Source organism: Eleginops maclovinus, chromosome 14, assembly GCF_036324505.1.
Source record: "Eleginops maclovinus isolate JMC-PN-2008 ecotype Puerto Natales chromosome 14, JC_Emac_rtc_rv5, whole genome shotgun sequence".
NCBI classification, from domain to species: Eukaryota; Metazoa; Chordata; class Actinopteri; order Perciformes; family Eleginopidae; genus Eleginops; species Eleginops maclovinus.
Genome location: NC_086362.1, coordinates 4143847 through 4269447, shown reverse-complemented (window position 1 = coordinate 4269447; position 125601 = coordinate 4143847). Strand labels below are relative to the sequence as shown.

The window sequence follows — 125601 nt, the reverse complement described above, 5'->3', positions numbered from 1 at the left end:
TCAGTTTGTTGCCATGCATGTGTCACTGCATCGTTTTCACAGCCACCCACATCATTTCTGCTTTCACACACCATGTGTGTTAGTAGACTACTTCCATCAACAGATTTTTTTTTCCCCCCTCCGGTATCTGAATGAAAAAGATATTGCATTTCAGTTGAAATATGCACAGGAAATGGGACAATTTTGGAAAAAGTGGAGATTTAAATGTTGTTTTCCTCTCAATCTGGCTTTACATTAGATTTCAGTTTTTTTTATGAGAGACAATTAAGACAGAAAAACTTTAAAAAATAAAGAGACTTTCCATTTATATCAGTTGCATTTGGACAAACTGGAAGATTTAAAACACTTTAAAAGGACTGTTACAAAAAAATCAACCATAATACACAAGTATTACATGTAAGCTTGTTCAATTCAATACATTTGGGGTTTTGCTGCACAATAGGCAGTCTTACATGGTCTGAAATAGTAGCCTAGGTCCTAGGATAGTCATGTTAGCAATTACAGTTAGGCTATTGCAGTAAACAACATTATCAACATCATAGTTAACAAGCAACTGAGTTCAAAAATGGTACTGCTTGGAAGCCTGTGCATACAACTAGTTACTGATCAATAAACAATCCTGTTTCAGGAAAGACTAATCAGTTAATAGTACAAAACTCACTACTGTGTAGCTTAACCTATAATAGTTTTTAATAATGTATGATATAAATGTCATTTATTATCTAAATGTTCGTAGCTAGTAACTAAATCTGTAACATAAATGTAGTGGAGTAAAAAGTACAACATTTGCATACAAAATGTCGGAGAGTAAAGGTATAATATGAGAATACCAGTACCTCAGTGTACTTCCACCACTGCCAAGACATCACAAGGGCAGACAGCACAGATGTAAAAACAATATGAACTCAACATCAGCTACAGCCCACAAACACACGTAATAAAGCAGAGAATAGTTCCTAAACATGGCCTTTATGGGCATAACACAACACATACAATAATCACAAAGCAATGCGGTGGTTGTTGACAGCGCCATGTTTGTACAGTGGTGTGTTGTTGTACTCACCGCGAGGTCCTACACGAAATATAACCCGTCCACTCAGCCTCTTTGGTCCCAGGTTTTCAGACTCAAACTGCACACAGGTCCTCACCAAAACCTAACTGAAGGTATAAAATAAAGAATAAACACTGGCGTATCCCCAAGAAGTTTGTTAGCATTAAGCTAATATTTTAGCTACAACCAGAACGCACCTGCTGGCACCCGTGATTTGATTTGGTTACCTTGCTGTCCTGGCCGGGCGGTGCATTAAAATGAAGGATTTGGCTTTGAGCTAAATGCTAATTAGCTCAGCATGCTACCTCCCTGAAAATGATATTGCTTACATGCAGTGGGCGAAGAAGTATTTAGATCCTTTACTTAAGTAAAAGCACCAATACATTAATGTCAAAATACTCCATTAAAAGTAGAAGTACTGCATTTAAAATATCAATGTAGTTTGTTAGCATTAAGCTAATATGCTTGAGTAAATAGCTGCTTTCCACTTCTGCTAACTTGCTAACGTTTAGCAAGTAATTCCTACCATTTTCACACTTACTTTAGGGCAGGGGTCTTCAACGTTTTTCAGGCCAGGGACCCCCAAACTGATGGAGAGTTGGAGCAGGGACCCCCTACTATTAATATGGCATACAATTGTGTTTTATATTAAACGGGGCCTAGTGCAGTGTGTAAACATAGATACTGTTATTGTACATTCAATGCTAAGCTATTCAAATAATACACAGGTTAATATATTCATGTTTTTATTTTAAACAAGTGCAAGGTACAGTGTGGCCGTACCACTGCCATTTATGAACATATATCTTGCACACAACACAGGGCTATTAAAATAAATCACAATAAAAGTTTGAACTTTAAACAAGTGCAAGGTGCAGAGTGGCTGTGCCACTGTCATTTATAAACAAACACTGAGCTATGAGATTTTAACACTAAACATGCATGTAGATGGGACAATGAATCCTCAAACCATCTGTGGATGGCACACGTACTCTCACATCAGTGAGATGTCTGACCCTGATGAGCAGCACACAGCTGATCCAGCCTTGGACGGATGGAGGTTGTCAGGCAGAGGGTCATATCAGCCTCAGGCTGCAGCCTTGACCTGTATTTGTTTTTCAAGTAAGTCAGTGAGGAAAATCCACTTTCGCAAAGATAGGTTGTGGCAAAGGGCAAAAGGCTCATCATGGCTTTTCCTGCCAATTGCGGAAAGTCTTTCTGGCAAGAGATCCAGAACTGGGTGAGTGGTTTTGTGTCATATATGTGTCTGAACGTACTGTCAGTGGATAGTTCGATTAGCTGATCCTCCTCCGTCACTGTCAGGTGTGTGCCGTCTGCTGCGTTGTCTGTGAATGGAAACAGTATCCATGTCTTGTCCCTGCGCCAGGAGTCAGCCTCAGAAAAGTAGTGCCCAAATTGTCCCTCGAGCGCCTCCAAATGCGCAAGAATTGCGCGTGTAATGGGGGGCGAGAGCACAGCAGAATCTCCCAGCTCATCCACTGATGGAAACATGGAAAATATTTCCTCCCCGATGCGCTCCCTCCACCTTTTGATTTTTTTTAGAAAGCCTTCCATTTTGTCATACAGTTGAATGGCATGGGTATTGCGGCCTTGCATTGAACTGTTCAGTTTGTTCAGCTCAGCGAAAACATCAGCAAGATAGGCAAGTTTGGTGACCCAAACATTGTCACTGAAAAGTGCCGCCAGCTCTGTGCGCTTTTGGAGAAGTAAAAACTCCCGAATAGACTTGCGCAATTCCAGCACACGTGACAACACTGTTCCACGTGAAAGCCACCGAACCTCGGAATGGTAGAGTAGCGCAGTGTGTTCTTCTCCCTCAGCAGCACAGAGATTCGAGAAGAGACGTGTTTGCAATGCGCTCTTCTTGACTAGGTTGACTACTTTCACTACCGAGTCCATGACATCTGCCAATTCAGCGCTCATATCTTTGGCAACAAGTGACTCCCTGTGTAGCATGCAGTGCGTCCAAATCACTTGCGGAGACACATCCCTTACAAGCGCGATTAGTCCACTTTTTAAACCAGCCATGGCTCTTGCACCGTCAGTGCACAGCGCAATACATTTTGTCCACGGAATGTCATTCTCTCTGAAAAAAACATCGATCACTTTGAAGATTTCAGAACTAGTTGTGCGTTGAGGGAGGCACTTACAAAACAAAAATTCCTCCTGCATTTCCTTATCATCGACAAAGCGCACAAACGCCAGAAGCTGGGCGTCCTTCGACACATCTGTTGACTCGTCTAATTGTAACGCAAATGCATCTGCCAACCTCAGCTTCTCTATCAGTTGCATCCTCACATCAGATGCCATCTCGTCTATACGGCGAGCTATGGTTGTGTCCGACACTGGAATGGTTTTCAGTTTATTAATGTCAATATCATTTCCATACATGGTTTTACACATATCGGTTGCTGAAGGCAATATTAAATCCTCTGCAAGTGTGTATGGCTGTTTCTTCTGGGCAATCCGAAGAGCAATTTGATAAGAGCATTTCAAAGCTAGCTCCCCAACTTTGGCTGATTTTCTGATCAATGTCTGTTGACCTTGGAGGGATTTGAGGCTAGCTTGGAAGTATTCAACAGGTTTGTCTTTTAAGTGGCTGTGTGTTGTCTCCAAGTGACGCTGCAGCTTTGATGGCTTCATAGATTCATTTGAAAGAACAGTAGAGCAAATGACACACATTGGAAACTCAATGCCATCTGTCTCCTTAAAGGTAAACCCGAACTTCAGATAATGATCTGAATATTTTCGTGTCTTCTCCCTTTTGCGCTTACCCTTATTAGCTGCAACATCTGCAGGCGCAGCAGGTTCTGCCTCGTCACTTGCATGTTCACTGGTGGATGGTATCTCGCTTGTGCTTGTTGATTTTTTCGCTCGAGTTACAAAACGATCCATTTTATATGTATGGTCTTCTCAATAATGTCGCTGCGTGCATCTCTGTGTCTGGGTCTTCAGTAAACTGGGGCCTGAATAGGCTCTCGTCCAATCACGGGGAACCTGACAGAGCCAGCTCATAGACATAATATTATGTCTATGAGCCAGCGTGTGTCACACGGCCTCGTGATTGGCACATCTGCCTCCATTTTTCCGTTCGCTATAATATTTTGGATTTGTGTTGTGCATTTAAAGACATTGCAATTTGTGGGAAAAAACGGTTTGTAAAAAAAAAATATATATATAAAAAATTGTCTAATCAACCAAAGATTTCGCGACCCCCCTGCAGTACCTCCGCGGACCCCCTGGGGGTCGCGACCCCCCTGTTGAAGACCTCTGCTTTAGGGCTCAATTGGGTAATTAGCACGAAACATAGCAAAGGCCAGTGGGGGAATTTGACAAATACAGAAAGCATTGTAATACTCCACTACATTAAAGTTGTTTTTAACCCATTATGTAAATAACGGTCTGTGTGTTTTATCAGCAAAATGCACTTCAAGTATCAAAAGGAGAAGTAGCCTACATACAGTAAAATCCCTGTCAGTCTTAAACTATTAACTGTTTAAAAGAAAAATCCACACGGTGCTTTTTATCGTTTCATTCAGTTTTATTACAAACAAAAAATAAAAGAAAGAAATAAAAGGTGATGCGTCATCATTGACATGTTTCACCGCCATTTGAGCGGCACCACTACATACACAGTGACAGAAGATACCCAGAAATGAACACAAAATCTGGAGAGAAGACAAAGTTAAAGTTTAAAAAAAAAATGTAAGTGCTTTAAAACATTTTAGTTCAGGGGTTGCAAAAACATTTGTAACATAATTCATAAAATGGACTGAGACTACTTGCTTGGACGATATGAGTAAAATATCTGGGATTTGTGAGAAATTAACTCCTACAGTAGCTGTATTTTGTTTTCAACTTAAAGCAGACTTGGATTTACAGGTTGACATCAGGTTCTTAATTCAGTTGAATGATTTTACATTTGTTCCGCTATGTTTATTAAGGCGATTTTTAATGATGCTTTATATAAAATGAGTTTCCAGCCGTTGATTTTCCAGATAACAACCGTGTATTTTTACTTGGGTTACATAGTATACATTATCTCTCTGCTCAAAGACGCATTAAGGGTAACATATGGCCTATTTTCTATATATGTATATGTCATTTGCAAGCCCCAAATCTAAAAAACAATTAAGAAAAACAAGTTTTCTTGCATTATGTCTAACTCTGAAGTGAGCTCAACTTCTTCGTTTGCGTTCTCTTGTAATTATAGGACAAAAAACATCGCAAAAAGGTGCGTTTGTGTGTTGCGCATACTGAATCGTGTTTTTCCCGTTACAAAAAAATGTATCTTTTGGTAGAAGCTCTTTGTCGAAAAGCAACAACGAGAACACAAAACGACAATAGTCATAATCATGAGAGTAAAAACACAAGAGAACACGAATGAGCTGCTTAAATATGCAAAGTATATCACAGGATTTTGTAGAAAGAAATAGAAACTTGGGGGGGGAGAAAGATTGAGTGAGGGGGCGTTAAAGAGGAGTGTTCAGGGTGATGGATAGGTTTTAATAACACTGACTTGCTTTATGAAAAGGTTATAAACATTCATTGGAGGTTTCCCCCCAAAAAAGCATTGTAGCGAACCCCCAAAATACCTCAAAGCGTTTTACATAACTAGAACCAGGGAAGCGGTGGCGAAGACTAAACGTGGTCAAAGGAGTCCTGAATATAATTATCATACCTGCCTGTGTTTGTATCTGAAGCTGTACTACTTATTAAAAGGAAAGAAAAGCTGTGCTTGGAGCTGCTCAGACTGAGAAATTGGGAGAATTATAAACAGTATTAAAACAACTGTAGGCACAGCTTGACACCATTTTTTTTCCCTTTCCACAAGACAGCATTATTGTGATTAAACATGCTTCGGGGGATGGAGTTTGAAATGACTTAGTTTCACATGCAGCTTCCTGTCGGGGAGGGGAGGAGGAGGAGGAGGAAGGTTACATGGTCTATTGAGAGATCTAAAAGGTTTATAGGGTTGAGGTGGGTTGAGCGTTGTGCGTGTGTGTGTGTGTGTGTGTGTGTGTGTGTGTGTGTGTGTGTGTGTGTGTGTGTGTGGGAGTGAGTGTGTGTAGATGAGGTTAGAAGCATCCCAAGAGGAGGAGGAGGCCCGTGTGAAGAGGCCCCGCTTATGAGGAGTATAATGGTTTGAGGCAGACAAGAAAAGGTCACAAGAAGTTATGAGACAATATCGGAGTGTATGTACTGTAGGGGTGTGTGTGTGTGTGTGTGTGTGGACATTAAGTGCATATGTGCATGAGTGTGCATGAATGTGTGTGTGTGTGTGTGTGTGTACTGTATTCATGTGTAGTGTTTCAGGGAAAGTTTAAGAAGATCTGACAGTAAGTTCTAATACTGGATGTGTTAGCGTAAAAACTTCCTTGAAGAGAAATTGGAGATAATGTTTGCAGCAGATGGGTTTCCGAGTGTGTGTGTAGTCTAGTCGTCGATACAGATGACCTCTCCGCTGCGTTGCTCCCGCCGGTTTACTAGCAGCTCCACTTCACGCTCCTTCTTTACAGACATGGGTGGCCCGTTCAACGCTGCAGGGAGGGAGAGATAGTTGGATTCAGTTCAACATGTATTGGTCTTTGCTCTCCGTTGTTATCCGGCAAATTCTCTATGAATCATTGTTCTTACTCACGCAAGTAATACACACATTTAGAAAGCATTTCAGAACTGTGAATAAACATCTTTTGGGAATTCATGAACCAAATGCCAAAGACCTCTTTGGTGTTATGGTGAATGTCCAATAGGTTTCACAATTGGACATTTTGGTATGTACTATTAAAACTACTACTTGTGGATGTGTCTTATTGTACATTCCCAAGTAATCCAAGCAGATAGTTTCATGTTTCAAATGGCGTGTCAGGGTTTTAAAGAGGCCCTATTATGCTTTATTTCCTGTATTGTGTTATATAGGTTTGTGTGCATGTAAATGGTCTGCAAAGGCTAAAATCCCAAAGTCCCCTGCAGGGGGCGAAAAGAGGTGCTGCAGCACAGGCGGTATGAGAAAAATAAAGATATTTTTGAACATGAGAGCGTGAAAACATGTCACAGTACAAATATGCGCCTGAAAATGAGCAAAATAGGGCCCCTTTAAAGGTGCTGCAGTAAGTTTAGCACTTTTAACATCAACAAATGATTAGCAGGCAGTAGGGTAGTTGCAGGAAATCAGTACAACTCAGAGGTTAAAAGTTATTCTTACTCTTTCTTAAGAAACCTAAAAAAAAAAATGTTATTGGTTCATTTTCTTCTCTATAACCAGACAAGCACTAGCCAAAAAAAACATCTAAATTCAAACTCTGGTTGTTTTTAGATATTTTAAACTTCTATTGACCTACTTTTTGAACTTTATTCTTCAGGATGTCACAAGGGATTGAGGAAGATGATACTTCCTCTTCGCCACATATGCCAAGATGTATGGGAAATATGGCTTTAGTTTCTAGAAACATCTAAGCGGTGATCTGTCAATCATTATGATAATGCAGCCAAGGTATCACACTGAATGACTGAAAGAGAAACTGCGTTAAGGCTTGTTGATAATACTCTGATATCCTTTTTAATGAGCAAACTTGCATAATACAGTACATCAATATATCATATAACAATAATGATAAAACCCCAGAAATGCATAACCTGGAGAGAGTGAGGCCGGCAATGAGTTAACACACACATTCACACACAGGCACATGAGGTCACGGACACACAAACGCACACATGCATGACAGATATCTTCTTTCTACACGTCTGCACAGCTGGCTGGCTGAGGGGTGTGTGTGTATCCTGAATTTGCTCGGGGAGTGGAACGGCGAGTTTAGCGCTCCTTTCAAAACAAAGCCAGGAATAGACCAACAGCGCACTTCTCTCAATCGCGCCACGGGGAAAGATAAACTGTCATAATACCCCCGTGCAGATCAAAGATGCGATAAAGAGTGTACGGGTTGAAGGCTATGACTATGTGTGTGTCTCTTCAACCAGAGAGAGAGGTTGGGGGGCACTCATGGGAAAACTTGTGGCATTTTGCCAGTTGAGGCCAACAGAAGGGATAGAGAGAAAGTAAGTGAGTGTGTGTGAGAGGAGATTACATTTGATAAGAAGCAAAACAAATGGAGGTAAAGACCGGGTGAAAGAGCAAGAGGAATTACAGTGCAGAGCGGAAAAAAAAGAATCCAAAAACAGAAGACGGAAAGATGATGAAGGGATAAAAATCAGCTCAGGATGGGGAAAGAAGACTAAATACCCATATGTCGCTGTGGCCAATATAAAAAAAGGACTGTAGAGATATGGAAAAGATGCAGTTACATACGTTGTCCCCCAGAGAGCGCTGACATGTATATTTTTTAGCTAAAATGTTCCGGTTTGTACATTTTTAGGTCGTAATTGTTCCAAAAAGTACCGAAAAGATGGTTATTGGCAATGTTTTTGTCCTAAATTCATAAAAGCAGTTCGATGTCGTGAATAGTTCCTCTCTAATTGAAATACTGGTTTACTGTAATTTGTGTAGTGATTGAAATCTTCACTTTTTTCTTAAGTATTTTTCAGCGTTTTTATTATTGTCGGATTCTTTATTGAAGCATGAGTTTGTTTGGCATCACTGAAAACGAATACACCAGTTTCTTTTCCGGGCCATTTCTGACCCGAGTAGCTAAAGTATCACTCATTGGCTTTACAACATTCTTTAAGTAAATGTCTTCTACGGGGAAAAAAAAGGCATATTCCACCAGATAACAGATTCCCTCTGCGATGCCAAACTCACTAAGCAAGACTTCACCTCTGTCCGTCCAAACGCAGAGACATTAACAAGACAGTGTTAGACAGTTATGCTGGCAGTGATATTTTGTAGTTACAGTAAAAATATGATAAATTAAACAGACCACATCTGGACTCTAAGAATTCCTAAAACCTAAACCATTATTCCGCTAAAACTCTGGCATTTGGGTCTGGATGGAGCATCTCAAGTCCAGAAAGGCAATAAAAAACATTCCTGGCCGTAATGTCTCTCCCTGCAGGTCCCTACTACTATCTGAGAGAAGCGACTGCTGCCATGTTGGCAGGAAATGCTTACTGAAAAGCATTTGCGTGTGTGTATCCATGCCAAAACCTTTCATCAGGAACAACCGTCTGCATCTCAACTGTCAAGTGTTTGGGAACAAAAGAGCAACTGCTTGATTTGAGTCTGTCTGACTTGAAAGAGTTCAAATGTTGCGAAAGAGTTTGAAAGCAAATCAAGAATATAACTGTTAAACTGATTTGCTTCATGTTTTCTTTCAAGGCTGGGCTCACGATGTGAACGTCTCTAAAACTGGTAAGAAATCAAAGTGGGTCAGATGTTTAGTCTTGGCTACTTATCTTTGATCAGATATTTCCCTGAAAATGTGTCTTTTGAGCAATTAAAAGCAGCAAAACATTGGTATAATCCCCTTACAAAAAAGAGATACAGACATGGAGTAATATCATGTTTCATTTGGAGTAGTGTTCCTGTCAACCAACTGAGTTTAAGTGCATTAATCTCTCCTTTTAGCTCCATTTTGGGCTCCACCAACTCCTGAATGAATTCGTTTGCTCTTCAGCTGCTAAATGCGCCACAAGCTAGTCGCTAACATTGTTTTGTTTTGGGCTAGTAGTGCACAGTGGGTTTATCAGATTTTCTAGTTAACAATGTTGATGAGAGCCCGGAGACTGAAGGAAAAAGTGGGTGCGGTTAAACCAAAACGATGAGCTGAAAGACGCTAAACTGTCCTGAAACTGCGGAGTGATATTCCTTAGCTATATCATTAAGAGTCTATTCACTTCACACATGCTAATTCGAGTTATTGTAAGTCTATCGTGAGCTTTAATTTGCACATTATGGACAGTATCATTATACAGTAATTAAGTAATGGTTGTGTTAACACAGAATAGAAGATGTGTGAAGTTTAGCTTATTTTGTAACAAAGACATAATAGTAGTTTTAATAGCTTATATTCTTATAGATTTATTAGCACCAATATTGAACATTTTAAATAAGACCTATTTTAGATTTCAAATGCCAGTGCTACCATGCACCTACTCGCATGTAAAAAAAAAACAAACCCATTCACACAGCACCCTTCACACATACAGTAAGTCTTCATTGCAGGCCGCACAACTGCCACACTTCTCTGGTCTTTATGTCCTTTCAGATTAAAGGGAAATACCACTCAATTTTAGCTTAGAAATACTCATAGGTCGTAGAAAAGTGTCGACTGTGAATTTTCACATCTCCCCCTTGCAGAAAAGAGGCAGAGGAGTCTGGGATGTAAAGCTCGACTGCACGCACCGAGGTGGAAAAACGATGATGCAGTCCAGAGTGTTTTATTTTCTCGGGGATCAGGGGACATTTTCCAGCGTGGAATCCATCACGCTGTCACAATAAAGAAGCTCGAGGAACAAAAAAAAAAGTCCCCCAGAGGCTTCAAAGTGAGTCTCCCTTTTCCTTTGCGATGACAGATTACACTCTTTAACTTTGAGGAAGAGCGGCTAGTAAATACCGATATCTGCTCGGCTTAAAAACAGGAAATATGAGCTTAGTGGAGTGATATTCCCCTTTAAGTAACGCCCCCCCCCCCCCCACGGAAAAAGGTGCAATAGTAAATATGCTTTGTAATACAGTACATGTTGTCAGAGCAACGCTGCGACTGACTGTTGGACAAAGGCAATGTTTTTTATGTCTACGGTTCTACGCTCGGTTAGACTCAGGAATGCTGGGGCAAAGAGTCCAAGGAAAGAAGTGTTTTATACTTTAAAAAAATCTCCCTTTTTCCATCTTTCCTTTTCAGATCATCTGAGTTCATCCCTTTCTATTTGGGGTTTCGATGTCAACTAAGCAGAAACTCAGTTTTTGTTGCAGGTTTCGTAGGTTGTGTGTGAGGTCCACGGTGTATAGCTATATATACTGTATGTGTGAGACTGACAAAGAGAGGCGGGCGGGGGGGGGGGGGGGGGGGGGGGGTTGGAGGGCTGCAGAGGAATGAGGGAGTACAGGGTCAGAGCGAGGGGACGGGCTTGTTCAGGTCAGCCGGCGGATGAAGAATTGATCCGGGGGGAAATCTTTTTTTCGGCTCAGTGGGGGAAACAGAAAGTCTAGAGAGGAATCTGTCTGAGCGGCTGCATTCCTATCCGTTCCTGAAAAACCTGTGATTGCATTAACATACCGTCTGTTTTTCACTCTTTCCCTCCTGAGTTTTTTTCAGTAGCGCCTGTTTTCTCCAAGATTTGTTTGTTCCACACAGGTCATCTCTCTTGTTTCTGTCTCGGCCTCCCTCCCCCCCCCCCCCCCCGCCGCCCTATGCATCATTAGAGCTTGATCTCGGAGCCAGCTCCTCACCTCTCCCTCCTTATGTTGGTCGTCTCTCTCTGCAAATGATTGCTTGTTTTCTTTCAAGCGCCGCCACGTCTTTTTTTTGTATTATCCAGTGAGCTTTACCGCTCCCCTTTTTATTCCTCACATTCCGGCAGTGTCAAAGTGCTCTGTCTTTGGGTCCTCATTGGACTTCCTCTTCATGCATTCGACCTTTTATTCTGTTACATTCCTGGATTTTCCATCCAAATTTCCTATGTCCCCTTCCCCCCACTCAGGGTTTCTTTGGTCGGCCGTTGCGCGGCAGGTTCTCCACGGTGTTGCTGAGCCGGTACTTGACGATGATGCTGTGCACCGTGGACTTGGGCATCCTCAGCTCCTGCCCGATGGCCCCCTCGGATTTGCCGTCCTTCCAGAGGTCCACCACCCGCTGCCGCTGCCCCACGTCGTGCTCCTTGGTCTTCTGGCAAGCAGCGTTTGGCCCTCCGGCGGCTCCCCACGCAGCTCCCCCGGTGGCCCCAGCAGCGGCTTCTGTGGGGGCAGACAAGCGGCAGACTGTAGTGGAGACTCGGAGAGGGGGGGAGCAGGGAAATGTCACACTTTACTCGTCCCCGTAGGGAATTGTCTTTTAGTCACTTCAGCAGGACGGGTGCTTCGCAGAGGACAAGTGTGCTCCACTTGAAGGGCCCTAATCTCTACGCCTAGTGTGTGGGACTCCTTTGATGAGCAGCTTCCTCCTGAAACGAGTTTTCCAAACAATGCAGTTCAAGAGATATCGTGAGAGACAGCACAGAACAATCCTTCGCTGGAGCATTGGGTGTATCATTACATTGTTGTAGTTCACAGAGTGCAGCTAAAGTTCTTTTTTTAAAAGTGCCACAGCAGACATGCATATTTCTGGATATGTTTTGTGTACTCAAGTGAGGGAGCTTCTCTCAGGAGAGGGCTATTAACGGAGGGAAGCTAGGAGGTCGCAGAATCAGAGAATTGTGTTGTTTTAACTCTCCTTTCCCTCCCCGGCTGAGGTCAGGAACCAGCGCGACCCCAATCAGAACCATAAATGTGGCCTCGTTTGCGTGCATGTGCCCTGCCAGAGTTCAGGGTGTTCCAACTGCACTGCGAGGCCCCCGCAAGCAAAGAAAAAAAACCTCTTGCGTTCGACTATTTCTGAACAGCCAGCGCCGGGCCCAGCCCTCCCGCCGCTCCACGAGTCACAACACGACGTTTACACAACCAAACGCCTTCTGCGGTTTCCGTCCCTCTCAAAATACCTCGGTACAAAGTCCGAAATGTTTTCTTGGCATGGCCAGACACAAAGCATAATGACATTTTCAGAGATAGGCCCTGGCTCTCTAAAATGCAATGCCTTTGACAGATGTCTCGGTCTACAATTACATAAATCAAGATCCTCTGAGTGAGAGAGCGCTGGGTGTTGTGGTTTCTCTAGGGCAAACCTATCGGGGACTATCGGGTTTTACCAGTTATCTTTGCCACATCGCCGCAATCTAAACATCTCCCAACACGAACACACATGCAGTGCGTCTGGCGAGCACATGCCGTTACCAAACTCATTACGAGGAAATAAATTCACAGGCTGCCTTTGACACACTGCAGGCGAGGAGAGTTGGACAAGACAGAACAAATTCTTTCTTCTTTTTTTTTTTACACAATAACTAATCAGAGCCACAATTGGGGGAAAAAAGTAAACATGCTCGGAGAAGCAAACACAGACAGGTTTGATAGCGCGCCAGACTTTGGCTGTTGCACAATGTGTCGTTACTGCTGAGTCCGGAGGTTTCTGAGGTGGGACATGTTAAGAGATGAAAATGCCTTAATATAGCAGTCAGCACGTTCCTGTTTGATTTGGGTAATGTCTATTTCAGGTGTCTATCTGGCAGCCACATCAGACGCTGCAGATGTGTTTTTCCAATATGGACCCCTTTGTGGCAGGTTTCGCAACTTAAGCTGCGCGGGGAGATAAAGTGTCGACTCAAAGTGCTTAAAGCAGTCTCGCTTTAGAATCCATCAGGTAGTGCTTATTCCTCACATATTAGAGGATTATAGTGAAATCTAAGCATTCAATAGCTCTCCATCACAACACGTTGGTGCGCAGGAATTCTCCTGAAACTCCCAGGAGCAGTCATTCTGATTCTGAATGTTTTTCCACAACAACATAACCATATAAAGATGCAATTCCTCAGATGAGATCTTTAAATAGAAGAAACATTTCCAACTGCCCATCATCAAGAGACCAAAACGACTGTGATTGCTGAGCTTCAGCTGCTTGTGTTTTCTCACACAGATTCCTGATTCTGCTATAGATTGGTGATTGTAAAAAGAAATGTGTGTGCAGAGCTCCTTGCTGAATTCCTTTCCCTCTATCACAAAGTAAATGTAAAGCAGTTATTTATTATTTAGCTTCCACAAAGTTGTGAGACTTGCAAACAATGCATTGCAATCATAGCAGCACAGGCCCAAAATATTCCTGTCTTCAGGCGCTTTAGTGTGGCTCCAAAAACACTAGATCCTACATTTCCCATAATGCAACCCAGTCCTTTGTCAGCGCCTACTCACTTGCATTTGACAAACCCCATACTGTGTGTTTGTAGTGCAGGCTTTATTAATCAGTAGTCTCCAAACCCAAGCACCCTGATGACATCACTATGACATCACCGGGGTTATTTTCTCCTCCAGAGGTCATGACACAACAGCTTTCAGAGGCTAAAATAAAAGCCCTTTTAACAATGAATTAACAATACTTTGTGTCAAATGAGCGGAATGCCCCTTTAAACATGTCTACTTGCTTGAGCGATTGAAGCCGTTTCCTGTCCAAATCTTCCCATAATTATCTTTTATCACCAAGAACGACAAGGCAATCATTTACCTCCAAGGAGGCATAAATCAGGGTTAAACTGCCGACAGATCAAACACACAGGTATTCTTGTGAGAATTATATCGAATACTATAATTATTGTTTTGATTGACTGGGACACGTCCACCCCACTCGCTCTCACACCCACACACACACACCTGCCCCCGCATGTGCAGACTTAAAGGTCTCCCTTAAGCAATTTCTAAAAACACTTTTCCACACACCGGCAGAGATATCAAACCCAAAACGCTGCACATTTATATAAAAATGTAGATTTTTTATGCCATTATTTACCTGTAATTCAGTCTCACATATTTGATAATTTAATAAACTTTGAGATCCCTTCTATTCTGGCTTCTTTTCAAACTGGACTCTATTTTCCCATGTTTTTGAGAGACTAACAGGGACAAACATTTATGAAATTGGACCACTATTGAGCAAGAGGTCTGCAAATTCATCCTATTGGCAGATGCTACACTGTCAATGTATGTCCACATTAACAATAAGAGCCTGTCAACAGCAAAAACACTCACTTTTAGAATAAAAATAACAATTTTATGGTGCACAATTGCCCTAATAGACATAAATCACAGCTGTCTAGACAGTGCTCTTGCTCAATAATGGACCAATTTCTTAAATGATATACTCATTAATCACTTGGACTTAGAAAAACACAGGAAATGAAGGTCCAAGTTGGAACTCTCTACGTTTGTGACATAGTAGTAAATAAAGATGTGTAAAAAGCTTTGAAAACTGACCTGATAAGAAGGATCCTGGCGGCATCTGACTGTAGTTGGCCCCTCCCATGAGTAGGGCGCTCGGGGGGGCGGGGGTGAAGGGGGCTCCGTAGTTGTGAGGGGTTGCGTAGGGTCCCGGGGGAATGGGCTGCACGGAGGAACAGAGGTTGTGATTTAAATAAACAGAGGATATAATAATACGATAAATAAGACAAATCACTTTTAGATGATGTAAGCCGGCAAATAAATCTGCTGACTCAGCACATGAACTCCACAGGTGGGTGACAGGATAATGGGCTCGCTGTGTTTTCATTGGCCGCCCTCCATTTGTAATTTTCCCACTGAAGGCAGGCGGGTTTTAACTTGTGAGTGTGGCTGAGGTTTTTATGGTACACCAGATTAAGTAAAAGTATTTGGTTAATGTACTCCAATTCCAAATACAGTACTTAAATAAACGTGTTTCTACACAGTCTGTTAAAGTGTGTGTGTGTGTGTGTGTTTGATAGTTGCTGACCGGGGGGATGTGCGTCTCGGTGCCCTTGCTGGCCAGTCGGCTGAGGATGCTCCTCTCGGACATCTGCAGGCGTGCGGCGATCGGCGGGACTCTGGACAGCGTGGCGGGGAGGCGGGTCACGTCGGCCTTCATGTCGCTCAGCAGCTCCTCCAGCTGGTTCAGCACTGCAAGCACCAAAACAGACATCAATGACTTCCAATCCACAATTTCACATTTGAGCTCCTACTTCCTGGTTATTTCGCCCCCGATTATTTTCATTAGAAATGTTACGATCTTATTGACAGGGTCAGGGTGCTATAAATAGACTGTAAACGTCTCATCTCAAAGGTCTTTCGGAAAGGTTATAATGAGCGTTTTCTCTTCACAAAAGGATCTGTTCCTGTCCTTTATTATCCTGTCACTCTGTCATCAGATCCCTACAGGGAATTAACTACAGATCCATTTGATAAATAGGTTTATAAGCGGCGTAACGTGCAGAAACACAAGAGCAGAAGTGCACTGAGGGTGTTATCCTTTCAACGGGCACAATATAAACAAGGTCAGGCTTGCCAGGGAGGCAGTGAGGAAATGTTTGGAGCGATCACATAACAGCGTGTAACTTTATCTGCTTGGCTTTACTGAAGCAGGAAGGAAGACTGATTGCACCACAGTTTGTCTGAAGTGTTGATCTATTTTATGTTATGCTTGTGATTATCTGTTAGCCAATCTCTCTCACTTATCTGTGTGGCTGTTTTGGCCCAAATGTGTGGTTTTTTTTCCATTACAGACGGATGTAAAAGAGGAACTTTCCGACCTTTGTGGAGGACGGCGTTGGCGGGCTTGTTTCCCGCCAGCGACTCCTTGCTGAGGTGCTGGTGTGACTCGGCCAGACACTCCACCTCTGTGAAGCGGGCGTTCAGCGCCATGGCCGGGTGGCTGGGGTCCTGGGTCATGTTCAGGTATGCCGCCCGCCGGAGCTGCTCCTCGATCACCAGCGCCTGCTCCAACAGCTGCACGACAACGGGGTCAGATAATGAGGGTTTTTCTTGCGTGTAAAATTAGACCAAAACCACACTTGTAATTTAATTCCACAAGTTTGTTAAGACTTGATGCATTTGCTGGCCAGACTATACAAACTATAAAAAGTGCGTGTAATGATCTATATATATTGATACGTTATTTATGTATACATCTATACTTTTATTTGTCCCCATTCTTTTCCCTTTGGCTATTCCTTGAAAGGCCAAGGTGTCCACCAACTGTCCTTATTTGTTCTTTCTCATAATACCATGAGAATAAATCGTTAGAAAAATAGGATGTCCGCGTGTTCCCTTGTTGGCATGGAAACATTAACAGTAAAGTATTTTGAAATTTAAACAGTGATTCAGATTTTTCCGCACAAAAAGACGCAATTTGCTGTAAATGTGTTGCACAAGAGAGAGAAAACCTTAAATCATACTGATGGGAAATATGTGTTTTATTTTGTGCTGAACTGTGCTTTCTCGATTGCATATTTCCCCAAAATCCCGCAAATATTTAGAAAGAGCAATAACTGTAAACATGTTGAAATAAATAATATATAAAAAAAGAGTAAAGAAAGAAATACGGTATACAGTGAGAAATGTATAAAATAATAAATACATTTCAAATATAAAGACAAATAAAAACTATGGTATCTTATTATTAATAATTAATATGTATTTATTCAATTATTTCTATATTTTTTAATATATGTGTATTTCATATATTAATCATTTTTTTCTGTATGTTTGTTTATTTTTGTATATTAAATGGGCTAAATAAACCATTATCAAAATTTTCCTTTTAGACTTTTTTTATTATTCAGCGCTGGTTTGCGCAATCATGATGACAGACTTACAAAAAAAAACTACTATTATTTAGCAAGAGAGATAACGAGAAATGTGGAAGAGACGGAGATACAGTAAATGAGGATGTTGCGGGAAGGATCTGAAACATGTGAGCGGCTCAAAAACAGGATGAGGGCTCTTCCAGAAATGCAGCGGTCAGCCAGTATGTGGGTCTAGGGGCATCGGTCAGGTGATGGAAGACGCTGAGAAATGTGACTGAAATAGTTTGTCTCTGGTTCACGGATTGAGCATTCAAAACTGTCCTGTCATGTAGGTTTGATCTGGGCCCCTGTTATGCTCATGTTCAGGCTCATATTTGTATTTTGTTCCTACTGGGACATGTTTCCATACTTTAATGTTCAAAAAGCTCTTTATTTTTCTCACACTGCAGGCCCTCTTTTCCCCCTCTGTCTGAAACCAGAGCCCAGTCTGCTTTGATTTGTTAGTTGGCCGGCTCTGTTGTGATTGGTCAACTGCTTAGAGGTGTCCCGCCCCTTAGCCTACCACGTACAATGTGTTGGAGAGCTAGCCAACTCAAGCGCAAGTGTTACATAGTGATGTCGCTACATTAAGGAAGTAAACAAAGGAGTCCAATGGTGGCGTTTCAGACAGGGCCCCTTTAAACCCAAAGTGAAGCTGTAGCTACGTCTCACCTTGAATCGTCGAGCCAGAAACTTGTTCTTCATCTCCAAGAAGTTGCCCTTATTTGCCTGCGACTTGAAAGGTTCGTTGACGATGGCGAACTGCGGGTCGTTTTGGATGTCCTGCCACCGGGCGTAGCCGTGACTGGCTCCGAGGTCAAGGGTTACATAACACACAGGAGACAGTGTATCCAACATGATAAAAGAAACATCACAGGGAGGCTACGTAGAACACCAGTGAAGCAGAAACATAAAGACAAAGAAACCAGCAGTAAAACTGGATGAATAACATGCTGTTATTTGTCAGCTCAGTATTAGCAGTCTATACATCTGAACACAAAGCTGCCTCTCATTCTGAGAAGTTCTGAAAAAAGTCAGAATTCTGAGAATTTCTGACAAACGGCGCGTTACACACGGTTCCGTTCCGTTAACGGACGTCCACATTCACTGTGAATGCTGAACTGCATTGTGGTTCCGTCGCGTCGGCTCCGTTGCTCGCGTCGAAAGTTGAGAGAAGTTCAACTTTTCGAGCGTTGACCGAAGCGCCAGCCAATCAAATCACGTGTATGTAAAAATGCCGTGAGAGCCATAGCTCGACTCATTTCCTCATTTACAAAGAAATGGATGAAAAAATTATAATAACTGTAGGAATCACCCGGTTTTGTACGACCACAAACAGGAGGAACCAGGCACGGAGGGAGGTGGCAGAGACAGTGGGTGAAACTGGTATGTATTCGCCTGTTTGGGGAGTATACATCCAGTGTACTTCGTTTTAACATTGAATGGACAGCTAGCAGGCATATACAGTATATCAAGCTAGCATGGCATGCTGCATAAAATAGCGCCATACACATTAATGCCATAAATGTTTCTCGTATAAATCCATTTTTCGCAATAATCGAGCTCTAGAAAGTGGGCTTTTTTGCTTTGAGTGTCCGGAGCCAGGCGGGAGATTAATGTGATTGGTCGCGTTAACCCCAAGCGCCAGACATGTCCTCCGCAAGCGTTAACGGAACGGAATCGTGTGAATGCTGCTCAAAATTCTGAGAGCTTTGTGTTTTACTGCACTAACTCCGTGAGGGAACACAATAATAATTGGATAATCTGTGACCAATGTTAGTATTAAAACTTTTGGAAAATATCTTTGTTTGCTTTATTAGATGAAAAGAAAGCATTAAGTATAGAGCTAGAACTAAGAGAAGCTTAGCACGGCCATTAGCAAAAAAACTAGCATATAGCAAGGGGAAACACTTAGCTTGGCACTGTCCAAATAGGGGTGCAACCTCTATTCCGAAATCACCCTATTCCGACATACCCCTATTACGACATACCCCTATTCCGACTTACCCCTATTACGACATGCGACACAATTTTAGTACCGCCATTCCGACAGTCTCAGGCGCGTCGGGGCTTCGTCTTTCTTTCATTTTTGTTTGTGTGTCTTTTTTAAATGTACATTTTTAACATATTCAGTTTATTTTGTATGATATAATATAGCCTATTGTTGTAATGGATGCACTGACTGGTTGGCACTCAATTTCGCCCTGCATCCGATCTGCAAGGGAGTCGCTCAAAGAAAGTTGAAGCTATGCAAGCCGTCGAGGCTGCTCCCAATTCTGCGGAGCTGTAGACCGGAGCCGATGGGATGACGATGGAGAGACATGGAGGAGCAGTGGCGGTGGATTCGGGAGGGCTATCAGAAGCTTCTATGAGGGAGGCGGGGGGCCCTGCGTGTCTGACAGTGTCAACTACCGCTCCGAATGCTTCCACTTAAGAGAGAAGTGCCGCCACTAGTAGTGCCACGTTTAAAAATTAGAGGTCAATGTCGGAGTAGGTGTATGTCGCAATAGCAGCATGTAACCGTCCAAATAAACAAAAATATACCCACGGATGAACATTTACATAATTTTTTGTTTTAACTCGTACATATCATAAATGTAAAGACAAGAATGGGTTTTTTTACACATTTTTTCAAGTGTTTTACCAGCTGTGTGTCCATGCCTTCAAGCTACATACATAATAGTGGTATCTATCTCTATTTGACCCTATAGAAATAACATGTTGAGCCCAAAATCTGTTGAATGTGCAGTTATTTTAGCACAAAAAGGTTCCAGGCAGCTTCTGATACACATATATCCTGCCCCCCCCCCCCCCAACCCCTTTCACTTCAGAGTAAATGGACCTTGTGATTATCTTACAGAATGGTGCAAACACAGTTTATATGAATCCTGCATGGCCTTAATTACCGTAATAGAGGGAGCAACATGAACTAAATGACCCACTGCATTGGCTTCCAGCGCACAGTTTGCTGTTTACCCAGCTCTGGCTGCCTTGTTGACTTATTACGCTGGGCTTCGGCGGGCTTATAGGAAAATAAACACAGCGGGGTCATCGCTCGGGCAACCGCCTTCAAGGATACATCACGATTCCCGCCAGCAGCCAGAAGTCGTGTCGGCGGTGCCAGATCTCGTTCATCTTCCCCGAGGAGATGGCAGCACGCTCTTCGTTCTGCCAGAGAGTGTGCAGCTCTGCGGAGAGAAGCCAACAGGAGCTAAAAATGACTCAAAGTGCTGAGCCGGCTGAAACCTGGCTGCAGGTGTTTCCACGAAACACAGAGCTTTTCTGGGTTTGTGATCAAGGCCGAGAGATGTTTTTGGCTTTCGTACACGCGCTCGGAAAAGCAACGGGAATGTTTTGTTTGCTTGAGTCGTGGCTTTACGTTGTTTGGACTGCTTAGACGCTTGTTTGGACATGTTATTAAGTTATTGTTGCCTTTTCACCTTTCTGTCCTCGGCTTCAGGGCTTCTGTATTGTTTTTATTCGAGAGAAAAAATGATATTTATTTATAATTTCTGTGTATAAACTACATTTAATGGGTGAATATTAAAGCGTTAGAGGTCTGCAAACATATTTCCTGGGATCTGAGGCAAGTATTCTACAAAAAAAATAGCTTTTTATAGTTTTTTACGCACGATTAAGAGTAGCATTGCATTTCTCCTTTCACTGATTGTGCTGTAATGTCCTAGACTTCAATTTTTGTATGTTTAGAAAAACTAAATAGAAAAAAAGGAAGCCTGACCTGGAAAACATAACTGCCTCCTTGCTTCTACATTAGCTAGAGGCTATTATTGAACTGTTGTCCTGTCTGGGTGGCCATAATTATAATTGAATAACTTGTAAATAGAATTTTTGTCAACATTGAAGTCAAAACTGTGACAGGAAATGACATCCAACCTGGCAGTCAATTAAATAGAAGCGCCTGGGAAAATATTTAGGGGATCTTTAAATTGTTTGTACCTCATTTCCATTAGATTAACTATTTCTTAAAAAGAGAATTGCCCTTTTATGAACTCAAGATGAATATTAGATAGCTAAAATACCCGTACTAAATGTTGAAGAGGTAAACGTAGCTGTTAAAGTTGTTGAAAGAGATGAAAGTCGTATATTTGTTCGTAAACGCTGCAGGTTAATCAGTTCTGACCTGTGAAGCCGCCGTCTGCGATGTTGAACATAAAGCGAGGTCGCTCGATGGGAGGCCTCCCGTTTCCCCTGGGCGCATCCTCCCTCACTGCTCTCACTTCTTTCCCAGCATCCCTTTCACCTTTGACTTCCTCTGTCATCGAAAAAGACGGCAAATGAGTCATTATGCAAAATAACTCTTTCTCTGTTAGTTTTCTTCTCATCGAAGCGTACCTTTCTTGACGTCAGACACCTCAGGCTTTTCCTTGGCGTCCGTCGTGTCGCTCGCTGTTGGTGCTTCTTCCCGCTTCTCTTTGTCCTTCTCCTCCGTCTTTTCTCCTTTAGCAGGAATAAAACCGTACATTAGCGTGGAACCATAACAACCCGACTTCCTGTTCTGTGTTTTCATACTGACCTGATTTCTCCTCTTTAACCTCCTCTTGTTGTGTCTCCTCTCTCCTCTCCTCTTGGTCTTTTTTCTCCTCTGGTGTGGCGTCACTCGTCTCTTTCTTCTCCTCCTCCTTCAGCTCGCTGTCCTCTTTGCCTTCGCTTTTTTGACTCGGTGACGCCGTTTGTGATGAGTCTTTCGTCGGAGAGGAAATCTGAGAAAGCAACACGCTGTCACTCACCCAGTTTGTTTTTCATTCGTTGTTTGATAAAATCTTCAAATGTCAGCTTTAAATATAGATTTCAAACAGACCACATCAGTGTTTTGCTATTGATTCCATTAACATCCTGAAAGATCATTTTTCCAGAGCATGCTGTAGTGGTTTTGATTGTTTTTCTGTACCTTACAGGCAGTTTCCATTGATTTTAATATGATATGAGTATACTGCTGAAATTCCATTGAAAGCAGAAGTTATTTAAAGTCTTTGCCAAGCGTTAACAATGTATGTTTCTCTTCAAGCTGTATGAAAGGGAACAGAAAGCACTGACTGGCAGACGAAAAAGGGATGGCATGCTTTGGAAACTAATTCAAAATAACGTACGGTTAATGGGAACTGTGGTAAAATGCATGCGAATACAGGCTTCACTTTTACAGTCTTAAAAAAGATGCAAAAACTAAAATTAAAAAAAATGTAACAACAAAAAATTGCTGAAGAACATATTGCAACACTGCTGTGAAAACCACAGAATAAAAACATGTTCTCTGACTGTGTCCCACCTCTTCAGGGTCTGCAGTGCTGTTACTCTCCCCCTCTTTCCCATCATCCCTCTCTTTCTCCTTTGCTTTCTCTCTGTCGGATGAGGCCTCCGCTTCCTCTTTGTCCTCCTCTTTCCCGTTCTTCTCCATCTTATCTGATGGAGCAGGGGTGGCTGCCCAAGCACACAATGCACGTTAGATGCAGTTATAACTATGTCGGCTGTCCTTTACTTGGAGCGCCCCCTGCTGGATGTAGTGAAAGTGTTACCTGGCTTGGAGGTGCAAGGTGTGTTGTTGTAGCTGGCCTCTGGGGTGGGGGTGGTGGTCTTCATGGCCGGAGAGGACGCCCTGGAGGAGGATTTGTCCACCATGACCTCCGGCTTGAGCTCTGGGAGGCTCCAGCGGCCGTTGATGTGCTCGAACTCCTGGATCTGGACGCAAAATAAAAAAAGCTTGGCATGCGTTCGCTTGCCAAGCCTTATTCAAACTCACCCCCCACATGCCCCGCTCGCCTGGCGGTAAATCACCCGCTGGCAGAGATAGCAGATCGGCATGTCGGCCCGTTTCAACAGGTTGGACGTAAAACTGGATCGCAGATGTTTGGCGAGCTGACAGTAATAGAATAATCAGAACATCTCTCAGGATGTCATGGTTGATTTCATCACTAGAGAAAGACCTCTGACATTTTATTTACGACCTGAAGATTATATTTCTTTGAATAAAATATTTCTTTGACTTGACAAGAGCCTGTAGACAAACTACTGATTTATTCCTTGATATTTTTACCAAGCAGACTGTTTTTGGTAACGTTAACGTTTTAATTGTTAGTAATGGAGTACGCCATTTCCGCAGTGGGTTTTAAATACCTACCTATACATTTGGAGAGGATTCAAAGAATAAAATGCTCGTGTTATTGATTAAATAGATGTCCATTTCTTACTTAGTATTAGAAGTAATTGCTAATTCAAACTGGGTCAGCTTTTATTGGGAAGGAATTAAAGGAAACTGAAGGCATGTGTAACTGACTTTTGCACTTACAGCCATCATTAATCAAAAATGTGTTTGTATTTTAGCATTTTTCGCTCCCTGCACAAGGAGTTTCTTGTGGAATTAAAGCTGTAAAGTGTCGTAAAATCAACCCGGACTGAAATATTAAGGATGAGACGTTTAAGTGTCCTAGCTTTCATTATTCCCCACACTTGTCCTCACTTAGGAAGCCAGCAGCATCGGTCTAACCTTCTTCTTGACGAGAGACATGACGCCGATGCGGGTGAGGACCGGCTGGCGACACAAGCCCTCCCTCGGCACGCCGTCTGCGAACGTCTCGGCCCCGTCAGCCACCGGCTCGCACAGGTGACGCATGAAGAGAGACACGTAAGCTCTGGCGGGGGAGGAGAAGAAGAGGAGATGTATATGAGAGTGAATAGAAACGGAGATAATATCGAGGTACAGAGTGTTTCCTTACTTGAACTCTTTCTCCGTCTTGCCCCTGAGGTCTCTGACCAGCCACTGGGAGGAGAAAGCGTCCTGAGAGGGCATCCCCCAGCGCATCACGGCGTTCAGGAATGCCTTTCGCTGGCGTGTGTTAAAGCCCAGCACCTGTGGAAAATCACAGCATATTCTAACAGTTTATTTATCCTCAGGGAAGCTGGCACTAACGGCACTTAAGCTGGGAATAATGGAGGTATTAATCTGGAAGACTTTGAATAAAACTGTCAGGATGAGAAAGTGTGTCTTTCTCAAACTTCCCAAGGCCTTAATAGAATTTCTCTGACTGCATAATGACGGTAAAATAAACTTTGAGTCTACTTTTGAACAAAGCAAAGCGTTATATAAGCCACCAATTGAAGGATGATGAATAAGCAGAGGTTTTGGAGATGTTATAGCCTCGCTGCCATCTCCGACTTAAGGCTGTTAGAGAAATATCTGAGTTTGATTCAAAACAAGCTTGTCAGGATCCAGTCTTATCACAATAACACAAAGTGAAGGCAGGAGCAGAGACCTCAAGGTTTCCTCCCACTCTGGCCAGGAGAGGAGGCAGAGGTTTATCCTTCTCATTCCTCAGCTGGCGGCGCGACTGCCTTCGACCTGCGGGTACAAAAGAGCGTTCGGTGAAAGAGAGGAAAACAAGATGCAAGGGGGAGGGAGACTTTTCCCCGAAATTTACAGTGAGTATTTCGTCGATACATCAAAACAACTTCTGAAATGCTGCGAGCGCTTTTCTCTGAAGTTCAGGAGAAGGAAGGAGGTTTGCAATTTTTGGCTCAAAGCGCGTTCGCCTCTGCCAGCTCACGGTTAACTCGATTTGTAATAACTCAACCCAGACCTGCTCGGTGTGCGTGTGTGTGTGTTCCTACAGGCATCTGTCACTGGTTTTTGATGTCTCGTTTCATGCTTTTGATCTCTCCTTACCTTCTGGCCGATCGTCAAAGTCTTCGTCCTCCTCCTCGGAGCCCACTGAGTACTCGGACTGGTTATCTGAAATGTCAGCATGCCACTCTGAAACAGCACATGGTGGTCTGTCAATAGGCCAGGCCCATTCACTTCCACTGTGCAAGCAATAGGTCAACACACATCATCCTAAATCCAACAGGTTCGAGTAAGAAATAGAAGAAATCTCAACAGTAAATAAATGTGGAATCAATCGTTAGGATCCTGGGGTTTATTTTACCATCAAAAACCTATTTTGTTCTAAGCCGAATTTGGTGTTTTCTAGAACTTACAAGAACCGGGTTCGGGCCCCGGTCCCTACCTTGGTCTTCCTGCGCGGCGTCGTTGTAGTTGACGGGCTTGCGGTTCCTCTTGCCTTTGCCCAGTTTGCTCGCCAGATCCTCCTGCTGCTGCTCGTAGTGATGCCGCAGTAGTTTCTCCCAGTAATCCGGATCCACGTTCTCCTCCTGTTTGATGATCTCTCGCTCGACCTCCTCGATCTGGAGCAGAAAAAAAAACACGCAAATAAGAAGAAGAAGAAGAAGACATACTTTATTAATCCCTTACAGGGAAATTGCTTTTCTCTACTCTGTTGTGTTGACACACATTACACACACAGAGGATATACATGCACAAACACAGAGGAAATACATGCACACACAACCACATGCAGAGGAGAGGTGGCAGAGCAGAGAGGCAGCCAGGTACCCGGCGCCAAGGGAGCAGATAGAGGTTAGGTGCCTTGCTCAAGGGCACCTCGGCAGTGGCCTAGGAGGAGAACTGGCACCTCTCCAGCTACCAGCTCACTCCATATTTTTTTTGGTCCGATCGGGACGTGAACCGGCGACCCTTCGGTCCCAAGACCAAGTCCCTACTGACTGAGCCACTGCCGCCCAAAATAAGAACATTTCCCCAAAAATACAGAATTATTTGCTGAGTTCTGTACAAAAATGTAATGTCTCTAGTACAAAAAAATATATATGATGTGGTTACAAGACATTTTCACTGCAACTTCTTTTTTACAGAGCTGATAAAAGGCTTACGGTCTCGATATCATGAAAGGAGATATATTTTTTGACATAAATGTACTATTCCAATGTATATTTTCTCCTATTTCCCCCATGGCCCTATAACAAAATCGCTATTTTTATATTTTTTTTATCATTTATGTCTCATGTGCATTAAAAAAGTCAGAAAATGCTCTTAAAAATGAATATTATAATTTGCCAGAACTTCAGATGACATCTTCAAAAGCCCCAAAAATAATATTCAGTGCAGGATCACAGAATACAAATAAAAAGGCAACACATTTAGATATTTTAAAAGCTTAAAATGACCTTTAACAGCAAAAAAAGGCATTCAATATATTAAAAAGAAAACTCTAATTATTTATGTTTTTGTCATTTGATCAGAAAAGTAATCCACTAATGATTTGAGGCCGATTCATTCATGTATCATATCTGTGTGATGATGCTACCTCCGTGTAAATGACAAGTCTATGTTTGTGAGTAACTGTAATAAAATAATGGAAAATGATCTTAATAATGATCTATAAAGGCTCATTTGGTCCTCCCTCTCACCTTGTCCTCCTCCCGCACCATGTACTGGGCCACTTTGAAGGAGCTGAGGTACTCGTTCATGTTCTGGACGTCCGAGTCGTCCGTGTCGTCCTGGCTGCGGTCCAGCAGCCGCTCGATGGCGCTGCTGTCGTAGTGGATCACGCTGCCCTCGTCCTCCCCTTTATCCCCCGGGGTATTATTCCTCATTCCTGCCGCACAGGGAGTTCAAAAAGGAGGAAAGGATTTGTCCCGTTCTTACAGACAGATTCCCCTTTTTCCTGTCAACCAATTATATTTGTAATAAAACCAGAATAAGCCAAATGTGTTCAGGAAAAGGGACCAGCCAACTCTATTGGGAGCAATCCTTCCAACATTAAAGCTCCATCACTATTATATTCGACTGTGAAGCCTGTTTTCCTTGGATAGTCAGAAACATCCTCACGTTCGAGTTCGTCCTTGAAGAGCTCTTCTGTCCCGAACTTGAGGATGTCGTCCAGTTCCTGTTTGGTCATGGATCCGGCTTTGGATCCCAGGCCAGGCCGGACCACCAGGTGGGTCAGCATCATCTTCCTCTTGGCCACCTGCGTGATGCGCTCCTCCACGCTGGCCCGCGTCACGAAGCGGTAAATCATCACCTTGTTGGCCTGCCCGATGCGGTGGGCTCGACTGAACGCCTGCGCACAGACGGACAAATCCTCGGTCAACGGCTTGGACACAGTTCTTAGGATTATACCAAAGATAAGTCCAACTGGGGAGTACTTGCCATTTTGGAAACTGATTTTAAAATGTTTCTCCTGTAATATTATACTATAGAAAACAGGAAAGGATTACACTCTGCATATCCTTTTATAAGTGCCAAAAGAAACTTTATATTGGCTCAAACCCTAGATCAAAGTCAACAGAGCTTTATGAGTTTGTATTCAAGGAAAATAAATCAGCAAACTACATGTTAAGACTCATTGGGGACTTTCCTGACATGTGTTGTTCCCATGTTTATGAGTATGAAAACCTATTTTGGTAAACAAAAGCCGAAGAGGTAATGTACACAGAAGGTAATGCAGTATGTAATGGCTGTCTTCCTCAGCACCTGTATGTCATTGTGAGGGTTCCAGTCCGAGTCGAAGATGACCACGGTGTCGGCGGTGGCCAGGTTGATGCCCAACCCTCCGGCTCTGGTGGAGAGCAGGAAGCAGAACTGACAAGCACCGGGAGCTGAGAGACAGAGAGAGAGAACACAGACAGGGATATTAATGGAATCTGTCTAATGACTTTAACTTCTTTGCAACTATTGAGATTATTTCAGAAGGAGGGTCATATTGAAAGAGTTCCTGTACATTTTTGGATTTATCGTTCTTTACTGGATATACCTTTCTTTGTTGTCATATTGGTCATTTGCCTGATATTGGAACATTTCCAGTCCAGTAAAGTCTTTCAAGATTGTCTTCAATTTCCCCCCGTTAAAGGTCTCTCCTATCCGAAGGCTCAGAGTCTGTCGTTCAGACTGTAAAGCCCCCTGAGCCCCATTCGTGATATTGGTCTATATAAATACAAACTGACATAACTTTTTCCTCCCCGTGTGGATATTCTCAAACTATTCCTACTGTATGATTTAATGCCAGGTGTTGCCAACTGCTGCTGCTTAGTGATAAAGCCAGGTTCCACATGAAAACAAACCCAGCATGAGACCCGGCGCTTATCAGCCTTTGTGACAGTCAGGTTGCAGCGACTGACTCCATCTGCTCGTGAAATATAACACGTGATTATCAAAGAGAAATCCAGCTTTGCAGTCTAAAAAAAGCCCGCAAATCCAACAGAGTATTGTAACGGCACTTGCATTATGAAACCTCTTTGGTACGTCACTTACACACAAATAACCTTTTACATGCAGGTATACAGCATAGTGCTCTGAGTCATTTATTCCATCCAATCATACCTTAAATTATTGGACTTTTATAGCAATTAGTGCTTTTTAATTTCTAATCGTACCTGTTTTCTCATCTAGTACGTGCACTGTTGACCTTGTGTTAACCAACGTTGAATTAAGACAGAAACAGAACATCTTCTGTTTCTCAAATATGTATTTTTTCTACTTCTTTATGTTTTATATCATCTCAAGGTGAGCATCTTTTAATTTGGGGCTGAAACAAGTCCTTTAAAGACCTCTGCTTGGACTATGGGAAGCTACGATGGACCTTATTTGGACTTTAAAAGCCCTAACAATAAGGAAATGATGTGGAAAACCTTCACCAGATTAATCGATAATGAAAATAAGTGTGAGTTGCAGCCCTGAAGTAAAATGCCTCATCTCTTTACATTTCTTGTTATGTTACAGAGTGCATATCATGCAGTATCTCACCATTGAAGCGGTCGATGGCCTCTTGTCTCAGCGCTCCCGTTACGCTTCCATCAATTCTCTCATACTTGTACCCTTCATGATCCAAGAAATCTTCTAGTAAATCCAGCATCTTGGTCATCTACAAAGGAAGGAGAGAACAAGCTGTGAGATCTGTGTGTTTTCACCTATGCTCGGTTACCTGAGCTCCGTTGGAAAACCAATTCTGGAGGGACTGATTGAACATCTGCGCAGGGCGATGGTCGTGTGTACCTGTGAGAAGACCAGGACTCGGTGCCCCTGATCTTTCAGCTTCCTCAGCATCTTCTGCAAAAGCGTCAGTTTCCCAGAGGCCTTAGTGAGGGCCGACCCCTCGTAAGCTCCGTTAGGGTTTTTTTGAGCTTCCTACAACACACACAAACCAGTCCTCAAGTAAAAAAAAAACAACTGAGGTCATATTAAGATCAGTTTCAGGGTCATATTTGTATTTATTGTCTCTCCTGGGACATGTCTCCATGCTTTAATGTTCGAAAAGCTCTTTTTTTTTCTCACACTGCCTGTGCTGCAGCACCTCTTTTCACCCTCTGTCTGAAACCAGAGCCCAGGAGAGTAAGACTGACCTGTCGCCTCCCAAGGTCAAAAGACAGAGGTCTATACGTCTATTATAATGAGTTTCTATTGATTAATGTTGTGAGTGTTAAAGTCTCGGATCCACGACAATGTCATTTGTTTTTCAGCAGTGAAAAGAAGCCCAATGGAGGGAACTTTGGGATTTTAGCTTTTGCAGACCATTTACATGCACTAAAACCTATATAACACACTACAGGAAAGGGAAAACCTCAAAAAGCCTCTTCATAAGAATAAATGTAGAACAAAAGAAGTGCTGAATATCACCACAGGATGTCACTGTTCTGCTATTCAGGACAAGTTTAAAGCAAATGGTTGGAAAATAAGGGAAATTAGCACAAAAAAATGTCAAACTTTGATTGTTTCTTCTTCTTTTATGTCTATTTTAAAAGCGTTTTGCTAAGGATAACTGTTTGTGTGTGTTGGTTCTCACAATGGAGGCGACAGGGAAGAGGTAGGGGTGGTTGCAGCACTTCTTGAGGTCCATCATGATGTTGAGCAGGGAGACCTGGTTCCCTCCGCCTTTAGAGTTCAGAGCCTCGAAGTTCTTGGTCAGAATCAGCTTGTAGTATTTTCTGTAATCAAACAAATATAATAACCATGGAGGAGAACATACTGAAAGAACAACCATGTAATCATTGGAAAACAGGATTGCGGCTAATATCCCCCCCAATGAAACTGTCAATCAGCCGCCTGTGTCCTCATTTCCCGCTGACCCCTCCCTGTGTCGTACTTTTGCATGGGGCTCAGCTCCACCCTGACGATCAGCTCGGTCTTGGCCGGCATGTTCTTGAAGACGTCGGCCTTCAGCCTCCGCAGCATGTGAGGCCCCAGCAGGTCGTGGAGCTTCTTGATCTGGTCCTCCTTAGAGATGTCTGCAAACTCCTCCAGGAAGCCCTCCAGGTTACTGTACAGAGAGATGGACTGAGTGAAGGACTGGTGACACGGGTAAGAGTGAATATACCTGTGTGTGTGTGTGTGTGGTGTGATGTCCTACTTGAAGCGATTGGGTGTGAGGAAGTTGAGCAGGTGAAACAGCTCCTCCAGGTTGTTCTGTAGAGGAGTTCCTGTCAGCAGCAGCTTGTGGTCGATCTTATAATCGTTCAGACGCCGGAAAAACTGCACAAAGAAATCCTTATTATACGTTTGTCCCGCAGAGGGCGCTCACACGTTATTTTTGGAAACTGTAAAGTCTTTTAAACCCAAATGTAAATACTTTTTAAACAAAAATGCTTGTGGTTATTGCATAGTAGGATTAATAGATTTTCACTGACACACACTCAGTAGCTACAGTACCTTGGACTGGTTGTTTTTCAGGCGGTGAGCCTCGTCCACCACCAGACAGGCCCAGTCCATGGACTTGAGCGCCGTCTGGTCGATGGTCACCAGCTCATAGGAGGTCAGAAGAACGTGGAACTTGATGGTAGCTTCTCTCTGCAGGAAGGTAAGAGGAAATAAAAGGAGGACAGGGTAGATGTTATGTAAATTATTTGAATACACCACACAGTTGAATTTTTAGGGTATTTCCTTACTGTTTTGAGGCTTTCAATGTGTCTCTAAAATACATGAAACCTCTCCAATTCTAGATGTGCAAGTAATATTTATTCTAAATACCTTTTTGATTATTGTTTGGGCCTTTATTCTAAAGCCCAGGAGAGTTTATCAGGGTGGCCCATCTCACATATTTCCATTATGTCTTAGGATTGTTTGTGAATAAAATGAATTGAATAAAGAATTCACTGAAAAAATGTCACAGGTGTAAAACCAACGAATTCTGCTGGTTTTCAGTACATTTTCAACATTAAGAATGAATAAATAAGGACAAAAAACACGATATTATCTAATAATTCCCACAGTTTCAACTGAAAAATGTCTTATGTCCCAGCTGTGTCACGTCTATTTCCTCACCCTGAGCTTGAAGGTCTTCTTCCCTCCTTTGATCGCCGAGTCGTCGAAGCAGAACTCGTTCTCTCGGATGATGGCGCGGCTGTCCTTGTCTCCCGTGTACGTCACCACGTAGAAGTCCGGCGCCCACATCTCAAACTCCCTCTCCCAGTTGATGATGGTGGAGAGCGGGGCGCTGACCAGGAACGGACCCTTAGTGTGGCCCTGAGGGACGGGAGAGGAAGGGGACGAAGAAGTCAAACATGTATCTTTCAGTGGAAGGAGACACTGAACGCACCACGAGGCTCCAGTACCTCTTTGAAGAGCGAGTAGAGGAAGACGATGGTCTGGATGGTTTTTCCGAGGCCCATCTCATCAGCCAGGATGGTGTCGGTGCCCTGAGCCCAGGAGAACCGGAGCCAGTTCAGACCCTCCAGCTGGTACAGGTGCAGCGTCCCCCCCGTCAGCGTCACAAAGTCGGGCTGCTCCTCGTATTTTATCGTAGGCTGGACGGAGAAGGGAAACCATTAGGACGGACTAAAAACACTAATTGGGACACAGGCGTAAAACACAGACTGGAAACAGCCACAAATAAGACCAGATGCAACTGCAGTAAACTTACATCAGTGACCGGCGAGGCGAAAGACTCCTCTTCACACTCCTGGTTCCTGCTCCTCATCCTCCGGGGTTTGTCTGGGTCCTCCTTCATTATCTCATCTCTGTCAGTAATAAACAAAACGTGTAAAAAATGAGGAATAGATATGCATATGTTCAGATTATACTATATCAAGCGAACTACAGCAGGTGTCCTACCTGTGACTCCAGTAGTTGCTCTTGTAAATTGCAAAGTCAGGGATGTCCATGTCGTCTCTCTCCCAGGTGCACTGGTCGTAGGTCAGGTCTCTCCATTTGACCAGGTAGTGGTACGTCCCCTTCTTATCCACACTGCCAGGGAGACACCATAAAGCACCATTTTGTAAAACACACCTACTATAAAGACTGTGATGACCCTGGATTGCCTTGTTTAAACCAGAACAATACATTCGAGGCATTCACTCAAGTAATTAAGCACTCGATCACATTACTTTTATAGGTCTCAATAAAAGTAATGACGGGTTGTAAACATTAAAGACAGATACACAGACGAGCCTCACCTGTGGTTGATGATGCGGTGGATCATCATCCACTCCGGCTTGATGCCGTATTTGTAGTACTTGTCGTCCATTATGGCGTACTGTGGGTCCTTGGCCCTCCTCTTCTCGCTCTTCCCCACGCCGTTCTCGTCCTCCGCGCCCGACCCGTAATCCAGACTGGGAGGCTCGTCCATGTCCGTCTTCCTCTGGTAGTTCCTGTACATCACCGAGTGGAAGATCTCCAGCTGGAGGGGGAGAGGGAGAGGAAGATGATTATATTTTGGGGGAATTCTCGCCTTAAAATAATATAACTCGACCGTCACTTTTACATCCCTCTTCCCGCGTACCTGCAGCTCGGTGATCCAGGTGCAGTGCCAGTAGGATTGCCCCGTCAACTTGACAAAGAACTCCCTCTCGGCTCTGCCTTTCATGGGTGGAGGTAGCGGGGCGTCAGGTGAGGCGTCAGGAGCGGGGGGGACAGGGATGGGAGACGGAGGTTCGCCCCATCGCCAGTGGAGGATCTTCTGGACACGCCCTTTGATTTGCAGACACTAGAGGGGGAAAAACACTCAGTATTTAATACTGGGAGTGTGTTCTGATCATGAGGAAGTCTATTAGGTACCTCAACACCTTTGAATCAATTTGGGGTTTAAAAAAAACTGTTTGTAATTAGGGCCTGTAATTGGGCCTCACCGTGCATCGCGGACACAGCCATTCTCCGTTGGGGATCTCGGGCAGCGGGGGGTTCAGACAGTGGATGTGGTAGGAGGAGGTGCAGGTGTCGCAGCACAGCAGCTCACCTCCGTCTTTACACACCCGACAGAACTCCATGTGGTCGTCATCCTCCTCCTCGGCGCCGGCGGGGACCCCCACCCTGCCCTCGGATATCACTCTGTCCTCGCAGTCCTCCTCGAAATCCTCAAAGTCCTCGTCCTTCGCCTCCCACTGGATCCCCTCTTTTTCCTGGGGGAGGAAATATCGATTCATTTGGGGTTCAATTTTAAGAATAACGGAACCAAGTCGATCCAGTTAACTGGGATTTTTTACAGTATCAATGACTGATATCTTAAGAACTTAGGCCTTGCAGGATTATTTAAGGGGAAAACAGCCGGACTTACTTTACTTACTTAAAAAAATGTATTTCTCTCATAGAAACAGCGAGCAAGTATTGAAAATCGGCAACTGATACTAAGTCTACGTCTATAAATAACCAAAGCTAAGCTATTTTGCGAGGATCTAGACAATGTATTTGTTTGAAAAGTTCTTCCTTGATGTGAAGACCATCCAGTAAAAGTAAAAATAGTATTTTTCCTGCACATGCTCAACTAAAAACCCTTTCAGTCCACTTCAAATGCAGCTAACAGAACAGGACATGTTTATTGAGCTGCGTCCTGAAAACCAAAGGAATGAGCAATGGGTATTTTTGTGACAATGCAGAATAGATCTACACCTACAGCACCACTTCAGGTATCCGTCTTTGTCTGAAAGCAGCTACAAAACCTCTATTCACCCAGTGTTCGAGCGAGTAAAAACAAAACACTTTTAACTGCCAAATAGACCCTTGAAAAACAGCTGAAAAATAAAGCTACCGAGCAAGAACTTCAATATAAAGTAGGAAGTGTTCTTGATGTACTCACGCAGTGCGGGCAGCTCCACTTGCCCTCGGGTGCTTTGTCCAGCTCGGGCTCCAGGCAGACGAGGTGGTACGCTCGAGGGCAGGTGTCGCACAGGATGATCTCCCCGCCCTGCTGACATACCTCGCAGTAGTCCTGATGGTCCGTCTCATAGCCGTCGCCCTCCTCTTCCCCCGGGACTGCAGGGGCGAGACCTGACACGTCTGAAAATGATAATGAAAATGTTCATAAAAAGGACAAATGATAAGAAATGATGATCAGAAATGTGGAGATAAAGGCTTAGTGGACAAAGACATACAATCTAAATTAGAAAATGGCTTGATTTTACTTTAATACAGCCTTTAAAACCAGGAAACACCCTTTATGTCAAATCTCATATACCAATTTATCAATATCAAATCGATGCCCAGCCCTAATTGTGCGTATAACTGGCAGGAAGTGCTTGTACTTTTCTTCTTCTTCTTGGCAGGCCGCCCTCGCTTGTTTTTCTTGACGCGGCCCGAGCTGTCGGAGCGTACCGAGGAGCTGTGAACGCTCGAGTCCTCCTGCTCCGACTCTTCCTCGTCCATGTCCTCGCTCTGACGGGGAACAAAGATAGAGTCAAGGGAGAGAAAAGAAAGAGGTGACAGGTAACAGAAACGGGAAAGAATCATAACTTGGAACGGAGACAGCAGCTTTGTACTCACTGAGCAACTCTTCTTCCTCTTGGCACCTATGGGCGATAGTTTGATTCGAATGGGGGCCATCTTTTTAGCCTTCGCTGCAGCCTTTTTCTTGTCTGCCACTCGAGGACTTTTACTGCGCTTTTTGAAGCCAGGGCCTGGATAGAAAAGATCATGATGCAATGAATTTGCCATAAAATAATGACAAAGTAGTGTATTTCCTGTTCAAACACAGGATAAAGAGTAAATAAGGTCAGTTTGTTTTATATATTATCATTTAAACCACAATTTAACACTCATTTTACTTCTGCACAAAAGGGAAACTGGGAAAGAAAACCTAAAGATGACCCCTGACCAGTGTTGGGAACGTTACTTTAAATAAGTAATTAGTTATAGTTACTCACTACTTGCTCCAAAAAGTAACTGAGTCAGTAACTGAATTACTCTATAATAAAAGTAACTAGTTACCACGGAAAGTAACTATTTGCGTTACTGTAAAAAAATAGTTGCTATGTGTCAAAGAATTTGGATTTTTCAGCAGTTTTCACAAGTCAGTTGAAATGAGTAGAACAGACAGGGACTTGTACATAGCTACTGGATGGCGAGCTATCATCTGTGGTGCAGGTATCGGTGTTTTGGGCCACTAGCTTTGTAGATGCGTGTGTCGCTGTGAGATGCTTCATTAAATTAGAGTTGCTTACAACGGATGTCCACAAAGTCTTCCTTCCTGGACATAATGTACACTTTACATGCACGTTCTTGCCTTTGACCTCAATGAATTTGAAGTAGTGCTTATATCTCTAACTTGAAAATGCCAACTTTTCATCGGATTGCTCCGGACTCGCCATTTCTGCTGCTTCCTCGAATCTGTTTGGGGTGGGTGTGTGTGTGTGTGTGTGTGTGTGTGTGTGTGTGTGTGTGTGTGTGTGTGTGTGTGTGTGTGTGTGTGTGTGTGTGTGTGTGTGTGTGTGTGTGTGTGTGTGTGTGTGTGTGTGTGTGTCCTGGCCTGTGTGTAAAAACACTGGCTCCGATTGGCTACCATGAAACATGACTCTGCCTTAGCCAGTCATAATCGCTTATCTCGTTGTTAACCCACCCGGTCTCCTCACTGGCAGTTTGTGTGAACGCACCCCAAGCCTCGGATGACAACAGGCTACGGGTAGTTTATTCAATCAATTCATAGTAACGCAGTAACGATAACGGCGTTGCAACGATGGAAACAGTAATTAGTTAGATTACCGCGTCACTGAAAAAATAACGGCGTTATTCCCAACACTGCCCCTGACCTTTGCCCTCTTTTGTCTTGGCCTTCCTGATGGGTGGCGGCGGCGGAGGCGGTGGTGGCTCAGGCGAGGCGTTGGCGGCGGAGACCTGCTCGGCGACAGCGATGGCAGCAGCAGCAGCGGCCGCCGCGACGGCAGCGGCGTTGCCCTTGAAGGGGTTGTTGGAGCTGAACTCCCTCCACTTGGCCCCCAGGATGGTCATCATCTTCGACATGGGGATCTTAGGATTCTTCTTGGCTATCATCGGCCTGGGGAGAGAGTCTTAGTTATGAGATGCTGTGGCATATCTCTTTTCTAGTATTGTAAAGTGACCCATATTTATTTAGCCTAGTTAACCTTTTTTATCTGCACTGTCCTTCTGCTGTAACGTCAATTTTCCGACTGAGGGATGAAAAGTAGGATTACCGATCTGTCCGCAGTTTTGTGCACATTTATAACTGATTTTTCAAGCATCTATTATGGTTGCAAGATTCCTAATTCAATAAATATATGTAATATCGGCCGTTTTTACAGTCAGTGACTCCTCACTCCCTTTAATAAGCAGGTAGGGGCATTTCCGGGTCAGAAAAAAGCCTAACCTAGTCGATGCAGGGCACAAAACTGACATCCCTAGAAAGCAGCATGTGCAGATTAATTCCCTACCCAATATATGTTACGATCCACTTAAGTTTGGCACAATAGCAGATGAATAAATGTCCGTTTTTGTTATCTTTTCCCACAATCCTGACTGTAAGGAAGTCAGGAGGGACATAGGAGTGAGACTCAACTCTTTTAGTTCAGTTTTACACTACGGCTCAGTCTGCCAGTGGTGCAGAGACAGCCAAATAACATCCCAGCATAAAGAAGCAGTGGACCTAATGGACTACTTCACGTTATCAGAGTGAAAGCAGGTATGAGTCAGACACAGAGGCCGGGGCTCAGGCTGCCGCTGACAGCACAGCTAGCAGGATGATGAAGACACAGCTGCCAGAGGGAGACAGAGGCAGCCCACGCCACATGTATCTGTGTTGATCTGCTGCTGGAGCTCCACTATGGACAGTTTGTGTTGCCAGAGTAGAGGGAGGTGGGTCTGTGTCACAACAACAGGCTTAAACTAGACTGAAAAAAGCCAGTTTTTTTTACTACAACAGAACCTGTGTATATATGACCTGAGAAGTAAACCACAAACAAGCCACCACTCCAAACTAATGACACTTAATTTCTCTGTCGTTATAAATGGTGAAAACATTACATTTACAAAACTCCTTCACCCACAGCTTTGTTTATTTTAGCAGCTTTTTATATTTACTTTAATTCTATGTTTTATTTCAGTATTTAATGCTAAGCTAGCTCTGAATCGCTCCACATCCGGTGCCAGTTTGCTAACAGACAACAAACAAAAATCACGACGATTCTTCTCTCAAATTCCAAAGAGCAGCAAAACTTTCCTTTAATGCTTAAAATCCCTTCAAACAACACCAACTAATAACAACTATGAAAACCAGATAATATGGAAGAGTAAAACACCAAATCCTGCGACCAGTACTTCAACAAAAACACGGTCTTTTAAAAATAAATAAACGCTATTACTGGATCGTAGCATGTCAACATAAAATGGCTATAACTCCATCACAGCGCGAGCAAGTGGAAAAACACTGTATGTATGTATGGGAAGTCAGCGTGTCTTTTGCCAACGGCTACAAAAGTCTACATAAACACCAAGTGAAAACAAGAGACTATACTGCACCTCATGAACTGGCTGAAGGCTTTGTAGTTGGTGAGCTCCCTGTAGTCCTCCTCTGTGAAGGTATGATCAACATCCTCCAGACCCCACTCCTTCGCCAGCTGTGCCGACGTCTTCTGCTCTATCGGCTGCTGAGCAGAAACCAACTGTCAGAACAAAAAAGATACCAGATTTTTTTGATAAATCGTAGACAGAACGTGTTTTAAGATTCATTATTTACCTTTGTCGTTTCCTCCTGACTGCTGTCTCGGTCCCCGTCTACTTTTTTCTTCTTCTTGGTTTTCTTCTCCTTCCTTTCTTTATGTTTCTTCTTTTTCTTTTTCTCTCCGGATCCATAGTCGCTGGCTACGCTGTCCGAGTTCTCGCCGTAGTCTCTTTCTCTGTCGGAGTCTCTCTCTACATCGCTGTCCTGAAGATGAACATATTAAGAAACCATTTAAAATGTGTGAGGCTTTTCTTTTTGCCATATAAATGAAAAGCCAACGCATGAAAAACATACAATCTTCTTGCGTTTTTTTGCTTTGACCGGTTTCCCCTCTTTGTCTTTCTTCTTTGTGTCCTTCTTTTTCTTGGGTCGCCCTTTCTTCCTGCACGGGACCTCCCTGTCGGATATCTCTGCCTCTTCGTCTAGAGGAGTGACGGGGATAAAGAAAGGGTGAAAGAGAGACAGCCATTACAATCAGATGAGCAATAATCTTCTCAAACGCTTTCCAACACTTAGCTAATCCCTACTGAGGATAATTACACACAACAAAAGCTTCCTGATAGCCGCTGTGTCTTCAGTGACCTCTGACCCCGTCTGAATTGTGACACACGCTAGATTAGATACAGTTTGTCAGAGGACTGTAAGATGACAGCTGGTGTGGCTGGTTTCATAGCATGGGGATAATTGGTTAATTGGCGATGCGAAAGTGTGACCAGCACCTTTGTAAACAAAGCGGAACAGCAGTCATAAAAACAGTATAAAGAAAGCTAGTGTTTTGATATATTTGTTATTGATGTAAGGGAATACAAATAGTTTGAACTTCCCCCGTGGCTTATATAATAGAAGACTCTCAGGCTGAGTGCATCTAAAATACATGACTGCATCTGCTCTCACTGCAAATGATGAGAAAATAGCAGGCCAGATATTCCCTGTGGAGCAGGTGCAACATCACAGCACCAGGGAGGGCAATTTAACCTGCAACCTGACCTGGCTTGAAGTAGAACAAGAGAAACGCAGAGAAATAGCAACAGCTTCTAAAGACAAAATGCAGCAAAGCGTTAAAGCGTAACCAAAATACGGGCTGCGGTTTGAACTGTGCAACCAGCCTGTGATTAAGATACATATTGTCGGATTTTATTGTCTGCCTGCCTTTGTTGGTGGGCTCCAATAACCACTAGCAGCAGCAAAAGCCCCCCACCACCACCACCTCATCCTCCTCCCCACTCCCACCCCGACTAACAACCCACACCGCGTATCCGTGCAGCGCGCTGCCGCCGAAGACGCTCCGGGGGCGGCGGCAGAACGCACGCAGTGCCGGTGATTCAGAGGCCGCCGGCGGGACGGTGCGGTGCGGTGCGGTGAACTGGAGCGACTTCTTTTCCGCTCTGCTATTCCCACATGGGGACCCCCGACCACCGCCGTGACCGCTGCGCAAGGGTCGTGACGGGGTTAAGGAAGGGGAGCACGACACTCATTTATCCTTCTGACACGGCATGGCGGCGGGTCCGGAGCCAATTAAGACTAAAGACAAAGCAGTGCGAGCTGACTGTGATATGCATACAGGAAAATACACTTGTCTTCCTTCTCTCGAGTAAACTTACATTTCCCCACACAACAGCTCTACTTTGCACTGTTGTAATGTACAATCCAATGTCAACATGATTCTGTATATTTCTATAGATTTCTTTGGTGGAATTTTAAATTGTAGAGCACTCAAATGATTCAGTATTGTCTATGTATTGTATTTTAATTTGATTCTCAAGTAGTATGTGTATTTTCCACTGTCATTTTGTATATATTTGCTGTTAATCATATATATTTTTGTATCGAATTGTATCCTTTAAATATGTGTACCCCTTTGTGTAATGACAACACAATTTCCCAATTTAGGATGAATAAAGTATCTATCTATCTCATGACACCTCCACTTTTAAGTTTCTGTGTCATGTCTGCATTGGATTTACCCACAATATTACTAGTTGTTGTATGTTTTATGAATAAACTGCAACCTCAGGGCTGCTGCACTGCTATTTTTGACTTCTACTGTTGCAGTGTGGTTAACCAGCCACTAGCTACTTTCTGCACCCTTTACTTTCACTGCAACCCTGTGCAGCTTCACTGTACACAGAAACTTCCAGAATGATATGCATTCAACACAGTATAGCTCTTGATATAGGGGCTAACACACCATGCTCTGTTAGCTATACACACATTTGATAAACACGTTGTTTCGCTAATTAGTAGGCATGCATGCTAAGCTAAAGGAGGGAGCTAAACAGTCACACCTCTGTCCTGGAAGTGAGCAGCAGGCAGCAGCTCTGTTGACCCGTCAGAGGGACAATAAGGGAAGGGGGGCAAGTTTGTCTGTTTCACACCATCGCCAGCTTTCATGTCTGCACAGCAAAACGCATCTGGAGATGGGTATCACAATATATATAGCCTCCGGCCACGGGACTCCATGTTTTTGCCTCGCCGTGAGCTATTTAACCCTTAAGAGCGACCTTATTATTACCTTGCTTATTTCCATGCTTACATGTCTGGGAGCTGTCAAAAAAAAAAACCAACGAGGATTTGAGGGGCAAACAAGCAGCAACTTTTTCATGTAGAAGTGAGCTTGTGACGAAAGGCAGCGGTGGCAAGTTTAGTTTTAAACTTTGTTGGGATGTGCAGGAGGTGAAGAGGAAGTGGGAGAAAAATGAGAATAAAACAAACTACAAGATTCTGCATTTCGTTGCTAGAAGTGGAGTATTGTATTTCAAAAGCCTCGTCTTTCCCCCCTGCCTCTGTAGTTGAAGCAGCAAATATAGCACTCACAAATACAAGGGGTGCTTTAACAAGGAGTGTAAAGCGATTTTAAGGTGTATCACTTTTTCTTTTTTTTTTAAATCTGGACTATGTTTCTATTTTGTATGCGCGCCCCCGTGTCCTCCTCGCTGGTTCTGTTACTGTACCATAGTGGACCCGGAGAAGCAGATTTGGGAGCACAAACTGCGAATTTCCTGGCTGTTTCTTTGCATTCGCCTTTCTGCTAAATGTCACTGCTTTGTTAGTGTGTTTTGTATTTGCTTTGCGCGCTCCCGAGCCAGTTTTCTTTACTGTACCTGGCGCGGCTGGTGTTGCAGTTTCCCTTGGCGCCGCCGGCGAGTTTATGTCGCTTGCGTCTAGGTCTCCTTCGTCGTCTTCTTCATCAAAATCTCCTCCCTCGGAATTAACCACCATGCCCTCGTCTTCCTCACAGGACCGGAGAGGAGAGGACATTATATCCCTGTCATTGGATGCGTCCTCAAAAAAAGCGTATTCTTGCCCCCGAATGTGTGATATTTATTTAATATTCAAATCGGCACAGGGAAAAAAAAGTAGGGGGGCGTTTTGAAATATTTTACACCAGAGCAGAGCAACAAAGATGGCCGCCCCTCTTATATTTATTTTTTAACAACCCCCCCAATAAGAAAAAAAATCCCCTTACATAAAAAATGGCTGACTATATTATTTCAGAACGCACCCCCCTCCTCCTTTCTCTCTCCGTCTCTCTTTCTCCCTCTGCGCGCCCCCTCCCTCCTTAAAAACGTACACATTGTTACAAGAGAAAGGGGTGTGTGGCTGCATGTAAGTTACATTGTTACTTGTTTGTTTCTTTGATGTCAGCCCCCCCCCCCCCTCTCCCTCTTTCCTCTTTTTCTCCAAGTCCGGATCAGTCACGAATCCGACACACTTGCCTGGTGTCACTGTCAAGATCACAAACACCCACTATCTGTCTCCCTGCATTGCAGAGCCCGACACTAATCTATCAAATATGGCCACCTTATATTCTCCCAGAGCCCCCACCGTTGTATAAAAATTATTTTGGAGCAGGGGTGTGTGTGTGTGTGTGTGTGTGTGTGTGTGTGTGTGTGTGTGTGTGTGTGTGTGTGTGTGTGTGTGTGTGTGTGTGTGTGTGTGTGTGTGTGTGTGTGAGTGCTGGGGAGGGATTGAGAGAGGGGGGTTGGGAAAATCTGCCGCAGCCATGCCCAGACTTACATCAGATTGTATTGCTTAAAAATTAACTACTTGTGGTGGGGATGGAAACAATTTACACTATGCAAACTGCAGCCCCCCCTTTATAAAGCATCATATTTACCAGCTCATGCACATACTCCATGTCTGATACAGAGGTTCGGAACCAACGAGAGAGATTTTGTGAACTCTTACTGTAAAATCTGGAAAGCAGCATCCAGCTGGATGGCAGTAAGGCCATGGGAATCCCTCAACCCCAGCCAGCCCTCAGCGGCTGCTCGGGGCACTTCTGTTTTGACAAAAGAAATTTTGATTCGCCTTTCACATTTAAAACCTCAAAAATTTAGGTCAGGCTGGAGAAAGTGTGCCGGATAGAATATGAAAAAGGATTTGAATAGGATTCGGAAACAGTCATAGGGCCTTGATTTCATCGCATTTTAATAATTGAATGCAGTTATTCTCCAAATAAATGACTGAATGAGCTTCCTTAACGCAGCAAAGGTCTTTCATAAGTAATAAGGGTAAATATCTCAGCACTTTTGGCCATTTTTTTGTTCATTATTAGTTCAATTTCGACCTTGGATAAAGAACATTTTAACACAACATCTCCATTTAAATTTCTAGCTTCAGATTCAATCTAACAGCCTTTAAAATCACACCAGGAGATGAGGTTGAAACTGCAGGAAAAAATGCTAGTAATGGGACCTTGGTTTAAGAATCATTTTAATAATGTGAATGTTGAATAGCCCTTTTTTTTTTTTAAATGAAAGACAATATGACATGTCACAGAAGGGAATAAATGAATAAATGATGGGACAATTTCATTACGCTGCTTCAGTTTCAGGGTCACAGAGATGTGCACGCCGCTCACTGTCACACTGTCATAGGACACTCGGTAATGATATTAGTAACACCTGTGCTGTCAAGATGCAGCAGCAGGGGGACTCATTCAGTGTCTCCATTATAAAAAAATGAAACATTCTACAGTCGTTCATTATTTACTGTCGCTGCATTCAAAAATATGACTGTTAAAAAGCCTTTGCAGCTTAATTAAAGTATGTTTTAATGTATTACTTAATCACAATACATGTCTATGCCTACTACCTAGCATCGCATATTCATATTATAACTGTATAAATCAATGATCAGTTAATTAGACACAGCTGGTCACCCTTAACGAGTGACTAAACAAACCTGAACTCAGTGTTGGATAATACATGAACTGAACACTTCAATTAAACCATTCAAGCCCCAAATAACCCGTGAAATAACTGAACTGCTTTCCCCACAAATGTGTACCCATAATTAGAATATGCAAATGTGTTTTAATGTCATGAGTGGGAGAGTTATTACATTTTAGATTTGTTCTTTTTATTTCAAATTTTCATCGTTTTCCTGCCTTTTCCAGGGAATACAGACACTAAAGCCACCCAAAAACTGTGAGGTGTCTTTTTTTTTTTGTATTCCCTCTGAATTCTGTTTATATGTAACTGTGTCAGCTGTAGAATTTCACACCAAAAACTGGATATCATGTAAACAAGCATTTTAATGACAGCTGGTGCACGCTTCACTGTCTGCAACAGGTGGCTGTACCGCTCCCACAGACGACAAGAGAGGAATTTGTTGGAGTCCGATCCAAGCGCTACATCTGCCAAGTGAGACACGGAGCAATGCATGATATCAGATTGGGTGGCTGCTGATACTGTATGTGTGTATTTCTGTGAGGGTGCGTGTTTGAAGCCCTGACTTTGCATTTAAAAAAAGGGTGAAAACACCCAAGCCTCTCTCTCATATGCTGCAGGCCCTGACACACTGCACTACTGTGCTGTGGCCACCCCGCCACCTCCTTCCTCCCCCCCCTTCCCCATGTCCGTTTGGCAGGGAGACATGTCGAGGATGAGAGGGAAAAGCGCCTCCCCTGGGAGCAGCGCTGTAGCTAACCCAGATTTTATGCAGTGTGACACACAGAGGAAGACACAGGCTCCTGAGCTCCATTCAGAGCTGAGCTGTGAACTGAGGCGACCCGGAGAGCAGATAATGCTTAGATAACGGGCTGGCAGCGGGGGCTAGGGAGGGAGAAAGTTGGCTTTACATATCCTTTAAGCTTTAAGTTAAAGTATGGCCTATTCTCTGCTGTGTCTAGTCTTGAATGAGCAATTAATTCATTCTAATTATGGCTTATTTTGCCCAGTGAGATTAGTCTGAGCTGGTCTGAGAGAGAGTGTCAAAAGTAAAAAGGTGGAAGTGGGGAAAGAAGCCATTGTTGTCTTGGCAGATTCATTTTGAGAAAAGGTCTGAAATCCGGTGATGTGAGGTTACTGCGACCTTCAGCCCCCAAACTGTAATCAGTTCCTTTATGAAAAGTGCGTGGTTGTTTTGCCAAATTTAAAGAAGTTCCCTGCATTCCTGAGATATTACGCTCACAGGGATGGTACGGATTTTATGTCACAATGACCTTTGACCCTCAAAATCTAATCAGTAAATCTTCGGGTCCTTGGAGCCATGTGTGCTTAATTTTAAGAAGGCAATCGGATGGTCGGATGTATGAGAAGATATGTCTCAAGATAAGGGTATTAACAGGAAACATTCTGCTTCACAATAATCTAAATCACTTCGGTTTAACTGGTCATTAAATGCAGACCTCGGACAATGCATGGCAAGTAAAGATTAAATAAAAGGATGATATCCAGCATTTGCTACTCACCTCCAGCAGTCACATTGAAGTGTCAGGTTCGTGTATAAATGCCTCCTCCACAGGATCTCAAACGCCATTGGCCGAGTAGTTTTAAACACAGGTGAATCAGGAGTACAGGTATATTTATTGATTGATTATTTTGTCTATTTAAAAAGAATCTGTGTAAACTATAATGCCTTTTATCTGTACGCAGTATGTCTCGTCTTATCATTATCTTGTCTTATCTTTACTTCATAGCCCAGGGATGATTGCGTTTATGGTCTGTGTAATGGCTTCAAACTTAAGTGTCTGCATAAAAATGTCATCAGGAGAAACAAAAGAAATAATAGTATTTAATTTATTTGGATTTGCAGTTCTTTGAAATCCCCTTGTTTAGTCACACAAAAAACAACAGCTCCGCATTTTACAGGTTACCTTTGTATACAACAGTCATGGAAGTCCATAAAATATAGTTTTATTTGAATGGCTCTATCATAAAAAAAGTATGCGGGTGTCTTTAAAATCAAACCAGATGTGTTTTCTCATCATCAGTTGACTCCCTTAATTCTAGACCAATAACAGTGTACGTCACACTCATTCTGTGTGTGTTGTAATCCAAGCTTCTATCTTTAAAATAGGGGGTTGTAGTTCATAACTAAATGTGTTAAATATAATGAAAACAAGTCATATAAAAAGAAAGTTAGGCTGATATTAAACCACAAGTTTAACAGAAATACACACATTTTGAGTCACAGACAAGTACCTATATGAAATATTTTTGGCACAAAGGTAACCCAATAGCCTTCAAAAGTTACATTCATGCTTCAAAATACTATAATCTCCATGTAATTACAGCAATTTGGACTAACTTCCAAGCGTTAGTTAAAAAAAGCAGACAAATTAGTCTAATTATTGCCAATGGTCAGGTGTGAAATGAATCAACTTTTAACAAATCATTCTTACATTTAGATCTCCTTTCCGTTGTTTGTTGCCACCATTTTCACATTCAACAAACTCTACACTTAATTTTACACTTTTAATCTAAACCTGAATGTTAGTAACGTTATACTCCAGCTGTAGTTTTGTGGTGACGTCCCCTTTAAGAAGAAAACGCCGGATAGTGTTTCCGGTTTGGCTTGTCCCTCACTCAAATCACTCCGTTAGCAAACGTAAAGAAGAAGAGGTTATGGCAACAATGATTGAAGAAAATGGTCCTTCGACTCATGTATGTGTTTTTTATTTACGTGTTTAATTGAGTATTTTACATGATGGTTCACGCTGGTTGACGTGTCGAAGAGAAAACGATTTTGTTGAAACACATTTTATGATAATCAAGGTTCAGTTGCAGCTAAAGTTTGCCGGTAGCTAACGAATGAGCTAGCTGTCAGCTGTTAAAACAATGTAACATTAGCCTACAGCAGGTTATATTTAGATTCATAACACTGCATTAAGCATATATCGTGTGTATTTATAATGGCAAAGCCGGCATGCAGTTTCCTGGATGCATGTATTAGTAAAACTCTTTGTGTGTTATTTTTGACAAGTTGACAAAATAATCAAAATCATTGAACCAATAAATTATCGGATAGTTCCACCATTACATCTACTGCTATTGAACTATCTTACCTTCCTCTCTCACCCAGGAGCAGTCTGGAGTGTCCCCTTCGTACCAGGCCCGGCAGAAACTAGAGGGGCTCCTGAACAAGAACATGAGGATCCGGATGACCGACGGCCGGACTCTGGTCGGGCTTTTCCTCTGCACGGACCGAGACTGCAACGTGATCCTCGGATCTGCTCAGGAGTTCCTCAAATCCACAGGTAGGTGAAGACCCGATCAAGACAAGAACAAGTCCATTCCGTTATGCTCAGAGGTGGGAAGTAACATTTGGCACATTTAATACTATATTTCCAACAATCCTCTTTGAATAATTGAGATCTCAAATGGTGAAGATGCATTCACAACAAGCAACACGTTTAGGATATTTTCCATGACTCAACATGTTTGTTTTGTGTGACCAAACTGGGTGATGTTAATTTAAATGCATGTTTTACCCCTTTTTGTCCTCAGACACATTCTCCCAAGGTGAACCCCGAGTCCTGGGCCTGGCCATGATCCCCGGTCACCATGTAGTCTCCATCGAGGTGGAGGCGGACAGTTTGGAAGATGCACAGGGATTTGGAGTGAACCATTGATGAGACGTTTACAGTTTGGATGACACTCAATGTGACAGTCTATCTCAGAGAACCAACTTAAGGAGAATGGACCTCTTTTGTATGAGGATTTCATCCCTTCACCTTTGCTGATCCAGATCTGCTGTGTCCATTCTGGATTAAGCCGTCCCTTCTACGCTCGCAGCGGTGGCTGTAAAATCCAGCCTGTGTGTGTGTGTTTCGAAGAAGGTGTTGGCAAACAGCAGCTACCTGGATGTGTGTTGACATTTTGTGTACAGTAAACTTCTTTGTTTGGAGACACATAGCAGTATTCAAGACTTTGTGTTCAGTGGATGGAAAATGTCCCGGGTGATACATGTTTTTTGGAGTTAGAAAGAAGTCAAATATTATGGGTTACGTATGCACCAACTGATGATATTAAGAATGCTTGGAATAAAAAATACTATCTTTTAATCGGATTTGATCACTTTTATTTACTCTTGAGTGTCTGAAGTCTGAATTTAGGAGCTAGAGAAAGAAGGGAATATACTCGGACATATTCCTGATCCTTCATAACAATAATTATAAATAAAATATGTAAAAACTGCAACACCTGCATTTGTAATAATCACTGCAATATGTGGAAGAAAATGTAAGTGTAATTCCAAACTGTGTTCAGGCTGTTTATCACAATTGAAGCAGACGTGTTGTTACACTGCTGTAGCGTCACAAACCAACCACTCAAAGCTAGTAGCAGCAGCAGGGGGCGCTGTTCTGTAGCTGTCGCTACGATTCATTTAAACATCATGACATCAGGACAAACTTGGATTTGTTTCAATATTTTAATAGCTTGAGCATGTCAGCTGAATCAGTTTGGCAATCGTAAAATTGATGCCACTTACCGCAGAAACCCCTAAAAAGAAATCCCAGAAACAAAAACCTGTCCCACACAGTCGTCTTAAACACAAAGAGCCGCTCGCATTCAGTTCACGCCGACGAGCAGGAGACATGATGGAGGCTGTTACGGTCGCTGTAGCATCAAGCTGTTACCGACAAAACTCGACAAGGACGTCACCTTAGTTGAAAACTGCACTCCAACTTCATCTGTAACTTAATGGTTAAGTTTCCAAACCGTGCCTCAGTGCATCCTGTTCGACCAATTATCTAAATATACCGTTATGCTGACATTTCAAATGTGCATTTTCTGTATTACTTTTTTGCAAATGAGGCTGTCGGTTATTGTTAGGAGTCAATAAAACACATATCGAGAAGGAGGAGAAGTGGAGTGGTTTTCAAACAAAAGAGGTAAAAGTGCAAAAGACGTGCTTGGAAATGAGTGATAAAAGGAACGAGCATATTACTACAACTCTTGTCGTAGTTGCTGCGTTTGTTTGTCCAGAATATTGATTCTCTTCCCCATTTGAACAGGTGAATATGCAGGGTTTTAGGGTCCAGTATTTTCAACCGAGTACAGAATTTACACATTATTCCAATTAGATAGCTGGTAAGAACAAATGAAATCAAAAACAGTCGCGTCCCGGCATTAAATTAAGATCCAATCGTCTCCAAAGCTTCCACAATGTTTCCTTTGATACTGTTAAAGTCCTGCCTACTTACCCTTCATGTAGAAGCTCAACGAACTCCTCCTGATGTACAAAAGATCTTCTCTAGTACGGAGAAGATTTGACACGGTGAGAGAATACTGCGAGCAGAAATCAACTTCCTATGAAATGTCCGAGCAGCTACTGCATTAAAAAAGAGGCCGTTGATAAAAGAATGGCACAAAGTAAGAAATGAGTAACAAGAGCAGACATCTGCTAAACCATATTTCCATTCATGAGGATCTCAAGACTTCGTTTCCTTCCCCCACAGCGACATTAAGCTAGATCCTTAGTTTTGGTGGGAAGAAGTCCGTTTTTTGTTTTCACGGTGCAGCTCAAGCCTCCGCTGCGTTAAAAATGTCAATTGACCGAGAAAACTTGGAAGTTCTGAGGTAGACTTCTCCGTAATTCTACTGTCGTTCCTCACAAAATGTCCCCCCCCCACTCCCCCCGCTATCCCCCGTCACGTGTCCATGAAGTCCTCCTCTCTAGTTGTGGTGGAACTTGAAGTGGAAGTTGCCTTCGGACTCAAAGGGGTTGTAGTGATGAGCCCAGCCTTGGCCTCCTCCCCCTCCACCCTGCTGGTTCTCCGGGTCCAGGGGGTCCTCACCGGCGTCGAACTTCTGCCTCATTTCTGGAAAAGGACGGAAGAGAAAATGTGAGACGGTAGAAGAGAAATTATGGCTTCAGAATGATAACGTTTTTCATGCTGGCTAATAGTGTTCAGACTATAATTTTTTGGGGGGGAAACCCTAACATTTTCAAAAGTTATATTACCTTCTCATTAACCCCAATACTCTTACCAAAAGGCAATAAAAGGGTTTTCAATTTAGGCTTCATAAACCTACAAAAATACACTATCAAAGCATTGTGTTAATAGCAGTAGCCTGGCACATAAACCCCCTAAAATCCACCACTTGTCATTTTTAAACTCTGATTAAATAAAATGTACGTCTATTCATCTTTAGAGATGAGGAAAAGTATATATTTTTCATTTCGGACAGAGTCGTACTAGCCGTTTCCACATTTATGCTAATTAGCTGTAGTGTTCCTATCTACCACACAGACATGGAGAGAGGTAATAATCATCTTGTCTTGATCTCAGCCAAAAACTGATTCACACATTTCCACAAACTCTTCTTTTAAATGAGCAATGAGTAGTGTGTAAGTGTGACATCATAGTTCCAGGCTGCCATAAACTGTGCAATGTCAAGTGTTTCATCTGAGGACTTCCTGTTCTTTTCGAGAGATACCAGACTCACAGGCACTGAACCTCTCTGAACAACTGTCTCCTGATGCCTAAAATGAACATGTAACAGCAAGCTCAGCTCCTGACCTGGGTCAGTGAGGACCTCCTTAGCTGACACGATGTCGATGAACATTTTCTCCGCTTCTTTCTTCTCCTTCTCGGACTGGAAGCTGTCGGGGTGCCACTGCTGCGCCAGCTTCCTGTACGCCTTGATGACCTCCTGCTTGTTTGCCCACCTGGAGAAAAAGCAGCATACATGAGAGATATTTTCAGCGATGTGCTCTATAAAGTCAAGATGTAATTGAAGGATTAAGGAAGTAAACGCAGTTTGCGATGAAGCTGGCTGGGCTGGTTACCTGCTCACACCGAGGATCTTGTAGTAGTCCCTCTTTTTAGAGATTTTGAGGAGTTTCTGAGCTCGGACCAGCCCCTCTTTGAGATCGATGCGATCGCCTTCGCTGTCAAACTCTTTGGCTTCGAGGTAGTCTTCCACAGCTGGAAACAAACCGTGATAAAAGACGTTACAATAATGTGTCTAAATTTATGCTGTGATTGTATTTGCATTTTACTGACTAAGTTTGACCAGATTTTATTTTTAGAGATTGAATAACCTTCAAATACTAAAATCTATTAGATAATCAACATCCTGAACATATGTTTTCCTAATGTCTAACAGTAATTGTATTATCTTAACCCATGGAGAACCTGTTAGCATCGACTAAATACAGATATAAGTTTGATGTCTGTGTACATGCAAAGTCCCGTTACCTTTGTCGTACTCCTGGTTGAGTATGTACGCCTCGGCTCGGTCTCGGAGGACGTTGGCGTTGCGAGGGTCTCTCTGGTGAGCCTCTGAACAAACGTCTATGGCCTTCAGAGTCAAAGGAATCTACAATTGGTAAAGCAGAGGAAGAAAGAGCAGGCAGTGAGCATTGGGATTGGAAAATATGATGCCAGACGTTTATAAAAAGCAATTTCTTGGTGAGTGAAACTAACCAAAAGTCCCTTCTTTTGCATCATTGAAAAATGAATCATACTGATGATATTTCTCTTTCTCACCTTAATGAGGCAGAAGCAGATCCTCTCTTTGGCCAGGTTTGTGTAGAACGGGATTTTGGGCTCCGTCTCCATAGCTGTTTCATACTTACTTATGGCTTCCGGGTAGCTAAACATAAAGACAATTCAGTTTATTTAAAGGTTAGTTGGGTTGCAAATGTTATTCAACTCCCTTTAAATACACATCATAGCAACTCTTAGCGTTCCTTTGTAACTAAACTCAAACTTAATCATGGAATTCTTGCTCCTTTTTCTGGTTTTACCCGTTTTCTGTCACGTGATCTGATTTCGTGTTGTCATGTTTAAAATTCTTGTACACATTGTCTGCTTAAAATTGTAATCTCACAGTGAAGTACTGACCTCTCCTGTTCGATGAGCTCTTCTGCTGAGTCCAGCTGCTTGCTGAGCTTCTTCACCTGCTTGTAATGGCTGAAGCACTCTTTGTCATCCTGGTCAAGCCTCAGACACTCCCGGATGTGACTGCACGGAAACAAATGAGCGAAACAGACGTTCAGCAAGTGAAACTGAATCTCCTAAGATGAAAATCAGCGTGACTGAATTTGCTTATCCCGTCAGCAAGGCTCACTTCAGTGACTCGTGGTGATCTCCGAGGCTGTAGTGCAGCGTGCTGAGCTTCAGGTAAGCGGCGCGGTTGTCGTTGCGTAGCCTCGTGGTCGGCGTCAGGTCCAGGATGGCTTTCTGAGGATCCCCCATCCGGATGTAGCACTCTGCGCGAAGCTCCCGCGAGTCCGGATCCCAGGGAGAGATCTGAAGAAAGATGGCAACTTGATAAAGACTGGACACACATGGGAACTACTTGGGCTCTATAGAAAAGGAACCAATGATCGCACTTATTCCAAGATCTCCTTTCTGAGGAATTCAACATTCTTTTTATCCAGTTTACAAGAAAAGAAAAGAGGGTGAGAGATGGGTATATTCACATTTTAATGCTTGCTCAACTAAGCTTGGCTAACTGGCAACCTGCTGGCTGTAGCTTCATATTGATAGACATGATAGTAGAGTCTACCTTGTTTACTGATGCCCAGCAAGAAACACAAGCGTATTTCCCAAAATGTCAAACTACTCCTTGAAATCAGAGATCAAACGCTGTTATCCAGCATCATAGTAAATCGTTTTGACAGTTATTTGACAAATACTGGTAAACAACCCAATATTACACAGAGCGACAGTATATAGGAACAGAAAAATGCATGCAAAAGCCGAGCTGACACGCACCTCAACGACTCTCTCCAGCACGTTGATGGTGGAGCTGTAGTCTCCTTGGTGGTACATAGCATGGGCCTCCTCCTGCAGCTCCTCCAGCTCGTTCGCCTTCATCAGCTGGTCCCGAGCTTCTTCGTGGTCTGGGGAGCGCTGCAGCTAAACAATAAACAAAACAAACAAATCCTTAAATAACAAGAATTATTGTAGCAAAATCAGTTTCAAGTAAACATTAAAAAAAGGAGAGAAAAGTCAGGAAGGACTTGAACTCACCACTGCTTCAAAGTCCTCCCTGGCCTCCTGTGTGTTGCCCTGCTTCAAAAGGATATTCCCTCTCTGTAACCTGGCCTGGAGACGGAGGAACATAGAGAGATGAAGAGAGAGCAAAAGAAATATGATACAAGCACAACATAAGGTTAGAAAGTGTTATTGTTAGTTAACTTACAGCAAGGAAGTCCGGTTTGAGCTGGATGGCCTTGGTGAGGTCAGGGAGAGCAGATTTGGATTTTCCCATAGCTAGGAACACCGCTGCTCTCTTGTAGTAGGTCAGGTAGTTCTTAGAGTCTCCCTCTGTGAAATGTAAAGAAGACTTAATTTCTCAGAGCGCCGAACAAACCTCTCTTGTGTGTACTGAAAAAAGGGAAGAGGACGGGCATTATTGGAGCACAGACTGAAAATGTCAGCCTTTTTAAATGTGTGTGTAACCTTACCCACAGCTGAGTGGTAGTGGGATAAGGCTTCTGCCAGCTGACCAGCAGCCAAAAGCTTGCGGCCCATCTCCAAGTGGTGCTCGATCTCGACATGGGTCGCCCCTAAGACACCTGTAACGTAAGACGGAGCTTGAAATATATCACAGCAGGTCAGGAAGAAGACAGTCAGACATCCCAAGAGTAAGTAAAGTTGTGGCCATCTGATTGCATCCTTCAGATTGCATTAGGTTTTATATTCCCACACGAGTCCTCAGGGACTCAATGATGTTTATTCACGCCTATAGTTTAGTTTTGAGTCTCTAACCTGCCAAACCTGAATCATCACACGCTTTATGTCAACATTGGATTGTTATGTGATTTTGTAGAGAGAACTGTGATGTATTTGTAACTTGATATAGATTAAAGATTTACGATTTATTGTCCTTTCATATATAAGCTGTCAGTTTTTCTTTTTTCCCCAAAAGATGTATATTATTGACATCCTATGATATCTTCTATAATAATAATATCAATAAGAAGAAGATTGTAAAAGGTATATAACTATTCCGTACATTTACATCAGTAATAACAATAATAAGCATAATAATAACAACAACAATAATAATACTACATTTATTTGCATTTATTGCACCCTTTCAAACCTAGATGATAAAATAAAAAAAGCAAGAAATCATTTCAAAATGATTTTTATTTAAAGTCCAAGTGTAAATAATATTGAGCACTATGAGAAAATAGCAATAAGTAAAACAAATGATAAAAATACAAGTGTAGAGAATACCTTTCAATAAAAACAGCTTTACTTAAGTGACTTCAAAAGGTAAAAGGGATTTAACCCGACAACCCTTTGAAGGCAATATTATGTAAAATGTTAAATAGTAAATAGTAAAAAGATGGAGTTATGAAGGTGTGCTGACTGGAACAGGATCACAAACAGAGCCTGTAGTTCCTGGTAACACCTCACATCATATGAAACACCTTGTAAACATGTAACTTTTGGCTTTTTAAACCCTAAATAATGCCCTTTTTTTTTTTAAATCAGCAGTGACTGCTATGAGTGCATACTGCAAACTGCACAGTGTAACCTACAGTAGGATATCTAACAGAAAGTGAACGATTTGGACACTTTAGCAGCTACACTAAAGATGGAAACGAACCGAAACATCTACACTAGTGTTTCTGGAGGATTTTAAAGACATGTTAGGTGGTGTAAAGTGAGTGTTACCGTCCAGCTGGATGTCCAGGAGGACACACAGCAGAGAGAGGGAGCACAGGGTCCGCCGACACGACTCCATCCCCGGATACAATCACAGCCTCACACCGGAACCTGCGGAACTCACACCTCTGCTTTCACGTCGAGTGAAAACACCCCTTTGTTTCATTGAAAACTGTATTATTCTGTGTTAAATCTCCATCATTTCCCAACCTCTGGAACCAGCTACGACGGTGTATTTACGGTCCCGGTGTGACAGTAGTCCGGGTAGGAATGAAGCACGCAGCTGAAAGGTTCCCCCTTAAAAATGTATATCCCCCATAATGTCAACGAGTAAACTGATTTTACTTGAACTTAAAACACCTCCAGGTAACACGAGGATGCAAAACAGCTGATGTTAGCCTGTACAGTTTGTACACGATAGCTTTCTGCCTCTGAATTCGTCGTGCCCTCCCTTTCTGCCACACATTTCTCTGATTGGTCCACGCACCGAACATCCGGGTTCGTGTGGAAACGTGGGCAGCTCTGATTGGACAGACTGTTTTAACCTGATGCTGCTCCTTATTCCCTGCATGGGTCATAAAGGCGGCCAGTGCTTTAACCACGGCTGTAACCAAGGTGTCTGTTTGGAGTAAATAACTGGGGATCATGGAGAGGAAATCGAAAGTTAGCTGAGGCTACTTCAATGTGGATCTCATGTTATGTTGTTATTTCTGTTCATACTGTTACTACATGTTTATTTATATTCTTATTATCCCTTTGTTTGTTCTCATGTGTACTATATGTGTTTCTCTATTTCTCTGTGGCTGCTGTAACACCTGCATTTCAATAAATGTAGTGGAGTAAAAAATTCAATATTTAGTGTAATGAAGTAGACGTTTAAGGTAGCATTACATGGAAATACTCAAGATAAGAATCTGGAAGTTGTAATTAAATAGGTTACAGCACTGGAATCGATATCCTCGGTCAATAACAAATAAAATGATGACATGTTATTTTATAATTTTGTAACATGTCTCATATATTTGTGACACAGTGCTTTTTAATAATGAAACACAACACAGGATCATATGTTTTACAAGCAGAAAGACCATTCCCTACTTTTGTAAAGACTTAATGTTGTAAAAACTTGTAATTTAATGGACATATAACATTTGAGACAGCTGTTATAACCTACATACTTGGTAATTCCCCATAATCTGAGTTGATAAACGTGGTATATTTTTTATTTATGTCTTTATTTGTCCAAAATTTAAACTATTGTGTCATGTAAAAAACCACTTTGCTATTCTTTTTTAAAATGAAAAGAAAAGGAAAAAAGATGCAATCAAAACTTTATTGACTACAGGAATACAAAGTAAAACAGGAATGTTTGGCGCTATAGTAAAAAACAAAACAAATAAAGATAACTTTTCCACTACCTTCTTTCACAGGCACTATCTATAAAACTGTACAAAATAACACACAGATATCTGGATTATAACAGTCTTGACCTTCCCCTTTACACATGTCTAGAAATGTGTTTGCAGATTGTAAATTGATCTGAAAATAAGCGACTGTTTGTAAAAAATATTTGGATTTACATCATCAAGGAAACATAAATAGAATCATTGTGCAGTGATAAGAAGCTTAGCTTTTTTACAACTTAAATGCAATCATTTCAATGAATTCATTTTTTTCTTTACAAAACACACTCTTTAAATTGTGAGTATATACAGTTCAGTGGTGATGGGCCTTTAGCCTTCATACAAAAAAGATCCAGCTGAGGCGTTAAAGCTGAACACCAGGACATGTTAGATGTATCAACAAAAACTGACAAAGTTTAGGTCAGATTTTCTTTTGGGTTTCGGTGACAAAGGTTAGGTCAAACGTAAGCATTTCGTCCGTAAGTACTAGCAGCCACGCTTCTGGTTGGTGCTGGTCCAGAATATACGGTTCCCCTGGCTTGATAAGGCAACGGGCTGCAAAACAAGATAAAACACACAGTCACTAACGGTGCAAAAACGTCTGTGAAACCGAAGCAGCTCAACGGTATTCAGCCATCAATCTTAAACATATAAATAGTTGTGTCCACTTCCTCCACTTTCCACCAACTCTTTCGGTGTTGCACATTTTTACAGCCTCATTCATCATGTGGTCATTAAAATAGAGCCCAGATAACATCTTCCATTTGTGAGAAACAAAGATGGGCGGGCACTAACAACACACCAGGTGATGATGTCCAATAAGAGCTGCTTTTTACTTCTATAAGGGACGTTCTTCCAAAGGTGAATAAAAAAAGTGTTGCCACAGCAAGGCGCCAGAGGGCCATGAGTTTAAAAGAGATATATTTTAGAGGTTCTTTGGGTCTTCAAAACATGCATCACACACTACAATTGTACTTTTCTTTTGTCTAAACGCACTGAGATTGTACATTTGTTTATAAATCTATTTCAGCATGTTCTAAAAACCCACCATTTTCTCATTATTTGAATCATCTTCTTTTAAAAATTCACTTTTTTTTTTCCTTTGGATTATCTTTTCAAACTTCAGATTTTTTTTCTCCAAATTTGAATTTCCCACTATTTCTTTAAAATGATTACTTTTTTCAATTGTTTTTATTTTATTGAATTATGTATAGTCACTTTAAGTCAAAAGAGTATTTTTCAAATGTATTTCTAAACTTTTATAAGTGATGTTTGTATGGAGGAATAAGAGAGCATTTTTTACATTACTACAACTTGTTAATTTACAGTTTATCCATCAGTAGTAGGAACATAAACTCACTAATTGTCCTCTTTGCCCATTTGGCAGGAGCAGGTGAGACAGGCTCCCCCGGCAATGGCGAGCACGGCGGAGCACCATCCGATGTAAAGTCCTTCTCCTATCTCATACCTGCGGCAGACAGCACAGTGTCAGTCAGCCTGTGTGAGCTTCATGTTAGACCTTTCATCATCAACCAACACCACCTCCACCTTACTTTGTCCCGGCATGTAGAGGGTTATAGAACTCCTGAGTGATGTTGAAGGCGTACCAGGACACTGCGATCATCGTGCACAGACCTTTCGATAAAGAAAAAGTGAATATTCTTTAATCACTGAGAACAAATCTGGGAAGCTTCCAGGTACAGAGGTTCAAAGTCTGGCAAGAAAGGAGGACACATCTAGGACTATTGATTTCAATTAGCAATACAACATAATTTAGTAACATTATGGAAAGGTTTACACTTATATTTACAGGGTATTAGGTAGTCAAATATCATTACACTTGTTTGGCCTCCCCTAAAATACACCTTTTTGGATTTTTTTAAATGCATTTTGTTATCTCTGTTACCTTGAACTATGAAAAGGACTCCAGCAGTGCCAGCAATCCTCCCTTTGAGAACATAGTTTTCTCCCCCAGCTTTGGAACACTGCACACCTATCAGGGCTAGCAACAGTCCGAAGGTGCCGAACACTATGGATGTGATCATCAAGGCACGGGACGCTTGGATGTAACCTGAAGAGAGAAATGAAGACACAAAAAAAAATCATCAAATTCACACCATTTTAATTCTCATCACCCTTGTAAAGGATCATAGGCTTATGGCCAGAAAGTTCAAGGTTCATAAACTTTGAAATTGAGCTTTAAGAGTTGTTTCCCCCTGACAAAGCATCATCATGTCATAAACCTACTTTAAAATTCTCCTTTCTTTGATCTATGATGGAGGTTTTGTCCTAAATAGTGTTATTTTAGTGTTTTTTTGGGTCAACATACCATTCAAAGCGAGCAGCGAGGGGAACTCCCTGCAGTTATGGACCCCGGTTGAATCCGTGGCACATGACATCCACAGGTTCTCGTAGATGGTGGAGGTGGTGATGACGTTCCCGTCGACGGTGGAGGTCCTCCAGTACCGGTTGGGCAGCGTGATCCCAACCATCACCCAACCAAGGAACCCCAAAATCAACGCCACTACTTCCACAATTGGATCCATGACCCCCTCTTTGGCCCAGAAGTCAAACAAAAAGTAAATCCAGATTTTGGAAATCAAAAAGAATGTGGTGATAAAAAGGATTTAGGTGTGATTGAAAGTCAATGAGTGTGTGTGTGAGCGTGTGTCAGTGGGAGATGTGTTCAGCTCCACAGATATGTATAATGATTTATATGACTGGCTTTCTCTCCTCCCCCCTCCCCTCACACACTCTCTCTCTTGTATTTTACACCCCTGAAACTGAGCAGGTGTTTATCGCCTCACTCTCAGGGTCCAATGGTCATCAGTCGCTCTTAATGGCGCGGCACGGTACATGTTTATTAGGAATTTTCCACGCTTTTTCTTTTCTTTGATGGACAACGGCGCATTATTAGCCATTTAAAAAACGTTTTTCATTACTTTTTGGGCTGGATCTTTAACAGGAATGTGCTTCAAACCCCATTTTTCACACTTAATTGGCATTATTAATAGGACTTTTTAAACAATTGCACGCGTGGAAATAGTTCTCAGATCTTTTTGCTGAAGAAAAAGTATCAATGCTACAGTGTGAAAATATGTCATGCATTGAAAATCTTACATAAAGTGCAAAAGTATGAGGTTCAAATGTACTTAAAAGTAGAGTAAGGGTGTTCAAATATTGTCGGATACATTCAGTTTTAATGTCCCTTTCATTTTGAATAGTGAAGGCAGATCTGACAGTATAAAGCTTACTGCTGGGTAGTATAACCTATAGTAATATATAATCATTTATAAATTGATATTATAGTTTTTTTTAATAATCTGAATCTGCAGGACTGATAATAATACCCTAATGAATCTGAGATGTAGTGGAATAGAAGTATAAAGTAGCATAATATGGAAATACCCAAGTAAAGTACCTTAAATGTGTGCTCATGTACAGTAATTTGTTCTAAGTAACATTCCACCCTGCCAATTGCACCTTCAGTTTTATTGTTTTGGTTTTGAATCTCAAGGCCATGAGACACAAGGTCACACTGACTTAGTTCCACGCCCAAGATTTGTAACATTTTGGAACTGAATCAACATGATTAAGTTTGAGGTCCAAAGCTCGGCTAAAAGCTTATTTACAAGAGGTTTAAAATCACCCGGTTTCTGTGTTTGTGTGTCGCCATCAATTATCCTCCTGATAGCTGCTGGGTCAGCGTGGCCAAATCCGGGGAGCACTGAGTTCATCTCACTGATAATATTCAGATAAATCGTAGCCTGCATTTCAGCCATGATGTGTCTAGAGAGATGGTGCGATTTGAAAAACCAGGAAACCGATTGTGTATAAAGGTCAAGAAATAACGCTGAGGAAACAGATCATGAGGAATAGACCACCAGCAGTTTTCTGGAAGAAAGTGGGAGTTGAAGCCGCGGGAAGGGAACGTTTGTAAGTGTTTATGGTGACAGAGCACTCTCCAAATCAGAGACTGTTCTGACCCCCCCACACATTCAAAACACTGGCCAAACACCAACCTTTTCAGACTAGCTTTTAATGTGCGATTGATGCCGTCGTGTCCTTCTTAAAAATGTGGTTTCATTGCTTGATTTCAATTAGACTTCTTATCATATCACCTGACAAAGCACCTTTAAAATGTGTTATTATTATTGTAGAGGAACAGAAATGGTTTTAAAGTAGAATCAAAGTCTATATTTTTACAGATTGAAAGCGCGAAACCAGTGAAAATGAAGCCGCTAAATGTCTTATAGGTATTTTCATAAAGCTGTCTGAATAAAAAGTCCTGTTTTTGGCTCTTTTTTTTTGTGAACCTGTGCAGGAATCAGACATTTACTGACACCACAAAGAAACAACTGGATCCTCGCTCGCAATAAATGTCTCATTTAATGGCCGAGCTGTTTGCAAAGCTCGCTTTTATTGGATGGAAATCACACAACGGCTTTGTCTGTAAAAACAAAGTTTATGTGTTTTTATTTTTTAAGGGTTACCTAGACAGAAGCCTTTCGCTTTTTCCTTGTGCTTTCCAGGATTTGTCACACCGCATCGAAGAAGAAGCCATACAAATTATAGAAGCAATTTAAAAAATGTCTGTGAGTGCTGGTATAACCACAACAAAGCAGTTGCTACCTAATTTACAAATCTCTTCTGGTCCAGGCCTTATATAAAATCATGTTTTACAACTGTACTAAAAAGGCTTTAAATCATGTGAAATGGAGAATGAGTCAGCTGTTTTTCATGGGAAAGCATCTCAGAACTTACTTATATGTTAATTCAGTCAGCATATACAGCTCCGGAAAAAATTAAGACCCCACTCCAAATGTTCCTTACATCTTTGTCTCTACATGTATGGCCGCCAGTCCGCTGTCTGTTGAATTTCAACACGGAGAAGAATGTCAGTAGTAAACAAGAGAAAAGGATAATGCTCAAGTGGTCTCTCAATTTTTTCCGTGGCTGTAGGCTACATGACCATATAGGGTATAGTTTTGTATGTGGGTCATTTTGTTGGAAACAAACAGTTATAAAAGTTCAAATGTGCTTTAAAAACACGTGTTCATGATTAGACTTACCACAATTAGCATGGGGTCCAACATGAACACTTTTTTTTCAGTTTCAGATGTTTTGGATCAACATTTGAATGATGACGGTGCCCGGCAATTTATAATGGCAAGTAACTGTCAATCAAATCTGATCAAACCACACACAGTCCTAAGGAAGCAGGTTAGTATAGGTTTACTGAACTTATTAACACTTTAAAGGTCGCTCGGTCTGCCATAAATATTAAGACTAAGTCCAGCAGTGGCTCAGTCAGTAGGGGCTTGGACTGGGAATCGTAGGGTCGCCGGTTCAAGTCCCCGAACAGACTTGAAATATGGAAAGTGGACTGCTACTTGGAGAGGTCCCAGTTCACCTCCTAGGTCCTGCTGTGGTGCCCTTGAGCAAGGCACCGGACAACCTCCAATCCCTCCCTCCCATTGCTCCCCGGGCGCTGCACAATAGCTGCCCACTGCTCCTAGTACTTAAATGCAGAGGACCAATTTCACTGTGTGTGCTCTGCTGTGTGCATGCATGTGACAAATAAAGAGGGTTTCATCCTCCGATTCTAATCTAAGACTGAAGATTTGAAACTAAGTTGTCAGTGGCTTTGAGATCTCTTTTATGCAGAAACACACTTTGCTGTTCCCTATCAAACATCAATAACACATAATCATTTGTTCAAGTTCAAGTTTGTAGTTTCAATCAAAAAAAGTGTTTTTTTAAACTCTGAGACAACACTCTGTTTCTGTCTGCAATGGACTGCTCTTCAAACTCTCCAAAAATACGAACAATAAAAAGAAGGAAATAATTAAAAGCCAGAAACACATCAAACTTTAACTTCACATAAAAGGACGACAATGACCGTCTCTATCTCCGTCACTGCCTGCAGTAATAGAAAGTGGCGGACAATAAACCGCTGATCCTGGATTAAACAGTAACTCCATGGGATGACATCCAAACAGGGTGTAGTTTGGAGAAGACTCCATGTTCCCAGACATATCTCTCAGCCTTGTGTTTCAACCAATGAACATTGTCCCTCATAACTCAAACTCACTGAAGCTGATGTGAATTACACTGGCCTCGATGAATCATTGACGTTAAACTGTGTTAAAACAGCCCATGGGATGGGACGATTACAGCTTTGGTTATTCTCTCCCCCTCTGCTTTGGATATAAGATTCATTTTTTGGGTCACCCTTTCCTCTTTTTGATTACCCACCTCTTTCACACCAAGGAAGATTATTGTTTCCACTGATCTGTCCCTGGGGAGTTTCGGTCCTGTGGGATGGGTTAATCAGTAACATCCCACGAGGCTGATAACACCCCACACAACTGATAACCTCCATAAGCCTTCCCGTCGTAAAAAAGTGCCAGACAATCAAATCTATACGAGGGGGGTCAAAATGTGAGGATGATCGGCAACGAGTGAACAAGGCCGGAACGTTTTTTGCTTAAACATGTACAGTCCTTTATAAGCGGTAAAGACTCAATCACTCAGATAAGGATCAGAAGTGTCCACCAGACCTCATTGTGAATTTAGTTGTCAATAAATAACAGTAATAAAAAATGATTGGACTTTGTCTCTTCAACTTTACATTCTTCTGAAAATAAATCGATCGCATAAAAGGAAAACGTTTCCTGGAGTTTCGTGACAGTTAAAGGGGCCCCATTATGCTCATTTCCTGGTTTCATAATTGTATGTTCTGTTCTGTCTCCATGCTTTCATGTTCAAAAAGCTCTTTGTGTTTCTCATCCTGCCTGTGCTGCAGCTCCTCTGTCCCACCCGCCGTCTGAAACCAGAGCCCAGTCTGCTCTGATTGGTTAGCTGGCCCGGCTCTGTTGTGACCGTTCAACCCCTTAGAGATGTCCCGCCCCGCATAGCCTATCACGTACAATGTGTTGGAGCGCTAGCCAATAGACGCGCAAGTGCTACATAGTGATGTCATTATGTCGCAGAGGTAAAGAAAGAGTCCGATGGAGGCTTTTTAGACATGGGGGTTGTGTGTGGGACTCATGGTACATTTGTTTTTGAGCAGACTATACAGTGTTGTAATGTCACTGCATTTGGTACAATGAAAATTGGCTGTGCAGCTCCTGAAATGCTTTATAATAGTACCACCCACATACAAGATATATAATAATAATAAAAGATTATAAAGTTGTAAAAAGAGAAGTAGTGGCACGACAATAAAAATAAGCATCTTATCAAGCTACCATATGTCAATGTGCCAAATGTGCTGTTTACTGCATTACACATGTTTAAACGACGCAGCTCACACATACTTTTTATATTTATAACATATTAAGAGCTTGTAAGACATTATGCTTTGTCATATGGCTCAACATTATGTACTTTGGAGCTGAAACAATAAGACATTTAAAAGCGGCATCTATTTTTGAATTGTTCATGAAATTATGGCGAGATGTCATCTAGCTATTCGCTTATATTTAGGTACAACATTTTTCATATTGCTTTACTAAAGAAGCACATTCATTTCTGTCACCTTGTTCGATTTGCTCCTGACGTGATGAGCATGCGTTTACTACATCTACTCTTATTTCTTCTGCTGCCCCTGCTCTCTGAAAGGCTCGACAACCATTCCCGGAAGAAATCTCAGTTCAAAAGCATTTTATTAAACAATCAACTCTTTAAATGCAGACCAGGTAAATGCATTTTAAATGGCAAAGGGTATCCATTTTCCATCAGTATGTTGGATCCCTTAATTTAAAGTAGTATTCACAACAAATGTAAAGAAACCTCTCTCTCTCATCGCCTCCTCAGCAGCAGCTGGGCTGACTCTTCTACCAGCATTATGGCACGGTCCCTGCTGCCACCAGCAAACACATCACACTGTTGCTTTTCTTAAAACAAGCTACACTTCCTACCTCACCAATAACACTTTCCTTTACAATTCCTGGAGTCAAATACAGACAGGCACAGAACCACAACTGCACTTTTAGGAAGATATTATTGAATTTATGTTAATGTGAACTTAGGAAACGTAGGTGCAAACTAAATAAGAATTTACAGGAAATGGAGCTGCACCTTGTCTAATTCATTAATATATTTACACAAAGAATAAGAAAGTGCCATGCTATGCTGTGAATAGACAGATAAGTAAAGACGTATGTATGGTGAATCTCAACCCTGTTACAATATGATACATCCGTCAAGCCCCCTTAATAAACTTCTGTTTTTAATGCAGGTAAATGGTCAGTTTGTCAGTCCAGCAAAATGAAGAAACGTCGTCCCATTTTCCATGTTAGGATTTAGCTCCCTTGGACACGGCCAAACCGATGAGGCCCGCCAGACCGGCCACACCAAGACCGATCCCCCCGACGATGGCCATGCCGACCAAGCCGTCTAGAAAACAATGTGGATGTCAGCACTGTGGTTTTACACTCAACTACCAGGGTAAAATCTATTTTGGTTTTATGATAGGAATGAGATTGGTTCGTACCTTTCTTTAAAGCTTTGTCGATGAGTTTCTCCAGATCCTGAGCCTGCTTGTTCCCCGGTTCGTTCTTGAGGAGAGTTCGGATGTACTTCAGAGCTTTCTCATACTCCTAAAAGAAGAGCGTGCACATTTAAAATGACGTGATCACATGTGAGGGCTTCAACACAAATTATAATCTTGCCTTATCCTAATTATGTCAACATTGTTGTGACTCTAGCATTGACACTAACTTTGAGTCTGTATTTGGCCACTGCAAGGTAGAACAGGAAGTCCCTCGAATCGTCCTTTGATGCTTTCTGAACAAGTTCTAAGACAAAGAAACAAAACAATATTTATTCCAACTGAAATCCTCACGTAGCAAACACTGAAGTGGCCATTTCCTCTGTGTGATAGAAAGGAAATGAACACATTTTAATGAGCAAACATTCTGTCAAGTTGTGGTGGATAAAGGATGAAATGAGGAACTACATTCAAAGGATCCTTGTCAAATAAATGACGACTATTTAAAATGTGAAAATCAGCATATACCACCCACTATTAGCCTACACTGTAGAATGTAGCTTAAGATAAAAGGGTATAATTTACTCACCTTCCAAGAGCACAATTCCCTTCTTGATGTCGTCGGAGTATTTACTCCTGATCAGACACCACGCATACTCAAACTTAGTTTCTCTGGAGACGGCTCCCTTTAGCAGCTCATTGTTATACTTCTTCTCGAATTTCTATAATGAAGCAAAGCAGGAATGAAGCAAAGCAGGAATGAAGCAACCGCATGCATAGAATATACTTGAAGTACCGAAAGTGAAAGTACTATTTACACCACATTTAAGCATCATACATATATTTAAAATATTTAATGATATATTTTTTAATGCAATAATCCCTTCATCACTTCAATGTCATACTGTAAAAATGGGGATTATTTAAATTATTTTATTTATTACTGGAGTAGCTTTAGCTATAACAGTATATAATGATGTATGAGTTGATTTGAATAGTGTATTTATAATCTAAATGTGGAAAACAGCTAGTAACCAAGCAATGTAGTGCAGTAAAAAGTACAACTGCCTACAAAATGTAGTAATGTGAAAGTACAAAGTAGGATCACGTGAAAAAACTCAAGTGCATCCACTTTTTACTTAAGTACAGAACTAAATGTACTTAGTTACATACCATTGTATTTAATTGAATCATGTATCCAGAAAGGCAGTGGATCATAAACACAATCCGTAGCTTACACCGAAATGTATTGTGTTTGTTTTGACAGATGCGTTTCTCATTACGTAATATTTCAAAAGTGGAATACACCAGTGTACTTTCAGCTGTGCGCTTTGAGTTTAACAATAAAGTACATCTCTTTATCTCCCTGTTACTAGATGAGTCATGCAGCGTATTAACGAAAATAACGATGTCACTGTGACTTGTTATAAATGTCAAACATGACTGTTAGCATTAGCTAGCTGGTGACGCGACAAAGTGTCTTGCGAAACGTCTTTTCTTATCAAAGTTTGAGCTTTAAGCGAGCGACCATGTGTCGTGAGGACAACACTGAAGGACCTCTACGCTTTAATAAGTATCTGTAAGGATGTTAAGAGGTTTAAAGAGTTGGGAACTTACTAAAAGATCTTCGGGAGCCACAACATCGCTCACAACGGCCTCCATGTTTCCGGAAACAGATTTCAGGTCCCGCCTACTTTACTACGTCACACAGCTGATTGAGCTCTCTTTCTAGAAACGTCTTCAAGCTATAATAACGAATCCAGAGGAGGGAGAATTACCCAGATCAGTACCAAAAGTAAAAGTACTCATTAAACAAATCGGCCCATTTCAGAATAATATATATTAAATCTTTAGATTTTTAATTATTGATGCACTTTGGTGTTTATCAAAGCTGGTAAAGCTAGTTTTATTGACTTTGTATACATCAGGGTAGATTGTAAATTTAATCCAGGTGTAACTGAAGTCTTATTTAAGTGTTGTCTATATTTCACATTAATAATCAACATCTGCAAAGTCACTAAAGGAATTAAATAAATGCAGCAGAGTAAAAGTACACTATATACCTCTGATTTGAGTGAATTATAGTTACTTTACACCTCTGTATATTAACAATGCTCATCATCACATACATGTTAAGGGGTTGAAATGGTTTATTTGTTTCCTAATTTGCTGTGTTTCCATAACATAATTCAAGAGACATAGCTGCTACATAATAATAATAATAATAATAAGGCACTAAAAAGTGATTTCTTTGCTGCAGTCATCAGTTCTTTGCGAGGTGGGCCGGGGAAAAGGCCAGAGGCAACAGCTCAAGGAGGCTGGTTTCTTTGTAAGATCCATCTGGTTTGGTTAAGTATACAATCCAGTCTGATCCAAACTGAAAGGGAGAAGCACAGTAGTGAAGGAGAAAGTAGCATGAATGGCTGACTGTATTATGAATTAGGACAAATTGGAATGATTTTACAGTATAGAGATGTGTGTCTCACCTCCATAAGAACCTGTCGACACGCCCCACATGGCCCAACAAAGCGGTCTTTGATATCACTGAATAGAATAAATGTAATCATGGCATGTGCTATTTTAAGCTCTTAATGTATCATCAATTTTATGCCATTGTGTCTCACCATGTCACAGCAATGGCGGTGAACTGTGTGTATCCTTCCACCACGGCCCGCTGGATGGCCGTCCGCTCAGCACACACTGTCAGACCGTAGGAGGCATTCTCCACATTACAGCCTGAGAACAACACACACACACACACACACACACACACACACACACACACACACACACACACACACACACACACACACACACACACACACACACACACACACACACACTCAGACTCTGGACTCTTTTTCTCTGTAAAAATAAGTGTTTTTTATCCTGAAAAGGCGACTGAAGACTCAATTCTTTGTTTTCATGTTTTGCATTTATCAGTTATTCCCTGTTGCCCCTTAATTTCATAAAAATATAAATACCCATTATACATAATACTATCATATTCATAATTCCCATCAGAATTGCACATAAAGATAATAAGATAAGATAAGATTACATTAGGGAAGGAGTAAACGAACAGATGCATATTATTGACATGTTAAAAAAAAAAACACCATACATAAGAGCATCTACTGCATTAAGAGGGAAAACACACATCGAGTAATAAATAATACACCAACATAAGAAGTAACTTTAAAGAGTTTTGCGGTAAATGCAGAAGGTTGAATTTAAAAAGAAAGTAACAAGTGTGCTTCTCAGTAAAAACGCAGTTTGTGACCACATGTACAGTTAGTCTATAATCGTTACTTTCCACCATTGTAGTTTTCATTCAATTCTGATGTGTGCACTCGTGAGAAGTCACCTGTCGGTCTTCTTTAATATACAGTCTATGGTTATTACCTGTGATTATAGCGCCATCTGCTGTCAATATGGCGGCACCGACAGGGAAGCGGCTGTACGGACAGTAAGCCATGTCCCGCGCCTGCAGGCATTTTGAAACCAGCTCTTTCACTTCATCTGCGCACAGAAAAAGCCCACCATGATTAAAAAACACACACACGGTTAACTAGCATGTATCATTTAGTTGAATCGAAAGTGTTACTGAGAAGGTTCGTAAAAATGAACTTGCCTAACATTGCAGAAGAAGGCTGTGTGCAGTTTGAGGAGGTCAGTGCTGGACTATGTCACCTGTCGCAGCTGAAAAAAGTGCTGTTAAGGTTTTATAAGTTCCTTCAATTCACTGTAACACGTCCGCCGAAAAAAGCGAGAAGAGCAGAGTTCATGACAGCTGACCTCACATTGTTTACATGCACGTTATTGGATGGTTGACCGAAACGTCATCAATGAGTTTGGAATGCGCTCTCATGAGTAGCTTGAAAGGGACCCCGACTTTTGTCAAGTTATCGCGAGAAAAAAGGAGTGTCGTTGAACTCACGGTAACAACAACCCAGTCCATAGCTCACATTACTGGACCTCAAGCTAAATCAAATAACCGTAATTTATTGTTATTATTATTATTATTATTATTATTATTATTATTATTATTATTATTATTATTATTATTATTAATATTAATATTAATATTAATATTAATATTAATATTAATAATACTTCATTTTGCACCATCCAACACCTGTAACAACAACATATTTGCAATATATACTTTATACTAGGTAATATAGTATGTTTTAAATAATTAAATTTAGTTTTGAAACTGTTTTATTTTGTCTCAATCTGTACTAAAGCAATTCTAGTTCTGAAAAAACAAATATTACATAAACAAATAAGCAGTCAGATCCTTTTCTTAAGTAAAAGTACAAATACTATGTTCTCAAAGTACTCCACTACAAGTAAAAGTCCTGATTTCAAATGTATGTTTTCACAGTGCTCAATTGTTATTGTTCTTATATCATGTGAGAGCGTTAACTTATTGTAGTTTTTCTAGATGTGAACCAAATTAAGATACTTGAAATATGGTGTAGATTAGTACTATAGCACTGCATTATACCAATGTGTTTTTATATGTACACAGTAACTATGAGTGTTAAATAAATGTAATGGAGCAGAAGTATAAAGTAGCTTTGAATACAAATACAAGTAAAGTAAAAAATAGATATGTCATAAGTACATTTAGCTACCTTCGACCACTGCAAATAAGACAAGAAGGCCAGACTAACATGAATAAACATGTATATGAAGCTAAAAGCCTTAATAACACAGGTTTGCACACTTCTCTGAGGGTAACAAAGCTTACAGACATGACTCTGAATCCTTTGTGGTTCTCCTTCGATTAAAGGCTCACAAACAGAAACGTAGGTCACGAATGGAGACATCAGCTTGAAAAGGCACTTGTTCTTAATGTGTGGTCTGTTGATGGGGCCAACGTGCAAATGGTTTTAATATCTCAACATCTGATGAAGCAATGTGTCAGCAATATTTTCAGAATAGCCACATTTAATCAAATGGATGTTGGTTGTTTGTGCCCTCGATCAGATTAGCAGGTACCAAAAAGCATCACTGTTATAAATACAGGAACAACAGGGAATTCCAATCTATGGTCAGAAGTGAACCGGACGTCCGTGTTATCAAATAGGATATGGAAGAAATAAATCAAACAAAAACTGTTAATGACATTGCCAACACAATTAATTCCTTTGAGAGCTGAAATTCCCCAAAGGTGTTGACATTTATAACGTTGATTTAGTGGCAGATTGTTTCTAACTCACTTCTGTGTTCCTATAAATCCACCTCATACAAGCTAATTATTTTTGAAGGACATACCGTACCAGCTAGTTAGATGTCATATCTTTGGTGATAAAAGCCTTTTATTAAGGCCGATCCCTCTCTCGTGTTTGCTTCTGGCCATAAATAGAACAAACTGATATAATCATGAGCAGGTCTCAAAGGGCGTCCGAACTGCACGATCGAGCCCCCTGAACACACAGAAACCCCTTTCTTTTCTGTGTGTTCAGGTTTAATATTTGTCTTGCAATTTCACTTTCACATTTGTAGAGTACATTTTTCTTTTCTCCGACTAAGGGTTTACTTTTGCCATCTCAAAACATACTCAGGTCTGAAATCAGATTGCAGGATGCCACACCAATACTTGGCCTTTGTTCCCTCTCTCCTTCCTGTTAAAACTGTCGCTGGCTGTGTTTGACTTTCAGTGTGTCAGTGCAGCCGCGAGGTTTCTCATCCGCCTCCTCTCTGAGTTTCGACACTTTTCTCTGACTTTGAGAGGAACAGATACTTTTAGTAGCAAAGACAGACTAAAAGAAAGGTAGAAGCATGTGTTGTACGGGGAAATGTGCCCGCCTGGTGGGCCTCATCCTGCTGCCTTCAGCGTTCATCTGCATGATCGCCAACCTGCTGCTGTTCTTCCCCGATGGGAAGAGTCTGGACAATGATCAGATCTCCTTACAGGTCTGGCTCATGGGGGGGCTCATCGGAGGAGGCCTCTTTGTGAGTAAACGACTTTATATTTTTACGAAGGGTGATTTGATGTTTTACTGTGTGTTTTATTGGGCTTTTCAGTCATTAACTCCGCTCTGTGTAAACATGTAAAATCTGTGTAAACCTTTAAAATCTCATTTATGGAGTATCATTACTTTGGAGGGAGATAACAGTTTCTTTAAAAGTGTAATATAATTTCATCAATTCCTTGTATTTGACTTATTTTGTTTTGGATTCATTTACAATCTTTCAATTTTTTTGACTCTGTTTGGATTATATCCAATTAATACCGCAGTTCCCTCCTGATATCTGGCAAAAAGGCACCTATAAATGCAAAATGTAACTGAACATAAGCAAGATTTTGCTCTAAGCATCCTTGAAACTAATAAAGAACAAAGTGCACACACTTTTAAAGTATTCACACTTGAGTATTTTGAATTGGTGCCACTCTTTAATGCCAATTCTTTATATTCAAGAGGGAAATACTTACTCTTTACTACACTTCATCTGTCACATATAGCAACTTCACCCACAAAACAGACGATGCATTCTTACAGATGAGATTACTGAACATATACAAATGAGCTCTACCTTTGCAATGATCACTTTAAAACAATACATAAATAAATACATTTTACTGTGGTGTAATTGTTATAGAATAAGGAAAAGTTTACAATGAATTTAAAAAATGGTCTTATCTCCTCTACTTCCTCATTAAAGACACACACACACACACACACACACACACACACACACACACACACACACACACACACACACACACACACACACACACACACACACACACACACACACACACACACACACACACACACACACAGATCAGATAATGCAAGTTTCCACCTGCATTATCTTGACATTTTAAAAGTTTACAAGGCCAATAAATATTGATCAGTATTACATCTCATAAATGGATCACAGAGACGGTTGATTCTTGAAAAGGACACCACTTTATGATATTATAGTTAGGAACATGGACCAGGAAGTTGGAAGTCTTTCCTTTTAAAAAAACTCCTTTGAGGATTCACAAATATTTGCTTTGAGAGATAAGAGAGCATGGACAGAGACACACACATGTATAAATGCAAATGTGTAGGCCTATGTGCGCAAGACACACACACACACACACACACACACACACACACACACACACACACACACCATACCAACGTATTAAAGGCTTTTGAATTGATGATGAACATAAGACATCTGTTGTAATGAAAACTATACTCCTTATTGATGAATGTTTTTTTTATTTTGACTTTTCAGATGTTGTGTCCGAGCTGCTCAGCTATCAGGGCCGGGGGCAAGGGTTGCTGCGGAAATGGTTGCTGTGGGAACCGTTGCCGGGCAAGTACAGTCATTTGAAATTCACATGTGTCATTGTAGGGAGCTGACCGATAATGACACGATTATGGATCAGTGTTTTATATTAGTAATCCCCTAAAATCATAAAAATGTCACTCAAACGGACAAGAGGGATTCAAAATGACCACAAATAAACTGCACTAATGAAAGGACTGCAACGAGACACAAAGAGATGCAAACTGACACAAAATATCTGGAAAAAAGCTCAAAATTAATACAGAGAAAGAATCTGAATCTCCAAATGTCTGTTATTATTGAGTCAGTAAGTCTGTGAAATATATTTTACAGAAGCAGAGTTTGAACTGCTCTCACTTCTCTTTAATTATTGGGAACTAGACTGCTCATTTGTAAGTAGTGGAGACAGTTGCAGTTAAAAAAAAAAGCTGTGTAGTCTGCCTTTAATCTGCATATTTTATTATGTACTTCTGTGCTATTTCATTTCATTTGTGTTTGAATATTTAGTTTTGGTTGAGTGTGATCCCAATCTTGTAACAATATACTGAAGAAATAAATCCTATCTCAGGGTCCAAGTAGGGTTTTCCCCTTTTCAATTTTTAGGGCCAGTATTTGACTAATGTCTCATAGCCTATACAATATGTTCCTATTTCTCCTTCAGATGCTGAACTCAGTTTTTTCCTCTGCTTTCGGCCTGGTTGGAGCAATCTATGGCACCAGTGTGTCCTCTGCAGGTCTGGCTGTTGGACCCATGTGTCAGGTGGCCGGCGGCCAGTGGGAATACCCCTTTGAAAACCTCGGCACGTGAGTGATTGACCCATCATCACTCATACAGTATAAATGTGATGCTGTTTGATCTTTTTTATTTCTATCAGTTAAATTTACTCTGAAAAGTTTCCGTTCTTGCTTGTTTGAAAACGGATAATGCAATATGCTTAATATCCAGTAGGCAGCAGCACTTTCTAGTATGTGTTATTTTCATCAGATCATTTGTAGTAATGGGTCTGGGGATTCAAAATACACCACCCTTTTTTACTGGTCATTTCATAACCTTTTGGCAAAATAATGTAAAATCTCACTAACACATGCCGGAAAATACTTTGAACCTTTATTCTAAGTCTGCAGATTATGATTCTTTCCTTTTTAACTGAGCAACAGCTAAAAGTGACATAGATTTGATGGCATTGATTCTCCTTGCTAGACCCAAAACCGTGGGAATCAAATATAGCATAGCAACGGCAAGGACGCTGCAAGGAAAGCAAGATGTTAAGTGGCAAGTACGGAGTCAGTTCATGATGCTTATCAGGTGATAGGGACAGTAGTAAATAAATAAAACAATGAGCAAGCTGTTAATATGTAGGCTGAGGTTACAGTGAGGGGAACCATTTTGCATGCTGCAATATTTATACTCAACCTTAGATTGCCCTTCCTCTAGCAAACCTCAATTTCCTCTTTGCACGCTACTGTATTGCTACGTGTGACTCTGCTATTGGACTCATTTTCCTTTTCACTCTTTTATTCATAAAATAGTATTATTAAATTAGCAAAATAATTAGTAAGCCCTGAGCTTTTACACATTAAGAATTCATCTCTTTTATAAAAGTCTAATAAGTCTAAAGAAAGAAGATATACTTTATTTATCCCTTAATAGAAAGTTCCCTGTATCGGATAAATAAAGTATATCTTCTTCTTCTTCTAATTGTAGATGACTGTAGAGGGTTAGCTTAGCTTAGCTTAGCATAAAACTGGAAATAAGAGGAAAAAGCTAGCTTTGTTCAGTCCCAAGAAACAAAGTCCCATAATTTTCCCTCTTTAAACTTTAAATAAAGCATGACTATAAGGGCGCATTAATGGTTCTGGTAGTCAGATTTTGATTGAGCCAAGTATTCTGTGTTTATGCTAAATTAAGCTAAGCTAACAGACTGCTGACAGTCAATTAGATCAACTTACTGTCAGCTACACATTTACTGTGCAGGTCAATGAGTTATATCAATCATTACAGCAAGAAAGTGACTATATTTCTAAAAATGTAAACCATTCCTTTAATACTCCACTACTTATCATCGGCTAACAGGTGAATTTCCCTTTTATCTAGCAAATCTAATCATATTTTAGAACTCTTTCTCTCCTTTCTCTTTTCCATGTGCTTTATCTTCTCCACTTCTTACTTGTTACCTGCCTACTGACACATTTTTCCTCAACTCAGTCATCCTACTTTGCCCCCAAAACTTGGCCTGCTGTGCACATATTTTCAGTAATGCTATGTGTTTCTTGGATGGTGCTTACGTGCTGCTGCTCTTCTCCCTCACAGTGGTAATTCCAGCTACCTTGTAAACCAGACTATGTGGAGCACGTGCGAATACCCTAAAAACGCGGTGATGTGGCACGTGGTTCTGTTCTCCATACTGTTGGCCATGGGGGTGGTGCAGCTGGTGCTCTGCGGCATCCAGGTGGTCAACGGCTGCGTGGGATGCATCTGCGGCGACTGTCGCAGTAGTAAAGATGTAGGTGAACAAATCCTCGAACTCCAAGCCTAAAACAAAATAAACTGAGTTAGGAGAAGAGGAGCGTGTGCATGCAAATCTTTCAAAAATACACAATGAGGTAATGAAAGATGCACAGAGGAACTGGAGCGGGGAAGCCATAAAATATGAATCACATTTATCAAACTAAACCAAACCAGAGGAAAGCATCCTGTTGTGGTTGTTGAAAGTCAATGAGCAAAAAGTGAACTGGTAGCTGGACAGAACAAGGTCAAAGATCAGTTATATTTTTGGACAAATATATATCCACAGGTTGAAGATTAAGCTCGGTTGTAGCACATGAATGAACATATATTTAGGGCTTCTTACAAATGTTTTTGCTGACTTGCATATGGACTCCGTTGACATACACACTCATAAGGGGACATACAGATATTTGAAGAGACATATCATAAACGTTTTACAATCATTACAGTATTTAAAATATTATCATCACAGGAAATGCAGAAACATCAATGTGTGCATTGTACCAACACATGTCTACACATTAACATGACGCCCACCTTTATTAACAGCTCTGTCAGTCATCTGAGAGCTTGCTTCCTCTCCCAAATATGAAATTAACATGTGACTTCTGTCCTGTTTCAGGATGATAGTGGACTGTGAAAGTGAGGATCGCCAAGTTGTGAACCAACCGTCTCAAGAACCAGGAACCATTTCATATTCAGTTATCACTCTGAAACACATCTCTGAATCCTTACTTCACTATTGTCTGAATTTGTTTCCTATCTGATGGTATGTGTGTATTGCCTGATTTATATTGATTATAACAGTAAGGCTCCACATGTATGAATCAAAGCGTATATTTGATGTGCGACTGTGTGTTGAGGTGAATGTGACAACACAATAATAGCTGATGAAGTCATATGAGTTCTCTATGATCATCAATATTTAAAACTAATTATTTTCCCAACCAGTTTCTATATTAAACATAGCTGCTGTTTGTCTCCAGAAATGCGCAGATTTTTTACAAGAATACTCATCCTCCGTGTCACTCTGTAACTCTGATTATCCAGTTGGAAGAACTTCCGCAGAATCACTGTTAGGATCTCTGTCAATTACTGACCTCATGCTGTGCCTATGCAGCCAGACAGCCAGATCTAACAGGATTATTGTGTGCGTAGAGACAAGGTCAAAGGTCAGAAATGCCCCCTGTGGGTGTCCTGGTCACTGCAGCTGACTAAACAGTACACAGGTGCGGGTTAAGCTCATAATCTTTTGCTGCCAAGGAGCCGTTTCGTGGTGATTGTTACCTAACTTTTAAGTGAAAAGCCTGTTACAGAGCTGCTCAATATAGTCACCAACGAACCAAAGCTAACGCCATGCTTACACGCAGGTAAAAGATATGACGAGATGAGGCATTTATGTGCTTGAGGGTGAAAAACAATCATGCCTTTCAGTTTTTTTTTGTACTTCCCTGCAGATTTCTAGTTCCTGTGTGAATGCAATAACAGGACAAGGAGGGGAAACTATATGGCTGTGGAAAAAAAGGCCATTGCCCAACAGCGTGACCACCTTAGCTAACTGATTGGCCGGTGTTTATGCAGCTCTCTTATATAATGCACAGTACAAAGCAAGGAAGGAGCATAAGTAAGTCGAATTTGGTATAAAAGAATAGTGGGACAAAGGGAGGAAAACGAGAAGGGGCCCGTTCTCAGCCACTTCTCATGCAAATCGTATGGCCAGCCTAAAAGAATACAGAGGCGAAGAAGTGGTGCTGTGGACAAATACTGATGCATGCACATTAACGACAGAGAGAGGTTCCTCAAGGGGAGCGGACAATGTTTCAAGAACACTGTCACCCAAGCACTAACTTCTGATATATCTGCCTTGTGCACTCTTTTATACCCTGTGGTGAGGCCATTATTTAGAAATGTACCCTTCTCCCAAAATTGAGCCCCTCCTTTCAGCTTTTCATGCTTGACTGGCATAACAAAGAGGAGGCAGAAGGGAAAAACCGAATGACGTCAAGCAGAACCGACCAGAATGGGCCGGACTGCTGGGCAGAGAAGAACAAAAGTACAAATAAGTCTGAGCAAGTTGATGAAATATTTTAATTGGACTAACATTTGTACAACGGTTCTTCTGTTTCACTTTTCTGGACTGTTGTTAAGTTCATGGCAGCACACTCACAACCGCAGGCTCATTTTAAATGTAACAGTCATGCTGGCGGCACAAATATCATCTCAGACACACGTAGGTGATAACTCAGCAGTGTCCACCACCCAATAATTATGTTAACCACAGTGTGAATGACCAAAGTAGAGCCACAAACTAGACAGTCAGGCACATTCAGCAGGTTGGCAAGCTTATTTACAACAAATTTCAAGGAAGGCTCACACAGAAAATACCTAAAAAGTGAAGATGGATTTTTTGGTCTTAGAGTTCAACTGGTTATAATTTATGCTGTGATAACAACTGTTTTAAAATGCTGACAGTACCTGTTTGCGTTACTGGCACTGTATTATCATAATACCCTGAAACGTGGTATTTTAAACTTGGACCACACATTAGGCCTACCAGCAAGACATAGCATCATTGCTTAATGGCAGCATTCACACAAAATGAGCTAGAAGTGAGAATAAGCACTGTATCAAATATGTTAGCTTTACTCAGTGAGAAGCTCAGAGGTTCCAGTCTGGTAAGGTAAATCTACCCTCATAAAGCTCCCTTAAACCTGCCCAACAAAGGCAAGAAGCAATCACTACATATTTGGTCAAAATTGAGTTAAGCTCCTGCCTCAGAGAGACAGAGAGACAACAAGCCAGATAAAGCAGGAAAGCTATTACGTTAGCTAGCTAGTGAGGTAGTTCCAGCGTGCATTAACTGATGGTAAAATGAAATGAACTTGATTGATTTCTCTCTAGCAGAAATCTGTGGACAGAAAATATCAATTTCAATGAGTTACATATTTGTAATTCAGTCCATTTGTCTTATGACTTAATGAGTCAGCAGCTAAATCCAATCATGGCAGGTAAATAAAAACCTGCTGTAGTTACTCCTGCTAAGGAAGCTAGCTTAGTGTTAGCAGACTTCAGTAGCTTCCAGCTCAGCTTTAGACTCTGCAGTATTCATGAGATTTTGTGTGGTTAAACTACTTTTACTTTACATATTTACGTATATAATGTTTAATAATATATACGTTACATTTTCATTTACATTTCTAACGTACACCTACTGAAACAAAATCCATTTACCAGGCCGTGGTGACATTGGCTCCCAAAATAAAAGTATATTTTTAAACAAACTAGGCCTAGTTAAAATCAAAGAAAAATATGGCACATTTTCTCCTGGATTCACTGATAAATATTCAAAAACATGTCCGCATTCAAGGGTCTGTGGCAGTGTCTTGAGGGAAAAAAGTCAGCCTTGTTTTGAGTGAAATTAAGTTCTATAGGTGATACACTCTTTAAGCCAGCCAGCAAATTGTACACCCTTTTTTCTTCATGTTAATGCTTATTTGCGAAGACAGTCTGCTCTTTGCCCCTCAGATTGTCTATTCACTACATCAAGCAGTGTCAGCTGATTTGCATGGTATGAAGGGTACAACCTCCTTCCCCCTTTTACTAATTCAATCACAACAACAAACTGTGTCATGATGTAAAAACAGGGTGTGGTAGCGAAGCAGTGACATAATGTGCTGAGCAAGGAACGGGCTGGGGAGAATAAAGGACTAGGACGTATTCTGGATCCAGCCATGAGCGACCTCAGCCAGCCAGATCCGGCTCCACACAATCATGCCAACATCAACAGAAAAACCAACAAACTCTGGGTGTGGGAATGTCTGGAAGTCTGAGGGAGGAGGGATGGAGGGGACCAGTAAACATTCACACAGAGGACTAGACTGGTTCGAACCAGCAATAACTTATAGCAGTATATCAATTTACTCATTTCAAAACTAAAAAAGTGGATATCAAGGCCTTTTATCATATGCCTTGTATATTAAAGTATATATTTAGATGTAAAGAGGTTAAATAACACTGTTAAGGTACATACAGTATTTGTCACAGAGGCATACAACTATGCAGAATTAACGTGCGTGGTTTTAGATATTTAAATAAGCATGTGTAAGGAGCAGTGACGTGTTCAATCCACATACAAATAATACTATTCTTAGTTTATGGATGGTCTATTTTTGACCCTGTCATGTCTGTGGTTCTTTTCTATTTTGGTCCGTCCTGCACGATCACACACTATTTCTGTCTCTCGGCCAGTGGGGCAGTATCACTGAGGGATTAAACTACTGGAGGGGTATAAATTCACAGCGGATGATGTCAGTATTATGACAATGACTCTTTCCACTCACCATGGTTTGTCCCCGGGCTGAAAGTACGATGGCACTTGAGGCAAAGGGGACAGTGGGCATGATTTAGCACCTGATATTCGAGCCTCCCCGTGGACTCACAGGAAGCATATGGTGTTGCCTCATGATCATACTTGGACCACCGGCAGAGTAGCAGGGGCAATTGTCACCTTACAAGGAGAGGAACGGGGGTCTAAATGCACAGAGGTGACACCGCAGAGAGACCACTTGACCTGAAGTAACCTCAGTTTAAGTTAGGACTCTGTTGCACAAAAGCGATATGGGATGTCGCTTTATATGCTTTCGTGATTCCCAATTTTCCTTTTAGGAAATCAGGGACGGAGACATTTTTCATTGGGGTAATGGTTTGAAATCAGTCTAAAAAAGGGGTAATTATATGGGAAGATTCATCAGAAAAAAGTGGAAAACTGTAACTCGAGAGGAATAAGAAAAATAAGATGACATGATATCTTAATCTTGTTTTGTTTGCCATCATATGTATGTTTCATTTACATTTTCAACTCTAACTCTGCTGCTCCGCTGCCAAGCAGGCAGTGTCAATTTAAAATTAGTGACAACGTCCCTATGTCCGTCCTTCACCCACATCTGCAGGTGTAAATCTTCTCACGTGAGGGAGAACATGCTCGTCTGTCATCATGCGGGTAAGCCTGGACATTCCCACAGGCGGCAGAGATTTAAAGCTACCGTGGAATAGTAGGAGATTTAACCTGTCATCAACACTAGGGATTGTTAAAGACCAGCTTTAGTATTATACATCTCTTTCCACTGGAAGCTTGGCACAAAGGGCACTAGTTACTTATAAGCACATTTCTTGTGTTAGAATCATTAAAAAATTTACTTGAATTGGACTCAAGAGACTCAGGGGACACAATCTATCCAAACTTTCAACCTGAGCCGATTACAAGTTGTTGTCATTAAAGAGTCCCTGTTATGCTTTTTGGGTTCCCCCTTTCCTGTAGGGAGTTTCTCTCCCACATACTCCCCCCTCCTGCCTGAAACACTCATTGAACTCCTTTGTTTGCTTCTGGAACATAGTGACATCACTATATAACACTAGCGCTTCTATTGGCTAGTGCTCTACCACATTGTACGTGATAGGCTAAGAGGCGAGACCTCTCTAAGCGGTTGACCAATCACAACAGAGCCGGCCAGCTGACCAATCAGAGCAGAGGAGCTACAGCACAGGCAGTGTGAGAAAAATAAAGAGCTTTTGAACATTACAGCATGGAGACATGTCACAGTAGAGGTATACTATGTAAAAATATGAACGGGAAACTAAGCATAATATGTACTCTTTAAATAGAACAAAGCAGAACCTATTCTTAGTTAAATGATTATTCTACTTGAGGGTAAGTCCCTGTTGCAGTTCACAGTGGAATCAGCTTAAAAAATGTGCCCACTGTTGACTACACAGGCTGTTTCCTGGGTGATTTAACCAGCCGGCGCAGACTCACTCTGAGCCTCATCTGGGTAAATTTCCACGAAGACAAATACCCCTTCAACCAGAGAGCTGACCTGAATAAACCCTAAACCCACCAGAGAGCAAATAAAACACCTATAAACAATCTGAAGGGCCAAGAACAGCTAACATCTATCTCTGTAACTGACTGTATGCAGACAGTATGTTCTGCTACTGCTACAGATTTGTATTTGACAATATGACACATTTTTGGTTCAAAGCCCACAAACATGAGCTGTCTTGCTGTTCATCACTGCAAGTCCTGGCTTTGGGTGGGACCTTAGCAAAGGTTGATGCAATTTAAGGCATTTTGAAGTAAACCTTGTATTTGCATGTACTGTACATTACAAATGATCTCAACCAGCAGGATGCTAACAGCTCTGTCACTCATGCTGGCTGGATAGGAGGTAAGGAAGCGACACTTGGCCACACCTTTAACCCCTTGTACGTGTTTGCACCTTCTTGTTTTGCTTTCCTTGGCTCTCCCTTTGATATGTAGGCTCAAGACATTTGGCAGGTTTCCATTTAATTACATGAGACCAAAAACAAGAGATTACATGTTGGATTTTAAAGTTACATGTACTGTAGCGACATTTGCATAAAGTGGGTCTGGTGGAGCGTCTGTGATTTAGACACTTTAGACTCAAACCCTCTCATTTTAACAGGATAGAGATGTCCTCTCTCCTTCAATGATCAAACACTGCTGTCTCATATTTGGGGAGTAATAAATAGTTCATAAATAAAATAATAATCTACCAGTGACGGAAGCGTACTTCATCAGTGATGCAACAGATTAAAGTCTATTGGTTAATGGTGATTACATCTGGTTGAAATAGTTTAAAAGGTCATATAACATTTATGCATGATCTTTTAGGAGTCGTTTTGACCTGTGTGCACATATTACCTCATCCCTCAGGGTTGGGTATTTATACACAGGAAGCTATTCCTGATCAAAATTGTTGTTATCTGTATCAACAAATATGTGAAGAGGCAAAATAGAGCGAAGCATGCAGGAGGAAGTATGGGATGATGGGTGTGAGAGGCAGCAATCGAGGAAAGGAGAGGAGAGGAGGGAGTTTATAGGGGAGGGGAGGCGTGTCCACTCCCCTTGCCATGCTCCGGGGATTAGCTATTTAAAGTTCAGTCTCTCCGCGCCACGGAGACCTTTCCATTCTGCGAACAAGGACGCACGGATCCGGAGCGCATTTTCATGAAGGAAGCGAGTGAAAAAGCGCAGATGAAGTGAGGATAGTCGTGTTGCAACAAGGAAGCATCAAGAGTGTCCATTTCCAACCACTTTCTGAACGGTATTTTTTCACCAGGTACGTCATATAAGGTATTTGTAAGACCTTTAATGCTCTGTTGACGCAAAATAAAGGGGTAAATATAGGCTATAATACCTGACATGCACGCTTCTGTTATCAAAACAAATTAAGGATGCTGTTTTGGAGGTGTGTCAGTGCAGGATCATAAGGAAAACACATTTTGTAGGGTATACTGTTGGTAAAAAAACACATGTCAAGCCTCATTGTGCACGCTTGAATGCTATTATTCTCCCTAACTCCATGTCTGTCAGTTTAATTGGCATCACTAATTCGGCCTAAAAAAACGGGATTTCACCATTAAAAAAAGATCGTCTTCTGGGTTTACTTGGCAATCAAACAAGCAGGAAAACAATGAGTCAACTTCATATATACTTATATACTTCAATCGTGTAAACAACATCCGTCTTTTGAAGTGTAATTAGGAAGTGGGTGAGATAAGGGACGAAGTGCTCTAGATGAAAACTCGGATTAGCCTGTCTGGCGCTTCATTCACCCTTCACACGTTGTACCTGGAAGTAGACTTAACACTGTCAACTAAAGTTAAACAGACAACAAATAACACAACTAGTGGTTGAGTTACATTTCTCACATTCAACAGTGTACATATTCTCTATTACAGGCTAGGGACTCCCGTCAAATTATCAGCGGGGTCAGAAAATGTGAAGGATATTGTATTTTTTTCTTGGGACTAAAAGTAGGTTATCATACTTTTGCTCCGAATCCGAAAATGGTCTTTTAATCTTTTAGATTTTCCGGCTGTAATCCATACTTTCGTTTGTGTCCACGATTTAAAATATTAGTTATGCTCATTTGTAACTGTATGATCAAAGGACCTCTCATAGTTCTGGTATCAAACTTTCTTTTGACTTATACTACCATTTACTGTCATATCTTCACACATGTTGGTGATTAACAGCTGACCTAGTAGTAAATCGGCTAGGCTAAAAACAAGCCTTATTTAGTCCTGCCATCCAAACATGGATTGTTTTGGTGATGCATTAACGTGGATGCTGCATATATTTTAAGATAATCTCACACTTTGTTTGAAACATTTTTTATCAGACAAGTAAATGTGGATTGGTACCATAAAAAGGAAACAGATGGACCTTTCAAAGTGTATTCAAGCACAACACTGAGCTCCGAAGAACCACCTCAAAAGCTGCTTCATCCATTGGCTGTGATGAATATCAATAAAAGAGGATTGTTAAATGCTATAAATGGAAACCCAAACACTACTTTGTGCAGGTACATGCACAAAGTAGTGTTTGCGTCATGCTCCCTGGCAGCCCTGTATGAGGCTTTGTTTTGTGGGCAGTGACACAAGACTGCACTTTTTTCATAAAACCCCAGGGACCGACTGAGTGGAGCTCAGCGGAAAAGTGGAGCTGTGGGAAGATTATTATCACGTTACTGTAAGCATATGTGCTCTGCTGCTTGCTTTAACATTGTTTACAAGAGCAGATAAGGGGCTGAGTGTGGACTGGTGAGGTTTAGAAAAGGCAGAAAATGCAGGGATCATGCTCGGGTAAACCATGTCGCGTAACTCTCACACAGATTTCCCTGCCATTGCACACATGCACAAACATGGAGACTTCAAGCGAAAAGCCACTTTCTAATTTTTCGTGGAAGGATTGCACAATTTTCAGCTTCATCAGGGTGCTGCCACTGATTGAGTAAGTGAAACCGGATTATTCAGGTGCTGCAGTCTGGAGCCATCAGAGAAAAACATAAAGAAATGGGGTCGAGGAACAGCTTTAGGACCTTTTCTTCCACCACACATCTATTTGTATTACCTTTCCTTTCCTACATCTCCTCTCTGGTTAATGCCATTGGCTCTGCTTTCTGAGTATGTGAGTGTATGAGTGCGTTTTTGCCATCTGAGATTGTTTTTCTCCTCCAGGCTGTGCTGCCAGACCTCCACAGCCAATCATGATCTGGGCCCAAAAATTCCTCCCCACTGACCAGGGACTTAATGTTGTGTGCGTTGGCGAGCGTGGCACTCCTATTTATGAGGAAAAGGTGGCAGAGTTATTTAAATGTGAAGAATTTACAGCGTAATTGTAGAAGAAAACTGGTATAATGTAGGAGGGGTTGTCAGCCGGACCGTCAATGCTCCCTTTCCTTCACATTGTGTGCTATTCTCATTTCCCACACAGAACCTCTTAATTGACCAAACCATAATGGATTCACTGTGTCTGTAAATGGGATAGGGTTTCACGGACACACCTGAGTAAAAAAAACAAGAAGCGTGGTGCATTAGATGGTTAAGAATTGGATGAGAAAAATAGCTTTTCTGTGTGATCTCACTGAAAAATTGGCTTTGAATTTAAGAGTCAGAGTATTGACACGTATAGGTGACAACGCTCCACTGTGGCTTGTTCGTAATGTGCTCTCTGGGTGTGTGTGTGAGCTATCACGTCTCCATGAAACTGACTCACTGAGTGAAGCAACATAAGGAATCAGCAGTAAACAGGGGGGGAAAGATGTCAGCCCAACACTGTTCTCCAGTGTGTTGCAATCCCCTTTTAGTGTTTGTTGTCAGATTACCAAATCTTCCTGTGATTAATGAACAGTGAGGCTCAGTGCTTTATCACACTAGGGGGATTTCAGGGGGTGGCTTTTGTCAGACGCTATGGCTCCTTGTGGTCATTTTACTTCCCTTTTAAGTCATTAAAATTGATCTTTAGTGCATTTGCAAATCTTTTGGTTGTTATGCTTCTTTGTGTAGTTGTTCTTATATTTGTTGAAGTTGTTTTGCTTCACCTTGTAGTTGTTCTTACTCTTTGTGGTCGTTTTTATATCTGTTGCAGTTGTTTTGAACCTCTTGGTAGTTTTTTTGCATCACCTTGTAGTTTTGAATCACAATGTAGTTGTTTTTATATTTGATGAAGTTGTTTTGAATCTCTTTTTAGTTTTTTTTGCATCTCTTTGTAGGTCTGAATCACCTTATAGTTCGTTTTGAATCACCTTGATGTTGTTATCCATGTAGTTGTTTTGAATCACCTTGATGTTGTTATCCATGTAGTTGTTTTGAATCACCTTGATGTTGTTATCCATGTAGTTGTTTTGTGTTTCTCTGTAGTTCTGAGTCTCCTTTTGTCTTTTTTTTTTGGCACAATATATTTATGGTGTTTTTAATTCTTTGTGGTAGTTTAGATATTTAGAAAGACCTGCACAAGTCTTCTTTTACTCCAAAGCAAAATTAAAAACAGCGGATGTCCAACCCATTTCACCGCTTAATTTGATACATATAAATTCTCAGGAAAACTATAAATCTAAATGAACTCAAACCCCTGAATAGAAAGCACAATTGCCGGGTGGGAGAGGGAAGTACAGAAACAAAAGCTTATACAGTAATTCAAATGAAAACAATAGCTTAAACCAGTTAGTCATATCTTGCATACATCATACGACCTCTATGTAATCTGTGTTTGGCTGTCAGGAGAGGGCTCCAGGAGCTGTAGCTCATTGACGTCCTGTTCCAGGATTAAGCAGCGAGTAGGATCATGCTGGCGCTGTAAATACTGACTGATTGGCTCGTTCCTGGGACACCGTGGCATTTATTGACAATGTCAGTTTATGTTAGGAGATCCCGTCGCTTAGGTGCAGGATCATAATTCCATTAAAGAGTGACCTGGTGAAGACACAGGTAGCTTTCAGCAGGCTTGGGCACTCAGACATGCCTAAATGGAAGCTATAAAAGTGAGCATCCTGGAATTATATATACACATTTTGTCCATTTGTTTTATCTTATATTTGTATCTCTGTCCTCTCTCTCTACAGACGTTTCTACCATGGGTGTGAAGATGCTGCAGTGTTTTCCTTTCTACAGGCGCTGTAAAGAGCGCTGCAAGGGCAAGGAGTGCCCTCCAGCAGAAGGTGAGGAATAGCTAAATATATATAGACCAAATAAACAGCCATTTTGTTGTATTACACTATGAAAAAAAGCCTCACTCTCTATCCATCTTTCACGCCTCAGTTCCCATCGAGGAGATGAAGCCCCGTCTGTGCTCCACGACATCCTGCGGCAGCGACAGCGAAGGAGCGGGAAACCTGAGTCGGAGCTCCCAGATATATTTCTCCACCAAGGCCAGGCTGTCTTTTAGACACCAGCTGGACAGCAACATCAACGCAGTGGACGCCACTTACTGAGGAGGACAGAGCGCTGCAGAGGAGATAAAAGGGACTCCAGTTTTACGTCGCCCACGGAGCCTGTGGTGCAGACGTGGGAGTCTGAAAGCTGAACAAGTGCATCTATCGTCACCTTTAGAAAGTCATGCACAGCCACAGTTTGCATTTTAACCCCTCTTTGCTCGCTGCCAACAAAAGCACTCTCCATGATTTCTCAGTTTGAACAAGGGACTGGGAGAACATACGGGAACAGACTTGGGTTTTCATATTTGTGCATTATGATATGACACTAAGCGAAGGATCCGGCGCCCTGACAGACATGATACTGACGAGAGAGAAGACATCATAGAGACTCGTTTACTGCATTCACAACCAAAAAGTGCACCACTTCTTTTTGTACTGTTTTCCCTTTTTTAAATGACCCCCTTTTTGACTCACTTTGTTGTAAAAACTGCAGAATTTTTTGTTTCCTGTTGAGATTTGGTTTACTTTCTAACCCTACTATGTGGCAAAGCTATTTGGAAGGCAATTAGCCGCGCAGTAGATTACATTACTCATGTTTGGCTTAAGCTCACTCATTTCAAACTAAATTCTTTACTCTCACTTTCTTTGTTATAATCCTCCTGCATTCGATATCGCTCTATCATTTTTTCACTAACTGCTTCTTTCCTAGTTTTCCTGTATTTGCCGAACATTACCCGTAAATCTCCAGCACGTCAAAAGAAAAGTATCTTTATTCTTTAATAAAAAAAACATGAACTAATAATGTACACTAAAAATGTCCTCCTGTGCTTTTTCATGATGAATGTGAAGTTTTGCAGTATTAATTATGCAGATTACACACAGTGAAGTACAGAAAGGATGGAAACATTGCTCCAAAACTAACACCAGAATCATGAAATCATTTCTTAAGCAAGACAAAGCATCTTGTTGACAACATTTATTTAGGAAATGAGTTCACTGGTATAAAAAAACAAAAAAAAAACTGTTTATAGACAAACTTCTTCTAAACCTGTGACCGCTGATTACATGTTTTTGGGTTTGGAGATGACGCCGTCCGGGTAGCGGCTCTTAAATCGAGCCACGACGTCAGGATCGAGAAGATGAATGCCATCGAGCTGGTTTCCAAGAGTTACCCTAGGAATGGAGGAGAAAAGAGAGGTCAATCAGTACACTTAAATCGTGAGGAATAGTTACTCTGCCTTCAGATCAAACGAGGGTGTGTTACCAGTTGGGCTGGACGTTGTGGGGTCGCCCGAAAAGCTCGATCTTCCTCGTGCCGGGCGAGAGTCTCTCTATCATGCCGTAGATCTCATCTGGTTTGTGACTGGTGGAGCGGACCTGGGAAAGAAATGTGACGATAAGTCGGAATATTAGTCATATATGAGGTCACTATCAGGCTGTAGGAATCACAAAAATAGTCAGTATGACAGGAGATATTCATTCACCTCAGCCACAATGACGTCGCAGTCCAAACCCCGGTTAAACCCCTGAGGGCTCCCTTTCACTCCCACCTGAAGAGAGACAGAGTGTTTTTACATTTCAGACACTTACCTGACACACATTTGGAGGCACAACAACAAAGAATAAGCCTGTAGCATCTTGCTTCATAACACCTTTTCCCTATGGGGCGGACTTATTTACCGAGAGGGAACATGCAGAGAGTTAGAAACCCCTGGAGCTGGATTCTTCAGCTTTAGCTTCAGTGTTTGACAGAGGCAGATTTCAAAATTTAAAGCAAGATAAACAAGAACAGTGAAAAACAAACAAACCAGACAGTGCTCCTTCCCGTGGTTCAGCCAGTGGCCTGTCCTCCCTGTGCGGATGATTCTCTGAAGCTGGTTGGTTTTCACCCAGATTATTTCGTCAACTCGATCGTAGCTGACATATGCAAATAAGGACATGAATTAAAAAAAGCAGCAACTAGCTTTGATAGGACAATTCAAGCACTTTTAGGTGTCTTTAACACATCTGAATATGACTTAACTAGCTATGAATGACGAGTGAACACCTGAAAATAACTCACTTTCACTAATAATGAAAAAGTGTCAACATGTAGTGACGCAAGGAGACAACAAACACACAGGTTGATGGGATTGATCGACTTAAAACATGGAAAGATGTTAGGTTTACAGTAGTGAATGTGTATGAAAACAATCTATTATGTTGGAAATGAATCAGATTCTTAACCTTGTAAACATTTTGGACAAAATACCACGTAACTTTTATCACCGGGATTGGAATGAAATGGTGTCCTAAAAAAAAGGGAAGACTTACCCCCACAGGCTGAGACACTCTCTACCCAGCTCCATAGCCCTGGAGAGAAGAGAAGATGATGAGTTTGACACAGTTTGATCTGAATAAATATCTTCCACGTATTGTAACACGTGATAAATCCCACTTATACTTGTAAATTTGACGGGAGAAAGATTGCATTTATGAGGGCTTATATTTAGCTTCCAGGAGTAAAAGCCACAGCTGAAGGTCAAATTACCTGCCGGTGACCCAGAGGAAGAGGAAGCCGTCATCCTGCAGCATGGGGATGTGGAGCTTCCTCATCTCGTCGTCAGTCAGTGTTCCGTAGGGCAGCTCCATGTGGATGTCCCACGGCGGGTCGGCCATCACCACGGCGAACTTCCCGAGGATAGCCACGTCCAAGAAGCGGATATCGCAGCAGATCCACTGCACAAGCACACACAATCTCTGTTAACCCTCCTATCCTGACCCCATCTTCTCCCCTCATCCCTCCTCTCTCCTCCTCACCTGTGAGGGGAACAGTTTGCCCTCGTTGCTGTCGGCGTCGCCTGCACACAAGCCCATCTCCGTGCTCCCAGCCTGGGGCCCCATGAGGCCCCCCTCGGCATCTGGAGGGCTGTCTATCTCATAGTGGACATATTTGCAGGTGTCCATGTGGAAGCACGTGTTGAGGAAGGAGCAGTCGCCGAGGCTTTCGTCCGTGTGCTTGTTTATGATGCGACTGTGGAGAAAACGCGCGTCACAACGTAAACCGCCTGCATAAACGTGTTTGTGCAAAGTCTTTTTATAACTTCAGGTTGGAGTAAACAGCCATTAAACACACACCAAAAATGTAAACACAGGAAAGTAAATATAAATATTTGACCCTGCGCAAATGTCAGTCAAGTTTGGAATCCGTACTCTCACTTTCTACCCTTGAACTAAAGTTTCCCAAACTTTTTTGAATTGAAAACTACATGAAATTAGAATTTGAGTGATTTGACTTGATCACTTAACTAAAATTACCTAACATTTCAAAAGAAAATGTAACTTATTTGAAAAGAAATTCATAAATAGACAACATTTACTGTAGTAGAATCTGTTCATCTGAATATTATCTGATAACATCTGAAATGTATAGAGATTTATTTCGAGATGCCCTACAAAACGCTGCCCAACACCATCATTTCGAATGAGAAGCTCCAAAAACATATAACATTTATGATTAAATAGACTAAAAAGATGCAATAACCTACCCGATTTAATACAAATTTAACCGTTGTAGGTTTCATTTTTTTAATCTTAATTCAATTTATAATCATCAAGCAAGTTTGTGTTTCTAATCCAAGTAGTATTTTAAACCTTGATTATAGTGACATCTCCAGTCCAATGAGAGCATTTCTCTTGTAGAAAATGTACTTTTCTCAAGTTTGTAGGTGGTAGTACAGAGATGACAGACAGAACATTGGTAAAAAGACAGCTGAATGCTTCAAACAGACTCTTATAGACGGATTTCATCTAGTTGGTTGATATAAATACAGTTAAGAAAACCTTTGCAGAGGAACACTGACCGGAAGTGTAACTTGGTGCAGGGCTGAGGTGTGTCTCCGGAGCGCACACACTCCTCTTTGGTCCCGTGGTCGCAGAACTCTTGGACCTGAGCTCGGCCGCGTGACCGGAACTTTTCCACGATGGACTGCTCTTTAGCTGTGCTGGCATTGAGCAGCTCCAGAATCTCTCGGCTCACCTGCACAAAAAACACCAGAACATATGAGTCATCAAACTTCCAGGCTTCACTTTGACGTCGATTCATCTGGTAGCTGTAAGAGACACCTACCTTCTTGCTCTGCTGCTCTTTAGTTGACTGTTGGTTCAGGAGGCTCTCTATCTCCATGTCCAAATGAGACGACTGGCTTTTACTGCTCCTGCCCTTCTTATCGGCCCCGCTCCCTGAGGCCGAGGGCCCCGCCAGCTGTGTGGAGGCAGCCGGCGTCACCGAGCTGAAGGCGGAGTGGGGAGGAGAAGCAGAGCGCTGAAGTGCGGGTGACAAACCAGGAGTTCTTTTGTGGTGCGTTTGATCCTCTGTTTTTCTCTTGACTCCTGGCCGCTGGGATCCAGCCCCGGTCCCGATCATAGCCCAGAGTTTTGTGTGGTCCACTGACACCACGATTGAGGGTGAGGAGGTTGTAGACGAAGATGCCAAGGTAGGCTGACGGACCTCGATGAGCTCCTGAGCCGAGAACTTAAGCAGGAGACTCTGGATGCTGCCATGACTGACGGCTGATTCAGACTGTTAACAAACAGAAGCAAAAAAGAGCATGAGATGATTATATGCTACAGCCAAGCGAAATTCATTTTCACCAGCATTTCTTTACTTAGAAACCAAGACTCACACTGAGTTCATTTGTGATGGCGAGGGAGTCTGTTGGCATTGGAAGACTCAGATCAGAGAGATATGCCAGCAGCCTCTTCTCCAGTTCAGGGTCTGGTGGTTTCTCCGTCTCCTCCTGAGAGGGGGGCGGAGCTGACGGGGCCGGGCTGTCACTCCTGACTGTGGAACCCTCTGCACTGCTTCCACCGTCTGATGGAGAGGAGACAACATGGGTTAACATCCTTACTTACAGAAGTTTTTTATTTGTACTGGAAAAAGGTTTTCAGATTGTTTAGTTATACTATAGTAATAGTTTGACATAACTGAGCCAGGTTCCAAAATGTTCGTGTTAAATTAGTCAACTTATCGATTAGTAGATCTACAGACAAATTATGGAAATGGAAAATTTCTCAATATTCAAATATTAAGACTTCGGTTATTATCTGTTCAACATCATATCAAACTTAATAAAAGTGGGTTTTGGACAGACCTTTAAAGACATCACATTAGACATTAAACACTAGTATGGACATCCATTATTTTTAGCATTTTTTTTTGACAAAAAGGCAAGTCCATTAATCTAATGTATAATAAAAAGAATAATTAGTTTCAGCCCTACATTTTTGTACTTCAGTGCGGTGAAGCAATCAAGTGGCGTAGGCTCATTTATACCGGGAAAATGATGGCTATGTCCACACTACGTTTGGAAATTGCCAATTTTGTCCCCACCACCTTGCATTATGATCATTTGATTAAAAATATTCTGAAAATAGCGTGCACAAAGAATTAAACACTTTGAAAAGAGAACATGTACAGTCTCGAGGACTGTTCACACTTTTTGAGTGTATTTCTGGAAACCCAAGTGGAGCAGTTTGGATCTGCGATACGTTTAATATTAGTAATAACTGAATGGAGAACAGCGTTGCAGCAGCGTAGATGAGTTACTGCTCTAGTTGTCAAGAAAGTATCATCACATGTCTTGTTAGCAGGGGGGCGCTTAATTCAGTAGTGGTTTTAAATCCGAAAAAGTGTCCCCAACACTTTTTCTACCTAAGTGACAAACATAGGTTGTAAACTCTGCAATTTTAGAAATCATTTGTAGCCACGGGTAAAAAAAAGCATGCATATTTTCTTCATTATCGACTATGATTAGTTAACCTCTCGGAAAAATACATAACCGATGACCCAATAACAAAAACAGTGTGTATTTGCAGCCCCGCGGCTATAGAGAGCTCTGTGTTCTGAACGTACCGGAGGACAGAGCCGTGTCTTTCCGCCGCCGCTGCAGCCTCTCCCGCAGAGAGTCCAGCTGCTTCTTGTGCGCCTGGATGCTGCTCCATGTGTCCGACATGACCAGCAGAATTCAACGATAACACCTGAACCGACGCCTGTCAACAAACAGTGTTTAGACAAAAGTTGGAACACTGGCCCGCCTTGTTGCGAGCGAATGGTCCAAGGCGGGAAAGTGTCGTACCAACAACGTAAGTGAGAAACGTTCCGGCAGACAATAATGAAAGACGCTGGGAGAAGAACATCTTATTTTACCTTAATAAATAAATAAATACAAATAGTTATCTGCCAGTCACAGCTGGTCAAAAAAACATACAGTAACATGAAACCAAAATGACAAAAGTCAACATAACAATCCACCATCAGCAAAATGTTATCTTTATGCTGTCTAATTATTCTTACTTAATACATTGTTTTAAACTCAATATGTTCATACAGCAATTGAAATCATTTGGTGAAGAATTCCACAAAATAATATACATTATAATGCCGTCATCCACATTTTCTCCAAGCTTTATTCTAGCAAAGAAAAAAAAAGTATTTCTGTTAATGTGACAATGTTTTTCATCGGGTTCATTTTGGTGACGGACTTCCGGTATCGGCGAAATTAAAAGCCTATTTCCTTCGCGCTAAAATACATTGTTTTCGTGCAATTTTAGTAGATACATGTTTCCTGTCATCATCTGATTTTCATACACTTGGATTAAATACACGTCTAGTATTTTTTTATATTTTTTTCTCGTTGGTGGTCAATCTGCTAACAGCCTTTTCTTTATTTTATTAACCAGCCTTTTTCTTCTGCTGACGCAAAGATGGCGGAGGAGGAGAAGAGTGTTGAGCCTGTAAAAGAGAAAAAAGAGCTGCAAATTGTGAAGGTACGTTATTTCAATAACCATGCACTTATATTTAAAACCAAGCCTTCACGTTGCTTGACTTCTCGGGAGCTCAGCGTGTTTTTCTTGTGTGTGCATCTTCATTTGCTAGCTTGACATCTTGTTACTATAACAACTGCAATGCTAACATACCTTGTCTAGTATTCTTCCTTTACTTATAAGACTATGTCGGATGTATGAGAGTCGTATTATTTATTCTATGTGTAGAATATGCTTTACAGTCACCCTATTTCATAGTTAGATACCAGACTAATATGCATTATTAGCTTATCTATCCACTTCTTGCTGAGTCACCAGATTGTCAGTGTGACTTAATGCAACAAAGATGGAGATGTTTAAGTCAGTTCAAGGTCCATTACTAAGTCAGCCTTTATCAAATCTACCATATGTGTTAGACACAATGAGTCTAAAGACAGGTGTACAGGCCGTATCACCTTTTACTAATGTCCATCATAAAGATACATCTCATTTGATTTTGCAGTTGTTCACTTGGGAATCGTCAATAATTTGAGTATTGCATTTCCACTAAGCATCACAAAATCTAACGATCTGACTCGTATATGGGTCAAGCACCGACAACACTGCATCCTACAGTTCCCATAATGCAACTCTTAAGCTTCTTTCATGAGACCCCTGTCTGGCTGATGAATGCCCACCGTTTTCAAACTCCATGTTCCCAGTTTGTATGGTTATTATATGGTTTCCTGTAAAATCAAAATAATTCTAATAACTTAATACACTTTTATGATTTACATTTGAATCGTTTGATGTTTACAACTTCAGTGGAATTGGTTAGTTAATTACAGGTATATTATTTTATGCAATATAGCCCTAACAACTTAATAAATACTTATTAAATTTCCACATCTCATAGACAATATTCGTCCAAAACATTTTTTCTAACTCAATATTCACTGTGCCTTTGGTCTATTTCTAACTGCTGTCAAGAACTCACAATCATTTTTTCCCTCACATCACAGGAGCTCGTGGATGACCTGTATAATTTCAGAGACAACTATTTTGAGACTCACAGTGTGGAGGAAGCTGGGAGGAAACAAAACGATGTCGCACAGGAGATGGAAAAGACACTGAAGAAGCTGGAGGAAAAAGAAGGTAAGGGTTAAATTAACGCAGAAGCGCTTGGGCCTTTCATTTCCGAATTGAATTCACACTCGCTCTACCTCTGTGTTAACAAATACCCACAGATCAATTAAAACACAAAGCAGAGTTCCTGCTGCAGAAGGGCAGGTGTCTGAACGTGTCTCCTGACTTCAGCGCCGTAGCAGAAGAGTGCCTTTCCCGCGCCGTGAAGCTGGAGCCAGGCCTGGTGGAGGGCTGGAACACACTGGGGGAGCAGTACTGGAAAAAGGGAGACCTGACTGGGGCCAAGAACTGCTTCACAGGAGCCTTGCAACAGGTACATTAAAGACAGAGAGAAGGTCATTGTGAAAGTGTAGGTTATAATTTCTGGCACTATTGCAAGCAGTGTAATTGTGTATGGTTGTTTCTGAATGAAAGCTCCTGTTAACTTATTAACTTGTGTTTCTTATTCTTTATCTCCCCCCTGTGTAGAGTAAGAACAAAGTGTCACTACGCAACTTGTCTATGGTGCTGCGACAGCTGCCGACGGCGAACAGCGAAGACCACAACAAGCACGTGATGGACAGCGTGGTCTTGGCCCGTGAAGCGGTCCAGCTTGACGTCACAGACGGAACGTCCTGGTGTGAGTAGAGCGTCTGGGTCCTACTATACAGCAGAGGAGAGAGAAAAGTTGTAACTAATGTATGCTAAAATACATTTTTGTTTTTACAGACATCCTGGGAAATGCCAATGTGTCCCTGTTTTTCACCAGTGGACAGAAACCACAGTTGTCTCAACAAGCTATGAGTGCCTATGCACAATCTGTGAGTACTGAGCTTTGGATGAGTTTGTTCAAATCTATCAACACTTCTTGCATTAATGTTTTGCTCCTCTCTTCCTCGTTTGCAGGAGAAAGTGGAGAGAGCTGCCTCTTGTTACCCTGAGCTGCATTACAACCGCGCCACTCTCTTCCAGTACGAGGAGATGTTCGGGTCTGCGCTTGAAGGCTACAGCCGAGCAGCGGCGCTGGACCCGGGCTGGGAGGATGCTCGGGTGAGAGAGAAGCAGCTGCTGGAGTATCTGCGGAAAGTCACAGAACTCCTACAGAACAAGGTATGAAAAAAAATGCATTACTGTAATAGCGGAATAAGAAAATTAGCAAAAAGAAGCTGCTTGAGAAGCTGGAACATAGAAAGGTTTACCACTTTAAAGTGGGAGGGAATAAACAATGGAATAAGAGCTGAAAGAAGTGGAAAAGTAACTAAAACGTTACACTTTCTTACCACAAGGTGGCAGCAAAGTATATTATATCGCTCTTCTTGCTCCTAACCTCCTGTCCCTGCCTCTCCTCAGGGGAAGGTGAAGGCGCGCCGGTTAAGGACGATGCTCTCCAACCTCAGCACGTCGGCCCTGGGCCCCTGCGCCTTGCCTCAGTTCCGTTCCCCGACTGGCCGCATCGGCAGCCTGGAGCCCCGGACTCTTTCCTCCCTCACGCACGGTCACAACGCCGGGGTGGCCGCCCTGGGGAAGGTGGTGTTCAGCCTGGCTTCTGAGGGTCGCATGGCCTTGTGAGTGCAGCCTAATTTCTCACTAATAGCTCATTTAAAAACTAGATTTGGCGGGCAGTATGTGAAATCTTGCTCTTGTATTCCTGTAGTACATTTGGCATGGTGGACAGCGAGGAGTCGTGCATAGTGGTGATGGTGTACAACACAGCGGACAGTTGGGGCGTCCTGATTGGAGACACTGTAGTCATTCCTGAACCGCAACTCAAACGAAACGGCATAACGCATAAAGACGAGGTCAGTGTCTCGAGTGTGGGGTTCAAACTGTATAGATAATACTTTCCAAAAAGGTCTGACTTTCACATTTCCTCTCTCCGCAGTCATTTGACTTCAGAAGTATCCGAGTGGACTCTCCGCTGCTCCTCATCGTCAACGGCAAGAAACAAAGCGTCCAAAGTCAGATCGCTGCCTCCGTCAGCTACACACGACAGAGCGAATGAGACGCACGCGCAGCAGGAAGTGCAGCAAGAGGACCAATTCTTTTTCTCCTGGATTTTTGAAGTTCTGATGATTGCGGAAGTGTTAAGATTCCAAAATTCGTGCCTGTTTTATGTGTTGTTTTGTAAATAGAGGTCATCCTGTTACTTAGTCTTTAGATAGACACTTTGTTTATATTTATAAATATTGTTTTTTTTGTACTCTCTAGTTGTGGAGACAACACGGAGGTCATTTTTTTGTAAATGAATGAACATTTGATGATTAATATGATGTCAGACTTATGACTTTATCCTGAACAAATAATTGGACCGTTTATATATTGTTTTAAAACAGCATCGGAGTCCCCAAAAATATACGTAAGTAAATAATTTACTATAGTGTAAATTAATTATTTTCCGGCAGACACTTTGGAACATCATAGTAGGTGTAATAAGAAATATTACCTGTAGTTCAGCTCTATTCAATTGTGTGCACAATACCAGGCCAAAAAACAGCTCAATAAATAATACGTTTGATTATTTACATCTGTCAATATTCAAGTCTAGACCTCATTGGGTCACCTTATGCTTCCAATCAACAAGCAACCGCTTTGTGTTTGCATGACAGACCACCTACTGTTATTCATTAAGTAGCATTATATGCACTGCATCAGTTCAGGAACATGTTTGATTTCATTTCTTCTGACTGTTTTTCTTATCTTTTGGACCACAAAAAGCAACCCGTTGTCTTTACTTAGATAAGCCTCAACTTCTTATACTTTTTTTTTTATTCGTCTGTTTTTCACTAGAAGCAGGTAGAGCTCTTTCTCATTTGAACTGGCGGAATCTTAGATAACAAATTCGACTGCAAGGGAGTGTTTTTAGGAAACTGTTTATATTGTTTTTACAATGTCTTGCCAAGTAATTCTTTACATACTTTTTGGAAGGTTGAATATAGGATTTCACTCCTAGTTTAGGGTTAATACCAACAGAAATTACAAAAATGAACTCAGGGCAAACACTGCCAACAGAAATAAATATTAGAACAGTTAATGTTTCACCGTTGTTATGAAACATGTGGCCATCTCAGTGCTTCTTGAAGTCTGGACGGCCTCTACCTGGCGGGGGAGCTGTACTAGAAGAAGCTTTTTGCTCCGTCAGCCTCCAGGCAGGAGAAGAATTGACTGTCCCCATCGGGGGCCACGGAGAGGAACTGTGGGCTCCTCTGGGGAGTTCCCCGCCGAGCCATGCCTGCGTCACACACAAGGGGGTTGACGGATGTTTCTCTTTGTTATGCTGGTTTGAAATTCCCTTACACTGACAATCGGCTCATTACTCCTACTGTTTTTTCTTAATGACCACTTCTCTACAAAACACCTACAGCTGTGTTTTCCTTTGTCTTCAGTTTTAACATCATTCTCTCTCTGCTTCCTTCCTCTTGCCATTCGTCAGTTGTGATGTGACAACTGATTTAATAAAAGCAAGTTTTTCCTGACAAAGTCAGTGATTTACACTGACAGTATTACTTCTCATTATTATTGTTAATCTATGTTTGACTGTTACACTTCAAAATGTGGAAAAGTGTTAACTTTACAGCTTGTTGATGTCATCCTATTATTTGTTTTGTCCAACCTACAATCCAAAATTCACTGGTATTCACCTTTCACTTGCCATTTCTGCCTGTTCAATTTCTGAAATGAATAACTGATTATCAACAGTGCTAGCAAATAATTTAACTCCTACAAACTCCATCCACCTCTTATTGCAAAACCTCAACGTATCTCCTGCACGAATAGACGACTGTACCTTCAAACTTCAACATAAATGTACAAGTTGTTGTTCTTACCAACGTTATAGTCATTCCGTCCTGGTTGTGGCAGCATGTGTCTGTCCCCCACATCCACCACCATGTTACGCAGCCTCAGAGAGTCGTACAGCCCCTGTAGTTTCTGGTACTGCCTGTTTCTCTCCATCAGCCTCTCAGAAACCTCGCTGTACTTCCTTTTATACTCCTCCATCACCTGAAGGAAACAAGGGGGTTTATACAAAATATGACACCTAAAGGACATGTTTAAGCTATTGTTCCTCAAAGAGGATTGACAGTCTTATTAAAGTCAATTTCAAATGTGTTGTTATGAATCTGCACTTCAGTTTAACAATGGTTGTTTACTTTCTTCAGGGAAGCGATTTCCCCCCTCATGCCGGAGAGCTCCACCTCTCTGCTTTGGTTCTGCTGAGTCAACACTTTATCCATCTGCTTCAGCTGGGCCTCTGCCCGAGACAGACTGTACTCTTGAAACATGCGCTCCTGATGGACCTGCTTACAAAGACAAGTTTTACAGGGAAATACAAAACAACCAGACTGTTACCAGACTACATTACAAGACATTACAGAGATGTTTCCATACAAACAGAAAGATATTTGACCTGATAACTCCAAAAGGCCAGAGCTCGGGCGCTGATGTCCAGAATCACATCTGGTCGCAGGCCTGCCAGCACCATGGCTTTGTACTCCTCAGATGGTGACAGCTCTGTCCTCACAATGTCCAGCTTCCCAGACAGCGCAGAGGAGCAGGCCGGGCAAATGGCGGGGGAGCGGCTGAACTCACCAGACCCATGCTGATCACAGAAGACGTGCGAGCAAGCTGTGACCCAGGCAAAGCCGCTCAGCTTGGTGCGACACTTTGGGAAGTTACACAGGAGTGTGTCATCGCAGAAAGACATGGCCACAACTGTGAGAAGAACAGTAACACGTCATTAATGAAGCTCAAAGCAACAGGCAAGTCATTAGCTGAACGTTGATAATAACGTAATGCTATATCAGGTCTATGGGTATGTGAGAGGGTTAAAACACACTCTTGGGTATTATATTGAAAGAGGTTTTAAGAATTCAAGAACCAATTTGATAACATTTTGTAACACAGCATAACCAGGTGGGGTTACAAGGCTTAAGTGTGTGTGAACATTGAATGACTTGCTATTCTATACATTATTGGGGGTTTCCCTTCCTGATCATTAGGCTTAGGGACATAGGTGCATTCCTTAGGCCATAGGAGTTGACACTTTACATTATACACCTTATGTTTCAAACACTGTTTACCTCATTGTGCTCATATATTTATTAATACTTAGTCCTACCTTACTCTTGAAAACTTTCCTCTAAGTTTGACTTCTGACAACTTACCTATTTCAAATTAACAATAAGAAAATTGGTTAATACTAGCTAATAAAAGAATATATTCCCCAAAACCTTCCTACGTATTCCTTGTAGAAGTATGTAGCAATGTATTTTAGCTTAATTAGCTAGCTTAAAGTTACGTCAACTGCTATTAAATGTTAGCATTAGCATGATAGCAGGTCATTTTGATATGCTTAGTTCTAACTCCGCGTTTTGTTTAACCACTGTTTTTTAAAGAGAACTACTCTGACTTCTTAACGTATATATAGATCAACTTTAACTGACACTTTAAAGGGAAATTGAAGACAATTTCGGGAGATTAGCCACCAACCGACCAGTTAGCTCTTCACTCTGCAGGTGACGCTAAATGAATACTGTATTCTGATTGGCTGATTACCACTCAGACTCTCAACGGTAAACTCTCAACAGAGGGGTGTCCAAACTACGGCCCGGGGGCCAAATGCAGCCCATTGTCCATTTGGAATCTGCCCTCAGCTAATTTAAAAAGCATAATGGAATATTAAACTTGTGCTTTCCTTATATTGTACTTATTAAATGCATATGTAAACATATATTACACAGTAGTATTCATGAGTAATAAGCCAACTTTTCAAATAAAATCAGTCAATTAAATTTGAAAACCTTTTTCTGACAAATCTTGGTTAATAAAAAACCCCCCAATAACTTATTTGCAAAACACATGTGAAATGTACCCTTCATATTCCCCCTTATTATAAGCAACCTGAGTCTTGTGTTTTAAGGAATGAACTGCCAACACTTGTCACAAAATAAATGAAACCCAATGTAAACCTTTGATTCCTGATACCTGCATTTGATTGATTTTGATAACTTATCAATTAACTTACGAACAATATACCTCCCCTCTACTAAGTGGCCCGTCCCTTCATATGTTTTTCTATGTGTGGCCCAAAGTGGAAAAAGTTTGGACACCCCTGTCTCAACACAATCACTTTATACTGAGAATTAAAAATGTTTCCCTAAATTAAATCTGAAACGACTGAATTTGAGATATTAATTGGCAGAGAAAGAAAACATTGTTTCCTTCTGAATACAGGCTACTTTTGATTTTGGTAACGTTACGAGTGGTTTAAGTTCCTAAGTACATTAAATCAAAAGCAATAAATAATATCCTGAAATGGGTCAATCTGCACAATGAGTACTTTTACTTTTGATACTTAAAGTGTATTTAGATGGTAATACTTTTGAACTTTTAGTTGAGTAACATTTTGTATAGAGGTTATTTAATTAGCTTCTATGTTAACTCAAGTACAAGATCTAAGTAATTCTTTCACCGTTATGATTGTATGAAAGTCCGGCTATATGCATTTGTTTTTGAGTGACAATTAGAATTTAATTGAATGGAGTATTTTTTATTGTGCAGTCTTAATGCAACCTGGATTTTAGCTTTACTCTCAGTTTATTTTTCAAGTGATGATGAAATTGGATTAAGTGAGACATTTTAATGAACACTCCTGCAAACCCTATATAAACATGGCAGTAACTTCCCCCCTCAAATCAAATAACGCCCTTCTTACACAGCCTCTGAGTGGATATATGTATAATCTGAGACACCTACTTAAATATGGCCCCCCTTCTCCTCCTCCTCCTCCTCCACCTCCTCCCACTTTTCTCTCTCTCTCTCTTTTATCCAATTCTCCACGTGGTACAGGAGTAAAGGCGGGGGGTGAAAGAGGGGCATTGTGCTGTGCAGCAGTGGATCCGGGGGTTCATAGTGAGAGAGGGGAGATGCTCACTCAACTGTGTCCAGCACGCCATTGTCAAAGATTCCCATCTATTCTCTGCCTTTTAAATAGAGCTCCAGTGTAAGATGCTTTTTTTCTGGGGGGCAGGGGAGGGGGGGGGGGGTGGGTGGGTATTATACGCTTGGTGATAACACACGAAATACATGCGTGCAGAATGGCTGTGTGGCCCCACTTGCACACAACTCAGTGCGCTGTTGTTGATAATTGGCCCTCTGGAAATCAAAGGGTAGAAATATCGCATGTTCACTCCTCATCCGGCTTATTAAAACGATTGGGGAAAAAGGGATTTTTGAGTGTTGGAAACCACCTGCAAGTCAAATTATGGCTTAGATTTGACTATTTATCCACCTTGCTGAAATTATAAAAGTATCTGCAGTACACCTAAACAGATGTTTCCAGATGGAAATGTCACCTGTTACTTCTTTTAGACATGTTATTGCATCTTAATTTGACCCACAATGATGTATCTTCCTCCAGACAGTATTTAAACATTTAGATTATAGTCAAATAGATGATTCCAACACACATTTACATTTGTTTTCAAGCCATCCAACGGCTTTGACACCTAATTGTCATGTTTTATTGAAAGTTTATAGCTGCTGCGTGAGTGTGTAAAGAAAAATAAAGCTGGGGAGAATGAGAAAGAGAGAAGCAGGGAGGCTGTGTGTTACACGCCATTGAAATGCAAATATCATTGAAGAACAAGGAGTGGTTCTGTGTGTGTTTGTGAGTGTGTATGGCGTGTGTGTGTGTGTGTGTGTGTGTGTGTGTGTGTGTGTGTGTGTGTGTGTGTGTGTGTGTGTTCCCTGTATGTGCATGCAGCGGGCAGCAGTGGGAGAGGAGGGGCGCAAATTGGACAAGTTTTTTGGGGGAGAAGAGACTTTAGGAAACAGCCACACACACGCACTCACGGTAGCTTCATATGGCACGGTGCAGACCTGCGGATTTGCAAATACCTATTGCTACCTTTTTTAAGATTCTTCTAAAAAGCATACGTTCTTTTATCACTTTTAAGTAAGCTTACATATTCTTTTGACATTTCCTTTTTTATTCCGTGACTTGCGGGATGTGCGCAACTCTTGAACTTTAAATGCTTGGAGGGTTTCCGGAGCGCTTCCAAGTGCGCAAAAACGTGCCTACTGCCATTCAACAAACTGATGCCCCCCTCTCTCGCTCAGTCGCAGTGAATCATGTCACGCCGGAAGCAGAAGCGACCCCAGCATCTAGTTAACTCGGATCCGGGGGGCCCAAGGCTGCTATCTCACGGTGAGTACACATATTTACGAGTGTGCATGAGTTTTTGTGTTGGATATCGTGAAAGAGTGCAACAAGATTGCAAACAAATGGTGCTCAAAACTGCATGCGGCACTTACTTTCAGAGTCTTAAAAAAACAAACAATTTGAAAACGTAACCAAAGCAACAGTTTGTGTTTCGACGCACATGAATTGTGTGCGCTGTTTGGGCTGTTTTGTGTCTTTGTTTGCGGTGACTTTCACAAGTTTATTTATGCATGGCCACATTCCAACAAACGCACCTGATTTAACAAACCAAAAAGTTGAAGATCTAAGTTTGTCAACTAAGGAAACCCCTCCTGCTCAGCCATTCACTGTAATGGGCCCCACTAAATGGGGGCCTTAGGCACTTTGGTTGGGGCCAATAAACGTGTCTCTGTGAAATGAATAGAGTAGGATTAACTAACATACATCTGTGGCCATTTTCATTTGCTGTTGGTCTTCCAGCAAACCAACAGGCTGCTCAGCGCTGACTGCTGGAGGTCTTTGATTAGTATAGAGCACCCTCTTATTTGTTAACAATAAAGTGCATGGGTGGGGGGAAGGGAAGCCAGTGTTTTTGGTAAAGATTAATCTTCCACCCATCTATTCTCTTCTTCCTTTGCTCTTCGTCCATGCCTTTCTCTCTTATGCACCCCTCTTCCCCCATTTTCCACCTTCTCAATACTTCCCTCCCCTTTCTTTATCCCTCTTTCTCGCCCCCAACCCTATTGACTGTATACTCCTACACAGTTGGGGGGGGGGGGGGCTCAGATGGATGAGAAAAAAAAGATTCAGAGGGGAAAGAGAAATTGCTCTCGCACTTGCTCTGTGATACAATGGGTTATATCTTCAAATGCATGCACTTTAGACTCTCTGCAGGTAAACTTCCTTAAAGGAAACTTTAGCCTGGTAGTTATTCTTATATTTCCTGCAGGTTAAGGTTTGCTCAGAAGTCACAGAGAAGGAATTTCACTTAGGTACAGTCTTTCATTCCATCACTATATCACTCCAGGAGGGAATAGTTAGTTTGTCTCTCCATTGTTGTTACCCTCCCCCTTCTTTTCTTTTTACTCTTTCTCACTCTGTGCTCAAGATTCTGAAAGAATTTGACCCCCGAGCAGCACAGGTCAGATTAGTTGACCAATCAGAGTGTCTGGACAGTGCCCAGAACCCTTAGCTTGGCCTGACCCTTGACCTGTACTGTGACGTAAGGGGGGAAGGGTGAATAGGGAGATGAAAGACGTAACTGCTGTAGGGAGGGGGTGGGTTAAGAGGGGTTATGGGTTGTCTTGGTGATGCCCATTGTCCTCTAAAATGTGTTGCCATAGCAGCAAGGTGGTCTGTAAGCTTTTTTGTGTGTGCAAGATGTTTGAGGAGTTTTGCACCGGAGAGCACAGATTGAGACAAGACATTACAAAGACTCATAGACTTCAGAGTTTCTTCCTGTTGTTTATTTGCTTGTTCAAGGCCATTTCCTTGCAGGCATTTCTTTTGAAGTCGTAACCTGATCTTTTGGTATGCACACACACTTCCAAACTAAACTTGTAAACAATAAGTAAAATTAATGAAATAAACAGACTGTATCTGGAGCGGGACGTTTTAATGAATTTACATACCTTGATATTTGGTCTGATATTGGAGACACAATAATGCCTGCAAAGAAATAAACAGAATGGAATAAAAGTTTTTCAAATATTTCTTTCTATCAATCCTCAGATGATCACCTGGGTATGAAGTCACCCTCCACATCTCTTGGCTCAGAAGTTACCTCATCAGGGTCCTCCTCCTCATCCCCCACCTCTCTCCAGGACTGCCAGCCGCCTTTGGCCCCTCGCCCATCCCCTGGTGGGCTCCACGCGCCCTCCTTGCCCAGCGAGAGCTCGCCTCCTCCCCACTGGCCCAGCCACATCGCCCCCTTCACCACTTCCCTCCCCAACACCCATTCTTCCCTATCCCCAGACTTTCCTCACCCCTCGCTATCATCCCAGACTCACTCACCTCCTCCCCTGGGTCAAACCTCAGGCTCCCACAGCCTGCCCCACCAAGGAAACCCTCACTCCACCATGGCCTCCCCAACGATGGGCAGCTCAGCCACCACCACTACCTCGTCCTCCTCTTCCTCTTCCTCTTCTTCTCAGTATGTGCTGCCTCGCCGCGACAGCTCCAGTCCAGGTCATCACCAGGCATCCAGCTCTCCTGGGCATCAGGGACAGATCCAGGTGTCGCCCACCTTGGCAATTCTCCTGGAAGAGCTGAGGGTTTTACAGCAGAGGCAAATCCACCAGATGCAGATAACTGAGGAGATCTGTAGGCATGTTCTAAGGCTGGGAGGCGCTGTCTTTGGCCATGATAATAACCCACAGGTCAGTGGTGCAGATTGCAACCAGAAGTCCCTCGGAGCAGCATCTTCATCCCCAACACACCCCTCCACTGCCACGCCAGTAACCACAACCTCATCGCTTTTGACTGGGCTTCCCTCTTCCCTCTTCCCACAGCCACCCATCTCCAAATCAGGTGCTACACATGTCAATGGCAGCAGAGCTCTATCCTCCTCTACCTCTTCCTCATCTATGTCATCCTCCATGAGCTCGTCTGTTGCTTCCCTACACCCTCTGTCCTTGTCACTGGGCCTACCACCACGCTACCTCCACGAGAAATCATCCAACACAGGCTCGTTTGGTCATAGCAATGGTCTCAGTTTCCCCACCCCTCCCCTTCCTATCGCCAGTCATTCCCAGGATATCCAGCCCAGCTCCTCCCTGGGCTCTTCCTCCTCAGCATCACGCCATCAACACGTGTGCCGTTTTTGTGGAAAGGTGTTGAGCAGCGATTCCTCACTCCAGATCCATCTGAGGTCCCACACAGGTGAAAGGCCCTACCAGTGCCCAGTCTGTTTGAGCCGTTTCACAACCAGAGGGAACCTGAAAGCCCATTTCCTGCGACACAGAGAGCAGAACCCGGAGTTGTCTCTTTCTCTTTTGCCCCCAGCACTGTCAGAACCAATACTTCCTGCTCCCAGCCCCATCCAGAGAAGGAGAAAACGGCGTGCTGATGATGACGAGCAATTTAACGCTGTGAAAGGAAGCATTCCTGGGATGACAGAAAACATGGCTCTAGGATTCCTGTCTGGTGCGTCCTCTCGGCCATCGCCCTCCTCTCTACCTCTGCCCCCGTCAGTGGACATGGCATTGCTGTCCACAGCCCATTCACTGCTTCAGCTGAACAGAGCCTCAGCTGCAGCTGCTGCCAGCGTGTCCGGCACTGGACTGCCTCCTTCCTCTACATCCTCGTCTTCCTCCCCCGGTATGGGCAGCCAGTTCAAAGGAATAAAGCAGCAGCGATTTGATGAAAACACACCTCCTCACTCTGCCCTCCATTCTGCCTCCCCATACTCCCAACTGGCCCACCTTCCTAAGATTCTCTTCCCTGACGGCACCTCCTCTCACCACCTTGCACTTCTCCGACCCCCAGGCCACCCTTCCGCCGCCCACCTCACTTCTCCCCATCAGCTACCTTTCCCCTTTCCACCTTTCCCCAAACCATCAACCTCCTCTTCATCTTCGCCCACCACCTCTACCCAAACCTCAGACACCTCCAAGTTGCAACGCTTGGTGCAGAAGCTTGAAAAGCAGCCACAGCGAGGGGCCTCTTCCTCCGCCTCATCACTATTATCCGCTGATGCTCACGGGGATACATACGGCCATGACCTGTCCACCACCTCCAGTGCCTATCGCAGGGAAATGTTGGCTGCTCTCGGCCTGAGCCCAAGTGCCAATGCTACTGGACTCATGACCAGCCAGGGAGTCTTAGGCTCTGGCACTACAACTACCATGACGACTCACTCTCTGCCTACTGCCCAGGCTGCTAATCAGTGTGGCGTTTGCCTGCGTGTTCTCAGCTGCCCCAGAGCTTTGCGCTTGCATCAGGCCACACATCTGGGAGAGCGCCCCTTCCCTTGTAAGCAGTGCGGTCGTTCCTTCTCCACAAAGGGCAGCCTTAGAGCCCACCTGGCCACTCACCGTGCCAGACCGGCCAACTCCCGTGCCTTGAACTCCTGCCCATTGTGCCCACGCAAGTTCACCAACGCCTTGGTTCTTCAGCACCATATCCGCTTGCACCTGGGTGGACAAATACCACCTGATGAAGATATGCCTCCTGAAGAAGCAGGAGAAACAGCTGCTGTTTTCAATCAGCGTGAGAATGACTCCCCATCTAAAGCACCACAACTCCTTCCTCTGGCCCTGACAACACGCTCCAAGTCTCCAATTGATGCTCTCACCTCAGGGTCTACTTTTAAGAAAACCATAGCTGCTGATGACACATCTGTGAAGACAGAAGAATCAGAGGGCACCACATTGAGTGTTAGCCCACCCCTGACCCGTAATCCCCCCTCAGTGGGAGCAGAGGACCCCCTGCGACTGGGAGACAACACCCTAGCTGATGGTATCTCAATCAACGGCTCCATGCACTCTGAAGAGGAGACCCATGCTGACCTGGTCAGCACCAGCCCATTCAAAGCACCCGTAGCTAGTTCTCATTCAGCTGTATTGAATGGAGACGCAGAGGCAGATGACACCCCTTTATCTCTGTGTGTTTCAAAGCCTGGAGTAAACAATGATACGCTGCAATCCGGGGTTAATAAGGATGAAGCTTGCTCCTCAGACAAACCCACTACAAGTCCCGATTCCAACCCCAAAACCCCAGCTGCAAATCCCTCACCTGCACTCACCCCACCTGCCAGCCCCAAAGCTATCTCTGAAGCTGAAGAGGCCAGTGGCAATGAACCACAGGAGACTCAAGAGAGTGATGCTTCACAAAGCAAAGGCAAGAGTGAGACCACTACAACAATAGAGCCTTTGCATGCGTTGGATTCAGAGTTGGAGAAGGATGCTCCAATGGAGGACAGTAACGACGGGCAAGAAAAGCCTTCAGAGGACCCAGAGCCCTCCGTCCCAGCCCAGCTTCCCCGCTCTGACAAACCCTACAGCTGCTCCCAGTGCGGGAAGGCATACGCCAGTCGCAGTGGACTTAAGGTAAGAATTTCAACTAACTTAAGTCAAAAGATTTAGATTTGGAGGTTGTTTTGTGCACTGTCAAGATTAGATTTCATTCATTAATCAGGATGTGTGGGTAATTAACTATTATGTTGTGTCTCTTTCATCAACAGGGCCATATGAAAACTCATCCTGGAGCTTCGACCCCCGTCAAGGCGCAAACCAATGACACTGACATTGCGGAGGATTGCAGCTCAAATTCAGCCAATAAGAACCCGGAAGACCAAGAAGAAAATCAGGGATTGGCTAAATCACCTGAGAAGGAGGACAGCACAGATAGTAAACCTGTCGGTGTTGTCCCGGGCGAGTCTATGGACACTACTGTGTAGAGTTAGTATCATTGAGTGACTGCAGTCAGTCTTTAAAAGGGTCCTGACAAGGGAATGTATTTTTTTATAGAATGTTTTTGTAGACTTAATTCTAATTCATGTTTACCTTTTTGTACTAGGCTGATAGATGAAGTTGTAGTTTTGCAAGAGATTTGTGAATGTAGTATTTTAGCTATGCTATTTTTGTATTTCAAAGACCACAGTGAGGCCTTATCTTACACACTTCACAGAATTGTCACAATGAGAATTATTTGTTTGCGCTTTCGTTTGCTGACACCTTTTTCGGCACATACTGTATAAGCTGTAGAAGGACGATCCAGCATTTTACAACATGAACTCCATACCAAAATAGGCCAGTTTAGTAATGGCCAACGTCTGTAAATATGAGCAGCGGTTACCTTTTATGCCTTTTAATGTTACCTTTTCCTTTCCTGTTTCTTAATGCCATGCTGCTGAAAGCATGTTTCTGATGTGCTGAGTTGCACTGTGAGTTGCACTGTGAGTTGCACTGTGTCCTGTGCTCCCGAGACATCTCCTTAAACACATTAGCAATGATGGTAACCATGATGATAATTATAATGACCATGATTGTGTTACATGGTCAGTACTTTTGTGAGAAGTCCTTGTACTTATAGCTGTAAAAGCTCCTTGCAGCTTATTCAAACTGATGATTGTAAATGTTTTTTTTTTGGTTGTCGATACCATCTTCGGGGTCAAATTGACAACAAGGATGAGCCCTGTCTGTTATAATTCCCTTTCCTTTATCTTTCTCCCCCCACACCCATTCCCCCTGTTCTCCTCTCTCTCAAAGTACTTGAGAGTTTTCTGCTCCGGCAGAAATTGTATGCACTCACTGCATTCCTGTTTCACCCAGTTTAGTATTCCTTGTAAACCCCTTGTTGTAGCAATGACAAACTATGTTCCCATGCCTCCCATGTGATGTATAAAAGATAAATAAAACAATGGCGATGTGAAGAGGAGACTGGTTTGTTGCTCGTCTGTGGTTTTCTGTATATTTTTTTGTTCTGGGTTCACTTTAAGCCTGTCTTTGTGAATTCATTTATCCGTTTAAGTATTCTGTTTGCATGTCTCTTATTCTGTGTGCTGTTGGTCAGTTTTCGCTTGTTTGTTCCAGCTCTCGGTGTGTCTGGATCGGGGGGGGGGTTCTTTGTCTGGACTAGCTGTCTCCTAATTCTGCCTTTTTTTGTCCTCAATGTCTTTTAATATGTTGCAGTTCCCCACTACTGTGTGTGTGTGTGTGTGTGTGTGTGTGTGTGTGTGTGTGTGTGTGTGTGTGTGTATGTGTGAAAAGGATAATCAGAGCCTGTATGAGTGTGATTGAGGGTGCAGCTGTAGAGGCCGCCACCTCCCTCCCTCCCTCCCTCCCCTCTGTGTCATACGCTCTTTTATACGCACCCTCTTTCATTTTCTCTTTCATTTCTCTCCCTCACTCTTTCTGCTCACCCCTGTACTCCCCCCTCCTCCCACCCCATGTAATGAGCTGACACACAGGAAGCTCTAATCCTCACACAATGCCACCCCTCTTCCCCCCAGAGTGACTGGGAGCGGGACAGGGGGCAACATGGACCAACCTGGCCCAGCTGTCCCCAAAATGGCTGCCTTTAATCCCTCCAGTTTTTTAGCCTACATGGGGCTCCTGAATCCATGACAACCAGTAACCACGGAGAAGAATGCTCAGGGGCAGAGAGCGGGACAAAAGGAGTGAAAAGAGCCATGTGTGAGAAGTTTGTCCACATGCTTTTGTGGGCAACACGGGACGTGTCTCAATCAAAAACGAAAGAAGAAAGAAAAAGAACATTTGAATAGTTTTCAGGTTTAGAGAGGAGCAGAGAGATGAAAGAGGAGACAGAAGTCAACAGGTGTGATGGGATGGTCGATCACATGTAACACATTATCACTTATCAAGAAGCTTTGATCAATCATCTTCAGAAACAAAAGGTTTCTGATTCCATGAAATATGCATATATTTAACCTACAATTAAAGAAAAAAACTAATATTTTTGGAAGACAAAAAGTTATTTTCATTCAACAGTTGATTTAATTTGGGTAAGCATAAATAGCTATATCTTGTTGACTCAAAGTTATATTTTAAACTGAATTGTGTTCCTGTTAAAAATACTCATTAAGTTAGAAGATCTTAACATATTTTTACTTAATTTTTAAACTAACTAAATGATGTGGAACCTGTTGACAAAATACATTTAATTAGAGTCAACATTTCCTTTTTAATCTGTGAGAAGTTTTCCACATGCTTTAAAAGAAAGTATTTGAAATAGTTTGTAGTTTAAGAAAGGAGGCGTGAGATGGAGGTGAAGACAACAGGTGTGATGGTCGATCACATGTAACACATTATCACTTATCGAGAAGCTTTAATCAACATCAATCATTGATTCCAATCTTTGGAAAAACTTTTAAAGGTGTGTTAAATGTCCTGCGTAATGCATGTTTAACCTCAAGAAGAGTCAACAGGTGGAAGACAAAAAGCTCTTTGTTCCCACATTGGTCGTTGATTAGCATGATTTCGGTCATTATAGCTGCCATTCAACTAAAATATGACAGAATCACACAGTTAATGTTTTTCATGATGTGCTTATCAGAGAGTTTGTGTCACCCTATTTATAAAGAACGACAAACACACAGAAGCTGATGTTAGATACACTTTCAGAAAAAACACAAATGGAAAGCACCTATCTTAAGGCTCCCTATTTAGCATTTTGTAGCCACTTTTATCAATTAGTATATAGTTTATTTAGGTGTAGGCAGACATTAGTATATAGTTTATTTAGGTGTAGGCAGACATTAGTATAGTTTATTTAGGTGTAGGCAGACATTAGTATATAGTAAATAATTTCATCAATAGTTAGCTGTATAACAAGATCATGAGATATAATACAGTAAACTTCACAGGGTAAATTAACTGTTTACTATACATTAAACACTTTTTATAGCTGGATAGTGTGTTATAAACCATGTATTAAATGTTTAAATACTGCCTGTAATTGCTTTGTGTCAGGAGACTTTTGTTAATTTTAATAAACTTATTTTAATCTTTCTACAAAAATATGTCACACTTTTATTAATGTCTCCAATGTTCACACCACTAAAATAAAACCCGAGAAAAGATAATAATTCCTTGATGTGAACTCTCTTATTTTGAGGTCAGATAAAGTCACTGACTCCATGTTCCTCAATATAATTTAGATCCACGAGAGGGAGCTATTGTCTGTGGACGATTCATCGAACAAGAGGAACCGTTTCACAGTCCATGATGCAATCTTGTTTCGCTTTTTACATTTTTTAAAACATATTTTAAACCAACATGATTTAAACAGCAATATTTTTTTTATATAGAACATAAATAATGAACTTCAGACGATCTTTGTTTGTTTTTAAATAATTTACAATCAGATCATTTTCTTAAATATGCATTTGAAGTATATCTTTAAGTTTCATAAAGTTGCTGGGCAGCTTAATCGATAAATATATCATCATATTATATCATTTTATGTGCTCATAATCATTTGTATTAACAATGTGAGTTTATAAAGCCTGTTGTCTAATATCTAAATAAATGTACATAGGGAAAAGTCGTATAAAATGTGACATACAAATCGGAATACTCTAATAAAGTACCTCAAATGTGTAATCAACAACAGTACTTAGATTAATGTATTACTTTCAACTTTGAGTTATATCAAAACAATGTTGATTACTTTAGAAACTGTGAATTTACGACTCTATTATAATATACCCATTATGTAACGCTCACTCCAGTGCGTCGCAGTGATTTCCATCCACCAAAGCACTACCCGTTCCTCCTCACTTGATAACACGTGTTTGATGTGCGAGATAATTTAATTAAAACCCCAATAATTCCATAATAACTCACTCAGGACACACAATGCGAGGCCATTACGCTCCCTCTTCCTCCCTCCCTCCCCTGGTGTGACTCGTTTCCTCGCTAGTAGAATAAGAGTACATAAGAGCCACAAGTTCATGAGCTGAGGAGCGCAGAGGAAAAGTCAGAGGCAGAGGAAACAGCTGCGTAAAGACGCGGAGGAAGACGACTGTAATAGAGAGCAACAACAAAGAGAGGGTTATCCGGGGAGAAGATATAAGAAATAACACATCATTCGGGACCAAGAGGAAACACTGGGAGATAAAGTCGCTCCACTAGAAGGTAAGTCTCCCCAAAAACTGCTGCTTCTACTATCTCATCACTCTTCCTGATAATCCATGCTCACTGACACAGGTTTACAACGCCAGCCTGTGGATCATGTATTAACCTGTGATGCCAGTAAATGTGTGCCTTGTTATCTTTTACCACTGTAATAAATGGTCCTTGAAATCCCATCAGTTCTACATGTACACAATTTACTTACTCCTGCATTTTACTTTCATCATTGTGTCACTGTTTTATGTCATTTTCTTATGTTGGAGTAATATTTCCATTGCAAACTAGCTGTAGCTATTGTGCATATAGCAGTAAAGCCTTCAATTTTGTGGGAGGCTATATTTGTGATTTCAAAATGATGTTACAAATCAACCTTTTATTTACTGATCCAAGTTAGACATCCCGTAACCAGGTGATTCCTCCATGACATCCTTGAAACAAAACTCCTTAATGACAATAAAAGATGAGTTTCAGTGCCTGTAAGAAGGGGCTGAAATATGTCCCTACACACTTGAGTTGAGAGGATTTTCTGTATCCAGGATCTAACCTTGAGTAACTCATGAAGGACTACACTTATCAGCGGCTTTCGGACCTTGAACTGTAAGAGCCTCGCCTGTGTGGCACACGTTTGATCACATGCAGGAAGACTCAATCTACTGTCCTTCTCCTTTCTCAGTCACTCCTTGGTGAACCCACGTGCTACTGATCTGCTGCTGCTGCTGCTGCTTCAAGGTAACCCTAACCTTCACCTCATGGTATTTCATTCTAATTTCTTGATTACATTTACAGTAAATCCAGAAAATCTCCACATTTTTTATCCAACCTTCCTATTGAGGTATTGTTGTGTTTTGGAGTATAGTCTTAGGCTTTGTTCTTGGTTGTTTGATCAATCTCTATCTGGCTTTGCTCATCAAGAAAGAGCTTTTTGGGCAACTTAAAGGTGAGATATTCACCTTGGGTTTAAATGAAATGATCAAACATCAGATTGTCAAGAAAATAGTCTTGAAACAGTTACATATACAACAAGTATATCTGTGCTTGGACATTATTTCACCCTTAAATCACCTAAAAAAGATAGTTTTCTTCAGTGAAAACTCATTTTAATTCAGAATATTGCAAATTATTCTTAAAATCTTTACTGTGTTACCACTACCAATACCAATCTTGGCCATAAAGCAGCATGTGTAACTCATTCACAACTCCGTTAACTATCCTTTAATGACCCTTGATTTTTGCTTTATTATCTCAGAGGGACGTTAACCATGTGTTTGTCTCATCATCAAACCCCATACATGCTGAGGATGATGAACTTTGGAAAACATGTGACCAGTTCTGCTGACTCTCTCTAACTCTGCATATGTGTGTGCGTTTGTGTGTGTGTGTGTGTGTGTGTGTGTGTGTGTGTGTGTGTGTGTGTGTGTGTGTGTGTTTGTGTGGGCAGCTATGAGTCAGAATTGTTGTGTATGTCCCTGTTGGCAATTCTTCCTCAGCTTGTATGGTAACTAATGAAGAGCCGGTGTTTTCAGGCATGTGGTGTGTTTGCTCCTCTCCTCTCTGTCAATACACTCAACCTTAAAAGGCCATTTGCTGTGCGGCCTAATGGCTCTCCATTCCAACAACCTGCCCCTCACTCAATCCACCAGAGTCCACACTAGTGTATGAGTTTTTTTGGATGTTTGTTCCGACATTAGCGCTTTGGTCATGTAAATATATTTTTGTTTGATTTGGACAGGATTGAAACAACACAAGTATTTGCTTTATGTTTGTCCTAAAAATCAGACTCCACGGTGACAGCCTCACTGATATGACGTGCGTTTCCTCCACAGATGGAAGGAGATGATGATAAATAACTGCGGGGGAAGTTTTCAAAGTCTTCGGTCGCACATCAACGAGAAGAATTCTCCAATTGTGACTGAAATATTCACATTTCTAACTTATATTTAAAAAACCCACCAAAAACACGAACAATGGCATCTTACAGTGCCGCCCCAACGAAAGAGGAGAGCAATGGCAGCTCCCCGTCTGCAAAGACTGAAAGCGCCGGGGAGTCCATGAAGCTGAAGAAGGAGATCTCCCTCCTGAACGGGGTCTGCCTGATCGTGGGGAACATGATCGGCTCGGGGATCTTTGTCTCACCAAAGGGCGTCCTCATCCACAGCGCCTCCTACGGCCTCTCTCTGGTGGTGTGGACCGTCGGGGGGATCTTCTCCGTGTTCGGCGCCCTGTGCTACGCCGAGCTGGGGACCACCATCACCAAATCAGGTGCATCCTACGCCTACATCCTGGAAGCCTTCGGTGGTTTCCTGGCCTTCATCCGTCTGTGGACGTCGCTGCTGATCATAGAGCCCACCAGCCAGGCCGTCATAGCCATCACGTTCTCTAACTACATGGTGCAGCCCATCTTCCCCACCTGTATAGCTCCGTACTTGGCCAACAGGATGCTGGCTGCTGGTTGCATATGTAAGTACACATATGGAGTGTGTGTGATATTGAGAGAATGGAAAACAAATACAGAAAGAGTTTAAAAGTGAGACACAATGACGTATGCCACGGTTTTGTAGACTAGAGAAGTGAAAAATGGTGACACCGCTGCTGCCGTCAGCAGGTCTGCAGCAGGCAGGCTTACTGACAAATGAAAGGGGAACCGAGCATCTCTTAAAATGTTTGCACCAAGTAGGATAAGAAAAGGAAAAAGCCATTTTACTCAATCTCAGATTACGAAATCCATGTGACGAATTGAGTCACAACTCTTCATTGGTATGGGAACGGGAGGACTGGTCTTTAAAGTCAATCTGCGTGAAAGGATGTGACTAGGTAACTGAGACACAATGACCCTATGAAAGAGCAAAGCTGACAAATCAATCAAACTAACAAGAAAACCACAACGCTTCTCACCGAGGCAACCTAACTCAATTCAAGAGGCGACGAAATACCAACGCTCAGGCAACCACACAAGAAGCCCCGGAGTTATATCTTACAGACAAGCCCTGATCGAGATTAAACATATACATATTGTGCTAGTTTGCAATAAATATTACTCATGCGTCCACCCACTCATTCATGCGTGAAGACACACTTGAATACCGGCACATAAAGTCTTGTGCCATGCACCGATAAGCAGTTTGAGGAGGAGGAGGAGAGGCTGATAGCTGTGAGGTAAAGTCCTGCAGGGAGGACTCTGACCTGAGAGGCTAACGGCTGCTGCCAGCTCAGCAAAGGAGAAGAGCTAAAGACGTCCCCTGTCAGATACAATATTGCAAACTACAAATCTAATTGTATCCTTTATTAGTTGCGTTTAGTCATACTAATATTGGTAAAAGTTCTTATTTCTTAGAACATAAAAATAATGTCCTTTCAGCAAAAGTTGGTCAAATACTATGGAAGCCAATTCATGCCAAGAAGAACAAAGAGATAAGATGACATGTTATAAAAATCTTTATTAATCTAAATCAAATCTAGGCTTCTAGATACAAAGTAGAAAACAAGTTTTGATGTGCACATTATTTTAATAAACCCCCATAATTTGATCTCGCTCAGGAGACACAATGCAAAGCTGTATAATTAAAATAATGAAGTCAAAATCTTTATTTACGATCTCAATATCCTAATATATACTCAGTGCAATTTTCATTTTCTTAAATTGTCTTAATTTCCTTATAAAGTACACGTCTTGATTTAGTATTTCATAATCAGGATCGACTATTCATTGAAATGGTAAAAACTGACGTTGACTTGATTTCCCATTCTTTTAAATCTTACATCAAAATCTGAACTATTGACTTAGTGCTTTACATTTTTATATGCTTTTGGTTTTCTTTGTGGAAATGGGCTTAACAAATTTCAAACACGGCGCTCTTTCACCACTTTTTGAGCCACGCGACGTAAATAAATGCCAACCTTTTGAAAACCTTAAAAAAAGACATGTTTTTTGGTATATCAGCCGTAACAAAACACCAAATCTTTTTGCTAACCATCATCCGTTGTCCTTGATGTAAGGGTTTTTAAAGATCTCCATTACACTCTACATCTGGACCGTATTTGACCTTCCTTACCCGATCTCACACCTCCCACCCTCCTAACCTTTCACTGTCAACACACCACGCCTCTACTTCTGTGTGGCAAAGTCTCCCCCTCGCTCTGGGCTTTATTGTATTTGACCGGCCCTCCTGCTGGGAAGGGGGCTTGTTATGATCCTCTACCTGTCAAAGTGATGGAAGATGATAGTGTTATGATTCGTCCCCTCACTGCGGTTGAAGGTGGTCAACACCAAGGAGGGAGGGGGAGGTGATGTAATCCTAACATCTCGAGTGATAAGTGAGTTGAAGCATGGTGAACTTGTAGATAAAATGCATCCACTCAGATTGTTTGCAGGTGAGTTTCTTTAAACAGCGCTCCACAAAGTCGTAGCGCCAAGAGGAGGATTTACACTGGAAGATTTTGTCTGCAGGAGGATTTCAATTTAGAATGAGTAGACAATCTGTGCCACGTTTACGAACTTGAAGAGATAACGTGCTGATAAGTGGCCGGAGAGAGATAAGTCACAGAAAGAAGCACGAAAACATGTTTCCCAAGAAGTGAAGGAAGGCAATAAGGAAAGAAGTAGCAGGTTTCCTATCAATCAATGAGTCACTAAGTAGAAAGGGTCACAAATCTCCAGCCTCAAGCAGAAAAATACAAGATTAAGCGACTGACTTCCACAACTGTACCTGTGTGTGTGTTTCTGTGTGTGTGTGTGTGTGTGTGTGTGTGTGTGTGTGTGTGTGTGTGTGTGTGTGTGTGTGTGTGAGGTTGTATGTGCTGCACTCAGCTGTTTCCTCGTCTGAAAAACAACAGGCCAGTCTGCTTGAGTCAGCAGCAGCGTTTCCTTAAATCACATACGGAAACATGCCGGCACACACTCAGTTTACAGCGCAAATGTCACCCACTCAGAATATAAAGGACTTGTTTCTGTGTGTTTTATTTACCCAGTTATTTTGGTTTCCTCCGCTTACCTCAGGTTTGCTGACCTTTGTGAACTGCGCCTATGTAAAGTGGGGCACCAGAGTCCAGGACTTCTTCACCTACGCCAAAGTCATCGCCCTCATCGCGGTCATCATCACGGGCCTGGCGAAGATCGGACAAGGTCAGTAAATCATCTCGCACCCACCAATATCGTAGCTACAAAATACTTACAAAGGACATACTATAAGGGCATTATTTCTAGTTAAAATGAAATGATTGTGTTGGTGTTTTCCAGGTCACACACAGAACTTTGAGGGGCTGTTCGATGACTCCTCTCAGGATCCGGGACACATCGCTCTGGCTCTGTACTCGGCTCTGTTCTCATACTCGGGATGGGACACCCTCAACTTCGTTACAGAGGAGATCAAGAACCCAGAGAGGTGAGGAGAAGAGAACAGAATGAAAGAAAAGCATGAAAACCATAAATCACTTTGAACAGGAGGATTGATTCTATCGCGAACGCTGTTTCACTATTTTATGGGCATCTTTTAAGTCTGTCAAGCTCTGGAAATTATCCAATTAAGAGGAGCGACATCGAAAAAGGGGAATTAAGTCCCTTTTTAAACGCATTCAGGGAATTCCTCTGGTATAAAACTGTTAAAAATATGAGTAAATGTGACAAATCTTTAGAAAACCTAAAGGCAAATGTGATAAAACTCAAATGTGTGATGTCATCAAGCACAAGGATAAGCAGCAGCCAAAGACTGTACACTTGATGACGTCACAAGTTTTGGTTCCTGGTTTTAAAAGAGAAGAGATCATGCTCATAAATATTGACGTTCCCCTTTAAATCCGATCACTGTATTTCCCCCAGACATAGATGAGACACGTGATGATTTCGATTTGAGTATTGTCTTTGCTGGTGTTTTACTCACATTTAAAGGTTTAAAAATCACCTTTCTGCACTTTATTAAACACTTGCTTCACGAGATTATCCCCCTAAAGCCAAAGGAAACGCTTTCTTTCCATACACACCGGTTGCCAGTTCTGCTCTGATGTTTCAGTCAATAAGAAACACATTGAAAGTGTGTGTGTGTGTGTGTGTTTGAGCCCTTTGGTGTGATTCAGAGAGCCAAACACTGATCAAATGAAGTAAGACTACACATGTGATTGGATCACAAGCCTCTCCCAGAGTTCCCAGGGAGATTAAGTGACAAACCCCCCCAATTTATCACAATCCCCATCCTCCCCTCACCCATGGGGTCGATCAGATCTTGACCCCGAGATGTTTAAAGCCTCTGTTTCTCATTTGTTTTGCTTCCCTCTGCTGTTTGTCTTTGTGAACTACAGGAATCTGCCAATGGCCATCGCTATCTCCATGCCCATCGTCACCGTCATCTACATCCTGACAAACGTGGCTTACTACGCCGTCCTGCCCATGAACGCAATCTTAGCCAGTGATGCTGTGGCTGTGGTAAGAGCATCTCTATCTATCCTCGCTGTAACCAATATAAATCTCCCCTTTGTGGGTCGGATAAATGGATTCTGAATACTTGAGTCCATCAAGTGCATTTACACCATTCATGCTTTCGATTGTAGACGTTTGCAGACCAGGTGTTTGGCGTCATGAACTGGACCATTCCCTTAGCGGTGGCTCTTTCCTGCTTCGGAGGACTCAACGCCTCCATCCTGGCTTCCTCTAGGTGAGGGAAATTGTTTTTGTCGTCCTTTCATCTCCTCGTGATCAGCACCTTACTCATTGTGTCTAACAGCAACAGAAGACTTTTTCAGTTTGACATTGCTTCTATCTGCAGGGTGGATTCTGAAAACATATATCTTAAAAGTCTGAAAAGCATAAATCACTTTGAACTAGAGGTGGTGATTACGATTGCAGCCACTGTTTTGATATTCTTGGGGCATCTAGGTCTCTCAAGATCTGGAAATTATTCAATTAAGAGGGGTGAAATCTAAAAGGGGATTATGGTCCTTTTCAAAACTCATGCAGGGACTTCCTTTGGTATGAAACAGTCGAAAAACATTTGACAAATCTCTCCAAGACTCAAAGGTGTGACATCGAGCGTATGGATGTGCAGCAGCTCAAGACTCATCACAAGTTATAGACTTCTCTGGTTTTATGAGAGAGTAGCTCAATATCCCCCATTTTTTTTTGTCCCTAAAGGCTGTTCTTCGTGGGCTCCAGAGAGGGCCACCTGCCCGACTACCTGTGCATGATCCACGTCCATCGCTACACCCCCATCCCTGCGCTGCTCTTCAACGTCAGTCCTCCTTCATCGTTCATTCCCTGTCCATGACATGACATCTGTTTCATTCCACTGCTGCATCCATCACAGTCTGACTTACGTTGCCTTTCGTTCCTCTCCGCAGGGCGTCATGGCTCTGATATACCTGTGCGTAGAAGACGTCTTCAGGCTGATCAACTACTACAGCTTCAGCTACTGGTTCTTCGTTGGGCTGTCTATTTTGGGGCAACTGTATCTGCGCTGGAAGCAGCCGGACAGGAAGAGGCCGCTGAAGGTAAGAGACCGAACCAGAGATATCACCTGCAGCCTACATTACCCACAATGCAACACAACCATTATTTTCATCTTCAAATGTGACAGAAGTGACATCACTTTATCACATATTCAGTTGTACCTGTAACCAGGTTGATTTTAAAGGAGTAATTCACCCAAAAAACAATTTATTCATCAATTACTCACCCTGGCTTACCTTGAAGTCATGAAGAAAGCGATGTAGAAGGAATCCAAAAGTGGTGAAAAATCACAATTAATTGAAGTAAATGGAGGCTTAATTTAGCATCTGCAAAACTATATCAAAACCTCCGTATAAAAAGTGGAATCCAAATCTCGTAAATGCATTTTATCTGCACTTGCAAAGCACTTTCTAACTGGTTGTGAAAGGGGCTCTAGAAATAATGATTATCCTACTAATTTCTTCCACATTTCTTCGTCCCTCAGCTCAGTCTCATCTTCCCCATCGTTTTCTGCCTGCTCACCGTCTTCCTGGTGGTGGTGCCGCTCTACAGTGACACCATCAACTCTCTGATCGGCATCGGCATCGCCCTGTCAGGAATTCCCGTTTACTTCCTCTGCATCTACACTCCGGCCACGAAGAGGCCGCTGGCGCTACGGCGCTTCATCGGTAAGACAACTGCAGGATTAACACATTGCTTTCATACATTTAAACCATCTGTGCCGTGCAGGGGTCTCAAATGACCTTAGTAATAATACTTTTTTTATTGTAATTGTTGTGTAGCAGTGAATTAGCGTAGGGATATCCCAAATATTTAAAGCAAGAGTTGGGTACTAGTCAGAAGGATACATTTTTTTGCATCTTTGGGGGAGGGATTTAATGTCCAAGGAGGGAATTAAAAGGGTAAGGGTGCAAAAATAGATGTTATTTGGCTGAGGGGTAATGAACATGTAGGGGGGGCATGATTTAAAGTAAAAAACTATAGAGAATGCATGATTATTTATGCAAATTGCCCCAATACAACACAAACATATCTATCTTTCTAAATGAAAGGGCCCATTTCTGAAAACTGCAGTGCACCCTGGGAAATTTTCCAGCCTAACTGCCTTTAAAATGTGCTGGAGTGTTGGACACAGTCAAGTCGGTTCGAGCTATTCCCTTATCATAGCTGCTGCAGAGTGCTTTAATATGAATGATCTGGATAAAGTCGAATAGTGCATGAACAGGTCGTTTAAACCTTCCTCTCTTCTTCATTTCTTTCAGCTAAATCCGGCGTGTTGATCCAGAAGGTGTGCTTCTCTGTTCTGACTGAAATGGACAAGGACGAGTAGATTATCAAACGCCTGCCGGAGACCCGATAAACGCACAAATGTAGAACCTGAGCACATCGTGGCCTGCCGCCTCAAGGCCTCGATGGACAAATAAACATTTGGGCTGGACCCAGCTCTCTGACCAGCCAATCATCACCCGGTGATCATGATGGCGCCCGGGTGAATGATGGACAGCCTTTCACTCCTGCCGACTTCAGGGGGAACATTTGAAAGCACTCCTGAAGAACTCAACACCTCTTTATACCACAGAACTTGTAGAAAATTATTAAATTGACAGGTCAGGACCACGTCTGTACGCTGTTGCATTTCTGACCAGAGAAACAGCCTTGGTATTATCATACTTTGCACAAAGAAATCAAGCAGTAAAATAAATTTATGTTCCCACACTCACTTATGTGGAAGGAAAGGTTAGTAATGTTTTATACAGTCAGCCATGACGTCTAGTGAAGGGCTATTTTTACTCAAATTTACTTTTTTGTGACTTAAACATGGTGTTTGAATGTAAACGTTTGTGACAGTTGAGCTGCAAACAAGTATTTATAATAAAATTACTTCTCGACAACATAAAAATCGACCATTGTTTTTTGATTTTTCCCCAAAGAATGTTTCTAGGGAACTTTTCTAGAAAAGGGGGAAAATGTTTGAATTAATGTTTCTCAAATTGATGTCATTGTTTTATTCCAAAACCCAGAGATGTTCACTTTAAAATGTTGTTAAACAGCAAGCAAACCTCTCTAAAAAGCATTATTTTTGGGCCAATCCACTAATTGATCAGCTGACTCATCATTGCAGCTACATTTTACTCAAGAAATCACAACATCACACTCACCGAAGTGGTTGTTTTGAGGATGATTTGACATTTAATAACTATTTTAAATACATAATAATTACAATTCTCTCCCTCCCTGTCCTCTCTTGCATCAATAAATATTTACATAAATCACTTTCAGTCTGCTTCGCCTTGCCAGCAGGCTTTCCTTCTTCCTCTGCGTGCAGCCATTGGTTTTGCTGGAGGGGATTGTGGGTAAAAATCTGCCTCAGTGAACCTGCAGAGAAAATTAAAGAGAAGTCATTTACCGCTTTTTATTATCCTTTACTCCAAATTGGATAAATTGTAGCCAGTGGTTTCTTATCGCCTGAAATAAAGCCAAACTAAGAATTAAACCTGTGGATGTGACGCTGATGAACTGACCTTAAGCGGTGAGGTCCAGATGATTTTAAATTCTTCTTTGTTTCTCTGCCAGCTCCCGGGCCATCTGAGCGTTTTTCCAGCCTGGAGACGAGAGAGTTAGAACAAGCAAGACAAAACACCTCAATTGGCCTTAAGGCGTAACCTTTTAGACGTAAGTTTTGACTCCTACTTTTCCTGATGCTTTCCATTAAGCCATCACTGTTGGCTGGGATCGGGTGTGGGATCATCGCTGGGATTTTTAACCTCTCTCTGACCAAAGGGTGTCTGAGCAGGGCAACTTGACCCAGGGAGAAGCAGTTGGAGGTCAGCCAGTAGGTGAACACCGCCTGAGGTTTGGTAGAGGAGGGAAGGATTATCACCGAATTACAAAATCTGCAGCAGATGCATTTGCTACCCATGTGAGATGTGAGTTGAGGTTAAAACAATAAACTGACTGACCGTGGGGAAGCTGATAGTGAAAGGGAGGACGACAAAAGGCATGATCCTGAACACGGTCTTCAGGTGTCGCAGTTGGGGGTTTTCAACACCAGACTCCGCCCCGAACTAAGAGAAAAAACAGCAACGTGGTTATTATTATGACCTTCCTTTCTTTCTGACAAGTAAGTGGAAGCTGGCTGACCTCCAGGATGAAGAACATGGTTCCTGTGACGACCACGGGGAGGATATAGAAAGGATCTGCTGCCGTCAGGTCCGGGAACCAGAGCAGGCCTCCCGTCTGCATGCTGGGCACCGGCAGTTCAGCCATCTTCCTCAGCGCGATGAAGAAGGAGATGAAGACTGGTGCCTGGAGGAACACATGAGGGATTTATCCTGACAACACAAATATAACTACATTCCTATTGTTTTCATGCAGAAAATGAAAGAATGCCCCTGATTAGATTTCACTGGATTAGTACCTTATATGATAACGTCATAAAATACACCTGACTGTCAATATGTTTACAAATTTCAAGGTCTCCCTTTGGCACCGTGGGCACTGCAGTATTTAAGATGAACAGCAGGTGGCCCTTTCATGCAATTAAGTCTCAGTAAAAGGCCGATGTGTATAATTATGGATATGAGAATGCATCCTGCTTCGATAAACCTATACATACATACATGTTAAGCGGTAAAACAAGAACTCCACATGTTTATCAAAGGGAAAGTGGCAATACTTAATCATAAAAAGACTCCGTTACAAGGAAAAGTCCTGCAAAAATGTTTACTTCAAAGTTCAAAGGTACTTGTATTAAAGTATATTAAACAATAAAAGTACTTATTAGGCCTTATGGCGAATCTCAGAACATAAATTCAATAACTGGATGCATTAATGTGTCTATCACAGACGGTAGGGATGGGGATATTTGAATGACTTAGTATTCTAACAGATACCTTAAGCTGTAAATATATATCAATGTTCTCATAGACTGTATGTTCTTTTACAAATTGACTTATATCTTGTAATAGATAATAAACTGAATCTACAAGGTAAGTAACATTTAAAGCTGTCAAATAAAAGTAGTGGAGTATAAAGTACAGTCGTGAGATCCAAAATGTAGTGGAGCACAAAGTGAAGTAAAAGTACCTCGAAATTGTACTTAAGTAAACCACTTGACTAAACACACTCACATTTCACAATGACAAACTGACCTGAACCAAAGGTACCAGGAATCCACGGAGAGGATTCACATTATGCTTGTTCTGGAACAACGTCAGCTCAAAGTAGGCTTTGGTAACTGAAACACACAAACGACAGCTCATGAAGAGTTGTTGAAGCTGGATTTCCTTACAAGCACACACACACTAACACACATCTGAATAGTGACTGATAAGACAACTGAAATGAAGAGGACGAACGTCACTTTACACTCTAGTTTGTTTCCACTGTTTTGGGCCTCGCTCATCCTGTTATTCAGTCGGCCAAACACGGCCATAACATTGTGCAGCTTGGCCGCCTCCCTCTGGCCCATCACGATGACCGGAAACACGGCCAAACGAGCAAACAGCGTTCCTAAAGGAGAGGGAGGGGGTAACAGGAAGAAGAGGATAAGAAAGGACATATGAAACGCTCTCATACACTGCATGTGAAACGTTATATTATGCACGATGATATTCTGTGTAGCTTACCTACAATGATGGCCCCCCACCAAGGTATATCAAGGTCAATGTGAATGTACTCTAACAGGTTTTGGACCAGCCCCACTGGTGTGCCCGAGGCCAATCCCAGCTCCACTAAACTGGGTTCTGCCGCCACAGCCTGCAGGACCTCCGCTGCCGTTGATGAGACATTAGCGACCTGCTCAGTGAACGACTGCGATAAGACTGAGTCAGCCGGGATCTAGAAAAACAAAAAGGAATCATATAAAGTTAGAAGGCGACTAAAGGCCTTAGATTTGACTTTTGATGATGTCTCAGCTACCTGTTCTGTGAGGATGTGGGTCGGGTCAGCAGGAAGAGAGATGGTGGACTGCAGGACAGGAAGAACTTCAGAAGCTTCGAACACTGGAGTCGTCGTGGTTCCATCCTAAGGTGGGATCTGTCAATATCAAGTTAACTGATTCTGCTCAACAGCTATTTTATCATTAGCCTGTTCACGTGTGTGCCGTCTCACCTGTGAGCTGTTGTGTCGGACTGCCACAGCGTTCACCCAGAGGAACTTCCTGTCCCGTTTGTGGCACAACAGAGTCCTGGCAGCAGGACTGTGGCTCTCAAACACTGTGTGCAGATGGGACTTCTGAAGCAACCGCTGTGTCAAAGAGATGGACGGTGTGAGCCTGATCCACAATAATAAATCAACCTGATGACACATGGGGGCTGATACCGTCTCACATAAATCCAGGGGGTGCTACTGATGTACCGTGTTGCACTATATGGTCTCTTGTGTATAACCTTAAAATTCAATGGCTTTATTGTCCCATGTTGAGCTGCAGTGTAGTTATGGCAATGGAAATCTTAAGTACCGGGCACGTCCAACAACGCAACATAAATATACACAAGACGTAAAACAAAATGAAGTTGTTGCATACACGCATCTGCACGCATTTCAGTTGTTGTTGTTTTAAAACCTGGGGTTTTATCAGTTTCAGTAAATAACAGAGAGGCTGTCAGTGTCAAAGTCACACAGAAGGCACTCATAGCTGTGCAGAGGATGCTAACCGGCTAGCTAGTTAGCCCTGGAAATTCTCTGTTTGTGACTTTGTTTCAGAAGCAGGGATGAAGAACCACGTGTGAAACTGTAAACAACACTTACGTGGTTCCATATGTCTGAAAGGGGGTGGCTGCCTCGGCTCGGTTTTCCAGTCTGTCGCAGGAAACATCTCGCTAAACAAGCCGGAGTCACCCCGCTCCTGATGGCAGCCATGCTGGAGGTAAAGAAAGCTGCTACGGGAAGCCGGAGGAGTCAATGCTCCTTCGCGCAGCTACACGCTTCGCCCATGTTTGGTGTACATGATTTTTAAAGAAAATATAGCATTTCTATTTGCCTTTACAGCGACACAGTGCTTATGTTTTACAACTGCTGTATTTCAGAGCTGTGTATTGATATTATTCAATAGTTCAACATTTATTTACTTGCTGTTTTTGTTTATTGTATATTAACCTTTTATTTTGGTGTAATTCAAGTTAATTTAAACAAATTAATGAAGTACTCTACTTAAGTATAATTATTTTACTATATTTCTCAACTCTACTATACTAGGCTAATATATAGCAGAAATTATCGGATTTAAAATACTTGGTTGATTAAAGGAAAAAGGAAAATTACACTTCACATGTAACAGAATTAAAACGCGTGAAATAGATATATGCAAAAATGAATGACTTCCAGATTTATCTACATATACATGACATGCAATACAAGATCTGTTGTGAGAGTGAGGAGGCAAAATGTTTTTTATTGGTGATGTATTCTTTATATCAACCAATGTATCAATGACATGTTTCATGTAATCACTCAATCAAGATAGACACCTACATGAACGCGGACAACGATAACAGGCTCTGATCAATCAACTGTTTAGTCGACTTTTTATTGCAGCGCTACCTTTTTGTACTCAAAAATCACAACAACACGCACCAAAGTTGTTGTTTTGAGGCAGTTTTGACATTTTTAATTAGAATAATACATAATGACAAACTTTTCCTCCCACACTGTCCTCTTATCCATCCATAAATATTTACAAAAATCATCTTCAGTCTGATCTATTCAACAGTGTCCTTCCATGGCTTTGCCACCTTGCTAGCTGGTTTTGCTTTAGCGGATGCTGCAACCATGGGTGGGGTCTTCTGCTGCAGGGGATTGTGGTTAAAAGTCTGCCTCAGTGGACCTGTGGAGAAACAAAGAGAAGACGTATAAAAACATTGAGTTTCAGAACAAGTGCCAAAGCCTTGACACCACAGAGACAATCATGCTTATAGACCCTTGTAGCTTTCATCTACCAATTGTTCTCTTAAATAATCAATTGGTCTCCAAAGTTGCTCCGGGTTATAGTTTACTTTTCTCACACTATTTGCTGACTTCGAGGCCCATAATCCCATCAATACCCTGTTTTGTAGAGATACTTCTTTATAATATTATTTTGTTTTGGTCTTGTTGTTGTAATACTAGTGTGCGGCCACAAGGGGGGGCACGTCTGGCATCTCTACATCAAGTCCACATTATTTTGTTGAACACATTATTGAATAACAGCATTTAAAAAAGCAGTTTATTAATTTGTCAGGGCTAATAATAACATATTCATTTAAGTAAAGTATGATGCACTTTCATATCATATACCATTATATCATTTAAGCCAGCTATAACTCTTAGAATGTCAGATGCAGATGTGTTTTTCCACCTGCTCAACTTGGATCTTATCTAGAAACTGCAGCCTGTTGTTTTTCAGTGGTTGAAATAAAACAATGAACTAGTGATGAGACTCACCTTTAGAAGCGAGGTCCAGATGATTATTGATTCTTTTTTCCCTTTCTGCCAGCTGCTGGGCCAGTTGAGCGTTTTTCCAGCCTGAAAACCAAACCATAGTTAAACTATAGACAGAACCTAATCATTTACTTATTCTACTAAAAGAAAAACA

At 42.0% G+C, this 125601-nt stretch overlaps 15 protein-coding genes across 19 annotated transcripts in view; 6 read left to right on the top strand and 9 right to left on the bottom strand.

Annotated features, from left to right (window-relative positions):
- Positions 1-11368: 11368 nt before the first annotated feature.
- chd3 (chromodomain helicase DNA binding protein 3) lies at positions 11369-41494 on the bottom strand. Of its 2 annotated transcripts, none has more exons than XM_063900995.1 (40): positions 41178-41494; positions 38371-38498; positions 38092-38280; positions 37875-38017; positions 36152-36396; positions 34890-35023; positions 34652-34781; positions 34207-34406; positions 33263-33532; positions 32917-33120; positions 32591-32814; positions 32250-32381; positions 32059-32155; positions 31751-31942; positions 31461-31661; positions 30849-30986; positions 30550-30671; positions 30286-30459; positions 29986-30127; positions 29199-29330; positions 28950-29067; positions 27681-27805; positions 27036-27267; positions 26615-26802; positions 25357-25534; positions 25017-25082; positions 24607-24692; positions 24070-24203; positions 23841-23985; positions 22873-23035; positions 22626-22777; positions 21876-22062; positions 21695-21799; positions 21483-21614; positions 20421-20529; positions 18014-18146; positions 16307-16502; positions 15514-15677; positions 15021-15147; positions 11369-11921 (listed from the first exon to the last, which is right to left on the bottom strand). In XM_063900995.1, the coding sequence occupies exons 1-40, from the start codon at positions 41332-41334 to the stop codon at positions 11665-11667; spliced, it is 6351 nt and encodes a 2116-aa protein (XP_063757065.1). In that variant the 5' UTR covers positions 41335-41494; the 3' UTR covers positions 11369-11664. The 2 variants fall into 2 exon arrangements, with proteins under 2 accessions (XP_063757065.1, XP_063757064.1); XM_063900994.1 differs by having other exon boundaries at positions 11370-11921; positions 25017-25103.
- Positions 41495-45860: 4366 nt separating this feature from the next.
- On the top strand, positions 45861-47368 carry naa38 (N-alpha-acetyltransferase 38, NatC auxiliary subunit). Its single transcript, XM_063900997.1, has 3 exons — positions 45861-45968; positions 46387-46561; positions 46812-47368. Exons 1-3 carry the CDS (start codon positions 45930-45932, stop codon positions 46934-46936), a joined length of 339 nt encoding a protein of 112 aa, XP_063757067.1. The 5' UTR covers positions 45861-45929; the 3' UTR covers positions 46937-47368.
- A 354-nt stretch (positions 47369-47722) lies between these two features.
- On the bottom strand, positions 47723-54382 carry dnajc3b (DnaJ (Hsp40) homolog, subfamily C, member 3b). The gene is made up of 12 exons (XM_063900996.1): positions 53954-54382; positions 52732-52842; positions 52467-52591; positions 52295-52369; positions 52037-52180; positions 51387-51568; positions 51161-51280; positions 50804-50909; positions 50513-50633; positions 50101-50239; positions 49832-49980; positions 47723-49129 (listed from the first exon to the last, which is right to left on the bottom strand). Exons 1-12 carry the CDS (start codon positions 54021-54023, stop codon positions 48984-48986), a joined length of 1488 nt encoding a protein of 495 aa, XP_063757066.1. The 5' UTR covers positions 54024-54382; the 3' UTR covers positions 47723-48983.
- An 876-nt stretch (positions 54383-55258) lies between these two features.
- On the bottom strand, positions 55259-59595 carry cldn15a (claudin 15a). The gene is made up of 5 exons (XM_063901313.1): positions 57677-59595; positions 57254-57418; positions 56901-56982; positions 56708-56815; positions 55259-55902 (listed from the first exon to the last, which is right to left on the bottom strand). The coding sequence occupies exons 1-5, from the start codon at positions 57891-57893 to the stop codon at positions 55806-55808; spliced, it is 669 nt and encodes a 222-aa protein (XP_063757383.1). The 5' UTR covers positions 57894-59595; the 3' UTR covers positions 55259-55805.
- A 3405-nt stretch (positions 59596-63000) lies between these two features.
- Positions 63001-65689, bottom strand: fis1 (fission, mitochondrial 1). The gene is made up of 5 exons (XM_063900697.1): positions 65462-65689; positions 64434-64566; positions 64075-64151; positions 63848-63953; positions 63001-63750 (listed from the first exon to the last, which is right to left on the bottom strand). The coding sequence occupies exons 1-5, from the start codon at positions 65504-65506 to the stop codon at positions 63650-63652; spliced, it is 462 nt and encodes a 153-aa protein (XP_063756767.1). The 5' UTR covers positions 65507-65689; the 3' UTR covers positions 63001-63649.
- Positions 65690-65976: 287 nt separating this feature from the next.
- On the bottom strand, positions 65977-67728 carry zgc:103586. The gene is made up of 5 exons (XM_063900698.1): positions 67479-67728; positions 67250-67366; positions 66469-66580; positions 66331-66388; positions 65977-66221 (listed from the first exon to the last, which is right to left on the bottom strand). Exons 1-5 carry the CDS (start codon positions 67483-67485, stop codon positions 66108-66110), a joined length of 408 nt encoding a protein of 135 aa, XP_063756768.1. The 5' UTR covers positions 67486-67728; the 3' UTR covers positions 65977-66107.
- Positions 67729-69249: 1521 nt separating this feature from the next.
- On the top strand, positions 69250-74644 carry tm4sf5 (transmembrane 4 L six family member 5). The gene is made up of 5 exons (XM_063900770.1): positions 69250-69811; positions 71093-71173; positions 71808-71950; positions 73458-73650; positions 74278-74644. The coding sequence occupies exons 1-5, from the start codon at positions 69638-69640 to the stop codon at positions 74293-74295; spliced, it is 609 nt and encodes a 202-aa protein (XP_063756840.1). The 5' UTR covers positions 69250-69637; the 3' UTR covers positions 74296-74644.
- A 5941-nt stretch (positions 74645-80585) lies between these two features.
- Positions 80586-85707, top strand: LOC134875871 (uncharacterized protein C17orf114-like). Of its 2 annotated transcripts, none has more exons than XM_063900579.1 (3): positions 80586-80794; positions 84581-84676; positions 84777-85707. In XM_063900579.1, the coding sequence occupies exons 2-3, from the start codon at positions 84592-84594 to the stop codon at positions 84947-84949; spliced, it is 258 nt and encodes an 85-aa protein (XP_063756649.1). In that variant the 5' UTR covers positions 80586-80794; positions 84581-84591; the 3' UTR covers positions 84950-85707. The 2 variants fall into 2 exon arrangements, with proteins under 2 accessions (XP_063756649.1, XP_063756650.1); XM_063900580.1 differs by having other exon boundaries at positions 80618-80808.
- On the bottom strand, positions 85652-90999 carry mettl3 (methyltransferase like 3). The gene is made up of 11 exons (XM_063900576.1): positions 90786-90999; positions 89557-89744; positions 89001-89453; positions 88735-88910; positions 87692-87905; positions 87423-87610; positions 87206-87244; positions 86701-86809; positions 86377-86442; positions 86157-86269; positions 85652-86065 (listed from the first exon to the last, which is right to left on the bottom strand). The coding sequence occupies exons 1-11, from the start codon at positions 90883-90885 to the stop codon at positions 85954-85956; spliced, it is 1758 nt and encodes a 585-aa protein (XP_063756646.1). The 5' UTR covers positions 90886-90999; the 3' UTR covers positions 85652-85953.
- Positions 91000-91304: 305 nt separating this feature from the next.
- LOC134875870 (E3 ubiquitin-protein ligase CCNB1IP1) lies at positions 91305-97502 on the bottom strand. 2 transcript variants are annotated; one of them, XR_010167298.1, is made up of 6 exons: positions 97206-97502; positions 96949-97095; positions 96625-96799; positions 95840-96029; positions 92921-93463; positions 91305-92814 (listed from the first exon to the last, which is right to left on the bottom strand). XR_010167298.1 is itself a non-coding variant. In XM_063900578.1 (4 exons), exons 1-4 carry the CDS (start codon positions 97500-97502, stop codon positions 95914-95916), a joined length of 735 nt encoding a protein of 244 aa, XP_063756648.1. In that variant the 3' UTR covers positions 95488-95913. The 2 variants fall into 2 exon arrangements, 1 of the variants encoding a protein (XP_063756648.1); XM_063900578.1 differs by lacking the exons at positions 91305-92814; positions 92921-93463 and having other exon boundaries at positions 95488-96029.
- ttc5 (tetratricopeptide repeat domain 5) lies at positions 91407-96295 on the top strand. Its single transcript, XM_063900577.1, has 9 exons — positions 91407-91699; positions 92698-92830; positions 92923-93134; positions 93290-93440; positions 93530-93621; positions 93707-93910; positions 94151-94365; positions 94455-94599; positions 94683-96295. Exons 1-9 carry the CDS (start codon positions 91637-91639, stop codon positions 94800-94802), a joined length of 1335 nt encoding a protein of 444 aa, XP_063756647.1. The 5' UTR covers positions 91407-91636; the 3' UTR covers positions 94803-96295.
- Positions 97503-100930: 3428 nt separating the features above from the next.
- Positions 100931-107259, top strand: si:ch211-212k18.5 (sal-like protein 4). Its single transcript, XM_063900901.1, has 3 exons — positions 100931-101006; positions 102732-106048; positions 106183-107259. The coding sequence occupies exons 1-3, from the start codon at positions 100931-100933 to the stop codon at positions 106396-106398; spliced, it is 3609 nt and encodes a 1202-aa protein (XP_063756971.1). The 3' UTR covers positions 106399-107259.
- Positions 107260-110404: 3145 nt separating this feature from the next.
- slc7a7 (solute carrier family 7 member 7) lies at positions 110405-119928 on the top strand. 2 transcript variants are annotated; one of them, XM_063900709.1, is made up of 11 exons: positions 110405-110599; positions 111270-111325; positions 112420-113053; positions 115590-115715; positions 115830-115974; positions 116885-117008; positions 117134-117237; positions 117714-117810; positions 117920-118069; positions 118513-118696; positions 119291-119928. In XM_063900709.1, the coding sequence occupies exons 3-11, from the start codon at positions 112561-112563 to the stop codon at positions 119356-119358; spliced, it is 1491 nt and encodes a 496-aa protein (XP_063756779.1). In that variant the 5' UTR covers positions 110405-110599; positions 111270-111325; positions 112420-112560; the 3' UTR covers positions 119359-119928. The 2 variants fall into 2 exon arrangements, with proteins under 2 accessions (XP_063756779.1, XP_063756780.1); XM_063900710.1 differs by having other exon boundaries at positions 111270-111348.
- Positions 119929-120195: 267 nt separating this feature from the next.
- On the bottom strand, positions 120196-123908 carry LOC134875947 (mitochondrial inner membrane protein OXA1L-like). The gene is made up of 11 exons (XM_063900711.1): positions 123780-123908; positions 123141-123275; positions 122949-123053; positions 122657-122867; positions 122397-122540; positions 122180-122265; positions 121170-121334; positions 120989-121093; positions 120720-120876; positions 120551-120631; positions 120196-120404 (listed from the first exon to the last, which is right to left on the bottom strand). Exons 1-10 carry the CDS (start codon positions 123888-123890, stop codon positions 120576-120578), a joined length of 1275 nt encoding a protein of 424 aa, XP_063756781.1. The 5' UTR covers positions 123891-123908; the 3' UTR covers positions 120196-120404; positions 120551-120575.
- Positions 123909-124402: 494 nt separating this feature from the next.
- Positions 124403-125601, bottom strand: part of LOC134875669 (mitochondrial inner membrane protein OXA1L-like) — a 4700-nt gene continuing 3501 nt past the window's right edge. Inside the window, exons 10-11 of the mRNA XM_063900263.1 lie at positions 125451-125531; positions 124403-124854 (exon numbers count right to left, since the gene is read on the bottom strand). Of these exons, the coding sequence (XP_063756333.1) occupies positions 124730-124854; positions 125451-125531 (206 nt within the window). The 3' untranslated portion in view covers positions 124403-124729. The remainder of the gene's footprint in view (positions 124855-125450; positions 125532-125601) is intronic.

Coding starts and splice junctions, on each gene's coding strand:
- slc7a7 (XM_063900709.1), top strand. CDS start 112,561: ATGGCATCTTACAGTGCCGCCCCAACGAAAGAGGAGAGCAATGGCAGC. Junction 118,070..118,512: donor ACAGGAAGAGGCCGCTGAAG/GTAAGAGACCGA, acceptor TTCGTCCCTCAG/CTCAGTCTCATCTTCCCCAT. Junction 118,697..119,290: donor GGCGCTACGGCGCTTCATCG/GTAAGACAACTG, acceptor CATTTCTTTCAG/CTAAATCCGGCGTGTTGATC.
- si:ch211-212k18.5 (XM_063900901.1), top strand. CDS start 100,931: ATGTCACGCCGGAAGCAGAAGCGACCCCAGCATCTAGTTAACTCGGAT. Junction 101,007..102,731: donor CCCAAGGCTGCTATCTCACG/GTGAGTACACAT, acceptor ATCAATCCTCAG/ATGATCACCTGGGTATGAAG. Junction 106,049..106,182: donor CCAGTCGCAGTGGACTTAAG/GTAAGAATTTCA, acceptor TTTCATCAACAG/GGCCATATGAAAACTCATCC.
- fis1 (XM_063900697.1), bottom strand. CDS start 65,506: ATGGAGGCCGTTGTGAGCGATGTTGTGGCTCCCGAAGATCTTTTA. Junction 64,152..64,433: donor GGGAATTGTGCTCTTGGAAG/GTGAGTAAATTA, acceptor TCTTTGTCTTAG/AACTTGTTCAGAAAGCATCA. Junction 63,954..64,074: donor TGGCCAAATACAGACTCAAA/GTTAGTGTCAAT, acceptor CTCTTCTTTTAG/GAGTATGAGAAAGCTCTGAA.
- zgc:103586 (XM_063900698.1), bottom strand. Junction 66,581..67,249: donor AGATGGCGCTATAATCACAG/GTAATAACCATA, acceptor TGTTGTTCTCAG/GCTGTAATGTGGAGAATGCC. Junction 66,389..66,468: donor ACCGCCATTGCTGTGACATG/GTGAGACACAAT, acceptor TATTCTATTCAG/TGATATCAAAGACCGCTTTG.
- LOC134875947 (XM_063900711.1), bottom strand. CDS start 123,890: ATGGCTGCCATCAGGAGCGGGGTGACTCCGGCTTGTTTAGCGAGATGT. Junction 123,276..123,779: donor TTTCAGACATATGGAACCAC/GTAAGTGTTGTT, acceptor TCTTTGACACAG/CGGTTGCTTCAGAAGTCCCA. Junction 120,632..120,719: donor AATGGAAAGCATCAGGAAAA/GTAGGAGTCAAA, acceptor TCTCGTCTCCAG/GCTGGAAAAACGCTCAGATG.
- chd3 (XM_063900994.1), bottom strand. CDS start 41,334: ATGTCCTCTCCTCTCCGGTCCTGTGAGGAAGACGAGGGCATGGTGGTT. Junction 21,615..21,694: donor GGTGTCTGACGTCAAGAAAG/GTACGCTTCGAT, acceptor TTTCGATGACAG/AGGAAGTCAAAGGTGAAAGG. Junction 16,503..18,013: donor TTCTGGCTCGACGATTCAAG/GTGAGACGTAGC, acceptor GTTGTCGTGCAG/CTGTTGGAGCAGGCGCTGGT.
- LOC134875871 (XM_063900579.1), top strand. CDS start 84,592: ATGGGTGTGAAGATGCTGCAGTGTTTTCCTTTCTACAGGCGCTGTAAA. Junction 84,677..84,776: donor GGAGTGCCCTCCAGCAGAAG/GTGAGGAATAGC, acceptor TTCACGCCTCAG/TTCCCATCGAGGAGATGAAG.
- ttc5 (XM_063900577.1), top strand. CDS start 91,637: ATGGCGGAGGAGGAGAAGAGTGTTGAGCCTGTAAAAGAGAAAAAAGAG. Junction 91,700..92,697: donor AAGAGCTGCAAATTGTGAAG/GTACGTTATTTC, acceptor CTCACATCACAG/GAGCTCGTGGATGACCTGTA. Junction 93,622..93,706: donor TGAGTGCCTATGCACAATCT/GTGAGTACTGAG, acceptor CCTCGTTTGCAG/GAGAAAGTGGAGAGAGCTGC.
- cldn15a (XM_063901313.1), bottom strand. CDS start 57,893: ATGGATCCAATTGTGGAAGTAGTGGCGTTGATTTTGGGGTTCCTTGGT. Junction 56,816..56,900: donor CCTCTACATGCCGGGACAAA/GTAAGGTGGAGG, acceptor TGTCTGCCGCAG/GTATGAGATAGGAGAAGGAC. Junction 55,903..56,707: donor ATGGGCAAAGAGGACAATTA/GTGAGTTTATGT, acceptor CTTGTTTTGCAG/CCCGTTGCCTTATCAAGCCA.
- LOC134875870 (XM_063900578.1), bottom strand. CDS start 97,502: ATGTCTTTCTGCGATGACACACTCCTGTGTAACTTCCCAAAGTGTCGC. Junction 97,096..97,205: donor TGGCCTTTTGGAGTTATCAG/GTCAAATATCTT, acceptor CTTTGTAAGCAG/GTCCATCAGGAGCGCATGTT. Junction 96,030..96,624: donor ACGGAATGACTATAACGTTG/GTAAGAACAACA, acceptor TGTGTGACGCAG/GCATGGCTCGGCGGGGAACT.
- naa38 (XM_063900997.1), top strand. CDS start 45,930: ATGGCAACAATGATTGAAGAAAATGGTCCTTCGACTCAT. Junction 45,969..46,386: donor AAAATGGTCCTTCGACTCAT/GTATGTGTTTTT, acceptor TCTCTCACCCAG/GAGCAGTCTGGAGTGTCCCC. Junction 46,562..46,811: donor GGAGTTCCTCAAATCCACAG/GTAGGTGAAGAC, acceptor TTTTGTCCTCAG/ACACATTCTCCCAAGGTGAA.
- dnajc3b (XM_063900996.1), bottom strand. CDS start 54,023: ATGGAGTCGTGTCGGCGGACCCTGTGCTCCCTCTCTCTGCTGTGTGTC. Junction 52,370..52,466: donor TCAAACCGGACTTCCTTGCT/GTAAGTTAACTA, acceptor CTCCGTCTCCAG/GCCAGGTTACAGAGAGGGAA. Junction 50,240..50,512: donor CAACCAGGAGTACGACAAAG/GTAACGGGACTT, acceptor GTTTGTTTCCAG/CTGTGGAAGACTACCTCGAA.
- tm4sf5 (XM_063900770.1), top strand. CDS start 69,638: ATGTGTTGTACGGGGAAATGTGCCCGCCTGGTGGGCCTCATCCTGCTG. Junction 69,812..71,092: donor TCATCGGAGGAGGCCTCTTT/GTGAGTAAACGA, acceptor TTGACTTTTCAG/ATGTTGTGTCCGAGCTGCTC. Junction 71,174..71,807: donor GCTGTGGGAACCGTTGCCGG/GCAAGTACAGTC, acceptor TTTCTCCTTCAG/ATGCTGAACTCAGTTTTTTC.
- mettl3 (XM_063900576.1), bottom strand. CDS start 90,885: ATGTCGGACACATGGAGCAGCATCCAGGCGCACAAGAAGCAGCTGGAC. Junction 88,911..89,000: donor AAGAGCAGCAGAGCAAGAAG/GTAGGTGTCTCT, acceptor TTTTTTGTGCAG/GTGAGCCGAGAGATTCTGGA. Junction 86,443..86,700: donor ACGGGAAGGAGCACTGTCTG/GTTTGTTTGTTT, acceptor GTCTCTCTTCAG/GTGGGAGTGAAAGGGAGCCC.